Raw genomic sequence first — 144179 nt, 5'->3', positions numbered from 1 at the left:
ACTAGAGCGTACTAAACACAATTTGCATTTTACTCAGGGCCCCTGTAAACACCATCTACCTACTGCAATCCTGTGACAGCCCCAAACGAATATCCAGAGTGAAGTCCATGTGCCCTGCTCTGAGTGATCCTAAGCTGAAGTTCCAAGTCAAACAATGTTTTGGTTTGTGACAGTGCGGGGGGGGGGGGGGGGCGGGAAGGAGGAGGCGAGACTTTGTGCTGTGTGTTTTGTGTTAGGAAACCAATCAGAAGCTCTGGCTGTGGACTGACATAGATATCTATGGGACATAATTGATGCATCCTCTAAGACCAGTGCCAGTAATCTAACTGAGCATGTCCAGTAAGAGATTATTTGATTATGAAGAGTGAAGAAAAGGAATGAAATATGAGATGCAAAATGCATTTGATAGACAAGATTCTTAAAACATCAAACCCCTGTGGGAGGGAGTTTGGTTGTAGCTAAAAGGCCAGAAAAAGGAGTCCTGGGGAGCAGAAAGATTGAAAATATTACTTGCAAGTCCCTTTCCAATACTAATATTCTATGAGGTTATGATTGCATTTTCACGGAGGGGTTCCAGTTGCTACCACAGGCAATCAAGAGCCCAAAAGCTGTTTTTCTAAGAATGAAGTGGTGGCTAGAAGGAATTTAAAAGCAGAAATGAGTATGTCTGTGAGTGTGTAGGGGGGAGGGGAGAAGAAAATGAAGCAGAACCACAAGCAAGTAGAAAACACACAATTACTGTAGCTCTTTCCCTAGAGGAAATATAGAACTTGACACTAGAAATATTTCACATTCAGTGCCATAGATTAAAACAGAATAAGATGTCATTCTAAATAGTTACAATTTTTAAAAAGGAAAGAACACAGCAGAGATAAAAGGAAAGAAAAATGGCATAGGGCATGTATACCATATACAGAGTATCCTCCCAAAATTGTATACAAACTTTGAATATTTATTCATTCCAATGGGTTAAATCTGAAAAGAAATAAACATCAATTGAGCTATTAGTTAAGTGTGTATACATTTCTGGGAATATATATATATATATATATATATATATATATATATATATATCTTTTACTTCATAAATACAAAATGCACATTACATATAAATGACAAAAGGATATAGATATTGCAGGTGGTTTGTGGGAAGAACAAGAAATTTTCTGGATTGTTGGGATTGCAGGAGTGGGGAAAGGTATCAATATTTAACATATTGGCATGGCCCTGATGTCCCAGCATCATAAGAAAGAGAAATCAATGGATGCCCCACTCCCCGCTGCTGTTCGCCCCTCCTCCCTTGTCCTCACAGGTCTGAATAAGCAGCATCTCATGCAGAATTTCTACCTGCTGGACTCCTCTAAGATACCTCACTTTTGACAGACAGCAAAGAAGCCGACTTTTGCGGCCACCCAGAATGCTGGCTGGAGGCTGGAAAAAGAGTCCTGTTTGATTTGTCAGCTGGAACAGTGAGAGAGGTGTGGGTGTGAGCACAATTTCTTCATGTTTCGCTGTAGGGAAGTGGACAGCAGTTGGCCTTCCTGTAGGGCGGCACTCCTGAATCTTAAGGGCCCATGGACTTCTAGAAGGTCTGCATGACATTTGATGCAAAATGTTCATGTGGGGGTGGAAGATCCACATGGATTTTCAAAGGGGGTTGATGACTCCAAAAGAGGTGAAGACAGTGGCATGGAGCATGTCAGACAACCCTGGTCCTCACCATGTCCTAGGCCGTACGTGGTGTCCGCTGAGCACCTCCTATTGAATCCTCCCATGGGGACGACAATGAAGTGCTGAGCCCAGACTTGACACTAGCGGGCGTTCAGTGAGTGAATCCATGCAACAGCCAATGCTGAACTGTCCAATCCCACCCCTTAACTCTTCATTCTTTTTCTTTTTTTAGTATATGTTTATTGATTTCAGAGAGGAAGGGAAAGGAAGAGAGAGATAGAAACATCATTGATGAGAGAGGATCATGGATTGTCAGCCACCTGCACGCCCCACACCAGGGATCGGGCCCACAACCTGGGCATGCACCCTGACCGGGAATCGAACCACGACCCCTCATCATTGATGTTTCTAGATCACCCTCTCCTTTCCTCTCTGAAATCAATAAAAATAAAAAAATACATATATATGTTTTAAAATAACTGCAGGAGGAGGCATGAGTGTGTCTGAGTTTAGGTGAGGGTGGGGCGAGGGCCAGGGAAGTGCTGTGTACGTTGCACCCTCAGGGCTGACGAGGTGTTAACGGGCTGCAGGGGGAGGAAGAGGGCTGCTCTGAGGCAGAAGGAAAGGCAAGGAGAGCAGCCGAACGGTGAAGCCTCAGAGGCAGACATTCAGATCTCCATCCTTCTCTCTTCCACCTCCCTCCGTGCCTCTGGGCTCTTCCTTCTGCATCATAAAGCAAAACTTAAACCTACATGTCCCCCCGTGGACTGTGTTGTGGAGATATCCTGGATCAGAAGGGCCTCCCAACCTAGACTCCCACTCTCCCCGCCTCGGAGACAGAGTCAGCAAGGTAAACATTATTTCTGAAAATGTACTGACTCCTAAGTGACTTTTAGTCACCCTCATTTTACCAAAAATGAATTTAGGTCCTTTCTTGAAGGAGGGAATGGATATAAAAAGGGGCAAGAATGGGGGGAAAACTGACCTAGTTCAGTGGTCGGCAAACCGCGGCTCGTGAGCCACATGCGGCTCTTTGGCCCCTTGAGTGTGGCTCTTCCTAAGCCTTAGGAGTACCCTAATTAAGTTAATAACAATGTGCCTACCTATATAGTTTAAGTTTAAAAAATGTGGCTCTCAAAAGAAATTTCAACTGTTGTACTGTTGATATTTGGCTCTGTTGACTAATGAGTTTGCCGACCACGGAAAACCAGAAATCTGGACGCCCTGTAGACTCGCAGCGCATGACTCTCTTCCTCTGGGTCAACCTAGGAGCCCCGCCAGGGCAGGAAGTGGGAAGGCGCAGCGTCACTCACCATCTGAAGTGTAAGGACTCCGTGGAGAAAGACCAGCAGACTCACACACGGGGCCATGACGAGGCGCTGAAAGCACAGGGGACACTTCTTAATTCATACAAAGAGCCGCGTACGCACACACACACGATGCCCTGGTCATTCAGTCTGTATTCATTTGACACCAACTATGTACCATGGAAACAGCGTGCACAGAGGTCACGAGAGCAGGCAGGGTTTGAAATCCCGGCCTTGATACTTGCTGGCTGTGTGACCTGGGCAAATTATTTAACCTTTTCGTGCCCCATTTTCCCCATTTAGAAAGTGGGGATAACATTGAAAGCTATTTTAAGGCTGGTTATGAAATTGAATGAGGTGGTATATATGAAGCATTTAAAATGGGGTCTGGGCCCTGGCTGGGTAGCTCAGTTGGTTAGAGCATTGTCCTGATATGCCAAGGTTGCAGGTTCGCTCCCTGGTCAGGGCACGTACAAGAAGTAACCAATGGCCCTAACCGGTTTGGCTCAGTGGATAGAGCGTTGGCCTGCGGACTCAAGGGCCCAGCGTTCGATTCTGGTTAAGGGCATATACCTTGGTTGCAGGCACATTCCCAGTAGGGGGTGTGCAGGAGGCAGCTGATCAATGTTTCTCTCTCATCAATGTTTCTAACTCTCTATCCCTCTCCCTTCCTCTCTGTAAAAAATCAATAAAATATATTTTTTAAAAAATAAAAAATAAAAAAAGAAGTAACCAGTGAATGTGTAGATCAGTGGAACAACAAATCGATGTTTCTCTCTCCCTCTAAAATCAATAAATTAAAAAATATACATCAAGTTAAATAAATAAAATGGTGCATGGAACACAGCCCTCCGTGTGATTTTATTGTTACCACCATGCTCAGAGCTGAGCACCAAATAGATATAGAGAAAAGTAGAACAAAGGCCTGGCTGTCAAGCAATGCAGTCTATTTGAAGAGATTCAATATAAGGAGCAGACTTCTGCCCCTACTGCGTTCGTCCTTACTGACTCACAGCGGTTAACTCATAAGATATCTGCTGAGAGGATCCATACACTGGATGCAACACCGGGTGACTTTGACACGAACAGTGCCTTCCTTGCACAGCTGTCTAGGTCCAAAGGTCGAATGTTCAAAAGCAACAACAAAAAAGCCTGAAGCGGAAATAACTAACAGCCACTTGGGTCCTAGGAAATCAGGCTCTGGTTAACTTGACATCCTCACCATCCTGGCTGCTTCCTGACCTGCTGGACCCCGGCCCACTGCTAGCCGGCGAACACCTTTAATTTGTCGTCCACAGAGGCCGTGAGGTGTTTTCCAGGGATCCTGACTCAGCAGTGTGGTGGCTGACTCCGCAGCCTCCTCCAGGAGCTGTAGCAGGCCCGCCCCTTACCACCCCCCGCCTCACCCCACCCCCGGGCCCAGTGAGCCTCCTTTCTGAGGGCAAAGAACACGGAGGACGCCCCCTCTGGGCTTATTTCCTGGCGGCGGAGGCCCAGCAGGTCACTCCTTGGGAGCAGGAACCACCTGAGAGCTCTGGTGTGGATATGTGGTGACTGTGGAAGCCTGCGAGGATATGCCACCCCAGGACATGGCCCGTTGGCATCGGAGTTATTTTGAGCTAAGACCCTGGAGCACCAGCAGATACAGGGAGAATTCTGAAACCAGGGCGTGCGTTCCCCTTGTGCAAAGGACATTTCTGTTTGAGAAGAGCATGTCCCTCTCCCTGCCAGGGAGAGAAGGACTCCCAACAACCTCTACTAACTCAGAAGGCGCTGACTTGGGTCGGCATGCTAAGCCTCACTAAACAACCTGCTACCATTCTCCCCCTGACACCGCCCCATAACTCACCTCCCTGGCCTACGAGCCCCAAACCCCTTTCTGTATGAGCTCAAATTCTACAGTGGTTGCTCGTCACTGGGTGTGCCCCTGCGTAGGTGCACACGTGAGTGAACTTCTGTTTGTTTTTCTTGGTGGTCTGCCTTTTGCCAGGCTGGTTTACAGGGCCCCAGCTGAGAACGTACGATAGGCAGAGGGGGATTTTTTTTTCCCTTCCCTGCACTATTTCCTGCCTCCCCAGCACTTTCTATAGCCCAGGCCGTATGTAGCGTGCTTTACGCACATTATTTCACTTAATCCCTGCAGTAAGGGCATCGGGTGGGTGTTTTATGCCTATTTAATAGACTGGAGTCAGGGTCGAATGTCTGTCTGCCTCCAATCGATTCTTTCTGAGTGACCCAGATCCCGAGGCCCGTTTCTTCTTGGCCCTTTGGGGTGAGACAGGATAATGGTCACGTGCGAGCATTTTATCACTTACAGCGTGCTTTTCCAGAAACAGCCACCCAGTCCATGGCTTTTTGTTACCAGAGCCCAAGCTGACTAAGACACAGGCAGCCCTTTGCCCCCAAGAGCTGACCTTCAGGCCCCTTAGCTCTGCACATAGCACATGGCACAGTTCCAGGTTTCAGGACACTTCTGCACCTGGGAGCTGACTTCCTGCCACGGACAAGACTGTCTACTTTCATTTTCCCATGAGGCCTAGGGTCTTCCTCCGTCACACCCCTGCCCACACCACTGCCACCAAATGCAGGGCCTTTCCCCTCCTACCACGCAGCCTTCTGTATTGAGGAAGGAGGACAGCTAGACAGACTCCATGTGGACAGATTAAGCTGAAACTCTGTAGTATTGTCCGAAGAATAGCAAACCCCAAAGGTTTCCTCTCCACCCCTGCCTGTGGTATTGTCTCATATTCTACCTTTAGGAAGTTTCTTTTTTTTTTTTTTTTAAACTAAAGTTACTGCCTCTCTTTATCTGCAATTAAATTCAATAAATATTTATTGACACTTTGAAAGGTAGCAGGACACAAAGAAGGAAGATATCGCCTTTTATAATGCAGGCTTCTCAGCCCTAATAGTTACCCCGGCCTTTCCTGAAGGACAAGCAACCTGGCCAGTATGGCGCATTCCCAGGGACCTGCCCAGTAAGAACGCTGCATAGGAAGGAGAATTGAGCGCCCCCTGGAGACCATGGGAAGTAAGACCAGGCCTGCCTGGAGAGAGGGTAAAGCGGGTAAATTTCCCAGGCTCCCAATAACCTCCAGTAGCTAGAGAACCACCTCGAGGAAGTTAGGCCAAGCGGGAGCTATGTCAGACAATAACATTTAATACTAATAATAAAACATAATAATGAGACTAATCTTTACCAAGCCCTCACTACAGACAAGGCAGTACACGATCTCATTTGATCTTCATCATGCTACCAAATAGGCTTTAATAACCAGTAAATGTCTAAATAAGTAACCAGTAAATGTTGAAATTACCTGCAGGGTTAATATTTTTTCAAAGCTTGGCTGCGTGAGTTTAGAAGAGACACAGTAACCTATGTGAGTAAAATACCCCTTTATCCAGTGGGTCCTGATCTACAAAAGATCTAAAACAGATCTTGCAGGCATGGGGTTGTCTTGTTCTTACTTCAGCTCTTCTGTTCAACTACACCCTCCTTAGAGGCCCAGCAAAAGGAACAACATATATCATGAGACATCTTATCGGTTCACGTTCAAAACAACAAAGGAACAGAAGGAAACATCTTCCCCAGCCACGGGCTTTGCTGATTCTGTCATTGCCATTTCCCTTCAGCAAAACCGCTCAGAGAGATCTCGGGGAGAAAGCACTGGATACCCTGAGGGCTCGTCAACAGGATCGCATGCCTCTCAGACTTCTGCAGCAAGGGCTCCGTGTGTGTGTGTGTGTGTGTGTGTGTGTGTGTGTGTGTGTGTGTGTTTCCATGCATATCATCAATAAAAAAATGTGAGCATGTGCCCTTTATATATTATTTACTTATCATTTAATTTTCGATCTGTTTTCAGCATGTGTTCTACAGCATATGTAAAATGTACATATGTAAACTCATTAAAAATAAGTCTAAAAGTTTGAAATTTCAAAAAATAAAAATTCTAGAATTGTCTTCTACCCCAGTGGGTCTTGTGGCCCACTGCCAGGCTACCAACAAACCATTCTTCCTACTCCAATAACCATCTCACGTTGCCACATCCGCCAGCTCCATCTGATGCCTGCAGGTTTTCTAAACCCTGAATAAATCAATAATTCAGAGGGGAGGCATTTCCCTTCGGGGCCCCCGGGACTTACCTGCTGCCACTGGAGGCTTCTGAGACCAGCAGGAGACTCCATTAGGGAGCAACAAAGGCATATTCTTAACCCCACAAAACGCCCCCGGTGAAGAATTCTGTGGTTTTGGGTGTTTTTGAGACAGGAGGACTTATAAAACATGATGTCAGATAGGGAGGGACAGTCTGTTTTCAGGATTTGTTTTTGAGAGAATTGCTTACTCCTGGCTTTGCAGCCAACCACAACCCCCCCCCCCCTCCTCCCACATAATTATGCAGAGGCTGGAGGGGAAAGGCCCTTCAGGAGGTAGGAGGCCAGAGCCTTTTCAGCATACACATTCATGAGTTCCTAACCACCAGAGAGCCCCTCAGACAAACAGCACCAAATACTGTAGACAAGTAACCTTTGAAATGTTGTGTCAGTTTTATTTATTTATTTTTTCAAACAACTGATTAAGAATTTACAACAGTCAGAGAAGAATATAAGGCAGATGGCAAATTCTAATGAAATGAACCTAAGCTACATCACGTCACATCTTCCTTTGTGTTGGCTTTTGTCTCAGACAATATTTTATTATTCGGGGTTTAACATCTGGATGGCGTTCATTGTAAAAATTCTTCCATTTCAGGAGGTAAACACTTGCTTCTCATTTCCTGCGTTCCTTCCAGCAAATGCCAGGAACGTACAAAGCTTGGTGGGCACATAGAAATGTACCAGAAAGCGTACACTTCCTGCAACAGAGCTTCCTAGAGAGCAACCCTGCGATTCGCACAAACGTGTATGAGAAGCACTTTGATTGCCAGCTGAAGAGGCTGACGAAACCGCGCCCAGCAGCCCTGCTCTGGCCGGCTTCCCTGCACACTCGGTCTAGCACGCCAACCCACCGCCCAGCTGCCGCAGGCTATAACTCACTCTCAGGGCCTCCTATGGTGGCTGTCCCACCCCACCACCCCCACAGCCGGAGAACCTCTCACCCAGCTGTGCTGATCGGGTCTGCTCGCTGAGCCAGCCGCTGCGGCGTCAGAAGGGCACAGAGCTGTGCTTCTGAGGATTCCTGTAGAGCAGCTACTAGTATTCTCAGACCTGGCTGCACATCAGAACGATCCCAGGCATTTTGAAAATGCTGGTGCTCTGATCCCTTCCACAACCAGAAATTTAAATTTAGTTGGACTTAGATGAGGCGTTGGTATATTTTTAAAAGGTCCCCAGATGATGCTAAAGTGGAGCCAGGGCTGGGAAGTTCTGGATCACATTTCTCTCCAGGTCCCAGCTGTGGGGATGAATAAAACTGTGTCCTTTGTTAGCCATGTACTAGTAAATATTTGTTTTACTAAAGTACCCTATTGTTCTCAGTGCATTGGTCATAAAAATGTAATTCCGCCCAGCCTGCGTAGTTCAGTGATTGAGTGTTGACCTAGGAACCAGGAGATCACGGTTCAATTCCCATTCAGGGCACATGCCTGGGTTGTGGGCTTAATCCCCAGTGTGGGGCGTGCAGGAGGCAGCTGATCAATGATTCTCTCTCATCATAGATATTTCTATCCCTCCCTCTCCCTTTTTCTCTGAAATCAATAAAAATATATTTTAAAAAGTAAAAATGTAATTCCTAGCCCCCAAGGTATCTGCTATACATTCATATGTGATATATATATTTCAGAAAGGAAGGGAGAGGGAGGGAGAGATAGAAACATCAATGATGAGAGAGAATCATTGATCAGCTGCCTCTTGCATGCCTCCTACGGGGGATTGAACCCACAACCTGGGCATGTGCCTTGACTGGAATCGAACTGTGTCCTCTTGGGTCATAGGTTGACACTCAACCTCTGAGTCACATCAGCAGGGCCAGATATATTTTATTACTTTTCACAGCATCCTCCTAGGTGTAGCAAATTACTGCTTGAAAGCAGTGAGAAGCTCAGGAGGACAGAGGCCCAGGCTCTCTGTGCTTGTCTGTTTCCCTATTGCCCGGAACCAAAGAGATACATGAAAATTATTTGTTGACTGGATAGTTGAATGAACAGAGAAAGTTAAGACCATATATTGGACTACTGAACTCAAATGTATTGAATGACAGAATCTAGATAAAAAAAATATCTCTGTGTGAGAGAATGCCGAGCTGAGTCCAATCAGGTAAGTGATAACACAGGTAAATATAAGATCCAGTTCTTCAGTCCAAGGGGACAGGTATGACGATATCAAACATGTTCTTGGTGGTTACCCAGAAAGATAGTTATTCAGTGGTCGGCAAACTCATTAGTCAACAGAGCCAAATATCAACAGTACAACGATTAAAATTTCTTTTGAGAGCCAAATTTTTTAAACTTAAACTATATAGGTAGGTACATTGTTATTAACTTAATTAGGGCACTCCTAAGGCTTAGGAAGAGCCACACTCAAGGGGCCAAAGAACCGCATGTGGCTCGAGAGCCACAGTTTGCTGACCATGGCCCTAGATCATATTAATAGACATAGGATCTGGAATGTAGGAGGCAATCATCTCATTTTTGTAATTTGCCAGATCACATCTGTGGTATTATGTGCAGTTCTAAAAACCATTATATATAAAAACTAGAGAAGATGTGCAGAAGACTGGGAGAAATCAAACTATGTCACAAAGAATGATTAGACAAATGGAAAATTTTTGCCTGGAGAAACTTGGGACTAGGAATATTATGTTTATTTATTTGAAGGTTGCCATTGAATAACAAACTAGATTTATTCAATGTGACCCCAAAGAATTCAACTGGGATCAAATGTTAATTCCATACAGAGAATACCTTTCCAAGAACAAAGGTACCCAAAGAAGGAATGCGGGAAGGGCTCTCTTGCACAGAGGGAGTTCTTGTTGCCAGAGGAACGCAGGCAGATGTCTATACGCGGGGCAGAGGTCTGCATGCTGTGGAGGAGCACTGGGGTCTTGTTGAGCTGCAGGCCCAGAGTGCAGCCTGATCTGTCTGCTTCTCTAACAAGCTCCCAAGTGACTTGATTCAGTGGCCCTTACGGTCCTTTCCAAGCCTGAGACTTTGGCCTCTAATAAACACATGCACGTTCTCTCCTACGCAAACTCCGTTCCCTTTGACTTTAGGTGTGGTCCTGTTGCAGTCAGTTATAAGAGAGTTTTGAGAAACGTTACAAATGAGGCCAAAGTCCAGCATAAATGACATGTAGTGGCTTTCCCACCACAGAGGAACACTACGGGGTAATCGATTGTGATCATTGTTCTTAGAAGGTCCTCTATTCTGAAACATGGACCACATATTTGTAGAGATGTAACACCTGTACAGTCTTTCTCATTCCGTTTTGCTTTGTACGTAGGAATTGACAGGTTAGGAAGAAACTTGTCACTTTACCTCCAAAATAAAACAAAGGGAATTTTAGAGGATTTCCCTTGGGCTTCATCAATTTCTGCCCTAACTCAAAGGGTCAGGACACCCACTTCTCCTGCGGGACACATCCCAGTCGTCTTTGCAGCACCTGAATGCAGGCTGGGGCCAGAATCCTGTCACTCACCACCTCGCCAAGTTTGGCAGAGGCTGCAGGCTGCGTGCCTCTCCCCAGTATTGTTTTCCTTTCTTCCTTTGTTATAGAACCTCTGATTCTTAGTGAGGCACATGACTTCCCAAAGGGGAAAAAAACCCTATTTCCTAGATTACTTTGCTTATCTTCCTGATCCCTCTTTAAAATGCACTAAATAGAAAATGACATTCACCTTGAAGATAATATAGTGATACAAAAATTTCCAATGAGGCATTGTCATTTTATTCAGGATATTGAAAGGGGGTACATTGTAATATGAGGAGCAGGGAGGTAATTGATATCTTTGATCTTCAGCTGGTATGAATGCCTGAAGGAAGAAGCTGCATTTGGCAGGAAGTTCTCCAAGAATCATGAATCTCCCCGTCTGTTGGTGGTAAGAGGGACTGCTGGGGTAATGATCAAAGGAGTAGCATTGTCTATTTTTGGTGGAAATAGTGTCATAGGTATCATGGTAGTTCTTCTGTTCATTGGTGGGTTCCTCTGATAGAACAAAAATCAAGACAAAAATGCATTTATAAATACTCAACATATAAATATCCCTTGTGTAAATACTTTTAAGTTTATATAAGTAGGAAGGAAAGAATTTTCAACCGATTCCATACTTAAAATTTTTTTATTAACTTATTACCAACTTCCTCTACTTTTTTGTATGTGTATGACAGTCAATGAAATTTCAAGTATTTTTTATTTGATCTCTCTTTAAATTTTCTAAAAATATGTTTTTGTTGATTTTTTTTTTTTTTGAGAGAGAGAGAGAGAGAGGGAGAGGGATAGAGAGATAGAAACATCGATGAGAGAGAAACATCATCCATAAGCTGCCTCCTGCATGCCCACTTCTGGGGATTGAGCCCACAACCTGTCATGTGCCCTGACTGGGAATTGAACCAAGATCTTTTAGTTCCTGGGTAGACACTTAACCACTGAGCCACGCGGGTCAGGCTGATCTTTAAAAAGATAATCAAGTATTCTTCTTCTAACCTTATTGTTCCAGCCAATCCTCCTGGTGAGAACAGCTAGAAGAATTGGACCAGAAACAATTTTTTTAAGCATCTGTTTGAAGGTAGCAGAGTTCTAAGAAAATAAGGCTTTATGGGCTAAAAGTTGCATTGGGGCAAGTCTCCCAGGGAGGCATTGGCAATTCCAAAAGTAGTGGCTGAACGGTTAAGAAGCTGAGAACTTTAGACAAATCCATAGGGCTGGGGAGGTCAAAGGCTTATGGTTGCAATTCAAAGAACCTCATTCTGGGAATAAGAGTGAATCAGAGGGACTTGTTCTAATCATCTCAGTTTCTGATTGAAATAAGGTGTAAGGTGGTCTGTAAATGTTGTGCCCATGGCTTACATGCTCATGAGAAACAAAAATAAATCCTCTCTGGAAGAAGACAACTTTACCCAGAACCTCAAGTTGTCTCTACAATTTTCAACAACAGTGTTCACTATTCAATAAAAAATAACCAGGCTAAAAAAAGTGTGTGTGTATTGGGGGTGGGGGGAGGGGCAGGCAGGGGGATCCAAAGGTGTGGGGAGGGGGGAACAGGATTCAACTGAAAAGAAAAGGGAAACGTAGATAATAGAAGCAGACCCTCAAGAGATCCAAAAGTGAACTTATCAGACACTAACTGTAAAAGAACTATGCTTAAAATGCTCATGAAATTAAAAGATAGATGATGACTTTGGCATCAAATGGACATTTTTGAGCTGAAAAATATAACAACTGAAATTAAGAATTCAATAGATTGGTTTAACATCAGATTGAATACAACTGAAGACAGAACTTGTGAACAGAAAGTAGACTGAAGCAGAGAAAAAAATAAAAGAATAGAAAAAGATATGTAATACTTTCAATAACAAAGATTTAAATAAAAATTAGAAAAAAGCACGTAAGACATATGAGAATCAATGTAAAGGTTGATTGTGAATTTTAAGTGTAAGAAGAGTACAAAAAGAAAAACACAGAAGTAATATTTGATCAGATAATAGGTAAAAATTTTCCAAAAATGATGAAAAATTCAAGAAGCACTATGATTCATAAGCAAGAAAATAGAAATAACTACACATTACAGTAAACCTTCTGAAAAACAGAAATTAAAAAATAGTTTTAGAGATATTTTCAAAATAAAAGTTAGGTAAATTTAAAATAAATGTTTGGTGGTTTTTTTGTTGTTGTTTAATTTCCTTCTCAAAGGCTTTTAGTAGGAAGCACATAATGGAAGTTTAAGAGGATTATCTATACTAATAAAAGGGTAATATGCTAATTAGGCTGGAAACCTTCAGGACATCCTTCGGGACAAAGCCGTGGTGGCGAGGCTGAGGCAGAGGCAGTTAGGGGTGATCAGGCAAGGAAGGGAGGGCAGTTGGGGGCAAGAAGGCTGGCGGGGGGTGGGGGTAGTTGGGGGTGAGCAGGCTGGCAGGCAGAGTGGTTAGGGGTGATCAGGCAGGCAGGCAGGTGAGCAGTTAGGAACCAGCAGTCCTGGATTGCAAGAGGGATGTCCGACTGCCAGAAGTTAGACATCCCCCGAGTGGTCCCAGATTGGAGGGGATGCAGGTCGGGCTGAGGGAGACCCACCGCCCCCATGCACAAATTTCGTGCACTGGGCCACTAGTTGGTCAATAACTGTTTTCAAGAAATTAAAACATTTTTCAGACAGAGTCACAAGTTTTCATTCTTCCATTAATGAGCAATTTTATTAGTCTGTGAAACATTAGTAACTCATATTAATGACTTAAAGTTTAAAAAACACATAAAAAGCAAAAGTAGCCAGTATGATTGCTGAGAACCAATTCCAGCATGTCATAATTTCAAGAGTTTCATCAAAAGATTGATGAAACTTGGAGACTCAACAGGGTTGAGTCACACATGTAGTCACCTGTTGAGAATGGCTAAAGGCATCTCCCCAAACCTGAATAGGATACATTAAATTGATTGTGGCTGCCAGGCAGCTAAAAGGCATCTTAATCTAAATGTTATTGCCTCCTACTGGCCAAACACCTGAACAGCTGTAGGCTATTCCCCAAACTGACAATGCTTCTGTACCCTTTGAAACCTTACCCTTTGAGGTGTATTATCTCCACCTTGCCTTAGGACAAATTGTGTTAAAAGCAAGGGTCCTAGACAAGGAGGGAGTCTTCAGTTCCTTTAGCTGAAGGTCCTCTGACCCCCAATGCCTTTCAAAATTATATCTCGTCTCTGGACTCTTTATTAGTCTCTGGATTCCTACGTCATCTACGCACAGCTTTCTCCAGATTCCTGAGCCCTTCTTGATGCTGGGACAAGAACCCCGGCATATGATGACAACAAAACTTTCAAACATGATTTCCCATTTCCCATGGCTTTCCCTTATTTTCCTGAACGTTCACTCCTTTTTCAAGTTTGATAATGATAGAAAAATCAAGAATAAAAACTTACACAAATGTTCAAGAGTTTATATAAATATTGACATTCCTGTAAGGAAAAAATAAACAACACAGTTACATGACATTTAATAGTTAGGAAACTTTGTTTCAGTTCAAATCTATTTTAAGATGTTCTGAAGAAAATAAGACACTCCAAAGACAAAATTGCAAAAATTGCTTTCTGACCTGTGATTAGTAAAGAAGCTTGTTGCAATGTAAATTGGGCAAACATATTGAAGAGAAGGGAGTTAGGAGTTAGTTGAGATGAATAACTGTACAATAATTTTCCAGATGTTAATTCTAGTGAAAAAACAACCAGAGGCCCTAGAAACAGCGTGATTTATCTCTGCCTTTCTATTGAGAGTAGGAAGGAAAAGAATTGGAGAGCCAGTGTGGGGAACAGAGAGCTGTGTGTTTGGCAGTCTCTCTGAGCAGAAACCTGAGCTTGCAGGTACCCCACTCACCCTCAGGAACATGCAAGCAGCAAGCAATAGTCCAAGAAGCCACACTCTACAGATAAAAATCTACACTAAAGATAATTACTGACAATAAGTATAAAATTATCTCAGAGCTTGCTTGGAAAAAGAAGTAGAAATTTGTCAGTTGAGATAAAGTTTCCTAAAAGGAATTAATACATGTAACTTTTTATGAGGAATTTTGAGTATTCTAATGGATCTGTTTAACAAGTTTACAGTGTGATGCATTCATAGGCAACATGGGATCATTCTTCAATGGACTCTAAAAAGGAAAGACAAAATAGTATATTGCAAAGAATACACAAAATATTCTGGTGAGTTCTGGGTTCTAGTTCATTGACTTCTACTTAAGTCAAATTGTGCGAAACTTGTAAAAGAAATGTCATGACTTATGTTATCCCTTATTTGCAAAGGAAGAAATAAACTAGTTGTCTATTGAGAAAGGTGTTGTTCACCCAAACAAGAGGTGACTCAGGGCTGGTGCTGATCACTTCACAGGCTGGACAGGGTCTGTTTCTCTGCGGATGACTCCCCCAACTGGCAGGGACTGCCTACAGATTCTCAGCTATGCAACAGGCTATTTCTTAGGCTTCCTACCCTAGATATTTAGTTTCCATCTTAGAGTAAATTTTATAATCAGACCTTAGGTTCCTGAAAATATTACTTCTTGAAAATTTCAAATATTTTCTCTCTAAATCATATCTTTCTAGGAGACAGCAAGCATTCTTAATTTAGGTTGTTTTTTTTTTTTTAAAAAAAGGGAACAATTACCTTCCGAGAACAGAAATGATACCGCATTCCAGAGTGAAAGTGTCGTACCTGTGAAAAGTGAGAGGCAGACTATGGAGACTGAGGAAATTGATAGTAATGATAGTAAGAGTAATGAATTAGGAAGTTCAGACCCCGAGTTCCTTAAAGGCAGGGACTGCGTTCTGTCATCTAAGTAATCCTGGCATGTAGTATGATTGCCCATCTCTGAGAGCTATTCAAGAAAAATTGGTTTATAGAAGGAGCGAATGAACTTGTATATGCTAACCTCGGTCACTAACCGTTTTTAATGCCAGAAATATTATCTCAGCGAATTCTCTCAGCCTATTCAAGTTATTCTTTGTCTACAATAACAACTTGAGCTGTCGTCTTGCTTCACCTACCACCACTGGGCTACTGATCGTCTTAAAGTTTATCAGGGCTTCTCCAGAGCAATCGCCCCTCCCTCTGATGCCCCTCACACACACAGAGGTTCTCAGCCGTGGCTGCCCAGGGGAATGATCACCTGGGGAGCTTGTACAAGTCCTGATGCCTGGGTCACAGCCCAGGCCAGTTAAATCAGGTTTCTTTTTAGGGGTGAACCAGACATCAGGATTTTAAAGTTTCCCAAGCAAGTCCAAAGTGCAGCCAAGAATGAAAAGCACTGCTCTACTCTGAGGCTAGGAGAGCTTTCCCACTGCAATTGATTCAAATCTCTTGCTTTTCCACTAGGATCTTTTAAGATAGGTTGAAAGAGCCGCCTTCACCTCCAAAAAAAAAACTAGAAATGGAGATTATGATAAATTCCAATGAAAGACTTTTTTTTTTTTTTTGAGGATTGAATAGAAGTAAACGTTCAGAATGCATGAACCAAGGCTGGTTTGCAGGAGACACAAGAGGTTACTTACTGGTATGGCGTGAGCTGTAACCAAAAGGAAAGTGATCAGAAGCACCACTTTCATCTTTTGACTCTGTCTGCAAGTGAAGCAAGAGTATTATTTCTTAACTGGGGCAACATGGAGCCCTTTCTTATTTACATAGCAAGACACTGGCTTAGGCAAGTTACTATTAAGGTGCTTGGCTGAAGGTCATGTTATTGGGAACCAAAGGATGTATAGGTATTAAACATTGGAATATAGATTATGATGTTCTGATGTAAATTCCTTAAGAATGGTGTGTGCTCTAATTCAGATGCACACCACACACACACACACACACACACACACACACACTATAAAGCATTTCATGCTTATTAGGAATGTTTTCCTCATAGATCACTGGCCTATTCCATTAACTGTTTATAAAAGCACAGATTTAAAAATATTTATCATTTCCTTTGATTTTTACAATGACTTTGATAGATAGATATGATTAATATAATAGCCATTTAGAAGTGGGTATTTTTCCTGTCTACAAACCTATATTATGATGTAGATTGTTTATTTGATGTATTAGTAAATTCTCATAGGTACAAAAGTTTTCTGTATCATGGTGACTTTTATTGTAATCATCTTCATTTTTCATGGGAACAAGAAAAACCCTAATGTTAATAATACACCTTTTAAATGATATTCAAAGTGCCTTTTTTGTTGTTTCAAGGGAAAAGGAGATGAGTCATTCTAAAAAATAAATATAATTGATATATTTCTTCATCACCAGAATACTATCATTTTCATAAAGAGTATATTAATTGATTCATTTTTGGAAGACGTCATTTATGGTAAGTGTTTATTATAAAAATTAATTCTGCCATTTAAAGTACTTTTTACAAAGAGGGCTATAATAGTAATATTAAAACAAATCAAGACAGAAAATAACAGCACATATCCAACAATCCTAGATCTGCGAAATGCTTTAAGAGAACATATTCTGAACCAAATTGCCAATGGTTAATTTAAAATCCATTCTCAAGATTAAACAATATTTGAAGTGGGAAGGGAGAATTCAAGAGATGATATAAAGATCAAGTTTATGTAAATATTATTTCCTCTCAGGAAGGCCTACATTCTTCATGTTCCCCCCTTATTTTTCCTTACTCTGCTAAAAATATGGAGGTAAGAAGGACTGTACATTTGCAGACACCTTTTAAAATTCTATTTATGTAGAATTTTTCAACTCTTCTTTTTCTATCATTTGTTTTTAGTCATTATGTATTTTAAAGTGCAAATATAACCCAGAGCAAACATCAGAGTAACATATTTAAGATAAATATATATGTGGGCATATAAAACAGTAAAGAATCAAATAAAAACATTTGCACAGTTATAAAAGTGAGCTAAAATGTTAGTCGCTACATTAAACTAAATTACTTACTTTGCCTATGTCTTTAACAAGATAATATAATTTATAACTAGAAGGATATACTACCTTGTACGCCAGGAAGAGTGAAATGTCCAATAGTCTTAAGGAAGGCTTTCTTCGAAGTCTTGTTTCCAAGTGATCTGGATAATTAAATGATATTTATATATGTAGATAGTGAGGATGTGTAATATCAGCACATTTTTTAAAAAATGGGTCCGATGACCCTCATTTACATAGGGATGAGACGGGATTTCCTCTCAACACCTCAGTCTTTGTGGGGCTAAGACCCTTGTCTTTGATGATAATACATTTTTGTGGTTATTCATCCATCATGAATAATTCTTTCAGGAGACTCTAGGGTTTTGCTAATGAACAATGAGGACAGATAATTTCAACAACTAGAAAAGTACCGTAATGAATTCATAGTTTGGTTAGGAGATACACCTTGAGAATTTCAACTTGAAAGACTTAAAATAAATCCATGGAAATGCATGAATCAAGCATTGACAGAGGAAGTCTTGTCCCCCCATCTCATTCGGTAGGAAAACAGCCTTTTGACCTGGGTAAAGGGAGGGTGCCGTAGCCTGAGAGTCAGACCCAGTGTGCACAGAGGCATGTGTAAGTAGAACAAAACCTCGTAAGGGGGCATTTGAGCGACCAGTGTCTGGTTAGCCCATTAGGGGACACCAAGACTTGGATATTTAAATGGGAAGAGAGGTTTGAGCACAAGAGAAAATGTCTGGTTCTGGGCCTTAGCAGCGTGGAAGCAGACCAACCCAGGGGATAGGAAGGGGGGTCCTGACTAACTTGTTAGTCCAGCCCAACCATGAGGAGACTTCCTCCTTATGCCCTGAGAGAGGCAGGCATGATAGAATCCGTGCAACTTACTATAGAAAGGTCTTGGATGATGGAATTTTTGTTCTGTCAACACTTGGAAAACCCACTGACGGAAGGAAGGAGTGCTAGGTCTCTGAAGTGTTTTCTTTCTGTGTCAGATTCTGAGTGGATTTAGACGGGTGTTAAAGCCGCTGGAAGTATACTTGCTGAGACTGGCACAAAGGTGGGTTTTCTTGAGGTTAGTAGATATGACTAAGTCAAGACCCCGGTCTACATTGCTAATCTACATTCTCTTCTAAATAAAAGGTGTATTCAATTTTTGAATAAAGTTTATTTCATCTTATGAAACCAACACATACCCCCTCAGTAAGTTTAGACCATTTAAAAAAGAGTTATGATTCAGCAATTTTACTCCTTTGTATATCCAAGAAAACTGAAAACATATCTACATAAAAACTGGTGAAAGAGCCGAGACCGGTTTGGCTCAGTGGATAGAGCGTCGGCCTGTGGACTGAAAGGTCCCAGGTTCGATTCCGGTCAAGGGCATGTACCTTGGTTGCAGGCACATCCCCAGTGGGGGGTGTGCAGGAGGCAGCTGATCGATGTTTCTCTCTCATCGATGTTTCTAACTCTCTATCCCTCTCCCTTCCTCTCTGTAAAAAATCAATAAAATATATTAAAAAAAAACTGGTGAAAGAATGTTAATAGCAGTGTTATTCATAATAACCAAAACGTGAAAACAATTCAAATATCTATCCACTGATGGATGGGTAAACAAAAGGTGATATATTCACACAATGGGATGCTACTCAGCAATAAAAAGGCATGAAGTACTGATGTAGGCTACAACATGGATTTACTTTGAAAACATCATGCAAAGTATAAAAGGAGCCAGATACAAATGGCCACACATTGTATGATTGCATTTACATGAAATGTCAAGAACAGGCAAATCCATAGAGACAAAAAGTAGACCAATAGTTTCCAGGGCCTGGGAAGGCGGCAGAGTGTGTGTGTGGGGGGGGGGGGGGGGGGCATGGGAGTGACTGCCAGTGAGTATGGGGGTTCTTTTTGGGGTGGTGAAAACATTCTGGAATTAGGGAATGGTGATGATGCACAATTCTGAACATACTGAATCACTGAGTCCCAAACCTTCAAAGGATAACTTTTACGGATTGTGAATTATATCTCGATAAATTTGTTAAGTGTATATATTAAGAACCACCCACGATCCTAACACTTAGAGATGACCTCTAGTAATTTTTTGATGCATTCCCTTCTTTTCTTTAGCATATTATTGATGTAGCTAAAATCTTGATGAGGCCTTGCCTTTCTCGTAATATGGCAACCATGTAGCTACGAACTCTGTGTGAACACTAATTTCCATAGGTGCCTAATAGTTTACTGGCGGAAAGACGAGGGTGCGAGGAGGGGAAAAGGCTGTGATGAAATATGGCAGACCAAAGGACCAGGAACCACTCTCCTGCCTGCTACCCAGTTCCACAGTTTTCTCACCTGCTCAGATTCTTACCTGTAAGAAGACAATCCTTGATGTTAGCCCAGCAAGACCTGTGTTGGGTTTCTAACCTTCTGAACTGCAACATAAGAAATTCCTGTTGCTCTATTTGTTATAGCAGCAATAGGCAATGACGTCACCATCTGCAAGTTCTGAGGGCCCTCTCCTAGGTGATTCTGATTCAGCAATTTTTAAAGCTTGTGTTTGTACAAGTTTGTGGAGCCCTGCTTAGAATATATTTTTAAATCCATTAAGGAGAATGGATTTAAAGAATGTAAGTCATGTAGGTGCAACTTTTTATCTCTGGAGGTCTCATTTTCCTGACGCATGTTCAAACAAATACTTCTCCTGATAGAGGGGAGTGTAAGTGCCACCAAGTGACCAGGAAATACAGAAATCACATCTTAATCCGTACTCATATTAAGTGAATTCGGTAACTCTGTTATCACTTTGCTGAGTTCTGTTATGTTTGCCATCTACTTCATGGAACAGTTTATTTTTGAAATTCTCTCTTATAGTTAAAACCCTTTTTATTTCAAAATTCAATGCATCCAGCAGGTAGTTGGTGAGCATTCCCTGTGAATGACACACACCAACCCTCCCTGCCCTCCAGGTCCTTCCCTCAGGGACAGGCCGGCCGCCAGGGGCTCCCAGGTGGCCGGTGGCCGTGGGGTCTGCGCTCACACCTCAGAGCCTGTCATCCTCATTCCTGTGGTCAACACACTTACAATGTGATCACAGTGGCCAAAACCGCTGCTTAGCTCAGACAAGTGTTCACACTGTGTCCTAAAAACCCGGCAGTCTTCTGTTTTGTGATGATCATAGCTCCAGCCTCTGTCTCCAACTGTAATTTTTGCTCTGATTCGGGTAAAAACAAAACAAAACAGAAACAGGTTTTCAATGTGGCCGCACTTTAGACTTACTTTTTAAAATAATTGTTTGATGCCCTGGTCCCACCCCAGACATTCCAATTCAATTGATCTGGGACCCAGGCGTCAGTATTTTGTAAGGCATTCACCCCACCAGGTGATTCCTATGTGGAGACCCCTGTTCTAAGGGCCTCAAACCCTGGGGCTGCCTGTCCTGCCTCCTTCCTGTTGAGACCAGAGACCCCTGAGAAGTCCTGCTGCGGGTGGAGGGGCCAGCTGCAGGCGCTCTGGCCTCTGCGACACGGTTCTTTCCAAACAAGCTGATGGAACAATTTTTTACTTTTTATTTTTACTCTTTCTGAGTGGAGTTAAGGATGGCCCAGTGATCCTGTACTTGTTCCCAATGGCGCAGGAAAGGCCTACGTCCCCGCAGGATTATTGCAGAACACTCCGAGGAAAGATGCACAGTAATGACAGCCCAGAGCTTAAACTTGCATGAACTTCAGCTACAGGAAACAGCTGCTGGCAAGGGCACTGACAAGGGCCAGCGGCGTGGCTCTCGGGAAGAATACAGTGGGGCCTTGACTTACGAGTTTAATTCATTCCGTGACGGAGCTTGTAACTCAAATGACTCGTATGTCAAATCAAAAGTGAACGAGTGAGACACGTGATGCTGGGCTGATGTTGTGGCGTTCGCTGTGACGTTCGCTGCGCCAACTAGCGGTGGGGTATCTGAACCTGGCTCGTAACCCGAATTTTAGCTCCCAACTCAAAGCAAAAAATGGGCCAAGAGACGGCTCGTATCTCGAAAAACTCGTTAGTCGGGACACTCGTAAGTCAAGGCCCCACTGTAGCACTCCAACCAACACTGCCGTGTCCCACACCCAGCAGACAGGACAAAGAAGTTTCCATGGGTCCTGTCGGTGAGGAGGTCAACACAGAGGACATGTTTGAAATGCCTCCCACCAGACTGAGAGGAAGGCCAGCAGCCAATGGGCACAGCAAGTGCTCCCTAGTTAGGCTGGGGGCTTGCTTGTCTTTAGCCGGAACCATAAGAATAAATGAGGGAGGAACCGCCTAAGTTGATGTGGGAAGTAGTTGCTTGGGAGATTTGGCCTCACAAAAGCAGTTGAAACAGAAAAAGGGCAGAGCCTCGAATGAGATCCTATTTGCTTATGTAGAGACAGCCCCGTCAGCTACCTACCTGGCAGCTGCCCGAGACAAGGTGTGTGCAGGCGAGGAAGACCTGCCTGTGCTGTAGACACAGAGCCACGCGCTGCTCCTGAGGGGCTCACAGAGACAAGGGAGGTGGAAGTGCCCGTGTGGACTGCGAAGTGCAATATGAATTTGCTGGGGCTGGTTCACAGCCTTGCTGCTCAAAGTGTGGTCTTCAAACCAGGACCATCAGCCTCACCTAGGAGTTTGCCACAAATGCTCCTGGATGTCCTTTTGTTTAAAAACATTTGTTTTAATTGTGGTAAAATGCCCGTAACATAAAATTTGCCATTTTAACCATGTTTGCATGTACAATTCAGTGGCATTAAGGATAGTCACATTGTTGTGCAACCTCATCACTCCATCTCCAGCACCTTTTCATCTTCTCAGACTGAACTCGGTAGCCTGAATGGCTCTTAGACAAGGTCTCCAGGTGATTCACATGCAGATGACAGCTTACAAAGCCCTGGTCTAGGGGCTTCCAGCTGTGGATCCCGTAGTAAATGCCATCAGTTTGCTGTGGTGGACGCTGTGCTAAGCATTTTTTATCTCATTTAATCTCACTTAGGCTTTGCCTCACTCAGTCCTTCCAGCAACCTTAGGAAGGAGGCACAATCATAAACCCCACTTTACAAACAGGGAAACAGTTCAGTGCTTTAATCAAGGTTGCACTTCGGGTAAGGGGTGGAGCTGTGACATCACTTGGCATCTCTGACTCCCTCTGTGCCCAGAAAGATCCCACCCAGGGGCTTGCATTGGAGAATGTGTGTTAAGGAAGAAAGAAGCCTGGATACGGAGAGGGAAGCAGTGACGTAAGATCCCACTGCAAGTAAACCTTTATTCCCACAGCCCACGCATCTAGAAAAGAAACCTGGAAAATCTGGAGCTGTTTTATGTTGTCCCTTCAGAAACTTTACTCTCTTATCCCAGACTCCACTCCCCACTCCCCACCCCACCCCTTCTTAGGGATTTCAACTGATCCTAATTCTCTCTTTACAGAACTTTCAGGAACAAACAGGGAGATCAGACAGGGAGTCACTGCTGGGGAATTCTGTGCTGCGTCGAATGGTGTGGCAGGCTTACTGCTCTCCGATCTCAAACCCCATGGTTTCAGGGCTCAGCGTGACTCAGGAGTACAAACTCCGGAAGGTCTGACTTGGAATCTGACTCAGGAACTCTGACCCGTCTCTCTGGCTCATATCTGAAACTGGGAAGTTTACAAAACACAAAACCTTTCATAATCAGAAAAGATAAATCTCCTGTAAGGAAGAAAAACACAATGGAAAATTCCAAGAGAAATATCTGAAATTGCTAACTTTCCTTGTGTCAGCAAGTGGGGGGGTGCAATGTGGCCAGAAGCCACAATGCATGGACAGCTGGACAAGGCCTGTCCTTCTAAGGATGAACACCTCGAAGGCACCTCTGCTCATTAACATTTCCTTGAGCACTACACCAACCAGACCCAATCTTCTCAATGATCGCTCAGAACTACTCATGGATCAAAGCTCAATTAGACAAATGGTTGTCGACCCTGGCTGTACAGTGGAACCAATCACTTGTGAAGCTTAAAAAATAATAATCCCTAGCCCTGGCCAGGGTGGCTCAGTTGGTTGGGTGTTGAACCCTGCCCTGAAAGGTTGCGGGTTCGATTCCTGGTCAGGGCACATGCCCAGGTTGCAGGCTCGATCCCGGGTAGGGGGCATGCAGGAGGCAGCCGATGGATGCTTCACTCACATCATTGTTTCTTTCCGTCCCTCTCCCTTTCTTTATCTCTAAAAATCAATTAAAAATCATTTTTAAAAATCCATGTTCCAGAACCCATACCTAAACATTCTAACTATGTGTGAATAAGTGAACTATTGTTATCAAATAAACAAACATTAGCCCTTGGGTAGTACATTATGGCTTTCAAAATGCTCTTTTATGTGCTTCTCCCATTTAAGTGTCATGACTCCCCTAGAAAATATTGTTGTATGATGTCCATTTTACAGAAGCAGAAACTGAGGCTTAGTGAGATTAGGTGATCCCCCCATCCCCCCGCCCTACCAAATTCCAAAAAAAAAAAAATAATAATAATAATAAATGAATGAATGAATTGTGCTTATTTAACTCTTGCCCACTCAGAAGTTTAAGGACTGCAATGGTTCTTGTCCGGGTCCAGTGTGCCCTAGAAAGGTTGTTTGATCGTTTGCCTTGTTCAGCATGTCATTTATTCCTCTCACCTTAACACTGATGCCTAATTTTAAATAATGCTTATTGTGTGAAAAATTCCAACCGAAAAAGTAAAGAGAAGAGTGTAATTAACCCTTATGTAACCATCACCCAGCTCCCACAGCGGTCACCTCCAGGCCACTGTGATTACATCCACACTCACACACTGGCCCCTATTTTGAAACAAATCCAGTCATGTTTCAGTATGTTTCTCTAAGGGCTTCAAAACAACATAAGTTCAATGTCATTATCAGACCCAAAACGTTCATAGGAATTCCTTAATATTCAAGTATCCAGTCAGTCTTCACACATCTCTGACTGTCTTATTTAAAAATATATATTTCTTTGATTAGGGAGCTAAATAAATTCTATACATTGTAGTTGCTTCATAAGGCTTGTAAGCCTCTTTTATATACTAGTACATTTTATTGATTTGAGAGAGGGAGGAAAGGAAAGGGAGAGAGAGATAGAAACACTGGACTGCCTCCCGCATGCCCCCTACAGGGGATCGAGCCCACAACCTGGGCATGTGCCCTGAGTGGGAATCGATCTGGTGACCTTTTAGTGCATGGGATGATGCTCAATTAACTGAGCAACACCAGCCAGGCTTAAGCCTCTTTTCACCTGTAGCCTTCCCCTTCATCTCTTTTTGTCTCCTTACAATTTATTTGCTGAAGAAACCAGGTCATTTGTCCTATAGAGTCCCCAGTCTGGATTTTGTTGATTACAAATGCTTGTTGACATTTAACATGCTCCCCCGGGCCCTCTAGCTCCTGTCATTTAGTGGGTAGATCCAGAAACTTGATCAAATTAGGTTTGAATTTGGTTTTTTTCCCCAAATTCCTTCCTAGATGCTGGAAAGGTTTTGTGTGAAGACAGAAATTTTGGAAACAAAACCAATTGTCAAGGCGAGGCCGCTAACACACATGAATTCATGGCTCAGACTGGACTTTGGCCGGCAAGTGCTGTTTCTGCTGGGAGGATCCCCCTCCTAACTCAGGGCCCGGGGTTAGTCCCGCCCCTCAGACCTGCTGCCTCCACCTCTCTGCGCCTGTGCCTGTCCTGTCTCCCAGCACCTGCCGGTGGTCCTGGGAGTCAGCGGTCTCCTGAGACCAGATAACATCGCTAAGTCTGGCTCGTGGCAACATGGAAATCAGCATTTTGTGGCAGGTGCTGTTATCGCACAGCGCATGAGCTCAGAGTGACATCTAGTGGCTTAAAAAATTATTGAGGTCTAGTGGCCTTTTTAAAAAGGGAAATCAAATTGTAGTTTGGTTTGTATGTATGTATTTTATTGCATACTTAGTTACAAACGTATCTCATAACCATAAGAAAATCTTCAACAGATACTGAATAATGGTAGTCTTGGGAATTAAATGTGTTTCCAAAATTTCACTCAAAACTTTTCCTGGTGTGCTACGTAAATACAAAGCGAGAGTCCCCCATGAACCCACACCCAACACTAACCACAGCGAATGGTAAATTATTCTCTTTAATATCTACATATTATGTCATAGGATTGGGGGGGGGGAGTAATTTATTCATCCCTCCTCTCATCAGTGGTCTTTAGAGTAGATTCCAGTGTTTTTTGATAGTGCAAACAGTGCTGCCAAGAACATCTCTGTTCGTGGGAGTTTGTGCTCTTGGGAATTTTTCTGAAGCTAGTCATCTAGAATTACTGGGTCAAAGAGAATGAGCATTTTTTGCACCAGTTTACAACTCACCCAATAATGCCTATTTCCCCACATGCTTACACCACCCGAATATTACCACTTAAATAAAAATCTCTGTGCACCTTGTTTTTTTTTGTTTTTCTTTTTTATCTTTCTGTTAAAAATTTTGTTGTTGTTGTTGCCGTGACTAGATTGGGTCCTGTGTGACACAGTTTTTTTTCTGACCATTAATCTTTCTGGAGACATTTTATACTGAATTTGTAACCTGATGGTAGATTCCAACTTAGAAACAAGAATAGCCTGGCCAGCGTGGCTCAGTGGTTGAGCATCAACCTATGAACCAGGAGTTCATGGTTCGATTCCCCATCAGGGCACATGCCCAGATTGCGGGCTTGATCCCCAGGTGGGGAAGTTCAGGAGGCAGGAGGCAGCCTATCAATGATTCTCTCTCATCATTAATGTTTCTCTCTCTCTCTCTCTCTCTCTCTCTCTCTCTCTCTCTCTCTCTCTCCCTTCCTCTCTGAAATCAATAAAAAAGAAACAAGGATACATTTTTTTGCCCTTATTAATATTCATTGAATATTCATCATACTCAAATGATATGTATGGAGTGCCAAGCTGTGTACCTGGACAGGTGGCCATGACAAATGGCGAACTGTGAAGAGAGCAGGACAAGAAGCCTGCTCCGTTATTCGGGAGCTCCCAGACCAGAGAAGGAGACTGGCATGCAAGTCAGTCACCGCCAGGCTCACCGGAAGGAACCCAGGCAAGCTGGCGGCCAAGGGGAGGAAGTGGGGAGCAGATGGGTCAAGAAAAGTCTTCACAGAGGAGAAGGCATTTGTGCTGAGTCTTGAAGAATGAGGCCAACCCAACCAGGGGGAGGGCAATTCAGCACAGGAACCAGGATGTGAAAGGAATGGTACAACTGGGGGACTGTGGGAAGACCCAAGTAGCTAGAAAGGGTTTGGGAAGCAGCGCAAATTTGAAACTGTAGAAATAACCACAGGCTACAGCATAGAGTTTTGGACTTTATGTACAAGGATGTTTCTCAAATCCTGGAAACTTATTTTTAAAGAAAACACTACCTCAATACTGTAATTGAAAAACCAATTTGATTTGCCATAAGATACCAGAAAAATAGAGGGTTGTGTGTGTGTTTTTTTTTAAAGAAACCGAGTGAGTACATTTGAAACAGCTTAAAATTAAAATTAAATATAATAATGAATCTAATCTGTTTAAAAAAAAAAAAAGCATGAGTGGATAGAGCGTCGGCCTGCTGACTGAAAGGTCCCAGGTTCGATTCCGGACAAGGGCATGTACCTTGGTTGTGGGCACATCCCCAGTAGGAGGTGTGCAGGAGGCAGCTGATTGATGTTTCTAACTCTCTATCCCTCTCCCTTCCTCTCTGTAAAAAATCAATATAATTTTTTAAAAAAGAAATTTAGGTCTGTATCATTTAGTTTAAGACTAAGATATGTCAAGAAATTCTTTGTTTTTGTGTTCATTAGCCCCCAGAATCAACACATCTGTGTTGGTAGTCAAGGCCTCTCCCTGCCTCCTGAAGGGCAGAGGTTCAGGGAGCTCAGCGTGGCTTCCATAGCTCAGATGACCTCACAGACCCCACAGCCGGACCTGAAATCCAAACCTCTGACTCAGATTCTCATGGCAGGCTGATGCTTGATAAGAATGAAAACTTTCCAACACGTGTCTCTCTCCTGAATAGGGACCAGGCTGTCTGTAGGAGCAGCGATGTTCTTCCTGGAGCGTTCCAGAGGACACCTGCAAGCGAAGTGGTCTTGAGGTTGTACTCAATGTCAAAAGTTCCTTATAAATCTTAAGAGTCTCTGGAAAATATTTTGAGACATAAACCCAGAGATTATGAACTTTATGCTTTTCTTTTCATCATTAAAATACTGATAAGAAGGAGGTTTTGAGTTATACAAAAATAAACATTCAAATTTAAAGCAATAATTCTTGCCTAGCCAGTTTGGCTCAGTGGATAGAGTGTCACCCTGAGGACCAAAGGGTCCCAGGTTCAATTCCGGTCAAGGGCATGTACCTTGGTTGCAGGCTCCTCCCTGGCCTGGGCCCTGGTCAGGGAGTGTGCAGGAGGCAACCAATTGATGTGTTTCTCTCACATCAGAATTTCTTTCTGTCTTTCCCTCTCTCTTCCACTCTCTCTAAAAATCAATGGAAAAATATCCTTAGGTGAGGATTAAAAAATAATAATAAATAAATAAAGCAATGATCCTTAGAGATACATGGAACCCTATTTATACCTGCATGTGAGTTCTATATCCAGCAGCAGCAGTAATTATTTAAACACACACACACACACACACACACACACACACTTATGTAAAAAAAAACCAAAAACCCAAACAGGAAGACTTTCATGACTACATGTATTAGCATATTCTCTGAAAACAATGTTTCTGGGAAGTAAGAGCCCATCCTGAAATTATCCTTCAATTTTGATTAACACAGCTAAACTTTAATTTCTTGGAGTATCAATGTTTTGGATCATTTAATGCTGTGTAACCAATTATCCCAAAAGTTAGTGGCTTAAAGCAACAATAACCATTTATCCTATATAATAAAAGGCTAATATGCAAATCGACCGAACTGTGGAACAAGAGGTCTCTATGATGCGCTCTGACCACCAGGGGGCAGACACTCAATGCAGGAGCCACCCCCCCGGTGGTCAGTGCGCTCCCACATGGGGAGCACCACTCAGCCAGAAGCCAGGCTTATGGCTGGCGAGGGCAGCAGTAGTGGCGGGAGCCTCTCCCGCCTTTGAGGTAGCACTAAGGACCTAAATCGCCAGTCAGACATCCCCCGAGGGGGTCCCAGACTGTGAGAGGGTGCAGGCCAGGCTAAGGGCCCCCCCCCCTCCGTGCACAAACATCAAGCACCTGGCCCCTACTAGTATTATATTGCACAATTCTGTGGCCTCTGCTTGGTGATTGTTCTCCATATGCTACCAGCTGGGGCTGCTATTGGCTGGGCTGCAACATTCAACAAACCTAACTTTGTTCAATTACAGGTGTGTTCCTGGTGATCTTTGGCTGTATGGTATTGACAGCATAAATATTTTAATTGTATGGTTTCAAATTCCCCATTTCTACATTACCACTTGTCAACTTTTGGTATTGTATCAAAAAGAATATCCATAATTATCTGAAAAAGCTATTAAAATACTCCATCCTTTTTCAACTACATGTCTGTATGAGGCTCAATTTTTTCATATACTTTACCCAACAAAATATATAATAGTTGATTAATTGCAAAAACAGATGTAAAAATCTTTTATTAAGACAGTCATGAAAGATATTTGCAAATGGGTAAAACAATGCCACTCTTCTCACTAATTTTTTTTGTTTTGTTAATCTTCTTTAAAATACGTTATTTATTATCAATTTCTTGGTTTTGATAATGCAGTAGAGTTAAGTAAGATATCACCACTGGGAGAAGCTGGGTGATAGGAGCATGAGATCTCTGTATTATCTTTCAATTTCTTATGAATCTATAATTATTTCAAAAAAGTTTAAAAATGTTTTTATGTTAATATGTGATAGAGACATTATTTTAACTTGATTAGTAAGCATCTTATATATTTTGTTTCAATTTCTAATATAGAAAACATGAACAGATATAACCCACATGAGCAAAAGCTCTTTGGGGTCCTCAGTAAGTTTGAAGAGTATAAAAGCATCTTGCGATCAAAACGTTTGATAATCCTGCTATATAGGAAAAGGAGGAAGTGGGGGGGTGATATGGCTTAGGCTAGAGAGCTAGCAAAGGAGAAAAAGGAAGATGTTAAATTCTGCAGGTGTTTTGAAGGTAAAGCCAACAAATCTGCTGATGGATTAGATATGGGAAATACGGAAAAGAGAGAAGTCAAGCTTCTGTTTTCTGTTTAAAAATAAGGAAACTGGCAGAATGAAATTGACATTAATCAGATAGGGAAGATCCTAAGGGGAACTGATTGGGGAGCTTATGATCACACCCAAAACATGTGAATTTATGGTGAAACTGGTGTGCTGAGTTCTGAAAAGCAAACTGCCATAAAAATATTCACACCTGTGATGCTTAATTTCAGATGTCAACGCGATCATGGGGTGCCCGGATATGGGTTAAACATTATCTCTGGGTACACGTGTGAGGGTGTTTCTGGATGAGAGTAACATTTGAATTGGTAAAGTGAGTAAAGGCCTCACGTAACTCCTTGAAGGTCTGAATAGCACAAAAAGGCGGAGTACGAAAGCATTCTCTCTCTGCCTGACGGTCTTTGAGCTGGGACGTTGTCTTCTTCTGCCTTCGGATGTGGACTCAGACTGGGAACACACCATCAGCTCTCCCGGGTCTCCAGCTTGCTAACTGCAGATCTTGGGGCTTCTCAGACTCACAGCCATAGGGGCCAATTTTTAAATAGTAAATCTCTTTATAGACAAATACAACACCCTTTGATAAAGTAACCCCATTCCTGGAATTTGATCCTAAGAAAATGTATAATTTAAAAGATTTTTGTAGAAGAAGCTATGTGCATAAAATTATTAACCACAGTGTTACTTATAATAAAAGAAAACTGAAACAGTACACACGTTGGACAATTGAAGAATGGCTGACTAGACTATAGTGCATCCATTTGAAAGAAAATTATGCCGTCATTAAACTAGTAATCATGAGGACTATGTAGTAACATAGGAAAGTATTTATAATTAGGTGTGGATTTATTAAAAAAAAAGCAGAACATTAAATTATGTAATACTATAGTTATAATAAGAAAAAGTAATAAAAAGAATCCATATGTTTAGGTCATGGGATTACATAAATAATTTTCATGACTTTCCTTTACCAATATGACATTTTAAAAGTAATAAATAAAAGGTGAAAATGGAAACAATGAGGGTGTTGAATTATCAGTGATTCATAACTGGGGTAGGCTTTAGACTTTAAAGATACTAATACTTGGGTCCCACCTTGTGAAAATTCTAAATACATAGGCTATGTCACTTATATATTTAAAAACACACACGCACACACACCACCCTGCACCCACAAATACAAAGGTGATTCTGATGTATGCTGGTTGGCAAATTCTCAGCATAAAGTTTCACAAATGTATGGAGAATAAGGAAGCTATTCCAGTGATATCGCTTGGCATCGCTTATGAGGCAACTTGGGTAACAGAGACCAGGCTGTCTTCAGTGGCAGGCCAGGAGCCACTGCCCTTCGTGTTGGTGGCTTGTGGGCAATCTGAGGCGTTTCCCTCTGAGCAGGACTGCTCCACGAGGCGGACGGCCTCCAGGAACTCATTGATGTCAATGTGGCCGTCCTTGTTGAAGTCAATGCTCCGGGCAAGGTCACAGATACCGTCATCTGTGATGTCCATCTTCATATGGGAGCTGAACAGCTTCCAAGTCTGTCTGAACTCGTCCAGTGAGATGAACCCTTACCAGAGAAAGGGAAGTCAGTTAGTCAGTCTAGTTTTCAAGGTTCGTTTTCCTCTGACATTCTTACAAGAACACCTGCTCTCATCTACTAAATATTATTCTCCCTATAAGAAGTTCTCATTCAGTTGGTCTGTATTCTTCTCTGCCCAAGCCCTCTCCTATATAGACTGCTGGTATTGTTCAAGTACTTTTCTGGTTTCTGCCATTTATAAGCATTGCTATTATTTCCTTGGCTTCCAAAGGGCTTCAGTAGAGAGCCACATACTCAGGAAGAAGACCAAAGGGTGGGAGGTAAAATATTTGCTGTGTCAGAAATGACAGGAAAATGAGTGTCTTTACCTGAATGATCACTGTCTATGATCCTAAAAATGGTCTCCAGGTTAGATCGGTTGCGATACAGTGTTTCCAGCAAACTCGACTGTATGTTCTGTAAGAAAAACTCACCTTACTTCTATATCTTATGTTTAGCTTTTCCTAATATATAATCAACACACAATCAATCCTGACAATAAGACACTCTTAGAAAAACCTGAAGGTGTTTTACCATCTCTTCACCCTCAACCCCCTTCAGCCTGCCAAATGCTCTAATGCAGCGGTTCTCAACCTGTGGGTCATGACCCCTTTGGGGGTCGAACGACCCTTTCACAGGGGTCACCTAAGACCATTGGAAAATACATATATAATTACATATTGTTTTTGTGATTAATCACTATGCTTTAATTATGTTCAATTTGTAACAATGAAATTGGGGGTCACCACAACATGAGGAACTGTATTAAAGGGTCTTGGCATTAGGAAGGTTGAGAACCACTGCAAATGGCTTAAGAGTTTGTAGCACCTGGTAAAAATGTTCTAAAGTTGACCAGGATGGTCGCTGCACATATCTGCGAGTAGACGAAAAATCATTGAACTCTACATTTCAAATGGATGAATTGTATAGAATGTGAATTATATTGCAATAGAGCTATTTTAATAAAGTACCTAGCCCACAGCTTCAAATACATTACGCATTCAACAAGTTTTATTGAATAAATCCTTTTTTAATGGAGGAAGCAGAATGAAATCAAAGAAGTCAGACCTGGGTTTGAGTCTCAGTTCTATAACTTAGGAACTCTATGGTCTGAGGTTGGTAGCTCAACCTCTGTGATCAGTGTCCTCATGAGTACAATGGGGCTGATAATACCTATCTCTTGGTGTGATTTTAAGGATAAACTGAAGCAACATATGTAAATTCCTTACTGTAAAGTCTGACACATGGAAACTCAACAAATAGTTGTCCCCTTTTCCCATTCATCTTCCTTTCTGGGTTCTCAATATTTGGTTGATCTTATTCAAAGTTCTCCATAAAGTTCTTAACATTTGCCACAGCATGGATGGAACTGGAGAACATTATGCTAAGTGAAATAAGCCAGTCAGAGAAGGATAAATACCACACGATCTCACTCATTTGTGGAATATAATGAACAACATAAACTGATGAACAAGGACTGATCCAGAGACGGAGAGGCATCGATCGGACCGTCGGGCCTCAGAGGGAAGGTAGGGGAGGGGAGGGGGAGAGATCAACCAAAGGACTTATATGCAAGCATATAGGCCTAACCAATGGACACGGACAACAGGGGGGTGAGGGCATGAGTGGGGGGGGGGGGGATAGGGGGTAACGTAGGGATAAGGACACATATGTAATAACTTAATCAATAAAAAAAATAAAAAAAACACAAAGTTCTCCATAAGGGGCTTCATGGTCCACAGTACGCCCTCATCCACCATTTTCTCATCATTACCTCGTGACTCAGTTGTTCTTTGGCCAAGTCCTCCAGCCAGGACTTGTACTCCAGCATGTTATCTGTGGAGCTGTTCACCAGCTGTGGCCTCAGCATCCGCCATGGCAGTCCTAGATGCAACACAGACTCCACAGCTGCTGCCCAGTCACTCAGGGTGATTAAACCTATAGGAAAAGGGCTAACTTGTTGTCTTGTCACCTATAAGCCCAGTTTCCTGCCCAACAGTGGGTACCATTTTAACCTGACATTCTTCTTACTATCTGTAGGTAATAAAAATATTATGCATTGTCACTATTTTTGTTGGTCATGGTCATGAAAGTAGAGTTGCCAGATAAAATCCAGGATATTCAGTTAGATTTAAATTTCAGACAGACCATGAGGTATAAGTATATCCCAAATATTGCATGGGACATACTTATATTTAAAGATTTTTATTATCTGTCCATAATTCAAATTTAATTCGGCATCCTGTTTTTATTTGCTATATTTGGCAATACTACTGGAAATCACACAAAACTCAGAAAAATAACAGGAAAAACCATTATACAAATATAGCACTGGTTGTTTACTTGTATAGGAAAAAATATTGTTATGACTGTATGACAGTTACTGCTGTTTTTTAATATGAGTACATGTAGTTAATGTCCATTACACATTCCAAAAGACAAAATTGCCAGTTTTTAATAATAGAATGAAGAACAGATAAATACACACTTGACAACAACAAGAAGTCAAATCATTAAAATTTGCTAATCTTGGGCAAACTTCTGTAACCTGCCCCACCTGTTGCTTTTTGCTTAGTTCTGGCCTTGTCACCCTTCCCTTGACTTCATTTCTTTTCACCATCTCCATCTATATTTAGCCAAGTTCATATTGTTAAGAGCATGGAATTTTAATATTTAGAAAAGATAACTGGGGCATTAACTTGAATTAAATGGAGGAAGTAGTCAAAGAAGTCTTTTGGCCATCTGTTCATTCAGCAAATATTTGTTTGCTCACTACTGCGAAACAAGTTTTTGTTTTTACCAGCTTCCTTCTCTTACGAATATCTTACTTGATTAACTTACCAGTGTTACCGTTATCATGCTTCCTAAATTCCTCAAGAAGATCTGAGGAATGAGCAAATAACTTTCCCCGCAGAGCTCTTAGGGCTGACTCCTCTACTCTGCTAATCCTGGGACAGACGAAAAAAAGGAACATTTTACTAAAGAAGAAATAGTCATGGGTTTTTACTATATTTTGCCTCTCTCATCCTTAATATCCCAACTTCCCAAGGGCTCAGTTTTTGAGGGAAGTGCTCCACCTCTTACTTCTGCCCCTGCCCCCCTGCTGCCCCACTTTTCCCTGCTGTGCACAAATAGGATAAATTTGAAGTATTCTGTGGAATGCTGCTGTCCTGCCCAGTATAGAATACTATGGTAAAGTTATGTGACTTCACTGTACCTCAGTTTGCCCATCTGCAAAATAGGGATAAAAATGTTACCTACCTCGCAAAATTATTGTGAAGAATAAAAGAGTAAATTCATGTGCTGCACTTAGAAGAAAGCTTGGCACTTAAAAAGCAGTCAATAAAAGATATGTTTTCAAAATCATGCTTTCCTTGTAATTTATTATTACGTTAAACAGTCACAAGGCAAAATTTATGAATAACAAAATAACACTTATTTCGTTTTCTCATAGTTACCCACTAAGGTGGGTAAGACTATTATGCCCATTACAGAGTAAGTAACAAGCCTCAGGTCACATAGCTAATAAGGGGTGGAGCTAGGAATCAATCTTGACAGGTGGACGCCAGGCTGGCTAACCTATTACTGTGAGATGTAGATTTACACCAAAAGTAAGTGAATCCTGAGTGAGGATTTTTCTAAGTAAAACACGCGATCCTGAGTTCTTGTACAACAAGACATCAATTATGGCTGGTCAGAAGCACTTCCCCCCTTCCTTCTAAGTTCTCCATTGTGGTCCAAATAGTTGAAGTCGTTGGACAAGTGACTTCTGGGTCCTGAATCAATGAATATTTCAAAGAGCTGAGTGATCTTTCACTATGTTATTAAACATATTATTTATAGGATTCCCTACAGTGACTCCTCTTGCAGTGACAACACTGAAATCATATGAAATCATGGCATTTGGGGTGCCTGGGGGCCACCCTTGGATACTCTAATCTGGTAGAACTGGGGTGAGGTTCAGATGACTGATTTTTTTTTTTTTATAAAGCTCCACAGATGATTCTGCTGCACAGTAGGTTTAACTACTATTGTTGGGTGAGTTTAAATTTTCATATAATATTTCTTTTTAAAGTAATGCTGGCCATAATTTTTTAAATAACTTGACTGTTTAATAACTCTGAGTGTTTTGGACTCAAGAATGATTTAAAATAATGTATTTTTATAGCACTCTCACAAGGCAGATGCTAAATATTAATGTGTTCTTTTCAATGGATTTATACTAACTTCGTTTTGATTTCGAATTTAGTTCATCTGATAATTTTAAAAGCTGGTTTAGTACCACTAAAACTGTATCTGCTAGTAGCTTTATATTCTGGAGCCCACTTTTTGGTGGGAGGCAGTATTGTGTAATAAGTGTATGAGTTCTTAAATAAGACTACCTGGGTCAAGGCTAACTTTCACTGCTTATTAGCTGTGTGACCATGGGCCAGCTGATTTAACCTCTGTTCCTTAATAATTTCATATGTAAAAGCAGACATTATTACATGATGTATTTCATAAGTTCATTGTGAGACATATATGGTTTATAATAATACTTAATGTGTGGTATGTTCTAACTAAGATTACAACTCAGAATCATCCCAACAAAAGCCATTTAAGCAATAGTATATATTTCCTTCCCAGGAGGAAAGGGCCATTGTTAACAAGTTGTGTACACTGAAATCCATCTGCCAAATCCCCAGATAGTACAGGGACCTTTGGCTGGGGTTGATGGAATAGCACAAATTCTTTAAGGATGAGAGAAAACAGAAAAGTGACCCTGGAAAGACTCGGTGGCTGGTCCATGGATTTTACCCACGATGCACCCACTGAGGAAAACTTCAATAAAAGCAAATTTGCAGGAAACAAACTTGTTCCTTCCATTAATGATGAGGAGGTAGAGATTTTGGAGTGTGTGGAGAAGGAAGAGGCCCCTGCCTATAATGTCTATGATAGATCCGCCTTACTTCTGAAAGAGCCAAATTCTGAATTCTCACTTAGAATTTAGATAAATGTAGTAACATTTGACACTTCAAAGGTTCCATAAACACTATAATTCTGCTTTTCTGAAATCACTCATGGGAAAGTCTTGCCTTTGCCTCATGGTCAGCATGTGGGTCGCCTTGTTAGCTTGATACTGCACGATGTGTGGGGTCAGGGCTGGCCCCAGTTTGACATAGGCCCCTCTGTTACTGCCAACTGCATAGTAGTTGGAAGCAGAAAAGATGGTTAACACCTAAATCAAGAGAAGAGAGACAGCCACTCAGGTTCACTGGAGAAACCTTTGCCCTCCCTCCTAGAGGGTCCAACCCAATTTCAGGGGCTGCTATTTCTCCTTGACCTCACCTATGGGTTTATTTAAAGTCATTAATGCTAGTAGGGCAGGAGTTGTGACCCAAGTAATAAAAACTTGAATTCTGATAGAACATCCACAACATACTTTCTTCACATTTTTGTCCCAAGTAAAACTAGGAGTCAGAGAAAAAACTTCATTGATTCCACTCAGAGGCCAGCTGGGCCCAGTGAACTGAGGCGGCCATTATAACCAGCACGCAAATAAGCTACCAACTAGCTGGTGGGAGGCCTCAAAGCAGTTTCCCACAGTGCCGAGCCCCCAAGATGCTCTGTGAAAAAAGTTTCCATTGTCAATATATTGGAAAATGCTCAACACTGCATCTTTTTTTTTTTGGAGATTTACAATGAATATAGGAAATTAAAAGTCTTTAGAAGTCCTGTAATAAAGAAACTTATATAAGTATTTAACCAAACATTTCTCATATTACTTGATCTCTTATTTTTTCTGCATGGAAAACTGTTATTCTCCTGTAGAATTAGTATTCCTGGGAATACTCTCATCTGAATAGTACTAGCCCCTAGGCAAACACTGCAGGATTTAGAGATGCCCAAAGGTTAGGCAGGAGCAGACAAACAAACCAGAATCCCTGCCTGGGGCACAGTGAGAAGTCCTGTTACTCCGTGCTGCTGTTTGAGACATGTGACAGCGAGCAATGTGACTTAAAGAACAGAGATGTGGCGGGGAAAACCCCAGGCCATATTTGCATCCATGAGATGGGAGCAAAACTTCCCCTTACTCTCCTCTCAGGGTATTGGTGAGTGGTGGCCTCAAACAAAACTGAATTTTAAAGAGGCTCTAAAAGCCAAGGGTAAATTACTGTGAAGGACTCAGTTATGGTCTGCAAGTGGGTGACAAATACAAGGCACAGTTGGTTGTGAGAAGCCTTCGCTAATCCAGGCCTGGGAGGAGCAATGGGGACCGCTCCTGTGCTACTGCAGAGGGCCCACCCACCTTGCGGCTGTGGCAGAATTCATAGCCTTCGGGTTTGCACTCGTGTGAGCGGATCAGGAACTGCAGGTTGTATTTCTGTAGCAGCTGTTTGGTCACATTCGGCCCGAAATAGCAGCCTCCTCCTCGAACAGTGTTGGCCTTGCAGCCCTCCTGAGCCATGGGATCACTCCACAGAATATCTACAACCTGGAGAGAACAGAGGTGGTGTCTTCCCTAAAAACTAGACAGATCCTCATTCAGAGTCATTTCTACGAATAGAGGAAGAAGAGGAGGAGGAGGAAGACCAGAAGGAACAGCAATGAAGCGAGTTGTAATCTTTTTGCTGATGGGAGGTTTTGCTTTCAATTGGGGGGAAAAAATGCAACATCTGTAGGGCACAACAAAGTGAGGTGCACTAAAACGAGGTATGCCTCTATTTTGGCAAGCACTGTGAATACATCCTTAATAGCCATTCTTCTTCCTTGCTAACAAAACCCTGATTGGGCGTTTGGGGTGGCAATGTGCCAAGCTAAATATTTGCTTTCTCAGCCTCCCTTGCAGCTAGGGGTAGCCATGTGACACAGTTCAGAGATTTTGGAAAAGCCTTTGGTTGCTTGTTAACAGAGGAGGACAGGAGCTTCTTACTGACAGCCCTTTGGCTTTGAGCTACAGCAGCCATCTTTCTGACACATTAAAACAAACAAAAAATAAAACAACAGCACCCAAGAAATCGTGGCTTACCTTTCACCCCAGCGATGTTAGGTCACTAAACCAAGTTTACTCAGGCAATGGAGCCTACATCTTCCCATCCTTCACAAAACTCTAAAATATATGAGTCATCAGGCAAACACTAATCTCTTCCTGGGATGTTCTAACACCAGGGATAGAGAAAGGCGGGCAAAAAAAATACCCTGAATTTACATGGAAAGATGAGATTTGATGTTTTTTTAAATCCTCGGTCCCTCCTGATGGCAGCCAAATCCTAGGGAGCAGCTCCAGGCCACACCCACCTGCCTCCACTCCTCCTGAGAGGGCTCCCGCAGCTCCCCAGCTGCAGAGTCAGCTTCTGGGTTGAAGACCCAGGGCTCCGCCTTCTCCTTGATCACCGGGAAGCCTGCTTGCTGCCGGCACCTCTCCAGCTCCAGGTCCACAGAGCGCCTCGCCTGCCGGGAGAGCCCTCTGGGGTCCAGGGGGATGCTGCAGGGGACGCTGGAGGAGCGTCCAGCTTTGTGGGTCTTGTGGGAGCTGAGATGAAGGGGCGAAGAGGGGAGAGAGCGGCTTTGGGGGAGAAACCACGGAGAGAGGCTCCCTGCAGAGCTCGTCTGCTTGGCTTTTCCCTTCTCCTCCGCTTGCTTCTCCTTCTCTTTTCTTGTTTTGCACCTCAAGGTGGAAACAATCTACAAGTGTCCAGAAAACACAGATGAGGGAATGAAACCAGAGGTCCTTTTTGAGCATCAGGCCAATGCTCCTCACACTGGGGTCCACAGATAAGTGCTGGTCTGTGAACGGTTTGTCCTGACCCCGGACAAGAGAGGCACAGAACCTGGGAGTGAGCCTTTAGAAACTTCTATAGCCAGTTGGTAGTGCTACGGCACTCAAGCACATGATCAGTGGCCTTATATTTTTTGTTTGAATTTCATTTTTCTAGTCATTCAGATTTTATAAAAGTATTAATCTGTGAAAAATTGGAAATTAATTGCCCGGTTGGCATGGCTCAGTGGTTGGGCATCAACCTATGAACCAGGAGGTCATGGTTTGATTCCCAGTCAGGGCACATGCCCAGGTTGCAGGCTTGATCCCCAGTGTAGGGTGTGCAGGAGGCAGCTGATCAATGATTCTCTCTCATCGTTGATCTTTCTATCACTCTTTCCCTCTCCCTTCTGCTCTGAAGTCAATAAAAATATGTTTTTTAAAATTAGAAAATTATGAAGCCTGGTCCTTCACCACAGATAACTGGATAAATGCTAACCTATGTCATGATTTCTCTCTGGGAGCTTAGTGATTTTAGACAAGGATGAAAAAGGGCACCTCTCTCAGGAAGACGAGCCCTTACTGACTTTTCTGTTGTTTCACAGATACTACAGCAGAGGAGAAGAAATGCAGCTTATGGCTGAGAAATGTAGGAACAGGGAAATCTTGACACTTGCTGTGAGATCACATTTTACAGGAGTGCTAGCTCACCTGTTAGCTCACCGGGGCAGGGAACACCTCTTTTTAGCCTAATTGGGAAGAGGGTTGAGTATGGTCCCTCTCACTGACTCGGAGTCATCATGGTACTGGGACCAGGATAAGAACGTAGAGGACACAAGCAGAAAGAATTCTGATCATGGGAAAGAGAGGGGCCAGGCCACAGAGCAGAGCTGTGGCATCGAGCAGCCATTTGTGGCACGCCTGCGTGCCACAGTGAAAACTGAGGGACACGCCTCCCACAGGGGTATCAGTGACAAAGGTCTGGTGCACAGCGGGATATCTGTGCAACACAGAATCAGAGAACAAGAGCCTTCTGCAAGTAGATATAAGAACACCAGAAACCTTGTCCTGGCGTGGACTGGCTGAGGGCAAGGGCAAAGAAGGCCACTCAGAGAGGGTCAGGAGAACCGGAGTGATGTTTGAGGAGGAGTCCAGATTAAAGAGAACAGAACAGAGGTTATTCTCTAACACTGGACAAGTGCTAAGTATTTCCTAGGCAGGTCCAGCCCTGGGCACAGAGAGTGAAAGGCCACAAAATGTGAATCGACTCATAATCACCTCTTGCTCTTCTCGTTGCCAACTCACATGGAGGGCCAGACTGTCTCCCTCAGGTATCTTTATTTTATTATTATCTGCTTCATGAGGCATCCCTAGCTTTGATTCTTAAGGAGAATAACAGTGCTAACATTTGGAGAGCCCTTTCCTGGGCACTTTATATGAACTAATTGCTTAACCCTAAGGCCACCCCTATAAAATACCATCCTCCTCTATAGTTTCACATGAATTAATTCATTGGGCGTCACACCTCAATGAAGTAGCATCCTTATTTATAATAGAGATAAGAAAACTGAGGCACCAAGACTATACCCTCCCTCTCAGTCAAGAACATGAAAGGGCTGAGACTGTGGAGACATTGCGAGGAGTTTTGCAGGGAGCTACTGAAAATATTGCCGGCCTCCCCTCTTCCACCTTTGCCAAGGGGTTAACCTTTTCTCTTCCCCACATGGAGTTTGGTGCTCAGGGACACATAACATCTTTTAGTCATCAGACCTCAAGGAGCCATAGTCAAACCAAATAGATAGGACCTGAATCCAGAAACCTCAGACTGAGCTGGATGCAAGTGGATGAGACTTGAGTATAGGCGCCCTTGGGGAGGGGATGAACATGATTCTGTGTGTGGGAAGAAAGGCGTGCATCTGGGAGCCACAGGGACAGACTGAGCAGTGTTGCTACACAAACATCTGTCTACCCGTCCTCGTTAGTAATAGAAACCCGGATTCTAACAGACACCCCCTGAAATAAAGACTGCACCTTCCAACCTGCCTTTCAGCTAAGTGTTGACCTATGACAAAGTTGTGATCAGAAATTGTGCGTACAAACAAATGTCCTTAAAGGGGAGAAGCATGCCTTTCTTCTGCTAAGTTATGCTGGCTAGACTGGGGTCATGATGCCTGGAGCTCAAGCAGCCATGCTGGGCCATAATGCAACCTGGGAACCTGGGTCTCCGATGGCTTTGTGGTGTTACTCTATACCAGTCCTGGTCTGCTGGCCTCCAGCTTCTATTTACATGAGAAACAAATAAATATTAAGCCATTGTTATTTGAAGTTGTCTGCTACTTTAGCCAAATGGAGTTAATACTATTTCCACTTACTGAGTATAAATTTTGTAAGGCAGATGCACATATATTTTCATTTAATTCTCACAACGTCTATGATATAGTTATTCATATCCCTATTGTACAGTTTTAAAAACTGAGGTTACACTAAGTTAAGTAACTTGTTCAAGGTTGCATAACTGTAAGTAACAGAACGGTTTTTTTCTCATCATAGACTCTTACACGTGTATGGTATCTTACGGCTTCTCTACTCCAACTATTATTAGATCGGGTATGGCAGCACACTAGCTCCTCACTGTCATGTCCATGGCAAACATCACTAATTGGTCACAGCAACTTGTTCCCTGAGCCCAGCCGTGGATTCTCAGTCCTTCTCCTTTTAATGGTCTAATGCAGCAATTTTCGAACTGGTGTGCCATAAGAATTTTTAAAACATGCAACACCTGAACATTTATTCAGGGACACTGACCTCTTTTCCCTTAGATTGTCAAATTACTAGTAAAAAAAATGACAACAGCTAACACAATAGCCATTCAGTGTGAATGGATAAAAATTATACCTATTTTTTTGTCAGATCAGTAAAAAATATATTTTTTGGTGTACCACAGAATTTTATGTGCTTTGAGTTAAAAAAAAAAAAAAGGTTGAAAGTTGCTGGTCTAATTTTAAATATATATATATATATATATATATATATATATTTTTTTTTTTTCTTCAGAGAGGGAGAGAGATAAAAACATCAATGATGAGAGAGAATCATTGATTGGCTGTTTCCTGCACGCCCCATACTGGGGTTCAAGCCCACAACCCCAGCACATGCCCTGACTAGGAACTGAATTGAACTGTGAGCTCCTGGTTCATAGGTTGATCCTCAACTACTGAACCACACTGGCCAGGCCTTTTTAGTCAACTGGAGTCAGCATGCAAGATAACATTTATTTTATGTTGATAGTGAAACGGGGTATTTTGGTAAAATGTGCACTAATTTCATTATCCAGTCAGTACCTTGTGCCTGTCTAGTTTAGACAAAAGCTCTAGGTCAGTCGTGTCTGACACACCACCATGAAGAATCAGGACTTTCTCATCCACCAGAGTGGCCAGTGGAAGCCAACAGAAAACATCTTGCAGTCTTTGTAGTATTTTCTTGCCGTGTGTCTGAAAAATGATATGCACAAGACACTAAGTTTCAAATACTTCAGCCAACTATTCAGAGCTCAGAGAAACTTTTCCTTTTAGAGGCAGCACACCTTATATTTTTGCATCACTTCCTTGGTGAAGCCATATCTAGATTTAAAAGCAAAAAAATAGATATTAAATTTAGTGACAATAGTTATGACACAATTGCATTTTTATAAAATACATATTCTTATACATGTACTTAACTATATAGAAAAGAGACTAATCATCAAAATGTCTACAATTAAACATTATCTCTGGGTAGACAAGTTATCGTATATTTTAATTTTTCTTCCTTTTGCTTATCTGTATTCCTTAATTTTTCTGTAGTTAAACTTTATTGTTTATATGATAAAGAGTATGGGTATGTAAAAAAAAATTTAATGGTTTTATTAGAATAGTTGGATAAGGTGTACATTTTTAAAAAAACTTTTAAAATGTTATATCTTGTGTATTCTACTTTATAAAATTGAAAAACTATTTTAAAAAGCATCTAACAGATAAGGAACTCTGACAAAAATAACTTTTTACAATTGCAACAAGTAAATATCAAATAGCAAGCATGTTTTGGTTTTACCGTAAGTTCACCATGTGGTCCTCATGGTTTCCTCGGTTAAGATGGAACTCTTTGGGGTAAACCAACATGAAGGCAAAAAGGACCATCAAGATCTCTACCGAATCCTTGCCTCGATCCACAAAATCACCGTTGAACACATAGGCTCGCTCTGGGGATGGGAGGCCATTCTTCCCAACAAGGATTCAAGTCCCAGAAGAGGCAGAGAAAGAAGGGAGTAGGAAATCAGGTTAAGCCAACGTGTACTTGACATTTACATCAGATCTAACACCAATTCTGAGTTTTTGGCTCTCCTCCAAATGTAAAACGTCAGTAAGAGGTGGAAATATTTTCTATTGGTCTTACATTTCCTTTCCAGCCAGGCTGAGGTCATGACATGTTCATAAAAATAAATGTTTTACGCAAAGCCAGAGTATTGGAATGTGGTATGTGCAAAGGACACTGAACTTGTGATCCAAAGGCCTGTTTTAAGTCCTGGCAGCATTGTTTTTAATTAACAATAACAACTGCCAGAGATTCCTTAGGATTAAACAACATAATACATGGCAACATGCTTTGGGAAATGCAGTATATCTATAAAGTTATATTACATAAACAGAATCTTCATACACTATATGTTGCTATATGCTCTGCATTTTATAATTAAAAATTAATATGAAAATAGCTTTCAACTGCTTTGATAATAAATGATTCTCTTTATTTGAAAAAAAGAAAATCAATTGCTGAATAATGATTCCTTCTCTTTACTAACCTCAGATTTTGTATTTTTTAAACAGTTTATATAGTGGAATATAATGCAATGCTGGCTTTTATATTATATATTTTCTACTGCGTGTTCTAATATTTTCTATATGTATAAATATGCTATGTATATCTAATATTTTAAAATCCAAGCAATACTTAATAATTTGTTTATTAGATACTATATTCAAACTTCTAAATTATACCTCAGAGAAAGACAGAAACTTAAATTGAGCATTCATACCTTATAAAATATGAATATTAAGTCATCCAACTGACCATGTAAATCTCCTAACAAAAACAGAAAAGGAATATCAGTTTTGATTGGTCCTTACCATTGTGTCTCATTTTTTTATTCTAAAAAAGGAAAATACCCAGAAAAAAACTAACAAGGTTAAGAAACTTACGGTTAGTCATTTTTCCACATGTAAGATAGGAATAATTATTAATTTCCCTTGTTGCAGGGGTAGTTAATATTGAAAGCAGAAACACAATATTTCTCCTGCATAATTGTCATAAATAGTAAACAACCTGTGTTCTTACTGAAGCAAAGATGGGGCAGAATAGCACAGGGCTGGAAACCCAGGCGAGAATGGAAGACACTTCACCCGTCTAGAGCAGAAGCTGCAACTCACCTATGGGTCAGTCTTGCAAGATTTTTCAAGAGAAGTTGGGAATCTGGATTTTAATATGAAATCCTCTAATTTTCAAATATTGGAAACTAATTTTTAAAATTTAAGACTATTTCAGGACCTATCTGTACACTGCATGTTCCTAGAAGTGCCATTTTACAATACCTGCTGTACCACAGCCTGCCTCCCCTAAATTAAAGGGTGGGGTGTTCATCTATAATATAAAGTGTGGGGGACCATCTAAAATATCACTGAAAACATAAGGAGGTGGAAAAATTGACACTAACAGGATTTCTGTCTGGGACAATATATGTGGATGGCAGGAATATTCACTAAGCTTTAGGGCCTGGTCAAGCAATCTATATATATAAAAGCCAAGCGACTGGAATGCCAGAACGACAGGAACAACTGGTTGCTTTGACAGGCACTGCGGCTCTGATCACCCCCTTCCCCAGTTGGGGGCAGGGCCCCTATCTGTGCACGGATTCATGCACCCGGCCTCTAGTTATAAATAAACTAACAAGGGAGGGCCTGCAGGGTTTTTGTTCTGAATGGAGAGCATGAGTTTGGGGTCAAATATGAATTGCTTGGGAAAATAAAGAAGAGGCTGGCCCTGTGACATCCTAGTCCTTCACTGAACCACCTCTAGTTTAAGAAACTGGAGCAAATATGCAATTGCTCTCAGTGTGAAGGAGTGAAGTCGGCCTGCCCACATGGCCATTGAGTCCCGTCCTCCCCCCCGCCCCCCAGCCTTGCCTTTCCTCCTCCCCCATCACAGGCAGAGTTTTCTAGTTTGGGTCTAGCATACAAAACCAATTCAGACCAGCTCTTACCACACACTGTGATCTCCTCACTGTAACAGGTGGAGACCCGATTGATGTTTGGCAGCTGTACCAGATGTTTTCTGGTTTCATGCAAAAGATTCAAGACATAGCGAGCATGTAGCTGCTACTAGGAGGAAGAGGAGGGAAGGAACAGAACAACACTGATATTTGTGAGGGAAGATGGGCCTCCCCAAAAGTGAGCCTAGTCAACTGCCCCTGGGACCCTATGCACAGATCCTTTCTTTTTCATCCATTTCTACCCTTGTTTCTGCTTTTCACCGTCACCCAAATGTTGAACTAATTTCCTCTATCTGCTCTATGAAATCCCCCCTGGCCTTTAGCTGGGGAGGAACACATGATTGTTCAGCCAAGTATGAATAAGTGCATGCATGCTGATGGTACCGAGTAATCCTGACATTACTGAGAAAATCACCCCAACTCCTCCTGCAGTGAATTAATTCATATGAAAGAGGGGAAGGATTAGAATCTGGCATAGAGCCAGAATCCGACCACTTTTCCCCACCTCTGCTTCCACCACCAGCATTTCAAGCCACCATCATCTTTCGCCTGGACTATTGTAGTAGCCTCTTGACTTGGCCTCCCTGCTTCAGCCCTTGCTCCTTACACTCTATTCAGCACAGAAAATGATTACTTTTAAAAGCAAGCCAGATGATAGCATTCCTGTGCTCAATGTCTCCCCATCTCTTTCAGAAGAATAAAATTCACCCTGTCCTCTTTGCCTCCATCTCCTAATACTCTTTCCCTGGCTCCCTCCTCTTTGGCCACAATGGCCTTCCCACGGCCCCTGAGCAGTCCAGGCAAGGTCCCGCCTCAGGCCCTTTCCAATGGTTCCCTCAGCCTGAAATGCTTTTCCCCAGATGTCCACGTGGTGCATTCCCTCACCACCTTCATTTGACCTTTGCTCAGAAATCACCTTTTCAGAGGCCTTCCCAGACCACTCAATAAAACTGCCCCCTCTCCCACCTAGAACTTAGTTGATTCTTTTGCATAGCTCTTACCACCTTCTAATACACACAATTTACTTGGGGCCTGGGCAAGTAATAATAAATAAACTGTTCTGACAAGGGAGGGCCGGGCTATTTGCTGGGATTTTGTTCTGAATGGAGAATGAGTACATCATTTACTCATTTATGGTCATTTATTATGTGTCTGTATCCCACTAGAATGTCAGCCCCATGAGGACAAGGAGCTGTGTCTGTCCTGCTCTTTGCTATGTCTGCATGTCCAGAACACGCTGGCACATACCGGTGCTCAATAATTATCTGTGGGATGGATGAACAAAGGGGGATTACATTGTTAGGAGAAGTTTTGAGTGCATAGGACCTGGTGATTGATCACAGGTCCTGGCTAAGCAAAGGAGGAGTGAATGGAATCTCTCCAGTGAACCCATGACACAAACACCCTAAGTCTGGGGCCCTGCCTTCTGCTCTGATCTGCTCTCCCCCTGCAGGTGACCAGGAGTTGGTGGTGACTCGAGTTCCTAGGTGAGCTTACTTGTTTCAGTCTGAAAGCTTCCACCAGGGCAGTTGCGTGGTCAGGAAGGAGTGGGAAGGAGAGGCGTGGCCCCGTGTAATTGTCTGGCACCTCTATGGATTCATAGTCGCTGCATTTCTCTACCTCAGAGTCCCGGGGGACTCTCTCCTCAGTAAACATGCGGTTCAGGAAATCCCCTGCCAGGACAGAAAGGGTGGTGGCTTACAATCAGACATGCAGTCAGTCCACAGGTAGCACAGAGGAGTTTTTCCTTGGACCAGACAGTAGGTCCTCACTTAATGCTGTCAATAGGTTCAGTGACTTTAAGTGAAGCAACATATAAGAAAACAAGTTTCACCTCTAGGCTATTATATATAAACTAGGGGCCTGGTGCACAAAATTCGTGCACTGGGTGTGTGTGGGGGGGGGGAGTGTCCCTCAGCCCAGCCTGCCCCCTCTCACATACTGGGAGCCCTCAGGCGTTGACCCCCATCACCCTCCAATCACAGGATCGGCCCCTTGCCCAGGCCTGACGCCTCCGCCAGAGGTGTCAGGCTTGGACAGGGGACCCCTATCTCCCCCCGATCACTGGCTCTGGCCCCCGCCCAGGCCTGAGGCCTCTGGCCCAGGAATCATGCCTGGGCAGGGGACTCCCATCTCCCTCTGATCGCTTGCTCCACCCCCCGCCCAAGCCTGATGCCTCTGACCCAGGCTTCAGGCCTGGGCAAGGGGACCATCATATCCCCCCAATCCCCGGCTCAGCCCCCGCCCAGGCCCGATGCCTCTGCCAGAGGAGTTGACCCCCATCACCCTCCGATCACCAATCACCAGACCGGCCCCTTGACCAGGCCTGAGGCCTCCGGCAGAGGTGTCAGGCCTGGGCAGGGGACCCCCAGCTCCCCGCGGTTGCAGGCTCCGCCCCTGCCCAGGCCTAATGCCTCTGGCTGAGGCGTCCGGCCTGGGCAGCGGGGACCCGCAGCTGCAGCGGCCCCGTGATCGTGGGCTCCGCTTTAGGCCCAGGCAAGGGACCCCTAGCTCCCGGGACTGCCAGCTTCGACCGTGCCCATCTCCCATCGCTGGCTCCTCCCCTACTTCCTGCTATCACTGGCCAGGGCGGAAAAGGCGCCTGATTCTCCGATCATGGCTGGGGGGCAGGGCAAAGGCGGCCCCAGGGCCGCCTTTGCCCTGCCCCCTAGCTCTTAGCTCCCCCCTGGGTTTCTGATCACTGTCAGTGGCAGGGGGCTTCTTCCTGCTTTCCCTTTCGCCTCCCTGCATTGTGCCTACATATGCAAATTAACCGCCATCTTGTTGGCAGTTAACTGCCATCTCAGTTGGCAGTTAATTTGCATATAGCCCTGATTAGCCAATGAAACGGGTAGCTCGTACGCCAATTACCATTTTTCTCTTTTATTCGTGTTGACAAGAGTTATGTTCCTGCAAAATCTCGCCAACCTTATAAAGTGTGAAGTGGCCAGTCTGGCATCAGCTCCAGCACAGAAGAAAGAAAGAAAAGAGGAAAGTGATGACAAGTTAGGATGGGCAGGAGGCAAAGGTTATGTATGTCCTTGTGTCAATTCCCTTCTACTTTTATTTTAAAAGATTGAGATGTGTCAGACTTAGAAAGGATGGAAACTTAGGGGCCTAGGTTTGTTAAGAAGAAAAGAAAACCCTGGCCAATTTAGATCAGGTGAGAGCGTCGGCGTGTGGACTGGGTTTGATTCCTGGTCAAGGGCATGTACCTTGGTTGCAGGATCCCCAGCCCTGGTGGGGGCGTGTGTGGGAGGCAACAAATCAATGTGTTTGTCTCACATCTCTCTCTCTCTCTCTCTCTCTCTCTCTCTCTCTCTCTCTCTCTCTCTCTGTCTCTCTCTCTCTCTCCTCGACCCCCATCCTCCTCCTTCCCTTCCACTCTCTCTGAAAATCAATGGGAAAATATCCTAGGGTGAAGATTAGGAAAGAAGCCCTGACTGGTTTGGCTCAGTGGATAGAGCGTCGGCCTGCAGACTCAAGGGTCCCGGGTTCGATTCCAGTCAGGGGCATGTGCCTTGGTTGCGGGCACATCCCCAGTGGGGGGTGTGCAGGAGGCAACTGATCGATGTTTCTCTCTCATCGATGTTTCTAACTCTCTATCCCTCTCCCTTCCTCTCTGTAAAAAATCAATAAAATATATCTTTAAAAAAAAAGATTAGGAAAGAAGAAGAAAAGAAGAAGAGGAAAAGAAGAAGAAGAAGGAAGAAGGAAGAAGGTTGAAGGGGGATGGGGAGTGGGAGGGGGAGGGGAAGGGAGCTGCCAATATATGGACTCAGGTTCCCTCTGCCTTCAGGTGGGATCATTCGGGCCTATGTTTTGCATTATTTCCCAGGCACATTGAGTTGTTAGCTTTCTTGGCTGCCTTCCCTTCCCTGAATCCCTTCCCACTCCTTCCCCACCCACCGTTTCCTGTATTTAACAAATACACTCCTTGCACTTAAACTCTTGTCTCCAGGTGTGCTTCTGGGACAACCCAGAATACAAGTCCACTCTGCATTTATTTGTGGTCCTCCTTGCTCATTCCCAGCTGTCACCAGATTCACATTTTCACTCCCTGTGCATCTCCCACCACACCCTGAGACAGGAGGACGTGCCGTGTGGCAGCCCATACTCACTCTCATTGTGACTGCTGGGGGTGAAGTGGTCCACAAGGTAGCTGAAGAAATCGTGGAGCTACAGAAGAACCCAAGAAGACTTGGCTTTAGAGGTGAGTGAGAAGAGACCCAGGAGTGGTCCAGATCAGCTACACCTCTAGGCACCTGGGCCTTGCTGCCCAGGGGCTGGAAGGCGGAGCCGGAGGCGTCCCACATCCCACCGCACCTTGACCTGGTCTTGCTGCCCAGCATACTCCATGGACTGGAAGATGCTCCAGGTGCACTGCCGCCTCATCTCCAGGCGTGCCATGTAGCGCCGGTACCATCTCTGGATCAGGGCCGCTGCCTTGAAGGCTGTGACATGGAGGGGGAAGCAAGCCTGTGAGCTGGGGTTCCCTGGGCCTGGGAGGAGGGGAGGGGCACCTCTCCCACTGTAATGTGGGGCAAGACGGTGGAGAAGGCACAGACCGTTGGGGCTGGTAGGAAGGACTTGCCTTCCCCCTGGCTGGGGTGCTCCTTTCCCTACTTATGCCTCAGGCCACCTCCATTCTTACCTCTCGGTTCTGCTCCTATCACTGGAGGCGTATTGGATTCCCACTTTTTAATGAAAATATTTAAATGAGTGGAGATGAAAAAGCTGGACTGTCAGGATTCTGAGAAGGATGTGAAAACTGGAGCGATTGCAAGGATGCAGCATCCTTGGAAAGTGGGATAATGCAGGTGTTGGCGGGGAGGGAGCATTTTGATATTGTAACAATACGCCGACTGTCAGGAGATCTGGGTTCTGGGCTTGAAACTGTTTTGACCAGCTCTGTGGCCTCGGGTGAGTCACCTTCGTGGTCCTCAGTGTTCTCATCTGGAAAAGGTGATGAATTACATGATGACCGGGGAAAACAAACAACAGAAAACATGCACATTACGACACACTGTAGGGTCAGGTGGCGATGAGCACGTGCTGGGTTCTGTGCTGCTCTCCCCATATTCCGACATCCCGGGCTGTAAGGGTCCCCATCGCAATACCGCCACGACGGTGCTGCCTATCGAACACACAGGCAGCCTTTGGGCTGTGCTTTTGCCAGGACCTGTGCTGGGTGACTGTCACCACAGGATGGCCTGAGGACTTTTAATTCTTCATATGGGCTTTGGGACCTGTGGTCCATGGAGCAGGACAGCTGTCCATATAAATAACTAGATTCGTCTTAAGCTCAAGTCCTGGATGTGCCGCCGGTGGTGAATGAAGTTATTTGTAGATAAAGCTGAATTGCACAGGAAAGCTTGCAGGTTCACCCAGGTCAGCCGCGTGAACGGTAGACAGACTGACTTAATATATTTAGCTTGCATTAGGGAGCTAATACAATTCTTGCTGATTTCCCTAAGAAGAAAAATGATGGTGGAGTGGGAAAAGAGAACCTGGGAGGAATTTAAGCAGAGCTGAATTTGATTTCCTATGAGTGGGGAAAAAGTCATACCGTAAATATTTCTCAAAGGCACTTACTAAATTATAAGTGATGAGGTTGAAGCTCTACCAATTGCATTCTGTAAATGCATGTTCAGAAGAGTGACAGACATGCCCAGGGTAAGCTCTACAGATTCTTTAAGAACACGTGGGAAACACTTGGGGATCTGGGCCTCGCCCTAGACTTGTAGCATCAGAATCTCTACAGGGAACCCAGAAATTTGCAGATTTAACAAGCTCCACATGTGACTCTTTTTTAAAGAAATTAATCTGTATTGTTCAGATTATTACAGATGTTCCTCTTTTTCCCCCCATAGTTCCCCTCCACCTGGTTCCCACCCCTCCATGCCCTTACCCCCTGCCACCGTCCTCATCCATAGGTGTAAGATTTTTGTCCAGTCTCTTCCTGCACCCCACATACCTCCTTCCCCCCAAGAATTGTCAGCCCTGCTTCTATTATATTCACCAGTTTATTCTGACTTAATTTTTAGGTTCACTTGTTGATAGATATTTATTTGTTGTCACTTTATTGTTCATAATTTTTATCTTTACCTTTCCTTCTTCTTCCTCTTCTTAAAGAATATCCTTAAGCATTTCATATAATCCTGGTTTGGTGGTGATGAACTCCTTTAGCTTTTTCTTGTCTGTGAAGCTTTTTATCTGACCTTCAATTCTACATGATAGCTTTGCTGGGTAGAGTAATCTTGGTTGTAGGTTCTTGCTATTCATCACTTTGAATATTTTTGCCACTCCCTTCTGGCCTGCATGGTTTCTATTGAGAAATCAGCAGACAGTCGTATGGGTACTCCCTTGTAGGTAACTGACTGTCTTTCTCTTGCTGCTTTTAAGATTCTCTCTTTGTCTTTAGCCCTTGGCATTTTAATTATGATGTGTCTTGGTGTGGTCCTCTTTGGATTTCTCTTATTTGGGGTTCTCTTCACTTCCTGGACTTGTAAGTCTATTTCTTTCATCAGGTAGGGGAAGTTTTCTGTCATGATTTCTTCTAATAGGCTTTCAGTATCTTGCGCTCTCTCTTTTTCTGGCACCCCGATAATTTGGATATTGGTACGTTTGAAGTTGTCCCAGAGGCTCCTTACTCTATCTTCATATTTTTGGATTCTTTTTTCGTTTTGCTTTTCCAGATGGTGTTTTTGCTTCTGCGTATTTCAAATCTTTGGCTTGATTCTTGGATTCCTCTAGTCTGCTGTTGGATCTCTGTATATTATTTTTAATTTCAGTCAGTGTATGTTTAATTTCTGACTGGTCCTTTTCCATTTTTTTGGCATTCTCATTAAGATCCTCGAAGGTCTCACTAAGTTCCTTGGAGGTTCGTAGAAGATTCTTGAGTAACCTTATAACTGTGGTTTTGAACTCTATGTCCTCCATTAGTTTGCTTTCCTCCATTTCTTTCATTATTGACATGTTTCTTTGTCTCCACATTTTTGGCTGACTGCGAGGACCCACTGTGTCTACAGTGGAAGAACTGCTGTGCTGGAGACACCCTTATGGGGTAGGGCTTGCTTCAGTGGGGCTTTGGTGCTCACTGAGTCTGCTTCTTGAGTGTGTCCCTTATGGATGTGAGGAGTTGAAATCTGGTGTCTGACCTGGCTCCTGGATCTCCAAGTCAACCACTGTGTGAGTCCATCCAGCAGGAGCTACAGCAACATAAGCAGATTTCTCCTCTTTGTTTGGAGTTTGGAAGTTTTGGAGCTCTCTGATCCAGCTGCAGTTTGTTAGGCTGCAAACGCGCAGGTGATTGCTTTGTGCCGCAGCGCACCTCTTGGGTGGGGATGTAAATTGAGTGGGGCAGGGTCTCAGAGAATCACCAGGGCGGAGCAAACAGCAATGGCTGTCATAAGCCGTCTCCGCAGACTCCGCATCTCTGCGCCCCGAGTCTCGCGCCCCCACAGCAACAATGATCCCTGCGAGCAGCTCTGCAAGAAAGTCACCCTTGCTTTCCTACCCGCTGCAAGACAGTCCAGTTTCTCCCCGTAGGAATCTGGGACACCACAGTCTTGCCGTAAATGAGTTCAGTGTGTTCGAGAGCTTGTATCCCCTTCCTATTGAAAAAAACCATGCACCCAGGTGCAGCTGCCTTGCACGCGCCTCCGTACCTCTGTTCTTGTCGCCTCTGCACCTTCTACTTGGTCTCAAAGCGCTTTTTTCTTTCCTTCTAGTGGTAGAACTTCCACTCGGTCAGCTTTCCCGTGGTTCTGGATGATAGCTGTTTTGTCTTATAGTTGTATTTTTAATGTTGTTGTGGGGGGCAGCATGTACAGGTTTGTACCTTATGTCGCCATCTTGGTTCTCCACATGTGACTCTTACTTGCATTAAAGTGTAACCAGCACTGAAGAATATCATGGCCATTAAGTTTCCCTGAAAATGTTGTTTGCTAACACCTCGCCTCACGCATTTTAAGGCAAGTACTGCCAAGTAGACATATTTATAGCCTGTGTCCTGCTTCGGCCACTTAGGGTTGGGGGAGCAGGCAGCGCCTCTCTCTGCCTCTTTATTCTCCCTCCAGTTCTCTCTCTGGGGCTGGGGTTATCTTTAATTGAGATGGGCACTGTGAGGTACAAGATAGTTTTAGATCCTTTTTCCCATCCTCCCTCCCCACAGCACAATACATTACACTTGAGTACTTCTTGCTCCGGTATTGTGTAAACCAAATGCTAGGGTGCAAGTTACAAATACACCTGATTGCTAAGACCCCATAGGAAGATGCTAAAACCCCATATGAAGAACAAGGCAATCATGTAGGGAGAGAGCGGCCAAAGGGCACCAAGGCTCAGATACTGAATGAAGAGCTGTCATAGAGGTAGAGCTTCCAGCCCAGCTGCCTTGAGGATCAGAGACAAACCACCCCAGCTGGACCCTTTTCAAATTTCTGACCCACAAAATCATGACCAGAATAAAATACTTGTCTTAAACGACTAAGTTTTGGGATAGTTTGTTACACAGTTACATATAATTGGACCAGTAAATGTATAAATGTTTTACAAAATTATGAAACAAATTAAAGTGAAAACCTCAATCTCTAAAAATCCAAAGCAAAAGTTAAACAAGTGCTTCTAACCATGTACAAGTTGGTGGCATCACTGCACAGAAAAGAGTTACTGCAAATGACTTGAAAGTTCAGTAATTTGTATATCCCTAGTGGATATATCTGAAGAACAAAAGAACTGCAAAGGACTCTTAAAGAGTTTTCAGTAATCATATCGCTTATAATAGTATTTTTATATTATTCTGAAACTGTTCATTAAATTTCATGGGACAGAGTAAATAATACTATATTGATGTCATTAAGGATAAAGAGAGAACCAAGATGGCGGCATAGGTTAATGCCGGAGTTTGCTGCTTTGAACAACTACTTCAAAAGTGAAACTAAAACACGGAACGGACATCACCCAGAACCACAGGAACGCTGGCTGAGTGGAAGTCCTACAACTAGGAGGAAAGAGAAACGCACACGGACACTCAGAGGAGGCGCAGTGCTGAAGTCAAATTCTGAGGTGCGGAGCTCGCGGAGCGGGCTGGCGGCGGAGGGCGCGGTTGGCGTTTTCAATCAGGAGGGAGTCGCAGACTCTGAGCTCCAGATACAGGCGAGTCTTTAGGGACCCAGACTCAAACGGGAGAAGCGGGACTGTCTGGCTTCGGTCAGAGCGAGTGCAGCTTTCTCTCTGAGCTTTGCAGCGGGTGCTGGGACTCAGAGAGGCAGAGCCCCTGGGGACAGGACTGAGAGCCGCCATAACTGCTCTCTCTGGCCCACCCTGTTGATCCTGTGCGACCCGCCCTGCCCTACCCAAGCCCTGCACAGAGGCATTTGCCGGATAGCCTCAGGCAAAGGCTAGATTAGCACCTCCCTAGAGGACAGAAGTTCTCTCACTGCTGACACAGCTGATTCTCATAGCCATTTGGCCTGGAGGTCAAACCCTCCCTGGAATTAGCTACAACAATCAAGATTTATCTATAAGACTGCGAACAAAGACCACTAGGGGGTGCACCAAGGAAGCATAACAAAATGCGGAGACAAAGAAACAGGACAAAATTGTCAATGGAAGAAATAGAGTTCAGAACCACACTTTTAAGGTCTCTCAAGAACTGTTTAGAAGCTGCCGATAAACTTAATGAGATCTACACGAAAACTAATAAGACCCTCGATCTTATATTGGGGAACCAACTAGAAATTAAGCACACACGGACTGAAATAACGAATATTATACAGATGCCCAAAAGCAGACCAGAGGAGCGCAAGAATCAAGTCAATGATTTGAAATGCGAGGAAGCAAAAAACATCCAACCGGAAAAGCAAAATGAAAAAAGAATCCAAAAATGCGAGGATAGTGTAAGGAGCCTCTGGGACAGCTTCAAGCGTACCAACATCAGAATTATAGGGGTGCCAGAAGATGAGAGAGAGCAAGATATTGAAAACCTATTTGAAGAAATAATGACAGAAAACTTCCCCCACCTGGTGAAAGAAATGGACTTACAGGTCCAAGAAGCGCGGAGAACCCCAAACAAAAGGAATCCAAAGAGGACCACACCAAGACACATCATAATTAAAATGCCAAGAGCAAAAGATAAAGAGAGAATCCTAAAAACAGCAAGAGAAAGAAACTCAGTTACCTACAAGGGAATACCCATACGACTGTCAGCTGATTTCTTAACAGAAACTTTGCAGGCCAGAAGGGAGTGGCAAGAAATATTCAAAGTAGCCCTGACTGGTTTGGCTCAGTGGATAGAGCGTTGGCCTGCGGACTGAAGGGTCCCAGGTTCGACTCTGGTCAAGGGCATGTACCTTGGTTGCGGGCACAACCCCGGTAGGGGGTGTGCAGGAGGCAGCTGATCGATGTTTCTCTCTCATCGATGTTTCTAGCTCTCTATCCCTCTCCCTTCTTCTCTGTAAAAAATCAATAAAAATATATATATTTTTTAAAAAAAAAAAGAAAGAAATATTCAAAGTGATGAATACCAAGAACCTACAACCAAGATTACTTTATCCAGCAAAGCTATCATTCAGAATTGAAGGTCAGATAAAGAGCTTCACAGATAAGGAAAAGCTAAAGGAGTTCATCACCACCAAACCAGGATTATATGAAATGCTGAAAGGTACCCTTTAAGAAGAGGAAGAGGAAGAAAAAGGTAAAGATACAAATTATGAACAACAAATATGCATCTATCAACAAGTGAATCTAAGAATCAAGTGAATAAATAATCTGATGAACAGAATGAACTGTTGATCATAATTGAATCAGGGACATAGAAAGGGAATGGACTGACTATTCTTGGGGGGGAAAGGGGTGTGGGAGATCTGGGAAGAGACTGGACAAAAATCGTGCACCTATGGATGAGGACAGTGGGTGGGGAGTGAGGGCGGAGGGTGGGGCCGGAACTGGGAGGAGGGGAGTTATGGGGGGGGAAAAAAAAGGGAACAAATGTAATAATCTGAACAATAAAGATTTAATTAAAAAAAAAATTTCCATGATACCAAAAAAAAAAAAAAAAGGATAAAGAGAAAAGAGATCCTATATAATAGAAGGCTAATATGCAAATCGACCGAACGGCAGAATGACCAGTCGCTATGATGTACACTGACCACCAGGGGGCGAATGCTCAACGCAGGAGCTGCCCCCTGGTGGTCAGTGCACTTCCAAAGGGGGAGCACCGCTCAGCCAGAAGCCTGGCTCATGGCTGGCAAGCGCAGCGGCAGTGGCAGGGCCTCTCCTGCCTCCACTGCAGCGCTAAGGAGCAGCAAGCCCAGTGGTAAGGAGCAGCCAGCAGGCAGGCAGTAAGGAGCGAAGGGTCCGAGACTGCAAGAGGGATGTCCAACTGCAAGAGGGCACAGGCCGGGCTGAGGGGACCACCCCTCCCCTCCCCTCCCCCGGCCAAGCGCACATACTTCATGCACTGGGCCTCTAGTATAAATATATCAAGATTGATAAGTAAAAATATTGTGATCCTACATACAAATTGGTCATGATTATTTTTATTTAAATAATATATTTTTTCTGAATCTGTTCACTAAAATAATGTAGAAATAATAACTGACCTGGTAGCAATGAATACCCTACACCCTGGAGAATAGCTATTACTGGTCTGGGATCAAAAATGTGCAAGTTGAGCCTAGAACAGGGGTCCTCAAACTACGGCCCGTGGGCCACATGCCGTCCGCCGAAAACATTTATCCGGCCCACTGGGTATTTTTGCCGTTGCTGCCTGTTGCTGAATTTGTTCATAGTTTGTTTTTTTTTAACTATAGTCCGGCCCTCCAACGGTCTGAGGGACAGTGAACTGGCCCCCTGTTTAAAAAGTTTGAGGACCCTGGCTAGGACATATTGCCCAACTACAAAGCAAGGAATCTGCAAGCTTACAGAGATGCACAGGCCCCTATAAACAAGGTGCTGTCACTATTCCCTTTGCCTCCTCCCACACCTCCACTGCTCTCCTTAGCCTCCTTTGCTGGATCAACCTCTTTCTACCTGATGCTTAAGTACTGGTATAAGTTTGGCTCTGTCCTAGGCCCTGGTCTCTGATCTGGTTTTACTCTCACTCTAGGCTACTTCAGTGACCCTCATGGCTTCAACAACCACCTACACTCTGATGCCTTCCAAATGCACATATCTCCAGCCCAACATTCCCCCCAAATGCAGATCTGAATATGCAGCTGCCTACTTAGCACTTCCACCTGCATGTCTCATGGGCGCCTCCAACCCAGAGTGCAGACACTCATCAGCAGCATATAAAAACTCATCATCTTCCCTCTAGTCAAAGTTGGTTCTTCTCCTTTATCATTACATCAGTAAGTGGTATTATCATCTACACAGTGTTGATAGCCAGAAACCTGGAGATCGTTCTTGACCGATCCTTCTCCCTCACCTCATACATCTAATCAGTTAGATTCTGTCAAATCCACCTCCTGAATATTATTGTAGTTTACCCTATTCTCTCCATCTCTACTGCCACCGACTCTGGACTAAGACGTCATCACCTCTTGCTTAGATGACTTTGGTAGCTTCTAAACTGTTCTTTCTTCTCCTTCTCTTACCCCCTTCAATCCCTTCTTCATGGAAGCCAGAAGAGTCTTTTAAATAAGGGTCTTTTAATATTAAAATCTTATTATAGAACTCCTATTTTTAATTCCTCAATGGTTCCTCATGCCTTTAGGATAAAGTTTAAAATTCTATAAGATCTCAGGGCTTTGGGCTCTGTCTACCTCAGCAGCCTCATGTCATGCTACCCTCTATCTCACTCACTTCAAACCATTTAGTTCCTTGAATATGCATCCCTCCTACCTACTTCATGACCTTTGTGCTGTACCCTCTACCTGGAGTGCTCTTTCATCCCTTTTTTGCCCAACCTAGTCACTCACTTATATAGTCTGGCATAAACCCCAATGAACAGCCTGACCCCTTGAGTGAATTTTAATTCTGTCAAATATACTTCACCAAGTCCTAAGATACTCAGCTGAACATTCTGCTGGTCATAGCACAAGAAGAAGCTGAAGAGTTGCATGAGGAGAAATAGAATGGTTTTTGCTTCTATCATGACAAGTCTCTCCTTTGCAACATAAACTTTGGGGTACCCAGAACTAGCTCGGGAGGTGGGAAACACATACCTTTTTCTGCATTCTGGAAAGCAAAATGATGGTGGGTTGAGGTGCCACTTCCCATGGTATAAGAACAATGTTTCTTCAGGACTCAGACAGCAAGTCCAAGGAAAAGTGAACTGTTTGCTGACAAAAGGAAGAGGATATCTTCAATCAGGAGGTTCAGGCAGAGTATTAGTTTAGGTGCAGCAAATTATCTATGAACCTTGTCTCCCACATAATAAAAAAATTTGAGACTATCACCTCTCCAGTCTCAGTGCATGTGGTGTACCTCCCCTGAAAAGTCCCTCCATTTGTCAGTACATATCTGTCTTATGCTTTGTACCTTTCTACTAGCTTTTCCCTTACAGTCAAGAAACATACAGAAGTCTCCTCTCTTCTCAAAGCAATCCATCATCACCATCATCATCATCATCGTCATCATTGTCGTTGTCATCATCGTCATCACTATCCTTTGACCTCCCATATTCCTCCAGCTATAACCCAACCTCTCTTTTCTTCACCTCCAGGAGTAGACTACATATTTTCTCCTTAATTCCGCTTCTGACTTTAGACTACTTTTTAGAGCAACTTGCTGTTGTCAGAACAGCAAGGCCATCTGCCTCCACAAGCCACCCCTTAATTATAATTCTACTCCTTGGGCTTCCATGAGGCCAGACCCCCTTGTATTTACTCCTGCCTCTCTATTTATACTTTCTCCTTTTTGAGCTTGTTTTTCTCTGTCCCTTTCTCAAATGTTGATTTTTATTTGTAATCTAGTCTCAAATGTCAGCTCTCACTCTGTACAAACTCCCTGGATGATTTAATTAATTATCACATTTTTCAACTATCAATTCCCACCTCTCAAATTCATCCAAGGCCATCTCTAAACAACAGCCCCATATACCCAACTTCCTGCTAAACTTTCACTGGAGTGTCTTGGATTCTATGTATCACAAATAGAACTCATCTTCTCAAAAGCCTACTTTTCCAGCCTCATCTCCTTTCTTCAAACTCTGCGCTTTGACCCCCAGACCTTTGTGGTTTTGCTCTTACCTGGAATAATCTTCCTATCCCATCCTTTCTAACTCCCCCAACTCCACTCACTCCTTAAGGCTCACCTTAGGCATCACCTCTCTTAAGGAAGCCAGTTGGACATGCCCCCCTCTGAGCTCCTGAATATTGTATTCACATCTCCATCACTATAATACCATATTAAAAATTTCTACTTTGTGTCTTTCTACCATTGGACTGTGAGTTCCTTCAGAGCAAAGTCTGGGTGTGTGCAAATTCACCATTTTTATATCTAGGACTTAGCATGGCACCTGACACTAATAGGAATTCAATAAATATTAATTTAATTAACTTTATGCCATATTAATTTTTATACAACAAAGATGAATCTTTCTCTAGCTCTTCTTTAGGAATCAATGTGAGATGTACTGACAATGTCAACAGTGGATTTCATTTCAATATTTTCCCCCCTCCCTCACTTCTACCTCACTCTCCTTCCTCTATTTTTGAAGGTTATTATATTGGGGATGGTCAACAAATTATCTTTTTCTTTGCAAATCCAAATGAAAGGCCCACCTTACTTTTGTTGATTGACTTTTTAAAAGTTAATATTCAAAGAAGACTATAATTTCTTTTCTTGTGAGCAAAATTGTTTCCAGATATAAGAGATGTCATGTAGTCCTAGCCAGTGCTCAGTTGTTAGAGCACCGGCCCATGGACTGAAGGGTCTCAGGTTTGATTCTGGTTAAGGGCACATACCTCAGCTGCAGGTTCGCAGCCCCAGGTGGGGACACATGCAGGGGGCTACCAATTGATGTGTCTCTCTCACATCGATATTTCTCTGTCTCTGTCTCTCCCCCTTCCTCCCACTCTCTCTAAAAATCAATGGAAAAAAATAGCCTCAGGTGAGGATTAACAAAAAGAAAAACATAAAGAAAGGAAAAAAAAGATGTCTTGTAATCAGAATCTGAGCAGGAGGTAAAGTGGGAAGCCATCATGAACAAATCAACCAAACTCCCCACACACTTTTAGAGCTGGAGGGGGCATCAGCAATGATTGAGTCTGCCAGTGACTCATAAGCTGCTTTGATAATTAGTAAACTCCCTAGAGAGCCATGTTGTATATTGAAGCCATTGGATTTTGGAAGTGCATAGACGGGGTGGAGAATTCCAACTCAGCTTCTCACTAGATCTTAACCATTTAACCTCTCCGTTTTCTCACTTATCTATTACTGAGAAAAAATAAATATGTTTAAAGTGCTTTCAATATACAGTAGAACCTCAATATATGGACCGAATCTGATATTATATTTATTTTAAAATATTAACAATAAAAAAAACACGTCCCTGGCTCAAATTTAGGAGGCAGTATAAGACATACTATCTCGAATGGATTAGAAAACCGTGGTACATCTACACGATGGAATACTATGCTGCTGTAAAAAAGAAGGAACTCTTACCATTTGCAACAGCATGGATGGAACTGGAGAGCATTATGCTAAGTGAAATAAGCCAGTCAATGAAGGAAAAATACCACATGATCTCACTCATTTCTGGATAATAAAGACCATTATAAACTTATGAACAAAAATAGATACAGAGGCAGAACTGCCTCGAACAGACTGTCAAACTACAGCAGGAAGGCCGGGGAGGGTGGGAGGGCAGGAGGGGGGTGGGTAAGAAATCAACCAAAGGACTTGTATGCATGCATATAAGCATAACCAATGGACATAAGACACTGGGGGGTAGGGGAGGCCAGGGGATTGTCAAGGGCGGGGGGGGGGGAAGGAGACATATGTAATACTCTTTGTAATACTTTAAGCAATAAATAAATAAAAAAAAGACATACTATCTCAATGCAGCGTTGTTATGAAGTGAGTGTCAGGGCTCCCCTAACCTATATGTTGGCATCCTAACCTCCAATATGATTGTATTAGGAGGTGGGGCCCTTGGAAAGTAATTAGGTTTCGATAAGGTCATGAAAGTAGAGCCCCCATGATGGCACCAGTGTCCTTATAAGAAGAGAAACCAGAGCGCTCTCTCCTTAAGGGGAAGGTGGCTATCTGCAAGACAGGAAGAGAGCTCTCACCAGGAACAAATCTACTGGCACCTTGATCTTGGACTACTCAGTCTCCAGAACTGTGAGAAATAAACGTTTGCTGTCTAAGCCACCCAATCTATGGTATTTTGTTACAGCAGCCTGAGCTAAGCATAAACTGATGTGAAGGTTACTGAATATTGCTGGGTGAAGGCTTGTAGTTATCACATAAGTTCTCTTTTGCCCTTCAGATATCTTGTTTCTTATGTGCTTATAAATCCAAATACAGTGGTAGAATAAGACAAATCATCTATCCTATAAAAAAGTGTTGAAGGTAGAAATATGACACTGCTATAGAGTGAAAAAGTAATAACTCCCATGAGCCAAGAAACAACCTGAAACAACCTCTAGGAGTGAAAGGAATAAAGTCTCCCATCAGGCAGCATATCCAGTTGTAGCTAACTCTGGGTCCCTGAGAACAAAAGGGATGTGCTTTCATATATCATGGGGGAGTGGAGAGGGGTCCCCAGCTGTTACTATGCCTGGGCTCCCTGCTCTGGGGCTCCAGGCCTCATCTGTTTCCCTGCCGTGTATGGGTCATGGTGACTCTATTTCGGGGTTGTTATGAGGGTGAAATAAGGTTACATATGAGGAGTACTTTGCAAAGTTTTTCATTGTCACTTAAAACATAGAGGAGCTTTTTAATTGACACTTTCAGAAATTTCTTTAAAATTGTCTTCCCTCAAATTAAAAGCACCTTAAATGGTTATCAGTACAGAGTTGACAAAATACATCATGGTAAATTAAAAACAATGGGATAGCATTTAGCCATGAGCAGCCATGACAAAGGCTAGTCTACATGGAATAGTATGAAAATATTTCCAAGCTATAGTGTTACATGAAGAAAAGCAAATTGCAGAACAGTATGCTTAAGGTCCTCTCAGCTACATAAAAAATATGCCCGTAAGTGTCTAATCAAAGAGTATACACCAAACTGTGAACAGTGATGGCCTCTGGAGAATGTGGTGGGGTGGGAAGTTTTCATTTTTAACGTACGTACTTCTATTATATCTTTTATAATTAAAAATCATAAACTATATTTTTCAAAAATTTTTGCATATAAGAAGTAAATTAGAAAAAGACACTGAAGAGGGCAGAGAGGGGATAAATGGTGATGGAAAAAATAAAATAAAATAAATTTTTTTAAAAGAAAGACACTGACTAAATAGGTATCACATTCAGCTGCGTTAAGAAAGTGAACCCAACTGGTGTGGCTCAGTGGTTGAGTGTTCACCTATGAACCAGGAGCTCATACTGGGGTTGTGGGCTAGACCCCTAGTTGGGGGCTGCCTTGGGGTTTGCAGGAGGCAGCTGATCAATGATTCTCTCTCATCATTGATGTTTCTATCTCTTCCTCTCCCTCTCTGAAATCAATACAAATTTATTTTTTTTAAAGATAAGAAAGTGATATTGTCTGCAGACCAGCTGAGAATGTTTTAGAGGTCATTAAGAAAAATGAAGAGGAAAGAGCAATAAAATAATTCTCAAGGCAAAAAGTGAAAACTTCGTAAGATCATGAAAAATTAACTTGACGTGGCCTCAGATTGTTGGATTGTTCAGCACCTTTGGGAACCACTAGCTGTTTCTCTGCTGGTGAGGCCCCTGCCAAGCCTGCTTCCCAGGTATCCAGCACATCTCCACTGCATGGTGGAGACGCCATGTCCCTCTAGGACAGTGGTTCTCAACCTTCTGGCCCTTTAAAGACAGTTCCTCATGCTGTGACCCAACCATAAAATTATTTTCGTTGCTACTTCATCACTGTAATGTTGCTACTGTTATGAATCGTCATGTAAATATCTGATATGCAGGATGGTCTTGGGCGACCCCTGTGAAATGGTCGTTCGACCGCCAAAGGGGTCGCGACCCACAGGTTGAGAACCGCTGCTCTAGGATTTGATCTAGCACCATTCATATCTGACATTATCATTAAAAAGTGTAGGTAATTGTTTATCTGCCCACTAAGTGAACCCCCAAAATAGAAGGAAGATTCATCACCCAGGGCTTAACGACCTTGAACACGCAGAGCAAAGACCCTCTCTGGGTGAGTCAATGAGATAAACAAAGGGGCTTTCCCTGTCCTCTGTCCCCAAACCAAACCTATTTGTTTATTTCCCGTGTGACAATACGTTTGTTGTCCTCATGGTCTCATCCATTTCTGTACTTCAGGCCAGAAAGAAAGCTCTTACCTTCTTCGGTATTTTCACTGTGAGGCGCAAGGCAGGAACCACGTTAACACACAGGTGTGCTCCACATCCTGACTTCACAGTTGGCTGAGGGATCCCTGGGTTGATCTTCCAGATCTAGAATCCAATCAATAAAGTACAGGCCTTGTCTGACACACCTCCTCCCCAAAAGGCAATGAGGACGTCCACTGCCCTGGCCAAGCGTCAGGGCTCCCCGCCTCATGGCAGTAGGCACCCGGGGACCTCAGTCAGATCAGGCCTGCTGGAGGATTTGAAAGGGGAGACTGCATAGTCAGTACCTCCCTCATACACAGGCTAACTTCTGAAGACAGTTTCTCCACCGCTCACTCCCACCCGTCCAGACTTTTAAACCTTCTTACTCTCCGGGATTAGGAGGCTATGTTTCCCAAGCCCTGTCTGAGCTCCTTAACTCAGAAATAGAAGAGTGCTGACCAGGCGGAGGGGACTGGGGGCTTGGGAGATGGAGCCTGGAAGGGTCCATGCTGAAGCCAAGCAGGAGACAAAGGCATTCTTCCTTGTAGCTGGCTTGTTTCTGTTTGCAAAACTTGATTAAAACACCCTGCCCTTCCTCATTTACTCCTGTCATGGACACTTTTTCCCTAAGATATAACCAAAACCACTGTAAATCACTATTCCCAGACAACATAGTTTTAAAATAAATCTTAAGATGCCCATATATGTCCTGGTAGGTACTAAATATTCCTTGGGAATTTGCAAAGAAACCTATACTCTGATTGCTAACATATAGTTAGTAGGTCAAGGTTGTTAATCACGTTACTCTAATCCTCTTTATCCTTATTCTTCCTGATCTGCCCATCTTTGAAAAACATGTTTTAAAGCAGCGGTTCTCAACCTGTGGGTCGCGACCCCTTTGGCAGTCAAACGACCCTTTCACAGGGGTCGCCTAAGACCATCCTGCATATCAGATATTTACATGACGATTCATAACACTAACAACATTACAGTTATGAAGTAGCAACGAAAATAATTTTATGGTTGGGTCACAACATGAGGAACTGTCTTTAAAGGGCCAGAAGGTTGAGAACCACTGTTTTAGAGATTTCTATACATACAGATTTAACAATTTAACAGTTCTGAATCTTTGCATTATATGTTTTGACACTATGTAATTAAATAATTAGATTAAACCATATAAAATCGCTATTGGCAATTACTAGATCATTATAATACATGAAGGTTTATGGTTGCTTTATTTTCTTGGTAGAGGGTGACCTATCAAAATAAAATGAAACCCTTAGGAAGCCTTCTTGCCTTGGTTTCTCTATTGCCCAATATTAATATTTTCACATTGTCTTAATGCTTGTGAGTGGTTGACTGCTAACATTTTTTTCTCCAAATTAACTAAAAGTTAAGACTGATACAATGCTCTATTATTGAGAGTATGAGGGAAAAGGCCCTCTCCATTCACTACTGGTGGGAATGTGGATTATCTCACATTTTTTGAATTAAACTAGATTAACTTTTAACTGTGACTTAGAAAATTATAATTTTTACTTTACTAAATTTGTAATATGTAAACTCTTTGGTCCAGCAATCCCACTTTGAAGTATCTGATAAAACTATATACCCACACAAAAATGTATATAAAAATGTTCATTAACATAGTCTGTGATCATGAAATATTAGAAACAACTTTTAAAAAGTTAAAAAATTGTAGAATGGTTAAATATTTTTCTTTTTTCTTTAAGCAGATTAGTGCCCTTGCCGGGTGGTTCAGTTGGTCATCGCATGCACCACAAGGCTGTGGGTTCAGTTCCAGTCTGGGCACATACCTAGGTTGCAATTTTAATCCCCATTGCCTAAGGGAGTCAATTGATTGATATTTCTCTCACATCTATGTTTCTCTCTCACGCTCTCTATAGTCCTCCCTCTCTCTCCAAAATCAATAAAAACATATCCTCCATTGAGGAAAAAAGAAAAAAAAGCAGATAAGTATCCTCTGTCATGAAAAGGTGCTCATGTTTTTTAAGTGAAAAGGCAAACTGCTGAAATAAAAGGGTGGGCAATAGCAGGTTTACAGTTGTAATACAAATAATATAATAATAATACAAGAATAAACTATTTCATGTACTCACAACTATAAACCTATTTTTGCCCACCCCTTTCTAGCCTGAAGTATATTATTACTGCATTAGCCTCACAAATTACCTATTGACTATAACTAAATGATGGTAATTTTTTTAAAGGCTTGAAATCGAAATGTTTCCTGTTGGGCACAAGCACAGAAGCTGAGCCTGCTCATTCAATTGCCCTTAATGGAGATATAATAACCATTGGGATCTTTTCCAAATCCTTCGGTATTAGATGAGTTTTTTTGCAATTAGTGCAGCAGTAGCTTTTGGTTTTGAAGTCCCTGCAGCCGTAAGTTTGACTTTAAGCAGCTGATTACTTCCTCCAGTAGTAGATTAGATGATTTCTTATAACCACGTGAAATTTTTGTTCAGGTTTTTGTTTTGTTTTGTTTTGTGTGTGTTTTTTGGGGGGTGCGGGCGGGTAGATCTTCATTTAGTCAAGGTCTTCTTGATGACTTGTCTCAGCCAGAATTGGCTGGTAGGTTTCACCTTGTGTGACAACTTGGTACACTGGGTTGAGGTCACGAGACCACTTTTTGCTCAGTGGAAAAGGTATCCTGCTCAGTTGGTAATGTCCGCTATGAAAAAAGAATGCACATTAGTGATGGCTGTGCATGTGCCATCAACTCAGGACAGTAAAGCCTTACGTAACCTTTAAAAATCCACTAAGGTACCTACCCTTAATGTGTGGAGAAGGAAAACTCTACTTCTCCCTCTTTAAGTTTAGTGAACCTGGTTTGTGTATTTAACTGGACAAAAGACAGATTAACAGGAAGAAAGGAAAACAATTTTATTAATTTTGTATGTGCACAGGAGTGGGGAAAAGTATCACTATTTAATATATTGGCATTGCCCTGATGTCCCAGCATCATAAGAAAGAGAAATCAACAGATGTCCCACTCCCCTCTGCTGCCTCTCTTGTTCTCCCTCCCTTCCATCCTCCCTCCTCCTCATAGGTCTGAATGAGGACTATCTCCTGCAGATTTTCCACCTGTCGGTTCCTCTAAGATTGAAATTTTATGCTAAATGTTCATGTGGGGGTGGAAGATCCACATGGATTCTCAAAGGGGGTTGATGACTCCAAAAGAGGTGAAGACAGTGGGATGGAGCATGTCGGACAACCCTGGTTCTCACCATGTCCTAGGCCCTACGTGGTGTCCGCTGAGCACCTCCTATTGAATCCTCCCATGGGGACGACAATGAAGTGCTGAGCCCAGACTCGACACTAGCGGGGGTTCAGTGAGTGAATCCATGCAACAGCCAATGCTGAACTGTCCAATCCCACCCCTTAACTCTTACTTCCTCATCTATCAGAAAGAGGAGAGGGTTCTATGATTTATTTTACTCTGTGCCATTAAAGGATATTTTTAGAAAGAAAATATAATCATGTGGCCATAATGACCTCTTCTGCACTTGGGGGGTAGGGGAAAAGAGAGAGGGAGAAGTTCTCTGGTATCTTTCATAAGAGCACTAATCCGATCATGAGGCCCCACTCACATGACTGTATCTAACCTTAATTATTTCCCAACCGCCCCCATTACATTGTGGGTTAGGGCTTTAGCATATACATTTTGGGTAACACAAATATTCAGTCCATACCACTGAGCAAATTAGTGAAACTGTGAGTCTTAGTTTCTTCCTGGAACTCATTATACCTACCTAGAAGGGTCTTGAGGGGATTAAATAAATTTTAACGTACATGTATAAATCTGCTTAGGCTGAGTTACGCTATGGAGACAAATGGCTCCCAGAGGCCAAGGGCTTACAACATCCAAGGGTACTTGTGCATGCTCACACCCTCAGCATGTCAGCTGTGCTCTGCTCCAAATCTTTATTCCAAGAGCGATATTGAAGAAGTGGCTTCCGTCTGGGACAGGCAGGTCTCAGGGCAAAGGGAATAGAGAGATGGCGGAACCTCTCAGGGGCTCTCAGAACTGCTCAGAAATGCCATCACTTGCATTCACATTTCAACAGCCAACGCAAGTCATGGCCAAGCTAATGCAAAGTACAGTCCTTCCATAGGGACAGGACAAAGAAATATTTTAGCAACCATACAATCTATCACAGTATATAAAAGTATAACCAGTAACTGCTAGTGTCCTTCCCTCCTGATCCTGCTGAGGAAGACAGTGGTAGAGCATGCCAAGGCAGTGTGAAGCCATAGTTAGCAGTCTAGATTCTGGAGATGACTGCCCGAGTTTGAATCCGGACTCTGCCATTTTCCAGCTGTGTGACTCTGGGCAAGTTTATTTAACTTCTGTGCCTCAATATCCTGCTCTGTAAAATAGGAATAATAACAGTATCTATGCCACAGAGCTGTGGATTAAGTTAGTTCATGTATGTAAAGTGTTTAGAGCAGTGCATGGCGTATAGTAAACCCTATATAATTGACTACTGCTACGGCTGCTGTTATTGTTATCACTGAAGAAGCCTGGCTTGAAGTCAAAAGTTGATTTAAAATTCCAGCTTATCGCCCTAACCGGTTTGGCTCAGTGGATAGAGCTTCGGCCTGCAGACTCAAGGGTCCCAGGTTTGATTCCAGTCAAGGGCATGTACCTTGGTTGTGGGCACATCCCCAGTAGGGGGTGTGCAGGAGGCAGCTGATCGATGTTTCTCTCTCATTGATGTTTCTAACTCTCTATCCTTCTCCCTTCCTCTCTGTAAAAAATCAATAAAATACATTTTTAAAAATAAAAAATAGAATTCCAGCTTATCATTCTGTTAATGACCTTGAGCAAGTCACTTAATTTCTGAGTATTGGTTATTTTTTCATCTGTAAAATTGAAGTAGCACTCATTTCTAGAGAGGCAGTGTAGGGCATGGTCTCCGGACCTGGACTACTTGGAATCTGATTCCAACTATATCACTTTCAAGCTGTGTGAGTTGAGGCAAGTTACTTAACCCCTGGGTGCTCCAATTGCATTACCTGTAAAATCAGAATAATGGAATGTTGTGGGAGTTAAATGGTTTATATATGTAAATGTGTTAGAACAGTGCCTGGCTCTGGGGAAATGACTGGTAACTGGATGGCACACATAAGTGCTTAGTAAGTTTCACTAGTATTCTTTTCTCACAGGGCTTTGAGGATTAACTAAATAATAGGCATGAAGGTGCTTTAGATAATGTACTAGTCAAGTGTGAAGACAGGAATCTGCAGTGCAGACTTCTATGACTATGTAATTAGGATTAATCAGATTACTAGGCAGCAGTAAACACTTTTAAAAGTGTATCCAGTTCAGAGTGACCCTCTTCAATGCCTCCTTGAGGTGTGAATGGCCCCGGCTGCTATTTTTGGAGCTTGTGAATTACAGAAGCAAAAGCTGGCCCTGGGCCCTGCTTCCAGTAGGACAGAGCACTTTGCAGATGAGATGAAAAGAGATTGCCGTCATCCTAACTGGTTCTTATCTCCAAAATAATAAAGCCGAGAATTTCCTGCAAACCTGGACGCGCTAACCAAAACCATTTCATCTCTAAGTTCTGCTGTGCTGGCATTCACAGGCGCACCATGCCTTTGTGAAACTGACAGTCATGTGGGGAAGTTACTGTCTCCCACCGTAGCAGACATTGGTAACTGTCATAATCTTGGTGATTTGAAGTTCTATTTTAAAAGTACTTCTGTGGGTTTTTTTGTTTTTGTTTTAATTTGGGAAATCTGTTCTCTTGTACTCTTTGTAAGTAAACTTTATTTTTCCTTTTCTAAACGTTTCTGTCTTGCCTAGAGTTGATTGGACTAGGGGTCACACTCAACATGGGCCAAATTCTCCCTCCATGAAAGTGTATTTGTTTTCTTTTTCAGCTTCTTAAACCAGGAAGATATGACCTGGGGAGCTGTGCAGTAACCATCTTCACCAGATATGGGACAGAGGTGGAGAAAGTTCAGCCTGCAGAGTGAAATAAAGTGAGGCAAGATGAAGTGAGAATGAGATAGGGATGGGGGACAGTGCTGTCACCCAGTAGCCCAACAGCTTCCACCCTAGCACACTGCTTTATTCTCTTTGTAACACTAATCACTACCTACACGTTTGTTTGTTTATTTGTTTGTTTGTTTGTGCCTCTGTTCCTACAAGAATGAATCTAAGTGCTGTGAGGGCAGGATAATTGTCTTGCCCATCTGACTCCCAGTGCCCAGATCAATGCTTGGTATACAGTGGAAATTCTATAAATACTGACTGGATAAATGAATTCTATTTAATTTTACAATCAAATTAAAAATCTGAGAACTTATGTCCCATTGTTTCAAAAATCTTGTTATCTGCTATGAGCTATTACAACTTTAAAAGAAGAATAGCGACCAAATAATAATCTTTTTTTAAAAAATATATTTTATTGATTTTTTACAGAGAGGAAGAGAGAGAGATAGAGAGCCAGAAACATCGATGAGAGAGAAACATCGATCAGCTGCCTCCTGCACATCCCCCACTGGGGAAGCGCCCACAACCCAGGCACATGCCCCCGACCGGAATCGAACCCAGGACCCCTCAGTCCGCAGGCCGACGCTCTATCCACTGAGCCAAACCGGTTTCGGCCAAATAATCATCTTATATGGTTAATTTGGAAGCCTGAAACCAAAAATGACAAGAGCCTGCATTCCATGAAATGGGTTACATTATAGCATCACTTCAAGAAGGCCAACCCTCATGGGTCATAGGGTCTGGGACGATTTCTCCCAGCCATAACTGGGGTTAAAATGAAGAGTCAGCAAAAGCAAACAACGGAACTGGATACCTGAGGACTTGAAGATGGAATTTAGAAACAGGATATAAATAAGTATGGGGTAAGAAGCTCACCAAAAGATATCAAAGCACAGCATAAGATGCTATTAAAAAAAAAGGATTCTGGCAGGTTTAAAAAAGTACCAAATAATCCATTAAAAAATACTATCCTTGATAGTAAAAACTCAATAAACCCATTAAAGAAATATTTCTGATTTAAAGGGAGGAAATCTTTAAATGCCTAGAATACAGCATTGAGAGAGAAATCCACTCCTCTCACTTTCCCCTCCCCCCCAAAAAAAACATTCCAGAAGGGCTAAGACATAGCCCCTCACATATCTACTCAGATTTCAGGAGAAGGTAGGAGAATAATTCTTAGATGATAACCAAGCATTTTCCAAAACTGAATAAAAGAAATAAAATTGAAATTTGGAGAACACAACAAATCCCACGCAGATAAAAAAAAAAACAAACACCTACATCTAGGTGCACTGTAGTGCAACCACATGGCACAAAGGACCAAGGTCTTAAAAGCAGCCAGAGGTTCAGATGCTTCAATGACTGTCCTGCTTCAAAGCTCTCGAGGGCTTCATTTCCCCTGGTAAACTTAGAGTAGTCCCCAAATTTCCACCCAAAACTCACAGTATATATTCAAGAAAAGAATGACATGTGACCAATAAGTAGAAATTTCTGGTCTCAATCACAGTGTGATGTGTCTGGCAAGAGTAAACTACTCTTGATATTTGATTTTAAAAGGGGGCATCGGATGATGGAAATTTAACAGTGTTGATCCAACACTGTCCAAGAAGAAACTGTATATTCTGGGCAACTAGGGAGATGTGCAGTGTGATGGGGCAGGATGACCTGTGCCTGGCCAGCTTTTCCTTCCAGACATGCCATTTCCCTTCCTTTGACTGGTGCCCTGAACAAGAATACCCATCAACTCCTTTTCTCAGGCTTTTAGCCTTTTCTGACTTCATCCCAAAGAAGTTTCTTTCATATACATGTGAAAAAAATCCAGCTCTACAAAGCAGCTGTACACTTCTTTGAATCCTGACACTTAACATCTGCAAGAGCTGCTTCCTCAGGACAGCTGTTCAGAAGGTAGGAAGAACACAGCACTAAATATCTTGGAAATTTTTATTTTCCTCGCCAACATCTTTTCCAGCATTTTATTAACTAATGATAAGTGACCATTAGAAATTATTTGGCTGTATATTGCTTTCAAAAAGCAGTAAGAAAGTGGCTATTTGAAAAAGGAGGTATATCAGGTTAGAAACATTATACAAAATGAGAATCCCATCACATGGAAATACATAATCAAAGGTTAGACTAACAAACCAAACAGGCTCTATTCAAATGAGAGCTCCATTTCTTTGAGAAGAATTTTCTTTCTCAGACTCTTCCACAAACACTTCATAATGAACAAAGAACTTATTTCTTTATAAGCTGAGGTATGACAACATAGCTATGCTATAGTGAGAAGCTGGGATACAGTTTAACCTCTGAAACCAATTATCTTTGAGTTAGTCATTCAAGCCAGGATAGAGGAAGCTTGGGGAGGGGCACGGCAAACCGTGACAGGAAGGGAATGCAAGGAGCCTGCTCCCCATTATACCAAAACAAGCTCCAAAGTGATCCTCCTGCTACACCGCCCCCCACGTCACACAGTAGAAAAGTTTAATGAGGAATGAGCCTATATTGCTCACCTATATATATAAAAGCCTAAGAAACCGTCTCACCGTCCAACCAGTAGCTATGATGCACAGAGAGCAGACACTCAACACACAGGCATAGAAACATGGAACAGACTGATGAATCTCAGAGGGAAGTTGGGGGGGGTGGGGGCGGGAAGAGATTTAACCAAAGATTTTATATGCATACTAGAGGCCCGATGCGGGTCCCTTGACCTGGCCTTCGGGGAATCGGGTCAAAACCAGCAGTCCAACATCCCCCGAGGGGTCCCGGACTGTGAGAGGGTGCAGGCCAGGCCAAGGGACCCCACTGGTGAATGGATCTGTGCACTGGGCCTCTAGTAAAATAATACAGTCCCTTCACTTTGTTTTATTTTTTAAAGTGCAGCTCTTCAAGAATTCATTTTTTTAAAAATCACCTGCAAAAAAAGAAAAAAAAAGAGAAAGAAATGCCTTTAATTCAAAAACTGACTTTTTAAAAAACTGAATTTTTCCCATCACCATTCATCCCTCTATGCCCTCTTCACCTCCACCCTCTTCTACCTCCACCCTCCCCCTCCCCTGTGCAATTACCACACTGTTGTCCATGAGTTTTCTTTTTGCTCACCCCACCTCCTACATTAACCACCTCCCCGCAGTCCCCAGCGGTCTGCCTGCTTTCTATCTATGAGTCTGTTTTTGACTTTTAACATTCCCAGGGTAAGTGAATGACCAAAACCAAAGCCAGGTTCACAAACTCCAGAAGATCCCTGCAGTAGGAAAAGGTGTCCTATCAGTAGGTGGCTGCCGGAAGGTCTCAGCAAAAAGGGTTCCCACTCCTTCCTCAGGTCCTTCCTCTCATCCATGAGCTCACTGATGCCTAAAATGAATTCTGTAAGCATCCTGTGACCTCAGTATCTGTCTTATGCTGCAAAGGTGATGGGCCTACCTCATTATTACTCTGGGGACACGTAAGCCCTACCAGCTATTTTCCTCTCCATATAATGAAGAGAACACTTTGCCCTGAGCGTAGGTTTTAATAAGGGAGCAAAGGGTACCAGGCACCAGGAGATTCGCTCTCATACAAACAATTCAAAATAAATACCTAATAGTGACATTCACCTGACACAAATGGTATGATAACATCATATATGTATAAATGTTAAGTATGTTACCATCTTCTGTGAGAAATACCAGCACACACACACCTCTACCTCCACCAACAAACTTTAACCAACCTTTCATAGCAGGTGAGTTCACTCTTCTGCTTACTTCCTTTTAACCCAGGTTTCTGACCCTCGTCATGTACTTGTCTGGGCTGGCAGCGCTCATTACTGTAGTATAAACCGTGAAGCTGAAAATAATGAGAGAAATGTTTATATAGGCATCATTTTCCCTAGTATTCCAAAGAAGAGAAAAAATACTAAGCCCTTCCCTAACACTTGGGACTTAGGGTAAGAAAACCAACAGAGGCCCACATATGTCAGAATATTTAAAATTTATAATTCAAGGGACCACACACTCAAGGTGATCATTCCTCCTATTTTGATGACACTGTGAAAGGCCACGTTCAAATTTTAAAATTCTCAGACTTCTCAGAGTTGCTCTGCCCTACGCTGCTGGGGAAGGGGGGACATGTATGTGGACACCTCAGCCTTTGCATCTAGGCTTCATGCATGACCCCCAGCAAACATCCCTTGGCCACAGGAGGCCCACAATGGCTGCACACCACCATCAGGAGACCACCGCCTCCCACAGAAATGAGCTAAGAATTCCTGAGTACTTGAGCCAGACTGGGTGGGCAAATGCACCTGGCCCAGGGGAATTTTAAAGGAAGACAGGGTCGAGGATGGCCAGGGCTCAGGAATCGAGATAGGAGGCCCACTTGCTCAAATCCAAGGATGAAAGTATGATGTCATTTACTCAACATTCTGCATCATTCTGCCCAGCAGGAGACCTGAACAACCTGAGCCCAGGTGCACACACAAGGGCCTCTTCCCTTCACTCCCTTCACCTACCCCTTGTGCTGGACACTAGCTGGGATGCATGTTCAAAGCACTTGGAGCTGGGTTGCTCAGGAACAGGCAGAGTTAGTGGCCCTGGGCCCTACAGCTGAATCAGACACCCAGCTAAAGAAGGCACTAAGGGCATGTTTCCTGAATTAGGACCTTGGCTGTTTATTTACCTTAGTGATAATTCTATTCTCCATCACGGCTTTAAAATTTTCTCTGCTTTTTGCCACAGCAGAGCATGGACCATGTTCTACTGCAGGTGAGTGTAATTTTATAGCACAGCATAGAGCTAACTTCTGTTCAGGCTTATTTCAATTAACCTCATACAGTAAAGGGCCCGAGAGTCAGGGATCTGTGTTAATTCTGGCTCAGTGATGATTATTCTTTTTTAAAAAATTTATTTATTGTCTAAAGTTTAGTGGTGATTATTCTCTAAGTGCAGTTCCTCTTGGGCTTTCAATTACACAACAGAGAAAAATGCGACTCCGTAAACTTTATGATTTCTAACATTCTATTTCGACAAAACATTTCAGAGGAGTCATTTCAACATTCACAGCCTTTAACTTAGTAACCCCACATTTGGGAATCCAGGCAAAGGAAATATTCAAAAGTTGGGGTGGGAGTGGGTAAGGCGGAGAGAGAATTGCACAAATGTGTTTATTTCAGAGCTTTAATAGAGGAAAACCTAACAACTGGAAAATGCTTAACTCAATTATACGACATTCTAATGCTATGCAGCTATTTAAAATTATAAGGGTTACTCACAACACTGAAATGCTTTATTAAAGTAAACATAAGTATTTTATAATAATACTAATTTAAAAATATATATTCATAATTTATATAATTATTTTCAAAACTATAAGTGAATATAATAGAATCAGGGGCATAGAAAGGGAGCGGACTGACAATTCTCGGGGGGGAAGGGGTGCGGGGGGTGCGGGAAGAGACTGGGCAAAAATCGTACACCTATGGATGAGGACAGTGGGAGGGGGGGAGTAAGGGCAGAGGGTGGGGTGGGAACCGGGTGGAGGGGAGCTATGGGGGGAAAAAGAGGAACAACTGTAATAATCTGAACAATAAAGATTTATTTAAAAAAAAAGAAAAGAAAACTATAAGAACACAAAAACAGGCTTTTAATCCCTATCTTTTGAATGAACATGAAAAAGGCAAAATTGTGCCTTTCCAGAAGGGGTACAGCCAGTGTTGCATTTGGAGTCAGTTCCTACAGGCTGGTGAGAGCCAGCTGTTAAATACGCAGGACATTTATAAATCAACTGTACGCTTGAAATAAGTACTCCCAGGTAGGAGTACTTATCCCATGGGGGCTAATAAATACTACAAATCAGGGGGGTCTTTTGTTTGTTTTTTGGTCCCCACCAAACAGCTAATTTACTAGCATACCACTGGGTACCACTTGTTACCCAAGTAGCTCATTTGGGTAGATGGTAAAATACTGACTGACTAGGTAATTTGGTTTTTCTGTATTTGGTTGTTAGAATATTGTTTCTGGAACAAACTGTTTAGCATTCATCTTTTCATCAGGCCATTAAAAAAAAAACTTTAGAACAGGTATTTTGAGATATATATTCCTACTACTGTACAAAGTAAAAAAGAGTAACACCAGTTTTGAAAATGTCATTACACATAACAAACCTTAAAGCACCATATACAAGTTACTTTAGAGGCCATCAGGAAAACTCCTATTCTGTGCTTGTGTAAAAGAGGATTTTTTTTTAAAGCCATTGGGTATTTGAAACTAAAAACCACTTTACAGGTTTTACCTGCATTCGCTATTTCTTGAAGAATACTATTTTGATATTTCTGTCTTGGAGAAAGCAGAAATGAGACTGAGAAGTCGGTAGGCAATGCTTGGCTCTGGAATGTATTGAGCAGAAGCTAAAACTCTGTATCGACTTGCAGATGCTTCCTCTTATTTTAGTCAGTTAAGTCCTACCACGGAAGCAAAACAAGGTGCCAGCACTCCTCGTGAGCAGCCTCAGGTGTGGGTAACGCCATCGACAGCACCCGGAGGGGGACGATCACCGGCAGGCTGAGCTGTCCAGCCTCGCGGCGATGGTGAAGTTCAGGTCCTCCTACGAGTTTGGAGGTGGCTGCCTCTCACCTTTAACTAAGAGCTTCCTGTGGCAGTGGTGGTGACAGCCCAGTGGTTCACTTCAGAAAACGATGTGGGTACAGTCCCAGGCTGTGGACTGTCACGGCATGGGAACTTAGATACCGAGTGATCTGCGGAATGAGCCCAGGGTAGCAGAACCTCCCCAGGAAGACAAAGGGAGGCCAAAGCTGTCTCAAGTTTAGATCTAACAGTGAAATGAAGGGGCTCCCACACAGAGTTAGGATGAAAACAGCTCTGTTTTTCTTTACCTTTGTTTTTCTTGGTGGACTTGTCACCTGACTTATGACAAACTTGTTTATCTACCTCTCCTGGGCCAGCAGAATGCTAGTCCCATGAGAGCAGACTTTGTTTTGTCCACTGCTGTTTCCACAGCACCTAGAAAGCCTGCTCCACAGGAGCTCTCAGATCCCTGTTGAGCCAAAGGGCACATGAGTCCACCTTCTGGGGTGACGTGAGAACAGATGTGAACAGATGCCACTTACTTGTTATACACTGGAAACACCGACAAAACCTGCACAGGAGAAAATCGTATTACAAAAACTGTCAGAGTGGAGAAGAAATCCAAACAGGAAGAATAAAACCCCTTAACACTTCTGCCTGAGTGACAGTTACAGACTTCTGCATCCTTTCTCCTCTGAAACAATGACCATTTATCACATCTGTCCCTTTTTCTAACATGCAGAAAAATGTAGGTGAAGACGGATACTTCAACCCACAGAAGCAAATTCAGAAAATGTCATCTGACTTTTAAAAAAATGTTTTCAACCAAGTAAAACTTTTATTCTAGCATTTGCTTCTACCACATCTGCTTGACTTTAGAGGAGAAAGTGTTCGTCCATCACTACTAACAAAGACACCAAACAGCCTGAGCGAAAACTGGGCGTCCCAGTGAAGTTACCTGGAAGAGGGCCTCCAGGCTGAGGTTGGCCTGGCCCGTGGCATTAAGGGCTTTGATGGCGGGTGTTCTGTAAGGACAATGGTCAAAGGTCACTTGGCACTTCAGGAAACCCTGAGTCCCACCAGTTCTCATCTGGGGAGACTCAATGGGAGGCCCAACCTCCTTATCTCCCTTTTCTCAAAACAGATTTGGCCCCCAAGCATGTTTCCTCCCTAGTCCCAGACCCCCTCGGTGGAACGAATCCAACAGTCACACCCACTGGCCCATCTGCTCAGGGAAGCTGGGCTGGGGAGAACCTATCGCTGCAGGTTGAACAGTTGCCACCAAACCCCAAGGGGCCGTATAGCCAAGGGGAATATCTGCTCTTTGGGGATGCACTGACTTATAACCACAGAAGCTGCAAAATTAGCAGGGACAACAAAAGCCCCCAACTGGTCTAGTTATTTATTTCAGTATGAAAAAGATTTTCCTTCCAAAAAAAGGTCTTACATAGAAACCATGAATCTTGCTCTACCTTTTCCTTTTACAGATGGCTGAACAGAGACTCAAGAGAACTGAAATCATCTTTTTTCCCCACCACCAGCCAGAGCCAGCCTTATGCTCCCAATACCCGACCAACTGCCAAAAGGCTCTCCCCCGTGTCCCCCACCACACTCTATCTCACCGCCACCTGGCACTGGCAAGGGGGCCCAGGTATGTTTTCTGGGAGGGGATAGCACCTGTAGTGCTAGGTAGTTCCTGTGAAAGGAGGGGTACGTTCTCCTGACCACAGAATATACTGGGAAGCAGAGAGAGCCCCACCTTCGGTCATCCCTCGCAGGCGCCGGCTTCCAGTGGTCATAATTTGTCTCCACTCGGAACCACCTATAACACAGCACACATCATCTTATCTTTCCAAGGTCATTGGAGACATTAAGTAGAGAATATATAAAAATGAAAAATACCTCCAGTTTCATCAATTAAATGTAGATTATTAATGCGAAATGACCAGAGCCTTTCGTTCTACTCACGCTCCATTTAAAGGATCTAGAGGCCAAATGTCTGCCGGGCCTCTTCTGTCCCTGGTGATGACCACGCCTTCCCGGGGGGACATGCCACCAACAATGTAGTACACATCGGCAATAAGCGGAGTCTTGGCCAGTTTGTCAACAGCTGCTTCGAAGTTTTCCGATTCGCTCAGGGTCTGAACAGAGACAAACCTGCGTTAGCATCACCAGTCATACCAGTCGATGGCCAAGTGGTCCAAAGCACATCCTCCTGCTATATGAACCCATGGTCACAACCTTGAACTGCTCTGACTTCATCCTCTTGTCATCAGGACTCTTGAAATGGAAGAAACCTCAGTGGGGAGCCAACTGCACATGATTTTTCTCACAAAAGGGAAGAACTGCTGACAAGCTCTAGGCCCAGCTCAGAAAACATGGGCCGCGTGTTTTTCTAGGCAGACCACTCCCCTTGTTTCCTCATTCATTTGCTCTTTCAACAGGTATTTTTGTATTGATTTCAGAGAGGAAGTGAGAGGGAGAAAGAGATAAAAACATCAATGATGAATCATCTATTGGCTGCCTCCTGCACGCCCCACACTGGGGATTGAACTTGAAACCCGGGTATGTACCCTGACCAGGAATCGAACTGGTAACCTCTTGGTTTATGGGTCAACGCTCAACCACTACACCACACTGGCTGGGCTCAACAGGTATTTCTTTTTTTAAAAAATATATTTTATTGATTTATTACAGAGAGGAAGGGAGAGGGATAGAGTTAGAAACATCAATAAGAGACAAACATCCATCAGCTGCCTCCTGCACACCTCCCACTGGGGATGTGCCCACAACCAAGGTACATGCCCTTGGCCGGAATCAAACCTGGGACCCTTCAGTCCACAGGCCGATGCTCTATCCACTGAGCCAAATTGGTTAGGGCTCAACAGGTATTTCTTGAGTACCTAGTATATGCTAGACACCATGCTGGTATGGAGACAGCAGTGAATACGACAGACCCAGCCTTGTTCTCCCCAAACTTCTAAGGATGACAGGAAAATCAACAGAAAATGGTGATGCAATGTAATGAGTGTCAACAAGGAAAAGACGCTATGGAAGTCAGAGCAAGGGAACCATCCTCACCCATGGCATCGAGAAGGCATCTCAGGAAGGTATCACGTGAGCTGAGGCCAAAGAGACTCAGAAGTTAGAGTGGTGACAGTGGTAGCTGTGGGGTTGGGAGTGGCAATGGAGAAGAGAGTTCTATCTCCATGGAAGGGTTTGGCAAAGGCTCAGAGCTGCCACATTAGAGTAGTGAGCTGAACTGGTGTTCAGTGACCCCTGGGGCTTCGTGAAGACTTCCCATGGTCTGTGGCATGGACCGTCAGGAAATCACTTTCCTGATCTTCAGCTTCCAAGTATGACCCTCCTCCAGCTGATCGCACAGGAATGTCCCACCTGCGCCTTCACAATCAACCTTCTCCCCCCGTACATTTTCTGCTCACCCATCCTGAACACCGCTGAGGCACAGTGTCAAGGGCAGGGTGAGGATAGGGCCAAATCAAAGAGCAACTCAAAATATTCATGTTTGCAAAGGCACCACATTCAGCACCATAACCCACCATCCCAGGGCAGGGACATGTGGACGTTTCCCTGCCTTATACTTATTATACATATTGCTGTTCGGGGGGAGGTATTCAGACTTGAGTTATTTGTTCTGAACTCAGCAAAATTATACAGTGAGGCAACAGGACTGATGAAACATTTTCATTTTTTTTTAATTTGCTGCCTATACCATCCCCCAACTGCTATCAAAGCATGCATTCCGCTAACAGAACTGTACGAGAAAAAAGCAAAAGAACACCAGTAAGAAAACCTGGAGGCAGTGCTGACTTATTTCACTCAGAGGTAAACTGTGGGTGAGAACATGTACCTTATGTTTATCTCAGGAAATGGAGGAAATAGACAGTGACGGCTAATGAGTACAGGGTTTCTTTTAAGGGAAATGAAAATGTTCTAAAATTGATTATAGTGACAGCTGTACAACTCTGTGAGTATATAAAAAACCAGTGAGTTTCATGCTTTAAATAGATGAATTGTATGGCACTTATTTATATACCTCAATTAATTATACATCTACCTATGACCCACCAATTCCATCCTTAAGCACGGACCCAACTGAAATGGATACACATGTTTACAAAAAGACTTGTACAAGAATTTCTATGGCAGGTTATTCATAATAACCCAAACTGGAAACAACCTAATCAATGTCTATCAACAAGAAAATGGATAAATTGTGGAATATTCATAGAACTGAATATTTTTCAGTAATAACAGGAACAAGCTAGTAACACAAATAACAAGGATAAATCTGAAAAACATTATGCTGAGTGAAAGAAACAGAGTCCATATACTATGATTTCATTTATATGAATTCTAGAACAGGCAAAAGTTCTCTGTAGTGATAGAAGTCAAACAGTGGTTTCCTGGGGGGAGACGGGGTGTCAGAGGAGGTTGGGAACTTATTAGAAAGGACGCTAGGGAAATTTCCAGGGACTTAAAAATGCTCTGTGTCTTATTTTGTTTGTGGTTACAGGCATGGCTATATGAGTGAGTACAACTGTCAAAACACATTGAACTAAACTCTTAATATTTATGCATTACACTTTGTGTAAATTATGGCAGGTTATTCATAATAGCCCCATGTTTTTTAATCCTCACCAGGGGATATTTTTTTCCCATTGATTTTCTTAGAGAGAGTGAAAGGAAGGGAGGGGGAGAGAGAAACATGGATGTGAGAGAGACACATCAATTGGTTGCCTCCCACATGCTCCCCCAACTGGGTCTGAATGAACCTGCAACCCAGGTCCATGCCCTTGACCAGGCATCAAACCATCGACCCTTTGGTGCTCTACCACTGGGCCACACTAGCCTTCTATGGTAGAAGGACAACTTACATGCAGCCTGGAACTCTGCTATCTGGTAGGTCCTGTAACGCAGATGCTCCTTTTGTTTTGTGTAGAGCTACCTTCTGATGTAATTGTTTTGCTAATTCGAATATTTGCCACTGGGATTTCTAAAAGGGAGGTATATCTATGTCTGTAGAAAAGCATAGTATTATCTCTTATTTCAATCAGCTGTTTTAGAAAACTAGAGCCTAGGACCAAGATTCTCTCCTTGACCAAACTCTGGCCAGCCTCCTCTGAGCACTCCTCTTGATCAGGCCTTAACCTCGGCCTACAAAGGCTGGAACAGACACTAACAGTTTCCAACAGCTCAAGGCCACATCCCTACGACGCTAGCCCTCCGCGCCCCCCCTCCCCACCCCGTTACAGTGACTGCCCAAGAAAACCCCAGGCTGCTGTAGGGGAGCAGAATTTACCTCCCCAAATATGTCTCTGTGGCAGAAGGATTATTTTAAGCTGCTTATCTTTAAGAAACAGCAGACATGGCAGAAGCTTTGAAATCCAGGTGGAAGTTACCCTTTATAAAAGGCATTTCCATTCATCAGAGAACTCTCCATTTGTGAGGGTGTCTCCCTAACTGTACCAGAATAAGGGTATATGAATCTCTAGGAACTGTTATCAGTGGAGAAGGCTTAGACTCAAATCTGCATAGAAATCTTACTTTTCGAAAATTTTTTCAATTACAGTTTACATTCAATATTATTTTATATTAGTTTCAGGCGTATAGCACAGTGGTTAGAAATCATATACTTTACAAAGTGTCCCCTGATATTTCCAGTACCCACCTGGCACCATCCATAGTTATTAGGATATTATTGACTCTATTGCTATGTTGTACTTTACAGCCCCATGACTATTTTATAACTACTGATCTGTTAAAAATCTTACTCTTGCCCAGCTGATGTGGTTCAGGGGTTGAGCACTGACCTATGAACCAGGGGATCACAGTTCGATTCCCGGTCAAGGCACATGCTTGGGTTGTGAGCTTGATCCCCAGTAGGGGGTGTGCACTGATGTTTCTACCCCTCTCTCCCTCTATCTTTCTTTCTCTGAAATCAATAAAAACAAACAAAAATCTTACTCTTGCTATACTTTTTCCTGGTTGCCTCCCATAACTGACTCCCCACTCGCAACGTCTCCTTTTGTCTTCAGTGAACGTATTTAAGGTGATGGCTTCCACCATTTTGGTGAGAGTTACAGTTTTCCTGGGTGTTATACAGGAGGTATAGATGTTATTAAATACTGTTTCTCCTGCTAATCTGTCTCATGTCAATTTGATTATTAAACCAGCCAAAAGAACCCAGAAGGGTCGAAGACAATTTTTCCTCCCTGGACACTGACAAAATAATTTACTGTCTGTTTCAGCCAACACCTGAAGATAGGGCCCTTGTCTCCCAGTCCGCTGGAGGGAAGGAGCCTAACAGTTAGCAAACTCAGGTTTTACACAAACAATCCCTCTTTTCTGCTTTTTGTAATTTGTCAATTCTCTGACTCTCCTGTGTTCCCCCTCACCTCCTCCATTACCCACTCTCCCTTTAGAACACCCAGGTACCTCTGTACAAATCAAAGTTGAGTGCAAGTCACGCTTTCTCCCATTGCAGTATTATACTGCTGATTAAAATCTGTCCTTACCACTTTAACATACTATCAAAAGGTTGATATGCACTTTGCAAACCTTTAGATGCTTATGCTTTGCAGGAGTTGTTGTTTTTTTAATATATTTTTTTATTGATTTCAGAGAGGAAGGGAGAGGAAGAAAGAGATAGAAACATCAATGATGAGAGGGAATCATTGACTGGCTGCCTCCTGCAGGCCTCCCACTGGGGACCGAGCCTGCAACCCAGGCAGTGCCCTTGACTAGAAGCGAACCCTGGACCCTTCAGTCCGCAGGCTGATGCTCTATCCACTAAGTCAAACCAGCTAGGGCTGCAGGAGCTTCTTACGTTAAGAACAACATTGTTAGATGACACAGAGCGTCACAGAAGATGAAGTCAGGGTGAGGTGGGCTCCACAGTCAATATACTCACAGTGCGGATAAGCCAGCTGATCGGAGAGTGTCTCTGAAAAAAGGCAGCGATCGCATTCTCCCACCACCAGCCTTTATCTGCCGAGGTGAAGGAACAGTAAGTGTACACACAATTGCTGCCACTTTTTTAAATTCCTTAAGTCTTGCTTCCTTCCCATAGTCCAAGCTGGTGGGGGAAGGGGGGAAGGTTGGTAGATGAAGAGTGATTTTATTAGCATCCAGTTTTCAAAGATGAAGCTAAAAGCATTGTTTTCAGGCACCAAAGATTCTGTGTTCTGTGTAAACATCTGTGTGTGTGTATCACATCTATACACAGAATTTCTGGTGCCGGGAAGCAATGATAATTATCTTAAAGGAAATCACTCTATGAATTACCTCAGGCAAAATAAATTTATGGAGCTATCAGAAGTGGCTCAGTAAGTATTAGGAAGACTGTAAAGAGTATATATATCTTTCATGACTTTAAGTTTGATTGGGACTCACTTTTAAAAAACAACAACAAATTTACAATCATTTCCCAAAATTACTTTTTAACATCCTGAAATTTTTCTATAGGGGATTTATTTTCAAAGAATACTTTTCATTCAAGAAATAAGCATTGAACATCTGCTATGCGGCTGTTCAGACAGAGTTGACTCCCTGAAAAGCTGACTCCACTTAAAACTAACCCTCCAAGAAGCAGAAGACGGATGAGGATGACTAGACAGCCAAAAAGGAAAAGTTAAACTTAGGACTATATTAGAGATCAAAGAATCTCCTGGTACATCAGTTGATTAGCAGTGCCATTTCCTAAGACACACAAAACCAAGAGAGGAACAGATTTGGGTGGAAGCAGAGTGAGGGCAAGAAAAGGAAAGAAAAAGTCGAGAGATCTGCTTAAGCACGTGAAGTTTGAGATACTTGGTAGACGTCAAGGTAGAGATGCTGAGACGATGGATGGGTGCTCCAATCTGGGTTCCAGAAGTCAGGCTTGGGGATGTGGTAATAATAACAGATGTTCCACCGGCCCTTACTGTGTGCCAGGCACTGCTCTGTGCACTTTATGTACATGAACTCATTTCATCCTCGCAACAGTGATTATCATCCCTGCTTTCCAGATGCGGACACTGAAGTACAGACAGTTTAAGCACCTTGGTCCTGGTCACCCAGCTAGCAAGTGACAGCACTGCCAGGAGCCGGTCCATCCTTGCTGTTTCAAGGGACCTGGCATATATGGCATACGGTTCTTAATATGTTTGCTCACCTTCTTGGCGCTGTGTTTTAACCAAGGTCACCTCTCCGAGAAAGGTTGAATCCCCAGGTAGGGATTTTCCCCTGAAGTTAGGGAGGGAATAAAACCCCTCAACTAAGTGCCAGGCGGGTAATTAATCACTTTAACTATGAACAATCATGCTTAAGCTACATAATCTTTACTCCCTAGAATGGAGATAAGAAACGCCCTAACCTTTGTAATAGAGATTGATAGGATTGAATCAACTGGTATAAATACAGATGTAACAAGACAGAAAGAGACAGAACTCAGAACACAGAACTTCAGAGACAGAACTTAAGAAGAGAGCCAAGAAGACAGAACCTATACAGAACCTACAGACAGAAGAACTTTGCTGGAGAGAACATGGCAAGGGATCCTGGACTGAACCTGACTGCAGAGGTTGGCAAGAGAGCCTGACTAGAACCTGGTGACTGAACCTGGCTGGAGAACCTAGCAAGAGAACATGGAAGCAGAACCTCTCTGGAGATCCAGACCAGAACTTGGCTGGAGATCCGGGCTAGAGATCCTGGCTAGGCTGCTGATCAACTGAACGCTGTCTCCGTGTCCTTCCTTCTTCGCCAACTCCGTCCACACCTTTGGGGACCCCTGGACCTGCTGGGGTTGGACCTCAGCACAGCACCAAGATATAACCAAGGCAGGCTGGCTCTGGAGTCTGAGATCTTAACTGCCAGGTGGTTAGTTAAAGCTCTTCATCTCTATGCCATTAGTTAGTCTTCATATCCTTACCCCCTCTCACGGTGGTTAGAGGCACTGCTGCCACTCTCCATAATGCCCAGAAGCATAACTGAATATCTTATCTCCATTAACCAAGAGATCTTACCTTACTGTTCAGGCATTTCAACTCAATCTTAGCAGATTAAAAGATAGTGTTCGTTCAAATAAGGTTTTTAAAAGTTTTTACAAAGCAGTTTGACAGCCGAAACCGGTTTAGCTCAGTGGATAGAGCATCGGCCTGTGGACTGAAAGGTCCCAGGTTCGATTCTGGTCAAGGGCATGTACCTGGGTTGCAGGCACATCCCCAGTAGGGAGTGTGCAGGAGGCAGCTGATCGATGTTTCTCTCTCATCGATGTTTCTAACTCTCTATCTCTCTCTTCCTCTCTGTAAAAAATCAATAAAATGTATTTTTTTTAAAAAGCAGTTTGACAGTACTTAATTAAATGTGCATTATTTGTAAACTGCTCATATCTCAGGTTCTACTAATCAGTTTGTTAAACAGTCCGAGTTGCAAAATGATGGAAACAAAGCCCACTTTTTAATAAATATACATGTGTTTACAGACATTCTGTGTAAAATTTTAATAACTGTCATGCTGTGGTTGGAGTACCACTTGAGAAACAGGCTCACACATAGCTGACATTTGAGAAAATGTCGAAGAAATACATTAGGATAAAGAACTGACTACCATAGCCCTGGCCAGTGTAGCTCAGTTGGTTGGAGCATCGTCCCATGCACCAAAAGGTTGAGGGTTTGATTCTCAGTCAGGGCACATACCCAGGTTGCATGTTTAATCCCTGGTCAGTGCTCATGCAGGAGGCAACTGATTGATGTTTCTTTCTCTCTCTCTCCCTCTCTCTCTCCATATCCTTGGGTAAGGATTATTAATAAAAATTTAAAAAAAGAATAAACCTAATCAGAGGAAACAATAACAGGAAGTCAATGGGGTTCATCAATGACCAACACTAAACTTTAAGAGACTCCTTGTGTCTGTCTCCTTCACTCAGCTGTAAGCTCCTGAGGACAGAGACAAGAGGTTACCATTGGGCTTCCCACATACTGTGGAACTGAACGATGTCCCTGAGATTTGTGGGAGGGCAGCGGCTGTATAACAGAGCTTTGGGCCAGGACCCGTGAAATCAATTTGAGAACTACCTCCCCACCTACTAGCTCTCATTTCTTCTGAGCCTCAGTTTCCTCCTCTGCACAGTGAAGGGGTTCATAATATCAGCCCTGCCAATGTAGAAGGACCGTTTTAAGGCTCTAATGAGGAAACTTAGGAGAAAGTGCACAGTACACTGTAACGTGCTTTACAGATGTTGCCTGTGGAAGGCCATCGTACAGCCTCCAGATCACCACAACAGCTTCCTAACCGTCTCTGCTTCCATCTTAATCCAACACAATTCAGTCTCTTCAGAGCTGCCAAAGTGAGAGCTAACATATAAATAATATCTGTTCACTCCCTGGCCTAAAGTCCTTAAGGGTTTCCATTGCGCTTAAATTCCAAACTCCTCATGACCGACACCATGGCCTCAGCCCTCCTCTCCCCCCTGCCCCCCCGCCCCTCCCTCCTTACTCCCTTCTGTAACCACACTACTGAACCCATCAGGATGCATGGAGCCTGGCAGGGGTCTGGCAGAATCCCGTGAGTCAGGCCTTCCTGGACCCTCGAGCTATAGTAACCGTCCTGCCCCTCCTTCATTCTCCATCACATCGTCCTGTTTTACTTCCTTGCACTTATAGCTACCTGTAGTCATCTTCCTTGCTGACGTGCCCACTGCCCATCTAACCTCACCAAAATGCCCTCAAGTGTAGTAGTTGTTCTACATGTTCTGTTGGGTGAGTGAGTGAAGTACTCGGATAAAAATGAACAAGGATGTGGCTAAAAATGCTTGGGCATTCATTTTGATTACGATTACCTCGTTCGTCGCCAGAGATTGTAAACTTGTAAGGACTTTGACCAGTCCATAATCCTACATAGCCAATAAAAGTGGTTCCAGTGAATGCAACCTGAAATCAAGAGATAAGGTACCATTTTACCATTCCAACCAAATATACTTTGAAATCACCTTATTTCACCCCACAATTTCATGGATTTTTTTCTTCTTCTATGGTTCCAACATAATAGAATAAAAACTCTGAAATAATCTTGTAGAAGGTTTAACCTTGGATAGAATTCAGTGGACCTATGACCTTGGATGGGAAAAAAAGGTACATCTTTATTTTCACTAACTTCTAACTGAAATTTCATTTCTTCTGTAATGAATAATGCAATAAACCAGGGGTCCTCAAACTACGGCCCGCGGGCCACATGCAAATACAAATATTGTATTTGTTCCCGTTTTGTTTTTTTACTTCAAAATAAGATATGTGCAGTGTGCATAGGAATTTGTTCATAGTTTTTTTTTAAACTATAGTCCGGCCCTCCAATGGTCTGAGGGACAGTGAACTGGCCCCGTTTAAAAAGTTTGAGGACCCCTGCAATAAACCATGTCATCATAGCAGTGCCTGTCATTCTGTCACCAGCAGAAACTGCAGGTATTTTCACATACATAATGGTTATCATACCTATCTTGCTATGCATACATATCTTGAAATATCATTCACACTTGTCACTACCCTGAAAATTATGGTAGTTATTAAAGCCACCGCCAAATTTTACTATTTAATGTGTTAAGAATAAATAAAATTGCCCGGCTTGTGTGGCTCAGTGGTTGAGTATTGACCTATGAACCAGGAGGTCATGGTTCAATTTCTGGTCAGAGCACATGACCAGTTTGCGAGCTGGAACCCTAGGAGGGGTGTGCAGGAGGCAGCCTATCATTGATTCTCTCTCATCATTGATGTTTCTATCTTTCCCTCTTCCTTCCTCTCTGAAATCAATAAAAAATATATTTTAAAAAAAAGAATAAATAAAATAATGAAATGGCTGTATTTCAACTTAATGGTTTTCTTTGCAATCCCATACCTCTTATTTTATGTATTATAAGCATAATTGTAAGAAGGGATCAGCAGCTTCACCAAAGGGGTTCCCACACAAAGGAGGTTAAGCAGCTCCATCCTACAAGGGAGAACATGTGGGAAACCCGGTGCTGTTCGAACTTTTAATAAGAGATTCTGTTTGTAAACGCAGATGACCAAATGAGTAAATGAGTTTTTCATATCTGTGGCTCAACCTCTAAATGCGAAGAACAAACAAAATGTAGTCCTTGTCCTTAAACAATGCCCCTCAAAGCCAAAACCTGGCTTTGGCATGCTCTGTTCCGTTTCATAGCAATAGCCTGCTATGTATAATCAATGAATATTGATGAATGTCGTCTCCCTAAAAGTTTATACAGAAATGTGACAATAGTACCTATTAGACTATACTTTTAAATAAGTAACACCACAGAATACAGCTCAGCAGTGGTTTTCTTTTCAATGTTACTATACCTTACTATGATGAAAGTAATTATCAACCTCTCTGAGCTATAGTCTGCAAAATGGGTTTAAGTGATTTCCCAGGTTCATAAAGGAAATAAGTGACAAAAGCAGGATTCAGAGTCAGGACTGTCAGACCCCAAAGTTGGGTGTTTCTAGCCATTACACTACACAGCCCCTACTCCCCCCTGAACAAGAGAAAGCAGAGGAAAGAGCTGGCTTGGCGTCATAAGTGGACAACAGACCATACCTTCACAGAGATTTCCCCAAGGAATATGGATTGACCTCTTTATGCTAATAATAACAGATGAATCTTCTTTCTATAAGCATAATTGATGTAAATCTCTCTTCTGGTTTTGCTTTTCCAGGAGTTTGATGTTTTTTATATCTTAAACTGATAACACATTTAAGTAGCAGGCCATGATTGCTAACTTGGGCTATCAAGTCTCAGATTTCTGAATCTTATGCTGTATGGACTATACCTGCCCGTTCTTTAAGAATTGTACATCCACAGTCATTTTGCGTAAGAAATCCCCAAATGGATAATCCAGATTCCGGCCATGGTAAATGTGGCCTTTGGAGTCTTGAGCCACAATACTGGTGCAGAATCTGAGAAAAGGGGGAAAGTTCAACAGGAATGAAAAAAATAAGAAAAAGGAAAATGAGGTTTTCATTTTTAAGATAAATCGTTAAAGTAAAACACAATTATTCATTTCAATGGACACATACGCTATATAATCCTTGTACAAAACTATGGACTCACAATTCCAGGTGAAAACACACTGGACACAGCGCATCAGCGTTCAGTGTTACTAGACCTTTGCCCTCAGCACACACGGCATTGGAAACATATAGAAAGAAAATTCCATCCTAAATCTAAATCTGGAATTGACCCATCTGGGCTCCACAAGAACTGAACTTTGCTTATTCCTCTGCATGGCAGAGTGTAGCCTATTCAATAGATTGTTCAAAGCTTGCTCAAGGTCACCTCTCTATCCCATGAACTTCTCAGAGCAAGTAGATTGGCACTAAACCGTTCTGTTCCACAAACGTTTCATTTTTCTCTCCTTGGAAGAATGGTCACCACTCTAGGGGCTTGCACTTTTCCTGTCCCCTTTAGAACTCTTTGCACAGAGCTAACAGGAAGGAGCCAGAGAGAAGTCGTTTGAGGAAGAAGGAAGGGGTGTGGTAAGGTATGTAAATTCTTTGAGGATATGAAACGTTATGTGAAAAAGATACAGCATGTCCAATTCTGGAGAATGGGGAAGGAGCTATGTACATCCGCACAAAACTGAGAGGAAACACCTTGAAGAACTGATGGCCATTTCTGAGTAATAGGATATCATTAATTTCTTTTCACCTCTCTGTATTTATTAATTTTCTAGAATGATTACATATTATTTTTATAGTTAGGAGAAAAGAAATGTTACTTCATTTTTATGTTTGTTTAAAGAAGGAAGCTTGGTAAGGTTTTAGCTTTTCCCAAGGTTTCCGATCTTAACTTCAAAGAGTTCATGTCAAGGAGGGGACTGATAAAACATTGCAAGTGGCTAAAGCAAAGTTTGGTTTTTCAAAATTGGCAAGACAACACTACTTCCATGTCATGCCCAAATGAGGTAGCCCGTCAGCACAGGGGGCTTGGGGGCGGGCTCTGCTTCGGGAAAGGCACTGTGGCCCAACGGAGACACACGTGCTTTCAGTAGCAGCGGCTTGGTTTCCACATCACAGAAGGTAATACCACCTTCAGTGCCTGGCACCCAGCAGGCTCAATATGGGGTAGCTAGTCTTATCCTGATTCGAAAGCCTTTAAACTTACATCAGAAATGAGAATAAAACATTTCCTTTGTTAAGGTTAGTGGAGTCTGCCTGTGTTTTATGTTGTTAGGCAATTCAATATGTACCTTAACATCACATCCCAAAGTTATAATATTCTTCCTGGAACTTTTGCTTCAATCAGTGACTCCAACAAAAGAAGGTGAAAGTGTATATGAAAATCAATTTTTCTTTTCAGTGAGAAAGACACATGCCAGAACAAGGAAACAATGGGAGATAAAGAGTGGCAAAATTAGTTCAATTGCAAAGCACTTTAACAAGTTTGTGTCTTAAAACATTTTCCTGAGGAGAAATGCAGTCGCAATGCATGTTAACCTGCTCTGCTTAGTTGTTCTTGGAAGATGCCAGGGGAGGAGGGGCGGGGGGTAGTGGCAGTAAAGTTTCATTATCCCAATAACTTTTTTCATCAATCTTTTGGTAGCCAGAGCTGTTACCACATTGCGGATGAATCACGAGAATTCTCGCTTCATATTACACAGTGTTTTACAAAGTACCATACTTTAAAACGATATTAGCTTGTAAGAATATGTAATAAATAATCTCAAAATGCAATGGGTATTTAATTTTAAAGCGTGCCTTTAACATTTATGTAAAATGTTTTTTGTACTCGTTCAATAGAAACTTACCTGGCCACTGGGTAAAGCTAGCAATAAAACTACTGGTCCGCAATGTGTTTAAGTAAATGCAAGATGTTACTAGATGAGGCTGGTCTGGTAGCAAAACAATTAAGTCCTGAAGGCAGAAACCTCTTAATTCCAGGACCTATTACTGAGCCCATGGAGACTTTTGGCTTCCCTGCCCTTTGCCTGGGATCCACCAGGCACTCCATATTGCTTCCAGGTCTGTGCCCCGCATTTTATCATCCCCGCTCAGAACACCAAATATTGGCTGGCCTGTGGCCCAGCCCTGGAGGGAACAGACTGGGAAAGAGGAATCCGGATCACCAGCCATGACAGACATGGGGGAGGGAGGACTGCAGGGACAAGTCAGTGCTAGGGCAGCCCGAGGGTCACCAGGTTAACTAGAGGGTCCAGGTGAGAGTGGGGTGAGTTCCAAAAACTTCTTGGAAAGTACACGTTGCGCAGAGTTTCCGAAGCGGGGTGCCACCTAGACTGGTGGTGGGAGAAAGGGGGCCTCAGGTAGAGGGAAAGCTCAGGGTGGAGGTCAGAGAAGCCGCTTGCCTGCGGGAAGCCCAGGCATGACCCGCTGCTCAGATTTAACCAGAGAAGCAGAGACGAAGTGCTGCGGGTTTCTGCGCGGCCCAGACACCACCCCGCTTTTGTCTCCCTGGAAACAAGCCCGCTCCCACTCGCGTGGCCAGAGTCGCTGGCCAGCCGGGCACTCACGCGGTGGACTCGTAGGCCAGGTTGATGAGGATGCAGTCCGCCAGGCTGAAGCCCAGGGCGTCGCACATGCCGCGGATCTCATCGGCGTAGGGCTGGGGCAGGGAGCCTTCCAGCTCCCCCACCGCCACTCGCATCACTGCGTGGACCCACTTGGGGACCTTATCCCTGGAAAAGAAAAGCCACGAGGGTGTTTGCGCTGAGAGGCTGCAGGGGTGCGAGTGTGTGTCTGGGGAGTTGGGGGGACCTATGGCTCTCATTCTTAGGAGCCATGCTGTTGCCCCCCTTTCCCGGGGAGCTGACAGGTCGGGTTACGCATCACCGGATCCGCAGCCTCCAGGAGAGAAAAAGGAAACTTCCACGGGAGGGAGGACGCGCGAGCGAGCGCGGTCCCCAAAGCGGCGGGCTGGGAGGGTCCGCAGGCGGGCGTGGGCTGCGTCCCCGGCTCAGCTAGCCGGGGCAACATCTCCAGCACCACCCCGACCTGGAATGTTCGAGGACGGGCGTGCCGCTGCTGACACCGAACCTGAAAGCCGAACCAGCCGCGCCGGGACATCCCCGAGCTCGACGCCGCCTAGAGCAGCAGCAAATACCAGTTCTGGTCCCCGCCAACCCCTTCGCATTCCAGGGGCCGGGGTGCGGGGGAGGGGTGGGCGACCAGGCCGTGGCAGAGGGAGGGAAGGGGCTGAGTCTCGGCTCACACACGCGCCTGTGGGCTTTCCCGCACCCGCGCCGGGCAGCCCGTCCCCGCAGACCCGGTGGGGCGCCGCGCTCACCCGAGGATGTGCGCCATCGCGCTGCGCACGAAGTCCAGGTCGAAGTGCTGCAGCACCGGCAGCCAGCGCAGCTCGGGCGCCGCGTCCAGGCTCACGTTGAAGAGCGGCGGGGCTGGGGGCGCGGCGGCGGCAGGCACCCCGGTCCCGGCCCAAAGTAGCAGCAGCGCCAGCGCCGGCGCCGGGCGCGCACCCGGGCGCGCAGTGTGCATGGCTCGGGCTGGGACGGCCACAGCCTGATCGCAGCTGTCACTGCCGGAGCCCGGGGAAGCGCTGAAGGAGGAGGAGGAGGAGGAGCCGGGAGGGCTGGAGGCGGAGCCCGCGAGCGACCCGCCCCCTGGGTCACGTGGGACCCGGAACAGCGAAGTCGGTCGCTCCCGCCGGGGCCGCTCCCCCCAGTCCCGCTGCGCGCTCCCTCCCGCGGGGGCGCTGAGTGTTGCGACCGGAGGCTACTCCCCCCTCCGCTCCCCACCCGTCGCGCTCACGTGGGTGCGGAGAGTGCACGCTGCGCCCGCGAGAGGAGGGAGGAAATGATTCTCGGTAGCGGAGGGCAGCAGGAGAGCCCGAACTGGTAGAAAGGGATCCGTCCCTCCCTCCGCCTCTTTTGCTCACGTTTAAATTCTAAAAAGGTTTATGTGGATTTTATAAGGGGGAGGAGAGCCTTTTCTGTTCAACAGGCCCTCCTCCTTTAACTTTTTTTTAAAAAAGAGCTAAAAAGTTGCCAATATTTATGTGCCAAGTATTTTTGCCGACTCTCTCTCATTTCACCATCAAAATAAGCCCAAACACAGGTTCTGCCAACCCACCCCCGCTTTTCTGGTGAGGAATTTGAGGCTTGTAGTGGTTCAGTAATTTGCTCAAGGTCACACCACTGGGGAGCCTTTGTGCAGGGAGCCAGGCTGTCAGAATCCAAACTCACCTTCCTAGTCTTGAGCCTGAAGGGTCCTCACCACTCTACACCTCCAGTGTCTGGGAGACAGAAAACTTGTCTTGGGAAATCACCTGACTTAGTAAGCCTGGGGCTTTTTTTCTTAAATCCTTACCCGAGGATATTTTCTCTGTTGATTTTTCAGAGAGTGGAAAGGAGGAGGGAAAGGAGGGAGAGAGGAGAGAGGGAGAAGGAGAGGGAGGGAGAGAAGGAGAGAGGGAGAGGGAGAGGGAAGGAGAGGGAGAGGGAGAGAGGGAGGGAGGGAGGGAGGGAGAGAGGGAGAGGGAGAAATAGCCATGTGAAAAGCTTCTGCAGGCCACGCCATGCCCCTGGGATCGAACCTGCAACCCAGGTGCATGCCCTTGACCTCCCTGACCATAATCGAACCCAGGACCCTTCGGTGTACAGGCCGACCCTATAACCACTGAGCCACGCCAATTTTAATGGTTAGCAGGATCATCTGTGGGTAAAATAGAGTAAATGTGTAGAGCAGTGGTTCTCAACCTTGGCTGCACATTAGAATCACCTGGGAGTCTTTTTAAAATCCTAATTTCTGGGCCTCACCTTCCGGAAATTCTGTTTCTTTGTTATGGGGTGGGGCCACAACATTAGTAACAAAGAAACAGAATTTCCGGAGGATAATGCCCAGAAATCAGGATTTTAAAAATATTCCCAGGTGATTCTAATGTGCAGCCAAGGTTGGGAACCACTGGTGTAGAGAAAACTAGGAAAAAAATTTTTTTTCAGGGTTTTTCTCCCCCATCAAATAGAACACATCACCACTGACTTTCTTCCTATTTTTATGGCTTGCATGTCCCTGGGCTAAAGTTTCACATCTTTGTTCCTGCTTCTTCCCAGTCTTTGCTTAAAATGTAAGCCAAGACCCAGGTCTTAATTTGTTTATTTGCACCTGAGTAACTGCATTGAGAGAATCACTAAGGGAGCAAATTAGCTGAGTTCAAAGAAGTGTGTTTGCATAAAAAAATAAAAAATAAAAAAAAAGACTTCCAATCACTGCCAGACTTTAATTTTAAATAAAAATTAAAAACAAATACAAGATTTTGAAAACAACCCATGATAAAATGCGTTGAGTGAACAAATCTACAGCATAATAAAAAAAGTATTATTCACAATTAGGCTGAGCTAAATATAATCCTATCTAATAATAGACAAACATGGTAATTAACCATACCTCCACTACACTTCCCATTGGCTAATCAGGGTGATATGCAAATTAACTGCCAACCAAGATGGTGGCCAGCAGCCACGCAGCTGAAGCGAACATGAGGCTTGGTTGCCCCGGCAATGGAGGAAGCCAAGGTTCCCCGCCTGCTGCACCCGGCTCTGAGCCTGAAAGCAACAGCTCCGAAATGGAACTATGTTTCAATTATAGAAGCAAAACAAACCCCAGAGACCTGCTTTCAGACAGCCTGGCATCGGAGCTGGAGCTGCAAGAAAGTTTCAATTACAGAAGGTAAATAAATCCCAGAATAAAAAGAAAAAAGAAAAAAAGGAGAGACTGGGAGCTTCAGTTGCAGGCTTGGTCTGCCTGAAAACAACCCTCAGCTCCACATCCAGGCTGGCCAGGCACCCCAGTGGAAACCGCCACCCTGAAGGGGGTGCAGGCAGCCTGAAAACAGCCCTCAGCCCCTCACCCAGGCTGGCCAGGCACCCAAGCGGGACCCACACCCTGATCCGGGACATCCTTCAGGGCAAACCAGCCGGCCCCCACCAGTGCACCAGGCCTCTATCCTATATAGTAAAAGGGTAATATGCAAACTGACCCTAACAGCAGAAAGACTGGGAATGACTGGTCACTATAACACACACTGACCACCAGGGGGCAGACGCTCAATGCAGGAACTGCCCCCTGGTGATCAGTGCCCTCCCACATGGAGGAGCTCTGCTCAGCCACAAGCCAGGCTGCAGGCTGCCAGTACAGCGGTGGTGGTGGGAGCCTCTCCTGCCTCCTCAGCAGTGCTAAGGATATCCGACTGCAGCTTCAGTCTGCTCCCCGCTGGCAAGTGGACATCCCCCGAGGGCTGCCGGGCTGCCAGAGGAATGTCTGATTGCCAGCTTATGCCCATCCCCTGGGGAGCAGGCCTCAGCCAGCAGATGGTCATCCCCCGAGGGGTCCCAGACTGTGAGAGGGCACAGGCCGGGCTGAGGGACCCCCCTCCCCGAGTGCACAAATTTTTGTGCACCAGGCCTCTAGTCTATATATAAAAGCCTAAGCAACCAGAATGCTGGAATGACCAGTCACTATGATGCACACTGACCACCAGGGGGCAGATGCTCAATGCAGAGCTGCCCCCGGGTGGTCAGTGTGCTCCCACAGCCAACCTTCAGTAGCCAGACAACCTCCTGCAGTCCCTCCCCCCATCTGGCAGGAAGGCCCCAAATGGCTCTGATTGCCAGCCATGCTTAAGGACCCCACCCATGCATGAATTTTGTGCACCAGGCCTCTAGTTTTATATAATCTACTCCTCTACTATTAAAAAGTTATAGATATGGCCTTGGCTGGTGTGGCTCAGTAGTTGAATCAGGAGGCCATGGTTTGATTCTAGGTCAGAGCACATGTCCTGGTTGTGGGCTTGAACCCCTGTAGAGGACTTGCAGAAGGCAGCTGATCAATTATGCTGATCGATGATTCTCCCTCATCATTGATATTTCTGTCTCTCTATCCCTCTCCCTTCCTCTCTGAAATCAATAAAATATATATATATATATATATATATATATATATATATATATATATATATATATATATATATATATTAAAATGTATGGATATGTTATAGGACAATTTAAAACAAAGATTAAAAGGGAGATCTGGCCTATTGATTATGTGAATGTCCCATAGGTTGTCATACTGGTCTTAGAAAGCACATTTTCCTTTACCTGGGAAGGACAGCACAGTTACCCCAAGGTCAGAGGGCTCCAGTTAACATATCCTTGTTGACTCAGTGTTCCAGAGACCCAAAACTGTAATTTAGATAACATGCCTAAGTTTAACCCACGTTCCTCATTCCAGACCCGAGGGCTCTAGACAATGTGTTTCTGTCAATTCAGTGAGACCCAAAACTGTAATTAACATGCTGCTTCTCTAAACTGCTTTTTTGCAAACCAGGTTCCTCATTCCAAACCTTGAGATGTAATCAATACCTTTGTGATCTTTGCCTATATAAGTCTTGTTTTGCCACCATCTTATCACTATGAGATTTGGGGAATGGCCCCTTATAGTCCGAGATTGCAATGAATGTGACTCTTTAATTCAGGGGGAAAAAAAAAGGGGGGAGATCTGGAATTGCAAAACTCTGAGCCTTCTCTTTTCTGCTGTTTCTGTGCTGTGCAAATTTCAGAGATGCTGGGCATTGCTCATGGCTTATCTATGCACCAGAGTCTACAGTTTATTTATTTATTTTTTATATATTTATTGATTTTTTACAGAGAGGAAGGGAGAGAGATAGTTAGAAACATCGATGAGAGAGAAACATCGATCAGCCGCCTCCTGCACATCTCCTACTGGGGATGTGCCCGCAACCCAGGTACATGCCCTTGACCGGAATCGAGCCTAGGACCTTTCAGTCCGCAGGCCGACGCTCTATCCACTGAGCCAAACCTGTTTCGGCCAGAGTCTACAGTTTAAAAAATGCTTCTGTGGGGAATGAAAGAAGGTAGCTGATTGTATCAGAAACATGGAATATAACAGCTTTTTTATACCTGGCATCTCATTCTGTTCAGTTTAGAAGCAGCGCGGTAGTTAAGAAACACCACCACTCCTAACTATGGGCTACACTTAGTGACTTGCTTGTAATGAATAGACTAAAGCTGAGGTGGTGATGTCTGACTTCCAATACGAGGTCACAAAAGACATTGCAGCTTCCTCCTTGCACTTGCTCCTGGATGGCTCACCCTGAAGAAAGCCACACTAAAGAAGTCCTATGAAAAGTTCCTAGCGTGAGGAACTGAGACCTCTACCAAAAGCCAGAGAGGAACGAGACTTCTTACTCATACAATCATGCACCGCTTAACGTTGGGGATACCGTTTGAGAAATGAGTTTGGTGATTTTGTCCAGACAATGGAATATTATTCAGCATTAAAAAGAAATGAGTGGTCCCACCATGAAAACACAGGAAGGAAACTTATATGCATATTACTAAGTGAAAGGAGCCAATCTGAAAAGGCTACATACTGTTATGATTCCAACTCTATGACATTCTGGAAAAGGTAAAACTTTGTAAAAAGTAAAAAGATCAGAACTTGTCAGGGGAAAGAGAGGGAAACGGGCAGAGTAAAGAGGATGTTTAGGGCAGTGAAACTCCCTGGATGCTACTACAATGGTAGATACATGTCATTATACATTTGTCCAAACCCGGGGAATGTCAGCACCAAGAGTGAACCGCAATGTAAATAATGGACTTTGGGTGATAATGTGTCAATGTAGGTTTATCAATTGTAACAAATGTAACATTCTGGTAGGAGATATTGATAATAGGGGAGGCTATACAGAAGTGGGGGGAGCAGGGGGTGCCGTATATGGGAACTCTCTACATTATGCTCAATTTTGCTGCGAACTTAAAACTGCTGTAAAAACGTCTATATTTTTAAAAGGATCTAGAACTTGTTTTGAAAGTTCCCAGATCCAAAGTATACATGGGAACTTAGTTTATCACAGAGATGGCATTTCCTGTCTGTGGAGATATTTGCAATATAAGTAATTGATAAAGAATTCGTATCCAGAATATATAAAGACCCCTATGAATCAATAAGAAAAAAAGAAAATTAAGTAGATATAAAAACAGGGAAATCAAATGGTAAAGATCCATGTGAAGCAATCTCAACCTCACTGTTAATCACTAAAATCCATCTTAAAACAATGATACCATTTCATCAACAACAGATTGTCTAGAGTTTTAGTCTAATAACCCCAAGTGTTGACAAGGATGTGCTAATATAAGAACTCATGAGTTGTTGGCAGGAATGTGCATTTTAGTAATACCTAGGGAAGTTGGAGAATCATGGGCCCTACAACCCAGAATTCCATTTCTAGGTTTCTATGTAAACTGGATAAAGAAAAGATTCTAACCCTGGCCGGTGTAGCTCAGTTGGCTGGAGTGTCATCCTTATACCAAAAGGTTGTGGGTTCGATTTTCAGTCTGGGCACATACCTAGGTTGTGGGTTCAGTCCCTGGTTGGGGCACATACAGAAGTCAACCGATAGATGTTCTCTCTCACATCAATGTTTCTCTCTCCCTTTCTCCCTTCTCCTCTCTCTAAAATCAATGAGCATATCCTCTGGTAAGGATTAAAAAAAAATTTTTAAAAAAGACTCTAAGACATATGCCCAAGGAGATATTTACAAAGACATTATGGGGCAAGACTTTTTAAATAGTGAAAAGGTGGACACAATCTAACTGCTCTGCAGTAGGGTAATGAACAGATGGAAAACTTTACAACAGTTAAAATGAAAGCATCTGTTGTTACACAGCAAAATAATATGAACAATTATATTTGTTAAATTTTAAAAGATACTAAATGACACTGTCTGCTATATACATACACATACAAATACATGCACAAATATAGTAAAATATAACTAAAGGAATAACAGGCACGGAGAAGATAGCGGTTAGTCCTGAGAAAGGAGGAAAAATGGCTGAGTGGGGTGTTAGTTATAGTACTCTTAATGTTCTGTTTCTTTAAAAATGACTATGGCAAAAGTTAAAATTGCATAAATCGGGGAGATTGATGTTTATATTCTATATTTTTCTGAATCACAATGAAATGGTAAAATGTTTATAAAATTTTTCAAAAGGGAAAGATTCAAGTATCCTTAAAGCAAGAAGTTGTGAAATACAATTTATTCTTAGTTTAGTTTCCATGTAATTATTTTAAACTTCCTCTTTTGTAACATTTTCTAGAATCAGGTTCCCATTTTGTCCACAATTTACCTTGCCACTTGGTCAAATTTCCTTTTTTAAAAAATATATTTTATTGATTTTTTACGGAGAGGAAGGGAGAGGGATAGAGAGCTAGAAACATCGATGAAAAACATCGATCAGCTGCCTCCTGCACACCCTCTACTGGGGATGTGCCCACAATCAAGGTACATGCCCTTGGCTGGAATTGAACCTGGGACCCTTCAGTCCGCAGGCTGACGCTCTATCCACCAAGCCAAACCAGTTAGGGCCACATTTCCTTTTAAAGTATTCCTGGATCTGATGTTAACTTAGGTATTAGGCATAGCAGGTACTCCAAAATTGGATCTTGCTAAGAATGGAATAGAAGTAATGTTTTAGATTATTTTAAAAAAATGTTTATTATAAATGTTTTACAGCAACATTACAAAATGTTTTATGATGGTTAATTTTATGTGTCAGAGTGACAGGGCTACGAAATGCCCAGCTAAAGGACCTGCTCGTGACAGCAGATCACGGGCTATCTCAGCCTCCAATGTGTGTGTGAGGGACTTTCCAAAAGAGAAAGAATTTGGACAGACTGAGTAAGGAAGGTCACTCTCACTAATGCAGTGGGCATCACCCAACCCTTTGAGGGCCTGAACAGAAAAGGCAGCAGAAGGGCAAATATACTCTTTGAACTTGAGCTGGGACATTCATCTTCTCTTGCCTGGGACGTTGGCAGTCCTGGTTCTCGGGCCTTCAGGCTCAGACTGAATGGCACCACTTTTCCTGGTTCTCCAGCTTGTGATAGCAGATCATGGGATTCCTCAGCCTCCATAATCTCATGAGTCAATTCCTATTTTATATCTATTTCTCCGTCTCCCTCCTGCTGGTCCTGTTTTTCTGGAGAACTGTTATACATGCTTAATATGTACAGAAAGAGAAAACCTAATCAGCTATAGTACTACCATACAAACCCAGCAACTATTTTCATATGCATACTATATTTATAAAATTGTTAAGTTGTAGACTGGTGCAGCCACTCTGGAAAACAGTATGGAGATTCTTCAAAAATTAAAAATGCCTTATGACCCAGTGATTCCACTTAAGGGAATACATCTTAAGAACGCCCTTTCTTGTTGCCTTAAACACAGAAATATCTATGAAGGTAAAGGTATTATCATTATCTCCATTTTTACAGATAAGGAAACTGCAGCACAGAAATGTTGATTAAAATGTGGTCATACAGCTACATCAGTCAGCATTTGAATCCAGAGTTTGGCTTCAACACACTAAGAATGACAAAGCAGAGCCCAAGATCCTGAGGGCATGACAGCTCAGACCAGCAGCTGTCTACCTCCAGACTTCTCATGTGATTCTCCAATATTTGGTTATACTATTTTTAGATGTGTATTCAGTTACTTGCAGCAGAACAGCCCCAAACACAACTCTTGCCATATTTCGGACCATTTTCTTAGATTAGACTTTCAGATGTAGGTTTGAGACAATGGTTATGACTATTTTTTAGGTCTTAGCACATACTACAAATTACTTTCCCTAAGAATTATACTAACACTAGAGGCCCAGTGCACAAAATTCATGCACAGGTAGAGTCCCTAGGCCTGGCAGGCAATCAGGGCCATTTGTGGGGTGACCAGGGGCCCCCACTGGCACCCACCTTGGCCGGCCTGGCACCACCTGCTTGCTGGCCCCACCCCCCACTGCCACCGGTCACCTCCCTCTGTGGGGCGACTGGCGGGATTATCGGGGTGGGCGGGGGGGGGAGGGGCGGCCTTTCGCTGGTACCCTCCTTGGCTGGCCTGGGGCCTGTGGGCAGCTCCTGCGTTAAGCGTCTGCCCCCTGGTGGTCAATGCACATCATAGCGACCGGTCATTCTGCCGTTCAGTCAATTATGCATACTAGGCTTTTATTAGATAGGATAGCGCTTTAGCTAACACTGTCCCATCTAGCACCCTATCAGTAAACAAGAGGAGAGAGTGGCTAAGAAGGGGAGATCACAATTCCTCTGGCGTATCTGCACATTAATCCTTGCCTTGGTTTAAGTACATTCCCCTCCAAATAGTCCAAAAAAAACCTCCCAAAAAACACAGGCGTGTCTTAAAGCAACTTTATTCTCTGACCTCAAATAAAGTTGTTTCTCATACAATGACATAAGTAAAAACATGTACACTGTAAAAGATTCAGAAAGTAAAGTAGAAAGAAAAAGCCCCTCACATGATTCCAACCAACATAAAAGAAAACCATGTTTAATATTTGGCATGTTTCTTGGGCTTTTATTAGTCCCTATTCGCTATAATTGGATTATACTATAAATACTTTGTGTTTTGTTCATTTCATTTATAAGCATTTCCTATTGTAAACATTTTAAAGGCTACATAATATTCCATCACATGGATAAATCATAGTTTAACCATTTCCATATTGAGATCAAACTGACAAATAAATGAAAGCAGAATTTGCAGGAGAAAATAAAATGATCACATAGCAGTGCCCTGATATATATGGTATTAAATAGTACAGAATGGCCTGTGCTTTCCATTCCTGTTTCGTTTTAAACATGTACAGACCAAAAACTGTACTAAGAGAAAACGATCCATGTCAGCAATTTACCTTCCTATTCCGATTCAATACCTTCTAAAAATCTCATTATACATCCTAAAAATGTGTAAGCAAGAGTTAATTTTAGTTTTATTTTTTATACAATGAAAGGATGTCACTTAGTACAACAGGTTTAAAGTGTTTAAAACAGTTTTAAAACACTTTTAATAGAGTTTGAAGAACAGAGCATTCCAACTGATTTAACATTCTGGTTAATACAGAGCTGCCATACAACACTCTAGATACATTATAAATTTTCAAAGGATTAGAATATGAAGTAACAAAAACAAAATTTAATTAACAATAACCTTTAAAAAGTTGTACCAATATTTAAACCCTAACTTTTTTTTGATGACTCAAGAATCCATTTCTTACTGCTGCCCTGTTCATCCTAAACATGTTTGTCAGCAAACCCTCCTGCCAGCTGACCTGCCCCTTCGTCAGAATGCCCTGCCCTAAGCTGTGTGCCTTTTTTGATAGCTCTGTAAGTGGCTCTGTATTACACAGTTATTTTTAAAGTCTATTTCCTTCATGGGTTTCAAAGTTTCTGTATGGCACAAACATTGTGTTTGCAACCCACTCAGCATCTAGCAGGCTGCTTTGCATACAGTGAGCATTCAATATATATTTTTGTATTTCAAACTAGTTCCCCCCAAAATGGATGAGGGATAAAACAAATACTTGTAGCAACTGCAATTGTCATTTCAAGAGTAAATTAAGCAAAAGATAAAATAAAAACTTAATCGATATCTAACCTTTGATGAGAAATTTACTGAATGCGTACTTTGTGGCAAATACCACGCTAAGTTCTTATAAATAGCTATTAGTTCTCAGAACCTCAAAACACTCAATGAGGTAGGTCATGTTTCAAATATTTACTGAGCCTGGGGATAGAGCAGGGAACAGCCTGTGCCTTTTGTGGCGCTTATTTTCCGATGGAATTTGCTAAGATCACATACATAATACATTACCATTTCAGATTTATACATCACTTTATGTAACTATATATGAGCTTGGACAATATGAGTTCATCCCAGAAATGGATCCATTCCCAGTGCTGACAAAAAAGCGAGTCTGAAAAGCTGAGACGGAGACCCTGGTGGCTTCAAGGTAAAAGTCACCCTGAAAGGCTACTCTGCCTTTGCTGGCAGCAGCCACCCTTGTGAGGGCCTGATCTTCAAATTTATAGTAAACAAACATAAAATATTCTTGAGATTTATAAAATAATAAAAGGGACCATAGCAAGATAAGATACTATGGGAGTGAAGAAATAAAAGAGAGTTAAGACTGCACCCTTGTAAGCCAGCTCGTTTTCTATCTTGCATATAAATTTCAGTTAAGAGCAGGGTGAAGCCACATTAGAACAGAAGGCAGAACACATGGACTTTGGTGTCTTGGCACCTAGGTGGGTGTGAAAGTCTAGCGAAAGGATGAAATTTTCAGGTACCATCACAATTCAGGCAGCAAAGTTGTGGATCCTGGCTGCTATGTCATTTTGATTTTATTTACCCCTCTCTGAAGCTAGATACATGAGACAGTTCAAATGTGCAAAGAGAGCAGTTTCTAGTCTGAACCATTCAAATTTGCATGGGGCACATTCTGTGAAATACTGAAGTTGCCAAGGTTGACTCTGAGAGCTCCCCTCACTAGGCCAGTGCAACTGAGCCATCAAACCTCAAGGTCTTTACAACTAATCCCCAGTATTTTGGGGAAAGTCACACAGTTTCCTTCAAATAAAACTCAAGTTGAACTTAGAAAGTGAACAGAAGATACTGAAAGGGAAGGAGAAAAATAGTTTTAGAAGCTGCTTTCTAATTCAGAGTAAGCAGAAAATTGTTTTTTACTTGAAAGCAATATAGAGTAATGTTATCATCTACAATATTATCTAAGAAATCTGAGGTAAAAGGCAACAAACTTTCCAAATGCAACAACTTGCAGAGAGACTGACCTGCTTTCATGGCCCCTGAAATCTACCCAAGCACACCTAGGGAAGGGAGACCAATGCAGCCGCTCAACACACACAAGAAGACCTATTTGATATTAGAAACCTTTCTTTGGACACAAGGCTGAAAATATTAAAGGTGAAAAAAGGCTAAGGAAACTAATTTGATTTTTTTTTCCTCTATGGGGACGTGAGCAGCCCAAATGATAAAGACACTCCAAGATTACTATTTATACTTAAGGCAATATAAAAAGCAAGGTTTTAACCTGGCATTCAAAAAATACTTAAATCTTTTGGATGGACTAAAAGAGCTAAATAGTCTACCCAAAATCTGTACAGCAGGGACCTGTTTTCAGCAGGTAAGCCTATTTACAAGTAAGAACCTCTTACTCTTGTAACATTGTCCTGTTTCATTTGAAGAGACTATGTAACCCCGCCCCCTGCAGAGCTCGTCTACAAGATCTCCATGACCCCACAGGAAGATGGACCTATCTCTACCAGAGAACTATTTACACTGCACATAGATACACATATACACACGTCTGTCCCCCGCATCCTCCAAATAGGCTGTGGATGCCTTTAATGAGGGATTATGGTCATTTTTACATTGATAGTGATAATAGGCACTGAATAGTTTATTCTCACATGACTGCTAAATGAAAATGATTTTACAACATCACGACTGTTTACATTTCAGATATTCCCACCATTATTCAACTCCAAAATAAAAACACCAAAATGCTACCAAATTTACTTTGGTTTTCACAGTATAGTGTTTCTGGACTTTTTAATGTAAACATTCTCAGTTTATTAATTTTCAGAGTAATGACACAAATTGAGCATTCTCTTTGGAGTGCTAAACTTGCTTGTCCAGGTTACTTCATTCTTTTTCTCTTTTTCAAAAGCGCATCTCGTAGTGCCAACTGGAAGATAAGAAAAGGACAACTAAACATGGTAAGTCTTGGGCACCCAAGTATACTAATGTGGTTATACGAAAGTGTACCAAAATGGAATCACTAAGTCAATAAGTCATCCCCCTAAACTACAAATAGTGAAATATTCCGTAACAGATCAGATCTGTAACGAGGCTAGGGCCTCCTTACTGCTAGGAAATAGGCAAAGCTCTTGAATACTGTTCCCACTCCATGGGACAAAAACTCAAAACAGGAGCAGCTACAGAATGCAGAGATGGAGCATTAAGAATAAGCCCAATGTTAAAAAAAGACAACCAAGGTCAATGTACACATCTTAAGTGTGTAATGAATACTATCCCATTAATTCACAAGTACTATTCTTGGATTCCTAGAAACTTTTAAAGATCTGTAGTTTTTGAATTTTAAAGGACACGTGTTCATTTGGGGGGAGGGAGAAGAGGAAGCTGCCAGGTTCTACATCTAAATGTTCTAAGTTTTTAAATTTTATGATTTTAAGTTATTGGCTCCTTGCCTTTAGCTCTTATCTGCGTGTTGGTATTTCTTTGTTAAGCAGAATAGCTAGCACACTTGAGGCAGAAAAAAAAATCAAGTTCATTTTAATCTAATTTCCATGGCTAAGAAGGTATTTCTCAGACTCATCCATTTATGAATTATTTTCTCATCTGTAAAATTGGTTTAATCACAGTACATGCTCATATTGCTGTATGCTGATTAAACAAACATGCTGACAAGGAACAGGCCAAGCTTCTGTATCAAGCCAAAAAAGGCATGCTAAAACTGAGAGGAAGTAGCTAAAATGTAACAAAGCCACGAAAACCTCGTAATGAAGCAAGGCCTATAAACTATTACTATTTCCTCAACCCTAAACTCTTACAAAGGGCAGGTGAAGGATAAACTAATGGAATTAATAAATTCAACTATGAATTTAAATTGAACTGGGAAATTTTAAATATTAAATGGAAGCTTTCCTTTTACCTCAATTTCAACAACTTCTATTAAAAATACTGTCACTTTACTATTTACATAACACAGTTTAGAACCAGGAAGATTAAGTAAACAGACAGTAGACTTTAAATGGTACCTCAATTAAGTTAATACTGGCTTGGTTCCCAGACAGAACACTGCCCTGGAGAGCTGGCCATTGCATTCAGGCTGAGCATTTTGGAACACTGGTTCAGAATGTGAGACTAGTTTACCCTTGACCGGATACCCTGGAGATTCTTCAGAATAGTTTGATACGCTCTGGTGTACCCCCAGTACAAAAAGACATTAAAATATAAATTTGTTTTACTACAGTGAATTACTGAAAAAAACTAACCATGAAAGATCAAACATAGGTAAAATGTAATCCCAAAGGCCTGTGAGCGTAAAGGCTGTGCAAAAGGGCACATACCATCGGGGAGCCATTTCGTTTGTGAGCTTCACTAAAACTGTTTCTGAGCTATTACCACATATAATTATTGCTTCTAAAAAAGTACCAGACATACAATAAGCACTCAAAAATTCTTACTCAATTTTTACACTATAGTTCACATAAATGTCAGAGAATTTTAGCAAGAGAATGAACTGCACCCTTTTACTTAGAGGAGAAAAACAGACTCCCCTTTGGACAGGTGAGTCCCAACCAAGTGAGGTCTAGGACTGACACACCCTATCTTCCACCTCTCCAAAAATACTCCCATTAATCCTAAGACACACACAATGCAAGGTCTTTAGAGGCACAAGTCCATCCCAAAAGTAAAGGTGTCTTAGAATGACAATCACAAGCTTCAAGTTGAACTCACCTGCTTTTCTCGGAAGGAACGCTTATTTTTTGAGCGGACATTATGGCTATACCGCATCATCATGAAGTTCTTCTGTTTTTTCTTCTCTTTATTTGTGGAACTGGAAAATGGATTCATTTTGGTTTTCTTCCTCATAAATTCTTTTCGGTCTGTCTTTCCAGCCTATCAGCACACATAAAAAAACATTTCATAAGTTACCTAATCAATACACACATCTCTTCTGTGCCAGGTGCTCTACTGGGGGCCAAGGACACAAAGATGAATGGAACACAGTCCTTGCTCTCCAGTGACTCAGTCCAGGGGAAATGGACCATGATCAACTGTAATGGGGCAAGGAGCTCAATGGGAAAAAAAGGTCATAATTGAACAACGTAAACTGATGAACAAAAACAGAGGGGAAAAAAACCACACACAAAAAAAAAATACATAAAAAAATAAAAAACAGAGACAGAGAAGCATTGATCAGATGCTCAAACCTCAGAGGGAAGGTAGGGGAGGGTGGGGGTAAGGAGGAGAGATCAACCAAAGGACCTGTATGCATGCATATAAGCCTAACCAATGGACACAGACACCAGGGGAGTGAGGGCATGAGCAGGGGGCTGGGGGAGCAATGGGGGGATAAGGACACCTATGTAAAACCTTAATCAATAAAAAGAGGGGGAAAAAAGTGGAGGCAAAAAAAAGTCATAATAATTCAGCTTGGTGTGGTCTCAGGAACCTCCTAGAAAGGGAGACCTGTGAGCTTTTTTTTTTTTGCAGGATGAAGGCATTCATGGTAAGGGGAAAGGAGAAAAAGGGGTAGAGCATTTCAGGAAATAGGAATAATAGCATATGGAAAGGTGTGGAGAAAGAACATGGGGTTTTTTTAACTTATCTGAACAGATTTTAGTACAAACGAAATGCAGAGGGTGATGTGGAGCCAGGATGGCCTGATGCCTAAGACAAGCAAAGGCACAGAAAATAAAGGTGGAAATGTCGGCAGGGTGCAATCACACCATACTTGCCAGAGGCAGACTCCAATTGTCTGCCTTTTCCTTAGTGACTGCAAACACTTCCCTGCTTTTCTATCAGCTCTGGTAAGTGTTCTGAGCCTCCCTGATACCATGAACATGTAATGGTGCTTCCTGTTATCTACAACATGTTTTGGATGGTAGTTACATGGCTGCCTAGTTGTTGAGCTCATCTAACTGAACGCCTCATACCTGTGCATTTTATTCTATGTTCAGTACAGCTTTAGTCAAAACATTAAAGTAAAATACTACCATTCTGTGCCTATCCAAGTTCTGGGTCATGTTTCATTTCTTTGTCTTCTGTTTACAGGACTAGGGAACAGCATGCCTCACTCACCATTGCCGTTGCTAGTCTTGTCTCCTTGTCAGACTTCGGCTTTTTATGAAGGCGTTCAATGTCCCGAAGAGAAAGCAACTCGCCCCTGAGATGAAGGAAAAAATGTAACATGAAACAAGGGTGGAATTCCTCTCTCTAATACGTTCGTTACCATGGGAGCTGCCTAAAGACCTAGGGCATGCGCTGCTGTACCTGGAATCGTCATCACTGTCTATTTCGACATATTTCCTCTTCTGGGCTTTCCCGGGGGCAGCGTCGAGTTCCTTCCTCATCTGGGCCAGGCGGATTTTCTGGAAGTCCTCCTGGGTTAACACTCGGCTGGTGCTGACGGCTGCAGCTCTGGCTTTCCGCTCCTCCGCAGGCATGCTGCTCAGCTTCTTAGACTTTAAGGAACAAAGGCTTTCAAGGCTACCCGCTCAGGTGAGAGCTCAGTCCCCCAGCAAGGCGCAGCATGAATTAAGTCCTAATGAACACTGGAGTGCTGCACTGATAGAAGGAAATGTTGAAACTTACGATTTCTTGCTGCTCTTCATCAGAAGAGTGGTGCACGTCAACCCACTCCCCGTCGTCATCTGACTCCTCACCGAGACTGGCACTTTCCCACCCGTCTGTGTGAAAGAGAGCACAGGTAGGCTATCGCTTTGTGCTGAGTATTCATGGCAAGTGGAGATAAATCAAGTGAAAGTCAGGTTATGAACCTCAAATAGATGCTCTACAAACCAAACACTGAACAATATTTATTGTTAAATAAGCCACATCAATTTAATTCATTGTAGGAATGGGACTTAAACACTGACCAAGTATCTACCCTCAGCCGAATTCTTACACGTTCTCTAACCCTCAAGACTCAATAGAAGAGGAACAGGATATTGCGTTAAGGCACCTGTTCCAGGCCAGTCAGAAAATGCAGCCTACACTGAAATTCTGAAAATCATGTTTGACTCCAGAGGCCACGTTCTTCCCACCAAACCATGAACATCAAAACTGCACTAGTACAGTACAGCTATCTTGGCTACACAGGAAGTACCCAACTCTTCTAAGCACATTAAGAAATGTTTTTAGAAACTAGTTAGAACAGTCATTCAGAGAACTGAGGTAGAAAATTTTGGATGTTAAAAAACCTGGCAGCCCTGGCTAGTGTGGCTCAGTTGGTTGGGCATCATCCTGTGCACCAAAAGGTCACTGGTTTCCCAGTCAGGGACCATGCCAGGTTGTGACCCAGAGCCCCAGTAGGGTGCATGCAGGAGGCAGCCTATCAATGTGTTTCTCTCTCTCTCCCTTTCCCTTCCTTTTGCTCTAGAAAATCAATAAAAAACATATTAAAAGCAAACAAATAAAAAACACCTTGCAGACACCACAATAAAGGGGTATTAGTGTTCTTAATGGAGCCACCATAGTACGCTTTCAAAATCAGCTACTTACAATCTCAGTGGTTGCTCATCCTATATAATAAAAGCCTAATATGCTAAGTGTCTGGTCGTCCATTGGACCAATCAAAGTGTAATATGCTAATGATATCTAAGGCCGCTCAACTGCTCGCTGTGACGTGCACTGACCACCAGGGGGCAGACACTCCGACCGGTAGGCTAGCTTGCTGCTGGGGTCCAGCCAATCGAGACTGAGACGGGCTAGACATGCCCCGGAGCCCTCCCATGGTTCCTCCCTGGCTGGCCAACCTCCCATGGTCCCTCCCTGGCTGGCCAACCTCCCATGGTCCCTCCCTGGCCCCAGTCATGCACCGGTGGGGGCCCTCAGCCTAGCCTGTGCCCTCTCGGGGGATGTCAGAGAGCCGGTTTTGGCCCGATCCCGATCCCGCAGGCCAGGCCAAGGGACCCCACTAGTGCACAAATTCGTGCACCGGGCTTCTAGTGTTCTATATAATAGTGTCACAGCTCTTTGGTATGGCATATACACAACCAGTCATGATAAGGCCCAACTCAGATTCTAGTCTACTATCTGACTATTGTCTACTTTATATTCTGCACTGTAAGTTGCCCAAATCCTTTAGGACTTTGCTCACAGTTTGCCTGGAAAGTCTCCATTGATCTACCATTCCTCACTTATAATTCATAATACAGCTTATGGGTTACCATCTCCTTGAGGCCTTTTTTGGACCTTGGAGGTTGACCTGACCTCTCTCCTGCCCTTATGCCTCACTCCAATTATAAATCTTAGAAACACTTTATTCTCAGCTCTTTTCTTCATGCCTGCAGGGCAGGAACCATATCATTCATCTTTGTATTGAGAGTGGCCAGCCCACAGCTAATGCTTAGAAAAGCTTTGCTGAAATCATGAATGAATGAACAGGAAAAAGATAGGACTTTAGCAACCAATATATGAAAGTCAGAATGGAGCCAGAATGGAGATCCTCAAGCATTCTTCAACAAATTCAACAAGCCTTTTTCAACAGGAGAATTTTGGAAGATTGCTAAGGACTAATAAATACCTCATCATTTTTTTTTCCAGGCAACAAACATAAAACCATTATCTTTCCCAAGTGACCAGCATACCATTGGTAAGGGGCAGCCACCCTGAAGAACATGAAAAGACATCTACACTGGAATGTAAGTTCCCTAATAGCAGGAACCATGCCCATTTGATCCCCAAGGCTTGTAACAGTGCCTGGCATAAAGTCACTGCTGAATGTTCAATAGCGTAAAGATTTCAAGGTCAATACAGATATAGGAGTGACTATGTCCCAAATAATGATGAAATAAAAATGAACCTTCATCGTTTTCTGCATTCTCTTCTCCTTTTTCAATTTCTAGAATTTCTGCTCCTGGGATGTAATCTTTAGCATCTAGTTCTCCATATTCTTGTACTCTTGCTTCTACAGAGGCCTCTGTAGGCTTACCCTAAAGGAAAGGAAATTGTTTTTAATATGGTTCTTACATTGTAAATCATTATTCATGAAAAGGATTTCCTAGGATTATGAATTTAGAAGGGAGAATCACAAAAAAATGAAGTAATCAAATGACAAAGATCAATCCACATATGCCTTGGGTCAATGTAAATTTCCCAGTGAGAACTCTGTCCACTATTTTCCCACTCTCTTCTGATCCAGATCAGGAAACTGGAAGTTATTAGAGAATATCCATTAGGAATCCTTTTTTGTTGTTGTTGAGAAAGAGAGAGAGATGGGGAGAGAGACATCGATGTGAGAAAGAGACATAGATTGATTGGTTGCCTCCTGCATACACCTTGACCGGGGACAGGATCAAACCTGCAACCCAGGTCCGCAACCTTGACCAGAATCAGACCCGAGACCCTTCGTGCGCAGGCTGATGCTCTAACCACTTAGCAACACTGGCCAGAGCTCCGTTCTGATTCTTAAGTCTTGAGATCACCATCTCTTTTTCTGTCACATACACCCATTTCTCTTCCCTTGCAACTCCAAAGAGGTGGTATCTGTCTGGGGATTGCCCATTCAATACTGGCATCAGGTACTGATTAATCTTTGGGATTCCAATCGATTAATGATTAAACAGCCTAACTGATCTATAAGACTCAGCTGTCATCAAATATTTAAGGCAATGGTATTCAATCAATTGTATTCTGAACTTAAAGAATAAACCAGGCATAACACCAATACTCATAATGTAAGCCTCACAAACACTTAAACTCAAATTGTAGGATCACTCTCACCTTCTGAGACCATACCCTTTAGATCAACATATGCACGCTTCACCTACCCGGAATTTCTTCTGTAACATCTGAGGATTCAGTGTTCGGAAGAGCTGAATCAAAGTTCTAGCAGACATCATTACATCTGTAAAATAATACCTTTAATTTAGAAACTCCAGAGCTAAGTGTCATTTGAGATAAAAATGAATCATCCTATATTCTTTGGTCTACAGAGACTAACATGCAACTTACTCTTATCTTTGTGTGTTTTATACTGAGCCAGGTCTTGGAGAAGTTCTTCAGTCATGGCTAGAGGACATCGAGCTGTTATCTCCTTTATAGCATTAATTCTAGAAAAGGAAAAAACATTTAAAAGAACCCAAAAAGCAATTTCATATGGTTCAATTTAAGAAGGTGTCCTAAAAAGACTAAAAAGGGATAGAAGAAGTTGGGTTTTATAGAGCTTAAGTCTCTAAAACTGCAACCCAGGAGAGAATGTGAGAGTGGGCAGCCTTAGAGGGCTTTGTTCCAGAGAGCTTACTACCATTTCCCCTACCAGTGGTATAAGAAATAGTATCTTCTTTACAAAGTAAATAATGGTAGCATTCACTCGCTAACTCTAAGGGGAAACGGGACTAGGTCAAATAAGAAAAGCTAAAGGTCTTTAGAGCTGTTATCCTAGCAATAAGTCCATAAAAAGTAGCTCTCAACATACTGCTTAGTTATCAGGACAGATTAGATAATTGTTAAACCAGTACTCACACTCATTAAGCATTTTTAAATGAATCAAAAGGGCTACTGAATGGTCTAGGAATTAAAGAGTTATTCAACAATACATCATTTGTTCCAGGGGAAGATATGAATTCAGGGTAGAGACAGGAGAAAAATGCTGATCGCCAAACAATCATTCATTTGAAAAAGTGAAGCTAGTAAAAAAACAAAGTGTTGATTAGAAAGACAAATACCTTTTCTCTGGCTCCCTCCTCAAAATTCTGACCAATAAAGTAAAAATAACAAGCCTCCTGAGAAGACTAAAGCATATTTTGAGGCCACACTTATAGCTGAAACTTCCATCCTGGTCATGTAAAGCTAACCTCCAGTGCCTCCAGCCACATTCTACATACCCTACAGTCATGACTTCCCCAGAGTTCTTGTCGGTAACAAAATTGTTGGCCACAGTCATGAGCAAGGATTGAATGACCTGAATTGGGAATAAAAGAAGAATGCTGGTAAGATATCTGCACCTACCCAAATATTTGAGGATGAAGCACAACAGATTATTCACAGTAGGAAACAGCATTCCACCTTCAGTTTGGGAGTGTGATGGAATTAAGACTGAGGAAGACAGATAAAAATACTCCACTTTGGGTTTTCGTCTCTGTAGCGAACTTCAGATTAAATTTTGCTCTCCTTTAAGGATAGTTTTCAATATGGATTAAAGAAATTGCTTTGACCCAGGATAATCCATTCCCAATACTGTTTAAATCAAAGAAAGGCATTATCAGCTTTGAAAAGTAATCACATTTAACCAAAAGTAAGGACAAACTTACTCATATTCTTGACCTCCCATCATAAAACTTGGCAATTAAAATAAGAATTCTCAACAACTTGTTCAAAACAGTTTACTTCCTATAGTAAATTTTTTTTCAGTTTCTGTAAGTAAACTTCTGTATATATCTCCCTAAGAGTTAAAGTCGCTTCTACAATAAATGAATGAATGAATGAATGAATGAATGAATGAATGTATGTATGTATGTATGTATGTATGTGGGTGGGAGGGACAGTAATCCCTGTGGAAAAGCCACATGATATACTTAATGGTAACACTGCGATGCACTAGATCCAGACAGAAGTAAGGTTTAAGACTTCTCACCTCTGGGGGTACTAGGTGATGAGATGCTTGTGCAGCAAACAGAAGGATCTTTGTTACTTCTAAAAATGTAAGAGGTTAGAAAGGTCATAGTTGGTTTACTGCTGTTCTCTGAACTACAGCAAACATGGCAAGGACATTCTGGCCCTAATGCTGCTGCTTACTCCACATGAACGCTCCGCCCGCTTGCTTCCTTCAAGCACCTACTCAACTGCTGCCTTATCAAAATGTCTTTTCTAATCACATAATGTAAAATAGAACCTGCCCCAGCACTCCCTACTGTCCTTATTTTGCTTCCTCTTTCCTTAAAACTCTTATTTTCACCTAGACATATACAGGATCTGAGTACTTTATTCCCTTGTGACCACCCTAAGTTTCAAGGAAAAAATTGGCTATATTGTGTCAATGTTACACTTTTGAAGGAGCTATTCAAAAATGGTGTGCAATATAAACTTATGAACTGTTTATTTTTGGAATTTTCCATTTAAATTTTTTTTTTTTTTGGACCTCGGGTAACTGAAGCTATAAAAGCAAAACTGCAGATGAAGGACTACTTTAAAAAAAGACTTGCTTTGAGAAACCAATTTATTGGTCTTTCCACCCCCACCACCCATAATTGTTTTTTAAAGTTGATGAGCAGAACAATTAACCCAGGGAAGATTCTGGAAAGAAAACATGAGTTTCTCTCCCTTTCTCTGAAACAACACATCTCACTCCTAACTCTTTATCTTTGCAAATTACAGAAGAAAGAATTCTGGATGGTTATTTTAACCCCTAGATGACCTAGATGACCAAAGGAACATACGAGTGGGCGGCTTACCTCTTTGGTGGGGCTGCAGAAACCTTTGCACAAAGGGATAGAAGTTGAAAAGAAAAAGCTGTGGGGGGACAAACACAAACTTTAAAATTTCTGTAACTAAAGCTAAACTATAAGTTCACTTTTCCAAATCCAATTATATCACTAAGTTCAAATCTAAATAGCATCTAGTATAATCTGATCACCAAAAACACCAGAATTCTGGTTTTATTATTAAATACCAGAGCTCTATTTTAGAGAAAAAACACTACCACTCTGGAGTATACCTAATCAAGGTGACATGGGTCCAGTTATTAAAGCAATTGCCATTTTTAAAACTGATTTTAGAGAAAGGGAGAGGGGGAGAGAAAGAAGGAGGGAGAAAAACATCGATGTGACAAACATGCATCTGTTGCCTCCCATCTGGGGTTGAACCAACAACCTGGGATTGTGCCCTGACTGGAAGTTGAACCTGCCGCCTTTTGGTGTATAGGACAATGCTCCAACCAACTGAGCCACACCGGCCAGGGCAAGCAGTTGCAATTTTTAACTTTAAGAAAAGGAAATTTGGAGATGGACTAGTCTTTATCAAAGTTCATTATGTGAAAATAAATTAATTTTTTCTATTTTAGCCACAGAATAAAACCATGGCCCAAGTAACAGGGAAGGTTTGGGTTCAATATAAAGGTGGATGTCCAATTGTAGTCAGTTGTGAAACTGTATCATTTCCATCAACCATGCTTAAATTACAAATCGCTTTCGGTTATCAAGCTCAAATTCAGGTTGGACATAAAATTACCACACAAATATATCAAGAATTGACTTGGTGATCCTGCCTTTGATCGGTAGACCATAGAGAAAAAGCAATTTATTCACTAAAGTGTTGTTTTTCTTAGAGAAAGAGAATGAGTGCTTTCATTTTTAAGTTGATCTATGTCTATACTGTTTAATTTTCAGTAAATAAGCCAAACCTGTTTTACTTTTTAATTAAAAATTTTTTTTTGAAGAAAGCAAACTATTCAATGATTTTCAGAATAGCAGCACTAGTCACAAGAGCAAAATGATGGGGAACAACCTCAATGGTCATTTCTTCACGGCCTAAATTTTTGGGAATCCCTTCTACAATGCCATTTGGTCCAAGAATGTGTGTGAAGTTTCCACATGTATATACAAATATATATACATTATATCACCAAGGAGCTCTTGCAGTCTAATTTAATATAAAATAAATGAGCACAGAATTCAGCTTTGCAAACATGACAATCTCCTACTAGAGGGGTCTGGAACTTAGGAAAGCTATGAAGGAATAAACTGTGAAATGTAGTAATAGGCAATAAAAATATGTAGGTTGTGTTGGCTCAGAAAAATGTATGTGAAACAAAGTTAAATAAGAAAAACAGAACACAAAATGTCTGTCCATAAATATATATACAATTTAATGTTCATACTTACTAATAAGAAAAAAAATTATAAAAATAGTATTTTCAGAGTAAAAGATTTTATTCTTCTCTAAATTGTATAAATTTAAATGATTTGGGGGATAAAATTAAGCCACTCTACTACCTTAGAGGCTTTCTTTTAGCAAAAATAATTCTATTTCCAATATCCACCAAGAGAAACAATGTAATTCAAACCTCGTGAATTCCCACCAATCTGGAAATGAGGTTCATGAGCATCATCTTCACTTCAAACCTCTCCTTCGAGCTCTCTAGCTGCTTTAGTAGTTTTTCTGCAAAATCTAAAAGAATCAGAAAAGTACACTATGGGTCCATGGTCTGTACAATATTATCTTACAGATGTAGAGAAAGGCAGGAGTTAGATCAGCGACTCTGGTATGGCTGTACCTGAAATCACCCTGTTGAACCAGGATGGTATAAACAGCAGTATGACAGAAGGGGAAAAGATTCACACACGGGTCAATACAGCTTCAATAATGCCGCAAGTTAGGTCTTAAGGATGCTCAAGGTTTTTAGCATCAACATGCTGAATGACTGTTTAATAGGTGCTCCATTTTAACAGTTGTTCTTCAACTTCAGTTTCTCAACATGTGGTCCACAGACCACCAGCAGCTGGTCCACACGGTACTTTTGTAGAAATACAGAATCTCAGGTCCCAAGCCAGACCTACTGAATCAATCTGCACTTTAACAGGATCCACAGGTGATTCTATATGCACCTTAAAGTTTGAGAAACACTGACCTAGAGGAGGGGCCAGCAAACACTACTGTACAGAGCATTTAAAAGCCCGAATGTCGCCCAGCCAGTGTGGCTCAGTGATTGAGCATCAGCCTATGCACCAGGAGATCATGGTTTGATTCCTGGTCAGGGCATATGCCCAGGTTGCCGGTTCAATCCCCAGTGTGGGGTGTGTAGGAGGCAACTGATCAATGATTCTCTCTCATCACTGATGTTTCTGTCTCTCTCTCTCTCCTTCTCCCTTCCTCTATGAAATCAATACCAATAAAAAAATAAAAATAAAAGCCCCAATGTCCAACTGCACCCAATACCAACTAATCAGTCTCTGGGGATAACAGGACCCAAGCACCAGTATAGTTTACAAATTCTCTAAGTGAGTCCAATTTGCATTCCAGTTTGAGAACTGGTGTTCTAGAATATGGTTTCTCAAACTTTTGGTTTCCACAGACCAGTTTTTTGTTTTTTCTTTAAAAAAAGGACAAAAGATCATCAATTTTTCACTTAGTCAAGCACAATGTTGTCCTACCATTATTGTGTTGTTAAAATAAAAATTTTAGAGAGAGTCATTCTTTCATGTTTTTCTTATTTTGCTATGACTGAGAATCACTGTTTCAGAACATAAACTAGTAACAGCTACCACCAACTAGTAACAACTAAGTATTTACTGATTGTCTATTAAGCCCCAGGGATCTTATATTCCCTGGTAACTCTGAAGGTAAGAAACTAACTAGGCAGAGATCAGGCCAATAAGAAATTGCAAAGTCATAATTATAGTACCTTGAGGATCATGAATCAAGTGAATAGCTGAAAAGTTAAACACCTCTGGTTTTTTCTTTTTCTTTTGTTTCTGAAACAAAGGGAAAGAAAAAACATTTACCTTCTGAATTACAGTAATGAGGCCCTTGGGGTTAAATGTGCTAATGTGCTAAAAGCTGTGATCAAGTCCACCACACAGTTTAAAAAGAAGACAAAAGTATTTGTTCCAAAAACCTTTCTTTCATAAAAAGAGTATAGATGGTTTTTGTCTTTTAAGATTCACTAGTAAAACTTAAAGGAATTTGGCAATATAAAAATTAACCACATAAGGGCCAAATTAATGATTTTCAGAATAATCATTACAAAATATAAAATGTATTTTATTCATGTACTCTTCTGAGAAGATATGCCTACCAAAGAGATCCTAATATAGATCATCTCAATCAGAAGAAGTGAAAAGTAAATTTAATCTAATTTATTCAAGTCACAGATTTTGCTAGAGCTGAAAATTAAATTCATCCCAAAATTAGTGCTTAAAAACTCATTACACATTTCTTTTATAAGTCTTTTAGAAATGTGCTTTATTTTAAATTCTTAAAAACTTTTGCTAAAAACCTTTTCTACATTCTAATGATTCCTACCCTCATTTCCCAGGTACAAATCTCACCTTGAGCACTTTCATAGCCTTTTCCAACCTCTTCTTGTGCTTGGAGCTTTTCTTCCCTGTGGCATACTGCACTAGCAGGTCTCTTGCTGTTGGTCCTTCATCCTAAAAAAAAAAAAACACCTACTTTGTAAAACTGTAAATAAGCAAAGTCTGCATAGAAGCTAAGAGTAATCCTTTCAACCACTTCTTCATACTTACACTCTTTGAACACAGCCATTAAAAATGGACAGGAGCCCTAACCGGTTTGGCTCAGTGGACAGAGCGTCAGCCTGCGGACTGAAGGGTCCCAGGTTCGATTCCGGCCAAGGGCATGTACCTTGGTTGCGGGCACATCCCCAGTAGGAGGTGTGGGAGGCAGCTGATCGATGTTTCTCTCTCATTGATGTTTCTAACTCTCTATCCTCTCTCTTCCTCTCTGTAAAAAATCAATAAATAAAAAAAAAGAACAGGATGTCTAAAAGTCAATAAAAAATATTTTCCCATGTGCACAAACAGGCATAAACAAAGACTTTGACTGCAGCATTGATTTTTACCTTTGTATTTTCTTTTTTTAAAAATATCAATATTTTCAAAATTTATCTTTATTGTTGGAAGTATTACAGATGTCCCTTTTTCCCCCCATTGACCTCCTCCCCCCGGTACCTCTCCCCTGCCCAGACTTCATCACACTACTTTCTGTGTCCATGGGTTATGTATATATGCATATAAGTTTTTTGGTTAATCTCTCCCAACCCACCCCTGCCTTCCCTCTGAGATTCATCAGTCTGTTCCATGCTTCTATGTCTCTGGATCTATTTTGTTCATCAGTTTATTTTGTTCATTAGATTCCACATATGAGTGAGATCATGTGATACTTGTCTTCCTTTGACTTATTTCACTTAGCATAATGCTCTCCAGGTCCCTCTATGATGTCTCAAAGCATAAGAGATCCTTCTTTTTTAATTTTCCTTTTAATTTTTATTAAAGTATAATATATTGACAGACTGCAACTTTGCTCTAATTTGAAAAACAAACTGGAAACAAGTATTTATGAACAGGAAAATTTTTAACTATAATACATTTATATTCAGAAATATGATGTGTAGGGTAAAAGCATATGACAGAGAGGAACAAAATAGAAACAGAGGAATGGATATATGGAACAGACTGACAAAGGCCAGAGGAGAAGGGGGTGGAGGTAGAGGTGGGGGGACTAGAAAGAAGGTTGAAGAGATTAGCCAAAGAACATAGATGCATAACCCACAGACATAGACAACAGTATGGTTATAGCCAGAGGGATGGGGAGGCAGGGGCTGGGTGGAACAGGCAAAGGGGAGGGGTAAATGTTGGACCTCTGTAATAGTGTCAACAATGTTTTTAAAAAAGCATAGGGCAGATTTACATATACTAACAGAATAAGCTGTAAATGCATTGGTAAGTATATATTGACACAAAGAAAGCAATCTGCAGTATAATATGTGTATTATTTACATATTTTAAAAACCTACTGTGGCTTGGCTGGCATAGCTCAGTGGTTGAGCATCAACCTATGAACCAAGAGGTCACGGTTCGATTCCCAGTCAGGGCACATGCCTGGATTGCAGGCTCAATCCCCAGTGTGGGGTGTATAGGAGGCAGCCAATCAATGATTCTCTCTCATCATTGATGCTTCTATCTCTGTATTCCTCTCCCTTCCTCTCTGAAATCAATAAAAAATATTAAAAATAAAATAAAAAAATAAAAACCTACTGTGCATATAAGACAATCATATACACACCTACATATATAACTGCAAGGGGAAACAAAATGGTTATCTGTGAAGAAGGGATGGAGAAGTGGAAATAACACAGGGTCAAGCAAATTTCTATTTTATCTATAGTATCTGAAACTTTTTACAATAAAAATGTATTACTCATACACCATTTAATAAGATAAAATGAATTACAAAATATTATTATATACTAGTGGCCCAGTGCATGAATTTGTGCACATTGAAAGAAAATTAATTAGAAATATGCCGGGGTCCAACCCCAGCGGGTCCAGGGGTTCCCAAAGGTGCGGACGGAGTCGGCGAAGAAGGAATGACATGAAGACTGAGTTCAGTTGATCATCATAGCCGGGTTCTCTTGTCAGGGTCTGGTCAGGATCTCTAGCGAAGTTCTGGTTAGGATCTCCAGAGAGGTTCTGCTCAGGTTCTCCAGCCAGGTTCGGTCACCAGGTTCTAGTCAGGCTCTCCTGCCAATCTCCGCAGTCAGGTTCAGTCCAGGATCCCCTGCCATGCTCTCTCGCCAGGCTCCGCCTCCAGGCTCCGAGGCCAGTCCCTGTCCAGGATCCTCCGGCATGCTCTCGCCAGCGAAGTTCTTCTGTCTCTAGAGAACGTTCTGTGTAGGTTCTGTGCCTAGGCTCTGTCTCTCTTGGTCCTGTCTTCCAAGCCCTGTGTTGTGAGTTCTGTGTTCTGAGTTCTGTTTCTCTGTCTGGTTACATCTGTATTTATACCAGTTGATTCAAATCCTGTCAATTTCTATTACAAAGGTTAGGGCGTTTCTTATCTCCATTCCAGCGAGTAAAGATTATGTAGCTTAAGCATGATTGTTCATAGTTAAAGTGATTAACTACCCGCCTGGCACTTAGTTAAGGAGTTTCATCCCCTCCCTAACTTCAGGGGAAAATCCCTACCTGGGGATTCAACCTTTCTCGGAGAGGTGACCTTGGTTAAAACACAGCGCCAAGAAGGTGAGCAAACATATTAAGAACCGTATGCTATATATGCCAGGTCCCTTGAAACAGCAAGGATGGACCGGCTCCCGGCAGAAATATTTTAATATTGCTATTCGCCCTTTCTCTATAATAGAAGTGTCAACCAAATTCATGATCAACAATGACAGATCAAAACACACACATACAACTGGCGCCAGTGAGAGCTTTATATGTATCGCGCATGTGCAAGTCAACTCAGTGTTTTATATGTATAGAATAAACTTGCTTAATTAAACTGCTTTCTGATGTAGCTAAACTTTTTCCAGCTCAGTGAAGCACCCCAACTTCTCTTTTAGGTAATTGTCAGTAACACAGCAGTAAATATCAACACGAAGCAGATTATTATTGTAGATCACGCAGGGAGAACAAAGGGTAAAATATTTAACTGTAGCAGTGTTTGACTATATTCTGCACAGTGAGAAAACCTGAAGTCATTTTCAAGGTCCACCATTTCTTACTTCTTTTCAGTTGGGTCAAGTTTCTAAACTTTCTAAATCTCCATTTTCCAGTTAATGAAAGGAAAATAGGATTCCACCAGGTCTCCTATCTACCTACTCCAGGACTTCTGTGAGGATCAAATGAGATGAGGCACATAAAAGCCCTTCACAGACATTTGGTTACAGTGTGAAATGTTTGCACCTGGCTATAAAGCAAGGCGTGTTCCTGAGCTGAAGAAATGCAAAGAGGCTAGGGACAGTAAGCCAGGCATGCTATATGACGTTACCCAGCGCCCACAGCTACCGTTTCCGGACTGGGTTGGGCTGTGGGCCGCATTTTGTGCCACGGAGTCTCGGCAGCATTGGCTGCGATTTGGTGGGGTGTCACTCCGGGGTCGTGGCAGGGCCTGTGACCCACTTGGGGGAAGCCAAGTGTTGCTTTGTGGGCACCAGGTTTCTCTGTGTGCGTCATGGCAGCTCCTGTGTTGAGCTGACCCCTAGTGGTCAGTGGGCATATAGCAACTGGTCAGACACTTAGCATATTAGCCTTTTATGTATATAGACTAGAGGCCCGTGATCAGGCATGATCGGGGCCTTCCTTCCCCTGGCTGCTGGCCAGGGCCTTCCTTCCTTCCTTCTGTGCCGCCCCCTGGTGGTCAGCGCACGTCATAGTGAGCGGTTGAATTCCCAGTCGGTCAAACTCCCAAGGGAACAATTTGCATGTTAGCCTTTTATTATATAGGATTCCAGTATTCTTATAAAAATGCTAAAATAGGAAGGGAAATTTTTCTCCTTTTAAATTTAATTAAAAGTACTTTTTTAATTAATAAAATTTCATATATCTTGATTTTTCCTTTTAAAGATGCCACGATATTACTCCTCTCCATTCCCCCACTTTGAACTTCTATGATGTCAATACTCACCTCAAAAATGTGTTGGCAGCATCGCCCTAACTGGTTTGGCTCAGTGGATAGAGCGTCAGCCTGCGGACTCAAGGGTCCCAGGTTTGATTCCGGTCAAGGGCATGTGCCTTGGTTGCGGGCACGTCCCCAGTAGGGAGTGTGCAGGAGGCAGCCGATCAATGTTTCTATCTCATCGATGTTTCTAACTCTCTATCCCTCTCCCTTCCTCTCCACGAAAAATCAATAAAATATATTTTTTTAAAAATGTGTTGGCAGCAATTTTCATTCTAAGTTTATATAGTGAGGTATAGTAACTGCTTTAGAACTAATAACAAGGGTGAATGAATCTAAGTTTTATTAGCTACTTAACCAATCTTACTAAACTTAAGTGACAAATTCTAAACTATAAAATCTCCACATGGCAGAACTCAATAAAGGATAAATGTAACATGTAAGTTCCTTTCTAATGTAAGCAGTCATGGATTTTACCATTTTCCCTGAAAGCAATAATGAAATCTCATAAGCTGTAAAATTCAGAAGCATTTATGGTTAAACTAACCTCCGATTCTGAGTCGCTGTCTTGTTTTTCCTCTTCATCTTTCCCAAGGAAGAATGTTAAAGCAGCAACTAATATCTAAAGATCAATCAGAACAAAAAATTACTCATCCCACCTTACAACAAAGAATAAATACTTCTGTCTACTCTTTATATAAGTGTACACAAAAGGATCTAAAGAAAAAATTAAAAATGGGATTTGAGCTAATTTTCTCAATTAAAACATAATGCTTTTATAACATTACTTGTCCTAAAAAATATATAATTTAAAAAAATGTTAGATAAAAATATCTAGGCTCTACATAGTTATCTTTCAAGTAGACTGTCAAGAATTTCCATGCCATGGCTTGGTAGATCAGTTGGTTAGAGCCTCATCCTGATACATAATAGTTATGGGTTTGATTCTTGGTCAGGGCATATACAAGAATCAACCAATGAATGCATAATAAGAGGAACAACAAATCAATGTTTCTCTCTCTCGCTAAAAATAAAAAAATCAATAATAAAAAAAAGAATTTCTACTTCCCCCCTACAAAAAAGTGGCATTACAGTCCTTTTAATAGAAAGTCAAACATATCCTTATTATCTTTCATCTGTGTCTGAGCCCAATAAAATAGACAACAATTATAGGAAAAACATAAAATCAACACTATTGTTTAATACACAGCATATTACAACACTCATATGTAGAATTGTGCACCTGAAACCATTATTATTTTATTAACTAGTGTCATCCCAATAATTTCAATAAAAAGGGGGAGCCTTAGCCAGTTTGGCTCAGTGGAAAGAGCGTTGGCCTGTGAACTGAAAGGTCCCAGGTTCGATTCCGATCAAGGGCACATGCCCAGGTTGTGGGCTCAATCCCCAGTGGGGGGCCTGCGGGAAGCAGCCAATCAATGATTCTCTCTCATCATTGATGTTTCTATCTCTCTCGCCCTCTCCCTTCCTCTCTGAAATCAATAAAAATATATTAAAAGAAAAAAAAAAGGGGGGGGGAGGGAACCTTCATGATAATTTTGACTCTTCTAAAGCACAGGTTGATGAAGCAGGAAATGGCATATACACAGAGCACCAGTAAAATGAACTACATACTCCCTCTTCCTCGTATACCATTCTCCTTTACTCTCTATGGAGAAGCAGACCACTCACAAACAGTGCCTTCACACAGCCACACAGATGCTCACCTTGGTGACCTTAGAGAAACACGCAGTTGTTATAACATTGACAGTTTTGGCATCGTTCCTGGAGAAAGACAAATGAATGTTATAAAGTAAGTTTTCATTCTATTGTATTTGACAGCACAAGGGCACAAAATAAATAATATAATAAACATTTCTGACTTGTTAGAATTCATAGCTATAATAATTTTAAAAAGTCATAAGTTGCTAGTCAACCAAAGTTTGATTACTTAATTTAATACTAATTAAACTTAAGCTCAGTCTTACTTCAGAAAATTATGCAGTCATTAAGACGCACTCATGGCCCTGGCTGGGTAGCTCAGTTGGTTTGAGCAATATCCCGATACACCAAGATTGCGAGTTTGATCCCTGAGCACGGCACATACAATAAGCATGTCAAACTCATGGCCGGCAGGCCGCATGTGGCCCACAGTGCATATTTTTGCAGCCCAGCCAATATAACGGTATGTAAGAAACGTTTAATAAAAATTCCGTAACTTAATTTTTACAATATCCTGTTATACAGTGATGGCGAACCTGACATGCGTGTCAGAGGTGACACGCGAACTCATTTTTTTGGTTGATTTTTCTTCGTTAAATGGCATTTAAATATATAAAATAAATATCAAAAATATAAATCTTTGTTTTACTATGGTTGCAAATATCAAAAAATTTCTCTATGTGACACGGCACCAGAGTTAAGTTAGGGTTTTTTAAAATGCTGACACACCGAGCTCAAAAGGTTCGCCATCACTGCTGTTATACATAATTATTAATAACGAACTACAACGTTCTCTAATGACTGATTACTATAATCGCGTTGCATTCACTTCCCTTACGCACCTTATGCACAGGCGCACCATTTCTCTCCACTAATACTAGCAGCGAATATTTTAGCAGCTGACTGCCACGTCATTAGTCTTGGACTGACTTGTTTGGTGTGCGCAACAGGAAATATTTCACTTTCAGCGAACAAGAAAAATAGGTTTATTTGCATTACGCTTATTAATCTGTGCAGTTATTCAATGTCTGGTAAGTTAATGTTCAAGAGAAAATTAATTTTTATTAAAATGTTCTATTATTTTATGTTAACAATTACTCATTTATTTCAGCCCTTTGTATTTAGCATGTCTCTACTGAAATAAACCTACATTTCTATGAAAATTGAAGCTTTTGGTTTTTTTTGCAGCTCACATAAACTTAAACCTTGTTTATTTGGCCCAGGTTAGCCTTTGAGTTTGACATGCTTGACATACAGGAATCAACTAATGAAAGCATAAAAAGTGAAACAACAAATCGATGCTTCTCTCTCTTCCCCTTCCTCTCTAAACAAACAAACAAACAAAAAACACACACAAAAAGATGCCCTTAGGAAAACTTTAATGGAATGGGAGCCCATTGAAGAGAAGTGAAACAAATAAAAAACTATTAATGTAGCAAAATTCTAACAGTAAAAATTCATGCTAAAGAAAAGGCAGGAGGAATTACAAATTTTTAATAGTGACTGTCTCTGGGTGGTGAGACTATCAATAATGTTTTTAAAAGACTTTTCTGGCTTCTTCAAATTTTCTGTTGCAATGAATATTACTAGTTTTATAGTAAGTAAATAAATAAGAAAAGCAAAACACATGAGTTGGAGGCACTCTATCAATAAACCAAAGTTCATAAAACATGACATTTTATAAAAATAGGATAAATTGACTTGAAAATTGCCAGAGTGGCAAAGAAGAAAGAGCACAGATTTCAGAGTCAAGACAGATCTGGGTTTGAATTTTAGCTCTGTCCTTTATTAGTTACTAAAATTAAACTCTATGAACTTTAGTGTCAATACCTATCAAATGTGAATAATTCCAGATAAGCTGCATTACTTTGTTCTGAAGGGAGAACAATCTATATATATAAAACCCTAATATGCAAATAGACTGAATGGCGGAACAACCAAACAACCAGTTGCTATGACATGTGCTGACCACCAGGAGGGTGCATGCAGAACATGGCGGGTGTTGGCTGCGGTGGGATGGTGGAGCAGATGAGTGGGGGTGCCAGACCAAGGTGGGGCGCTGGTCACTGTCATCAGGGCGAGCCTCTGATGGTTACTGAAAATTCTTTGTTCCCGTGCACCACTGTCCCGCTAGGCGCTTGCACCTGCTGCCAGCGCCGGCCCTGCTTGCGTCCGCTGCTGGCACCAGAGTTGCCACTCACACCCGCTACCAGCGCCGGCCCCAATCACTCTGTGCCATCAGTGGGTGTGAGCAGCAGCTGCCGGCCCTGATCACCTTTGAAGGCTTTTCCACTTCCCCCTCCTCCTGAGGGGCTATTGGGGCAGCAGCAGCTGCTCACACCCAATCGCTCTGTGCCATCAGCAGGTTTGAGCAGGGCCAGCACTGTCAGGCAGTGGGAGCGGGGCTGCCAGCAGACAGGGTACCAGGACCGCGGTGGGGGGTTGGGCGGGGGCATGGAGGATGGGCTGAGACCCGCCCCTGTGCCCACCGCAGCTTCGCGGCCTACAGTGCCTTTCAAGGTGCACGAATTTATGCACTGGATCCCTAGTGTAATATAAGGTGTATGTGCTCAACAAATGGTAACCAGTGGTGCTGCCTCTGCATATTTACTTCCATTCTTACTCAAGATCAAGAAAAATAATTGTGCATGTGCTCTGTAGTAACTACAAATGAACAAACGATTCTATTTCTCAAGCGACAAATACATATATATTACCAGATGTTTCTTCTGTAGAGTTCAATCATCACATCCAAGGATATCTTAGCTGCAGTTGCATTGCTGTCTCTCAGCATGGTGTACATGAAATTCTGCAACACCTAAAGAAAAAGAGGAGAAAGAAGCCTTAATACACTGATGGTACAATGCTGCAACATGGAAAACAAAAGGATACTTACTACATTCACTTTATTGTTCTTGTGTTTTGCATTTATATTCTTGATATCAGTCACAATATGCGTGTATAAAGTCTGAGGAAAAGAGACAAAAACATATATATATTAACCAACATTTCAAACTTTGCTTAATTTGGAGAAAAATACAAATGTACAAGAGGATTTAATATTATCTACTTTACATTTTATCACAAAAGAGACCAAAAACAAAATAAAAAGCAACAGCTAAAATGCAAAAGGAAAACTGCCCTGAAAAGGTTAATCATGGAGTTACCATATCACCCAATAATTCCACTCTTAAATAGTCAAAAAGTGAAAACAATCCAAATGTCCAATAACCTATGAATGTGGTATAATCATCAATGGAATAGTATTTGGCAACAAAAAAAAAAAATGAAGAAATACTAATATATGCTACAACATGGATAAACCTTGTAAACATTATGCTAAGAAGCCAGACACAAAAAGCTACATACTGTCTGCGTCCATTTATATAAAACTAGGGGCCCGGTGCACGAAATTCGTGCACTGGGTGTGTGTGGGGGGGGGGAGTGTCCCTCAGCCCAGCCTGCCCCCTCTCACATACTGGGAGCCCTCAGGCGTTGACCCCCATCACCCTCCAATCACAGGATCGGCCCCTTGCCCAGGCCTGACGCCTCTGGCCTAGGCGTCCGGCCCGAGCAGCGGGAACCTGCAGTGGCAGCGGGGGGCGCCGCGATCGCGCGGGCTCTGCCCCTGCTCCTGCAGGATACCTCTGAGGCGTCGGCCTGGGCAGCGGGGACCCACAGCTGCAGCGGCCCCGCGATCGTGGGCTTCGCTTTAGGCCCAGGCAAGGGACCCCTAGCTCCTGGGACTGCCAGCTTCGACCGTGCCCAGGTCCCATCGCTGGCTCCACCCCTACTTCCTGCTATCACTGGCCAGGGCGGAAAAGGCGCCTGATTCTCTGATCATGGCTGGGGGGCCCCAGGGCCGCCTTTGCCCTGCCCCCCAGCTCTTAGCTCCCCCCTGGGTTTCCGATCACTGTCAGTGGCAGGGGGCTTCTTCCTGCTTTCCCTTTCGCCTCCCTGCATTGAGCCTACATATGCAAATTAACCGCCATCTTGTTGGCAGTTAACTGCCAATCTTAGTTGGCAGTTAATTTGCATATAGCCCTGATTAGCCAATGAAAAGGGTAGCTAGTACGCCAATTACCATTTTTCTCTTTTATTAGTGTTGATATCCAGAGTAGGCAAATCAAAAAGACCAAAAATAGATGGGTGGTTGCCTAGGGATTGGGAGAGATGGAGGCATGGGGAATAATTGCTCATGGGAATGGGATTTCTTTCGAGGGTGATAAAAATGTTCTAAAATTGATTGTTATGATACTTGCAAAATCTGCGAGTATACAAAAAACCACTGAATAGTCCATTTAAATGGATGAATTGTGTATGAATTATAGTTGCTCCATTTTCTGAGCCCCTAACTCCATGCAAGATCATGTTGGCAATACAAGTATCATTGGTGCCCAAAACATGTTCCTATAAACAACTTTTATCCCACAAGTGAGACCAGGGGTGGGCAAACTTTTTGACTCGAGGGCCACAATGGGTTCTTAAACTGGACCGGAGGGCCGGAACAAAAGCATGGATGGAGTGTTTGTGTGAACTAATATAAATTCAAAGTAAACATCATTACATAAAAGGGTACGGTCTTTTTTTTTTTTTAGTTTTATTCATTTCAAACGGGCCGTAGTTTGCCCACGGCTGAGTTAGACCAAGAAATACAATTGCTAACATCAAATGGTGGCAGTTTCTAAACACTTTGAAAAAAACTACTAAGTTAATGAATGTGAACTTAAATTTTTTTTGCTTAAATTTCTTTTATAAACCTTTAGCTTCTGCTCTTACTTATGTAAGCAAATTCAAAGTCATAGGAAAACAGTAATAACAAAAAAAGTGAGTTTCTTGGGGGCTGAGGTTGGGGCAGTTATGGCTATGAGTGTTCAGTCCACGCTCTGATTTAGTCAGTATAGTGCAGAGAAAAGGGCTTGGGTTCTGGAGCCAGACTGCCTGGGTTTATATTCCTGCTCTACCACTCAGAATCTGTGTGACTCTGGGCATGTTACTCTATCTCAGCCTTTTCATCTATAAAATACTACTACTACTATCACTACTACTACTAATAAATCCTATATCATTAAGCAAGTAAACAAATAAATATCTAAAAAGCTCTGAGAATGGTACCTGACAAAAAGTAAGCATTTAATAAATGTTTAGCTATTACCACCATATTGCATGCAAAAAATGGTCAATTTTTTGCCTATTAAAATTATTCTTAATTATATCCAATAATGTGAAGCATCAAGACTTCACTCTACAAGTTTTATGTTACTGCAAGGAAAAATGAGATATATGAAAAAAGCAATTTTGCTCTTTACCTTTCGCAGAAGCTTATCATGGCAACGCAGAAGTTCAAAGAACAGTTCTAGTAAACTTGATGGATTGATGAGATTCTTATTTCTCAGCAAGATCAAAGCTTTGCAAAATGTCTCAGGAAGGAAAAGAAAATATACTTTAAGATAATGATAAAGTTAAGAAAATGGAGCATGTAAATCACAAAAGAGCCTATTAATCAGGCATCAGAACAGAGAGTCTCTGCCCTCATGGGCCTTACACACTGGGGGGTGTAGCAGAAGAGAGGACAGACAAGCAAGTAAGCACATAAACAGGAGTATCTCAGATAATAAATGTCACAAAGGAAGTAAAACAAGGTAATATATATATGATACATTGTGGCTATTTACACAGGGAGGTCAGCATCTGACAAAACCCCAGTAATCAATGAATCCACAAAGATAAGAAAGGTGGGTTAACAACAATAACATCATACACTAAACTGGAATAATCAATCTGAATTTGTGACCTTACAAGGCATTCTTTTGAAGTATTGTTAGTACTACAACAAAAGTTGCAGTACTCTTGCTTACCACCAACTTTTATGAGTACCCTTATCACTCAAATTTTTCCTCTAATTCTCTTCTCCATTGGATGGAACAAATAATCCTTGGAAAATAGCTGTCTTGGGGCAGGACAAACAGTAAGAAAGGGTTTGGAACTATTTCTGCCAGAATGCAAGGATGCTTTAAAAACATCAGGGCTATTGCTGAAAGAAGAAGCTCCCACCAGACAGGTGGTGACAGTTTGAAGGTGGCCATCACAATAGCCAAGTAAAAAGAGGATCCATCAATATGTTCTAAATGATTCTTCTAAAAAGGAATGCTAATTACAGATTCAATCCCTTGTTTCTTAGCAAAGAAAAATTTTAACTAGTGTTTTAAAAACCTACTAATCATCATAAAATACTATAAAGAAACATACACACATTTATTTATTAATAATTAGAGGCCCAGTGCGTGAATTCGTGCACTGGTGGGGTCCAGCTGGCCGGTCCCGATGGGGCTTACCATCGGCCTTGCCCCCTGGTCGAACTCCAGGTCGAACTCTCGGTTGAGAGGACAATTTGCATATTAGCCTTTTATTATATAGGATGCTTTGCAGACCAGTTTGGTTTGGTACTACTAGCCACACAAAACTTAAAGAAAACCTAATTACTTGGAAAGACACTGAGTCTCCATGCTCAAAATCTCAAATCTGTATAACCCAGAGGAACTTGAAAAGCTCCATGACTTAAGTAAAAGGCTTCTGACTAATGGTTGGAGTTTGAAGCCTCCTGTGCTATCAGGTCCTATGTCCCCAAGGGTTAACCAGTTGACAACCCTAAACCTGCAACCTTGGTTTGTCTGAGATGACATTTTTTTTGTTTGGGCCTAATCAAATTAATAAAATCTTAGAGAAGTTGTCCTAACCGGTTTGGCTCAGCGGTTAGAGCGTCGGCCTGCGGACTCAAGGGTCCCAGGTTCGATTCCGGTCAAGGGCATGTACCTTGGTTGCAGGCACATCCTCAGTAGGTGTGCAGGAGGCAGCTGACCAATGTTTCTCTCTCATTGATGTTTCTAACTCTCTATCCCTCTCCCTTCCTCTCTGTAAAAAATCAATAAAATATAATTTAAAAAAAAATCTTAGAGAAGTATAACAGAGCTAAACATATGGACTTAGCATTTTTACAAATTTTTGTATAAGATGTCAATGTTTTGTGATCATAATATTTATGTTAAGTTCTACTTGCTATAAACGTGTTTGGAAAGCGGATGTATACAATTTTAAAATGCCTAAGGCTGAGTTCCCTAGAAGTAGAGCCCTATTCATTACAGTGGTTTGTCTAGAAGGGAAGTAAGGCAGTAAAATAAGGCAGAGAAAAGCTGAGCAAGGATGTGTCCCTGGCTGAGACTAGCTCTAGTCAAATCACAAGCCCTGGAGTACAAACTGCAACAGAGAGTGGGACCCACCTTGAGGGACAGGGTCAGGGTTTTATACCACTGGGTTGGTCAGGTACCAGCTGTGAGCTGCAAGGTCAACCTCTCAGGTACTAGGCCTCCCATTTAGCTGAGAACAATGCTCCAGAGAACGGGCAGCTGGGGGCCATTAGGCAGGGGAAATGGATACACTGGCTTGGTAAAGGGATCTTGGCCAGGACCCAATGTCAACCACTAGAGTAAGAATATTTAAATGTTCAAACTGGCTATTTAAGGGATAAATTTATTAAATTAAGCATTATACAAACCATAAGGTGAAATTAAAGTTCTTTGGGCATATGATATTTGAATGACTAGAAGGAATCACCTATTCAATAGGGAAAAGAACATCTTAGGAGGGTTAGCATGCTGAAAGATCAGAAAGAAGAGTATAACTGAAAAGACAATGAGATTACACACACACACACACACATATGCACGCACATATAGGCAGGAAGCAGATCATGTAAGAACTTACAGGCTACGATAATGCGTTTGAGTTTTATCTATAATAATAAAAGCATAATATGCTAATTAGACTGGACATCCTTCTGGATAGCCTTCCTTCCAGACAAAGCCAAAGCGGGTGGGGGCTGAGGCAGAGGCGGCAGAGGCCCCCCGGCCGAGGCAGGCAGCAGAGGCCACCGGCCGTGGTGGCAGTGGCGGGCGGGGGTTGGGGCCAAGGCCCTTGCACGAATTTCATGCATTGGGCCTCTAATTCTAAGTTTAAATAAGAAGCCACAGAAGGATTTTAAAGGGTGACACATTTTGTTACACAATTTAGAAAGATGTTTAGCCAAGAGGCTATTTTCATTTAAACACATATTATAAGAATACACATGAACACAGCACAAGTTATCAATCCAAATACTGGCTCTACCATTCGAAGATCTGGATCCAAGACAGTGTGATTGTAGGAAAGAAGATCTTTCAACTCTTGAGGAAAGTTACTTAAATGTTCTGGGTAGCAGTGGCCAATCTGTAACAAAACAAAGACTCTTCTGAAGTCTGTCTTTCTCTCCTATGATTCATGTGCATGTATTTCGGATTTTCTGCAAAATTCTGCAAAAGGGGAATAAAGGCTATTTCATAGAGGTAGATGGCTCCAAATCATATCTTTTTCTTCTACAGGTAAATTTCTCTGACTCCTTTCATATTTCCTCTTAGTCTTATTAAAATATGTGTGACATGATTTAGAATCTGATTTTATAATGAATTTGAAGAAAACAAAAAGTCTGAAATTTTGCTCTGGATGGTTCTGTGAAAAGCTCTAGCAAAATCTTCCAACTCACCATACAGAGAAAGTAAATTTGCAAAGAGGGAAAACTGCCTGGTCGTGGTGGCTCAATGGTTGAGCCTCGACCTATGAACCAGAAGATCACCATTCGATTTTCAGTCAGGGCACATGCCCAGGTTGTGGGACTGATCCCCCATGCGGGGTGTGTGGGAGGCAGCTGATGAATGATTTTCTCTCATTATTGATATTTTTCTCTCTCTTTCTCAGCCCTTCCTCTCTGAAATCAATAAAAATATATATTAAAAAAAATTAAAATAATAATAAAAACATTTTTTTAAAAAGGGGGAAAATTTTTTTTTAAATGAAGCTTTCATTCCTGAATGGAATGAGGTTGGATATTACTGGAAAAATATTCTGCAAACTATGTGTAACAACTGATCTTTGTTTTACATAGAAATTATCTTCTTACCTGTGCCATAAACATCACCAGCTCTGCCAGTTCTTTGCTGGGTTTATTTGGTTGTAATCGGAAAATCTCCACATTGGACTTGTAGTGATTATACTGCTGTAGAAACTGTAGAAAAATAAAATTTAAGTTGGTCACCTTTTATTATATGACTTGCTCAGTATATTTAAGTCTTGGTTAGTGACATGGAGAAAATGATGTGGCAAAAGTATGCAGAAACTCTATCCTTATCTGCACTTTCAAAGTAAGTGTTGGAAACTTTATGTACATCACAGGTAATCTAAAGATCCTTTCCTTTATCGTTAGAAATTTAGGTGGTGTGGTGTAAAGAACAGTAAAGCCAAGAGTCAAAAACTCAGGTTCTGGCCCTATTCTGACATTTACTATCCAAATGACCCTTACTACATAGTCTGCGCATACAAAGCACTTATATCAGCAGAAAAACACCATGTCAGAAAATGTCAATTATGTATTTCTTAGGTACATGAAGCACTCCAGTCAAAATTCCCTTCTTCTTTTAAATATCGATTTAGATTCTATCCTGGAGTTCTAGATAGGATGTATTAACAGCCAAAAACAATAGACACACAGAAATAATGATAATAGCTTCCATTTGTTCATCACTTGCTATATGCCAAGCTCACTGTGTCCATTATCTCATTTAATTATGTTTAATCCTAACAACAACTTAAGAATGTTGAAACACCAGACATCAATTAGTTCCATGTATCTACTCTTCATCCACAGACCACAGCTTTGAGTGTGTGTGTACCAGAGAGTAAGAGAGTAAGAGACAGACAGACACTATGAGGACGAATATTTCTTAATACTGCAAGCCCTAAATGGTTAGTGACCTCCAAATCCATATATCCAATTAATTGTCTGATGTCTCTGTTTGGATGTCTACCAGACATTTTAAACTTAGCATGGTTAAAAAACATAACTCTTGATTTCTCCAACAAAACTGGTAGGCCTTCAGCTTTCTCCAAGAACAGGACTTCAGATAGCATGCAGCCCCTACATGCTTCAGGGAAGACCCCACCTCCTCTTGACTCCCTACTGCCATTGGCAAGAGTGAGGAGAGCACCCCAGAACTCAGTGTGCTTCCGGCAAGATCCTTTTCCCACTTCTTCCCCAATCCCACCCCAGCCCAGCCACCACTATCGAGGCATATTCATATACAAATTTACTTTCCTCATAGTCTTTACCACTGTATGTCTACCATCTAGAACAAAAGTCCAGGAAGAAGACTCTCAGATCTGTCTTACTGATCACTGTATCCCCAGTGCCTAGAACTGTACTGACACACAGTAGGTATAGTATGTGTGGATTTGCATATGCATTCACCAAGTGAATGAAAGAGCAATTCTCTGAAGTAAGAATTATCTTTCTTACATATTAAAAAGGCTCAGTGATTAATGCTTCCAAGTAACACAACTGGTCAACAGCAGGGTCAGGATTATTTAGCTGTGAAAACAATGTCCTTAAACACAGCACTGTACAGCTACAACTATTACTTTGTCACTGGTTGTGTACACAGCTTTACACATCGTTAGCGTCTCACCTATTACCTCATTTCTTGTATTTGTTTCTTACTCTTCATTTTCCTTGGAAAGGCTTTCTACACTGGTGACCTAAACCACTGGAACTGCTATTTGGTAAAAATCATTCAACTAAACATTTCTAAGTGAAAAGCTGGGGGAGGAGGAAAATGAGAAGGGCAAAAGATGAGTAACTGTTAGCCATTGAACAAACCACCATCTAGTGAGGAAGCAGCACAAACAATGGCAGCAGATGCTTAGCAGATCTCTCATTAACGCCCGCAGACACCGGGTGCCTGAGGAACACATCTGCCAAATTAATATAGTACCAAAATCACCACTTTCATTTTGTCGCTTCTTGGCTCAAACACCCTTAATGTTCACAATTTGTATGAAATCAGCATACAAAGTCCCTCGCAATCTGAACCTAACCTAATTTTTAACCTCATCTTTCCCCGAAGCAAATTCTGACATCCAGGTCATGCCCGCTTCCGATGCGACTGAATCCTGAGTTCACAAACTAGACTAAGCCCCTGTCTATCCCTTATAGGTGAGAATTCACCTCCTTCCCGACACAACCCACCGCAGAGCGCGGGGCAAACAGACGTCGGTCGCAAGCATCCTGAGAAACGACACGTCAAGTGTTACCATGAATTCAAGTTAGGAGTTTCTGAAAAGAAAAGGCAGAGAAACCTACATGGGAGTTGGAGGTTGGAAGCGCGCCATCTGTCCCCCTAAAGCAAAATGCGGTATTTAAAGGTCTACGGAGCAGGTAGAAAAATCCGAAGGGACAGAGTTCCAAGAGGTGGACCACGCGCCTTAAGGCATGTCCCTTTCCCAGCCCCCTCTCCCTTCCCGACAGACCCCAGAACCTAAGGGTAGCACACGCGGCCAGCCAGGATCCCCAACTCCACTCCACGCCTCCCAACCCCACTCGCGTCAACCAGGCGCGCCTCGGCCTCTAGCGTTGCCGCGGCGCAGTCCCACCTCCTCCACGTAGGCCGGCGGGTCCCGCTTGATCAGGTTCTGTAACTGCGGCAGGTTGCTGGGCAGTTTGTTGTTGTTTCTGCTGGACATTTTGGCTGCTGACGAACTCCACGGCGGGCAGTTTTAAAGAAAGAAAGAAAGAAAAAAAAAAAAACACCCTACACCGATGGCAATTACCACCCGTCCCAGATCCTGCCGGGAATCGTGCAGCACGGTAGGACCGGAAGCAGCACGTGGGACGCGCAGCCGGGAGCTAGACTACGGGAGCCTCCGAGGGTCAAATTACTTTCACGGCCTTCACGCTCTGCGGTGGCTTTTACGACACTTTTATTCCTCGGCCAACCGCTGCTACTATCAATCGTTTCTGAGCCATTATGAAACGCAGTTGTTGTTTTTTTCCCCCACACACGTTAATTTATTTCGTCATCCCGACACACTCTTGGGAAACAGATGAGGATTATTAGTTTGTTTGGTGTTTTAATCCCACAGCCTAAAGTTAGAAGCTAAAAATACCCATGGGGAGTAGATAGCAATAGCTTATTTTTATAAAGGGGGATAAAAGAGCAACGAGAGGCGTAAATTGGGGCGTGGGGGGGGGGCGGTATAATTTTAATACGATTTTGTTTTGTTTGGCGTTGTTTCATCTCAACGTGACCCAGATAAGGGAAAAGGGTGTGGACTGGATAGAAAGTTGTATATTGATTACTTTAAAATGAAAATGAATTTGTACTGAAATGTCAACCGCTGTTAGAACATTTGTCAGTACTCTTCAGCCAGGGCTTTAAATTCAGATCCCAGCAATCCCAAGAGAATGCATTTATACAATCTCACAGTGCAAAAATAAATATACAGAGAATGGATGTATGCGATAGGGTGCTGTTAATACAATACACTTGATCACTCACCCTATGCCAGGCGCTGTTTCCAGCATTTCAAGTGTACTAACGCATTCAATCCTCAGAACAGCCCTCTAAAGAGAGTTCTATAATTATCTTCACTTTATAGATGAGGAAACAGCCTCAGACAAGTTAACTGCCCAAAGTCAGCTGGTGAGGAAGCTGGGATTTCAATCCAAGCAGTCAAGATTGTAACTAGATAAGAAAGAAAAAAAGTAGCCTGACAGCTATCACCTGGTAACAAATTCGGCATTAATAGAGAACTTGGTGTTCTCTTGCTTAAAATAAGCAATTTCACAGAACACCAACTTCAGTCAAGGTCATCTGTGACTGAGCCAAAACCACGAAACTCTAATCACATCTGAGCACACACAGAATCAAGAACGCTGTGCAAACTAGGATTAGTTTTTCAGTTGCATTTGGAGAATGGCTTCTAGTTATTAATCATTGAATCGAGTATTGTGTAGTTAAGAAATGTATGCAATCCATATTTTACTTGCAAAACCATTCATAGATTTAATTTAAAATTCCTGTCAAAATTATAAGCTTATGTACTATGCATATTCATCTTGAGTCCCCAAAATGTGACTTGTGAATAAAATATTCAGGCTATGTCACAGCTTTTAGTCACAATCCATACGTCAGGCACTAAGGTAGGTGCTAGGAATACAAAAATAAATAAAACATGGGCATTTGCCCTCAAGAAAGTCACAGATTAATAAGGGAGACGAATAGATAAATACATTTAAAGTGAATAAATGTGTTTTTATAATAGCTCAGTGGAAGCAATAGAAAGGACAAACAGCCGAGGAATCAGAATGTCTCACAGTTTTTGGTAGTATTTGATTGAAATCCCGAAAGATGAGTTGTTCTGCAGGAGGGAAAGGAAGGCTTTCTAAATAAAGAAAATAGCCTGTAGAAAGGTACAAAGACTTGAAAAAGTCTAGTGCAGTGGTTCTCAACCTGTGGGTCGCGACCCCTTTGGCAGTCGAACGACCCTTTCACAGGGGTTGCCTAAGACCATCCTGCATATCAGATATTTACATTACGATTCATAACAGTAGCAACATTACAGTTATGAAGTAGCAACGAAAATAATTTTATGGTTGGGTCACAACATGAGGAACTGTATTTAAAGGGCCAGAAGGTTGAGAACTACTGTTCTAGTGGCTTTAAGGGACAACCAGAAATTTGGTGTGACTAAAAGTTGGGAAGGGAGTGTGCAGCAGAAAAGATGAGGAAATTGAGTTGGGTGAGGTTATGCATGGGGGTGATGAAAGGCTTTACCTGCTATAATCTAAGGAGCCCATTTTACCCCCAAACACCATGAAAGCAGGATTTTTTTTCTTTCTGATAGATGAAAAAATTAAGGCTGAAAGTGGCTGAATACAGTCAGCCTCCCATATCCATGGGTTCCTTATCCTTGGATTCAACCAACCAAAGATGAAAAATACTTGAAAAAAATGTTGCATTGTTGTTGATATGTACTGTGTAGCTAACTACATATGATGGTTCCATCTGTAGTGACATGTACAGAGTTTTTTCTTGTCATCATTCCCTAAGCAATGCTATATAACAATTTACATGGTATTAGTTATTATGAATACTAAAGAGATGATTTAAAGTATACAGGAGGATGTGTGTAGGTTATATGCAAATACTATGCCAGTCACCTACAGATACCGAGGGACAAATGTATGTATTTAGAGTGACTAACTGAATATGCATTTTTAAAATTATAAGTAATGGTTATATTATGTGTAATGTGATATTTTTAATGTATAGTAGCCAGACCAATGCCATATTCATTTCTATATTTAGTCTTGAGTGGGCAAAGGAAATTTCTATCTTTTTCTGATCCACAAATTATTTTTAAACTGAAGTAAATTATTCTAGCAAAGAAAATATCCTTTGCACCTTTGCACAGGAGACCCTATTATAATTGTAAATTCTGAATTCAAATGGATTAAAAATTTATTTATTGAAGGAGCCTAGACGAGAGGGATTGTTTATTGCTGTTACAGAAAAACTGGAGAAGAACCAAGCAATGCTTAGAGAGATGGAGTTACATTTTTTACGCGCGGGCCCAGAGGAAAATGTCTCTCAAAATCTGGGTGCCTTCACACACGAAGTTTCTCATATTTATACGATCTTACCCTCTTTGTCTCCCAAATATGGGGTTTTTCTGGTTCCCTTTGCAAGTTCTTTTTTTTTTTTTTGACTTGAATTCTTTCTTTTCCTATTAATTAAATTTTTATTGTTCAGATTATTACATTTGTTCCTCTTTTTCCCCCCATAACTCCCCTCCACCCAGTTTCCACCCCACCCTCCTCCCTCACTCCCCACCCACTGTCCTCATCCATAGGTGCACGATTTTTGTCCAGTCTCTTCCCGCATCCCCCTCACCCCTTATCCCCCCAAGAATAGTCAGTCCACTCCCTTTCTATGCCCCTGATTCTATTATAATCACCAGTTCATTCTGTTCATCAGATTATTCACTTGATTTTCAGATTCACTTGTTGATAGATGTGTATTTGTTGTTCATAATTTGTATCTTTACCTTTTTCATCTTCTTCCTCTTCTTAAAGGACACCTTTCAGCATTTCATATAATACTGGTTTGGTGGTGATGAACTCCTTTAGCTTTTTCTTATCTGTGAAGCTCTTTATCTGACCTTCAGTTCTGAATGATAGCTTTGCTGGGTAAAGTAATCTTGGTTGTAGGTTCTTGCTATTCATCTCTTTGAATATTTCTTGCCACTCCCTTCTGGCCTGCAAAGTTTCTGTTGAGAAGTCAGCTGACAGTCGTTTGGGTACTCCCTTGTAGGTAACTAACTTTCTTTCTCTTGCTGCTTTTAAGATTCTCTCTTTGTCTTTTGCTCTTGACATTTTAATTATGATGTGTCTTGGTGTGGTCCTCTTTGGATTCCTTTTGTTTGGGGTTCTCTGTGCTTCCTGGACTTGTAAGTCTATTTCTTTCACCAGGTAGGGGAAGTTTTCTGTCATTATTTCTTCAAATAGTTTTTCAATATCTTGCTCTCTCTCTTCTTCTGGCACCCCTATAATTCGGATGTTGGTACACTTGAAGCTGTCCCAGAGGCTCCTTACACTATCTTCGTATTTTTGGATTCTTTTTTCATTTTGCATTTCCTGTTGGGTGTTTTTTGCTTCTTCGTATTTCAAATCGTTGACTTGATTCTTGCGCTCCTCTGGTCTGCTGTTGGGAGTCTGTATAATATTCTTTATTTCAGTCAGTGTATGCTTAATTTCTAGTTGGTCCTTTATCACAACCTCGAAGGTCTCATTAGATTTCTTGTAGGTCTCAAAGCCTTAAAACACTTTTAAGGTTTTTCAAGAATTTTCTAGAAACTGCCGATAAACTTAATAAGTGTGGTTTTGAACTCTATATCCAGTAGTTTGCTTTCCTCCATTTCTGTCATTTGTGTCCTTTTTCTTTGTCTCTGCGTTTTTTATGCTTTCCTGTGCTGATAAAGTGGTTTTCTGTGCGAAGTGTCCTCTAGGGCCCAGTGGCTCAGCCTCCCCAATTACCTGAGGAGGACACTCTTGGTGCACTGCCTTGTGGTCTTTGTGCACAGTCTTGTTGTAGTTAAGCCTTGATTGTTGTAGGTATCCCTGGGAGGAATTGACCTCCAGGCAAATTGGCTGTGAGGATCAGCTGTGTCTGCAGTGGGAGAACTTCTGTGCTGGAGACACCCCTCCGGGGCAAGACTTGCTTCAATGGGGCTCCCCTTTGCAAGTTCATAAAAGGGCCCTATGTGCTGGGGCTTTGAGACCTTGACCAAAGGCTTGGCCTGGTGCCAGCACTGATAACTTCGTCTGGAGAAGGTTTAATGGCCTCTCTGAAATGGGAGTAGTCTTATTTTCCTTATTATTTAAACCAGCAAGCATCTACAGAAGCCAGAAATAGCAGGATTAAAATTTCAAACAGCAGTTTTTATATAAGATGGATGCTTCATTGCCTTTCTGCATTCAATTATGAGTTTAATGAGGATTTTGTTTTGTTCACTTCCCTGTCCTCTGCATTTGGAGCAACTCATGGCAAATAGTAGGTAATCAGTTAATATTTGTTGAATGAACAATCTCTAGTCTCGTTCAATTCTTCAATTGTGTGACTTATTAAAGTAAGAAATCAAAATGTCTTAGATATCCACAATGGAAATTTACCCTAGAATCAGTAACTAACATGTGAATTCTAGTTATGGTCTCTCTCACTGGAAACCAATGATATTGACTATGTTCTGAAAAGCCAGGAAGGTTTCGGTACTTTTCTAATAAAAATATATTGTTTTAAAAAATTGTTAATGTAGCCACTGGAGGGAGCTCACGCTTTTCTTTTTAACAAGAAAATTACACCAAGTTTACAATATGACCTCATACAAACTCATCAGGAAACTGGTACCAGAAGAAATTTTAGTTCTTTTCAAGGCTAGCTACAATAGGGAAAGAGAACATACCATGTGTATTAAATTCCCCATTTCTTTCTTTGCTTGTAAATCATTCTTGTTGCTTTTCTATTTCTAGAAAATATGAAAGTTGTGGTGAGATGTCCTCAAGGATTCTATTTATTTTAGAAAACAAATAAAAGTGGTGGGAATACCTCTTTCCTCTCCCCCGGAATGTGCTCCTGGTTATACTATCCTCAGGGACTTAGTTACAAAAGGAACAGCCCCTCTTCTGTTGTCTGCCCCCAACCTGTGAGACTCACAGGGGTCACTGGGTGATTAGAGAATCTTACTTTCAAGCAGAGGAATGGAGCAGTGTGGGGATTACCTGGATACTATTTGGCATTCCATTTGATAGAGAATAAAGAAAGAATGAAACCCATTTGGAGTCTTCTGATTTTCATAAAATTGTTAACAAAATAATTTAAGCCTAGAGAAGTGGCCTTTTCCCATTCTGGCAGTCCTAAACTAGTTCCACATGGAAGTTATTTTATTTTTTATTTATTAAATTTTCCCCCCTTTATTGATTAAGGTATTACAAACGTGTCCTTATCCCCCCATTGTCCCCTCCACTCCCCCACTTATGACCTCACCCCCTCCCCCCTTTCCCGGTGTCTGTATCCATTGGTTATGCTTATATGCATTCATACAAGTCCTTTGGTTGATCTCTCCCCCTTAGCCCCACCTTCCCCTGCCTTCCCTTTGAGGTTTGAGCATCTGATCGATGCTTCTCTGTCTCTAGATCTATTTTTGTTCATCGGTTTATGTTGTTCATTATATTCCATAAATGAGTGAGATCATGTGGTATTTATCTTTCTCTGACTGACTTATTTCACTTGGCATAATGCTCTCCAGCTCCATCCATGCTGTTGCAAGTGGTAGGAGTTCCTTCCACATGGCAGTTATTTTAAAATATAAACATACTTACATGAGTACAGGGAGCATCACTATAAAAAGGTGGGTATTAGGTAGCTATTAATCAAAAGCTATAGTGTACAAGACGGGCCATGAAAGGGGATAATGTTTTGGGAGAAAACTTAGAGAAACCTTAGAGATCATAATCTCTCACTCCTCAGTTTGCAGATGAAGAAATTGCTATTCAGAGAGGTCATAAGACTTGTCAAGGCTACTTAGCCAATGAGTGGCAGGACCAGAAACATACTCCAGTCTCTTGATTTCCAGGCTCCTGTTTGTATGTCCATCTAAAAGGTTTCTTCCAGGGTTAAAAGCCTCTGTTTGAGGCTGTATGAAATAATAATAAATAGCAGCTAACACTTATTGCTCAAAATATAAAGTCTATCGCATGTAGTCTGTGTCATTTGGGTTCTCGGAGAAGTAGGCACTGAGACAGAATCAGATGCACAAGAAGTTTATTGGAGGTAACCCTTATGAAAATAAAAGTGGGGAAAAAGCAGAAAGATTGCCCCAGACTGTGATGGAGGTCTGAGAAAGTCTTAGTGAACCCAAGGGGGAGCACCTGACTAAAGATTGCCCATCAGAGGAGTCCTGAGTTGGGCAGGAATGGTCAGTCCTTAGTATTCCTTCAATACTCAGTCATTGGCTGGAGACTGCTTGGATTTGGCCTTGGCTTGAAACCTGAGGTGAGTCTCCTCTCCAGTGCAGCAGCTAGAGGGTGTCAGCTAACTGCTCTCTCTCCCTGTGGTTGAAAGTAAGTTCTTTGTTGAAGGGTGATCCAAGCAGCACACTGTTATGGCTGCCACATAACCCAGCTGGCCCCAGAGTTTTCTAGCATTATGGAGTTACTTGCAATATCCAAAATGAATGCTACACAGCAGTGTTTTAAAGCTGGCATCTTACCACAGAAAATTTCTCACTGGTCTCCTTTGCCTTTACTTCATTTTTACAGTCCTACTTCACTGCCTTCTCTTTTTGCTGTTTCAGGATCCCCAACATACTCCCTAGCTGCCAGAGGTAATTCCTGTTCCCTTATTATTCAGAGACATTTAGTTCCCTTTTGCAGCTCACTTTTGCTTTGAGTTCCAATCCATAAAAACTCCTAGCCAGTCTGGCCCTAATCAAAGGCCCCAAACAAGAGACACTTGCCCTGGCCCTGGTTGGGTAGCTCAGTTGGTTAGAGCCATGGTCAGCAAACTGCGGCTCGCAAACCTCATGCGGCTCTTTGGCCCTTCCAAAGCCTTAGGAGTACCCTAATTAAGTTAATAACAATGCACCTACCTATATAGTTTAAGTTTAAAAAATTTGGCTCTCAAGAGAAATTTCAATCGTTGTACTGTTGATATTTGGCTCTGTTGACTAATGAGTTTGCCGACCACTGAGTTAGAGCATCGTCCAAATGGGCCAGTGGGCCAAGGTTGTGGGTTCAATCCCTGTGCACATACCAGAATCAACTAATGTGAAGAGAGAGAGAGAGAGAGAGAGAGAGAGAGAGAGAGAGAGAGAGAGAGACCTGCTTTTAATTCCGCTGCTTTTAATATTGTAGAAGTCATTACTGGTATTTCTCATTTTCAGTAACAACGCAGTTTTTTCTCTGTATTATATGGCTGACTTTGACATTGTGGAAATAAAGGAATTACTACAGGAATCATATTTTCCACAGATGATGGAGGATCTCAAGAAGGGAAAGTCTGGGATGATAGTCAGGTATTGGAGAAAGGTTCACTGATGAAGCCATCAGAAGCACTGGTACAGTTGGACAAATAAGAGCTCATGAGAAAAATCCAAGAAGCCAAGCCTGTCCAGCTGTCAGTCTGGGGGCCTGTGGGGAGCTGTAGCTTCTGTGTAACTACAGTCTCTGTGAGTGCACTTCCAAGATCTGGTTGGGACCATTGTTGATCGAGAGGCCAACAGTCATGAAGGCAAGGTGAACTCAGAGGAGAGCAAGGGCAAGCTGGGATCCTTGGATACCAAGGTGTCTGTCGTTCTATCTAATCAAGAGTAATGGCTATTCCTTCACTTCTCTTTTAAAAATCTCACACGTGTCTCTTTGGCTAACTCTATATTAGAACTACACAGGGAAGGGGATTCTGGGAAACAGAGTTCCCAGCTTAACCATTGATATAGCACAACAGGGAACAGTGTAGGCAAAGGCCCCGAGAAGGAAGTAAACTCAGTGTGCTTGAGAGACAGAAAGAAGGTGAGGCTGGGCTCAATAAATGAGAATAGAGGGAGCCTGGTAAGAGAAGCAGGTAGAACTTAACTCACATATGGCTTGGTAGGCTGAGGTATGGTTGATTTAATTCAAAATTGATGGATTTTAAGCAAGGTGGTGGTATTCTGTGAGTTATTCTTTGAGAGGCTCATTCTGGCCCTAGCCAGTTTGGCTCAGTGGATAGAGCATCGGCCTGTGGACTGAAGAGTCCCAGGTTTGATTCTGGCCAAGGGCACATGCCCGGGTTGTGGGCTCAATCCCCAGTGTGGGGTGTACAGTGTTTCTTTTAAAAATATATATATATTTTA

At 42.4% G+C, this 144179-nt stretch overlaps 4 protein-coding genes across 11 annotated transcripts in view; all 4 read right to left on the bottom strand.

Moving 5' to 3' along the window:
- LOC132227236 (uncharacterized) overlaps positions 1-7223 on the bottom strand; it is a 9792-nt gene extending 2569 nt beyond the window's left edge. Inside the window, exons 1-2 of one of the 2 annotated variants that reach the window (XM_059682123.1) lie at positions 7122-7223; positions 2985-3050 (exon numbers count right to left, since the gene is read on the bottom strand). In XM_059682123.1, the coding sequence (XP_059538106.1) occupies positions 2985-3050; positions 7122-7163 (108 nt within the window). In that variant the 5' untranslated portion in view covers positions 7164-7223. Of the gene's footprint in view, positions 1-2984; positions 3051-3983; positions 4098-7121 lie in introns of those variants that run through there. The other variant, XM_059682132.1, reaches the window with a different exon arrangement.
- Positions 7224-30615: 23392 nt separating this feature from the next.
- On the bottom strand, positions 30616-63932 carry PPEF2 (protein phosphatase with EF-hand domain 2). Of its 5 annotated transcripts, none has more exons than XM_059668216.1 (17): positions 63819-63932; positions 58552-58668; positions 49706-49833; positions 49501-49558; positions 46877-47052; positions 45371-45485; positions 44150-44196; positions 43168-43334; positions 42662-42698; positions 42420-42569; positions 38619-39005; positions 37630-37815; positions 36416-36558; positions 34182-34288; positions 33115-33278; positions 31670-31757; positions 30616-31328 (listed from the first exon to the last, which is right to left on the bottom strand). In XM_059668216.1, the coding sequence occupies exons 2-17, from the start codon at positions 58604-58606 to the stop codon at positions 31045-31047; spliced, it is 2292 nt and encodes a 763-aa protein (XP_059524199.1). In that variant the 5' UTR covers positions 58607-58668; positions 63819-63932; the 3' UTR covers positions 30616-31044. The 5 variants fall into 5 exon arrangements, 4 of the variants coding, with proteins under 4 accessions (XP_059524199.1, XP_059524218.1, XP_059524200.1 ...); XR_009449016.1 differs by lacking the exon at positions 30616-31328 and adding an exon at positions 32087-32214 and having other exon boundaries at positions 31689-31757; XM_059668235.1 differs by lacking the exon at positions 38619-39005.
- NAAA (N-acylethanolamine acid amidase) lies at positions 63819-92975 on the bottom strand. 2 transcript variants are annotated; one of them, XM_059668249.1, is made up of 11 exons: positions 92697-92975; positions 91924-92088; positions 89227-89353; positions 87244-87334; positions 83338-83414; positions 78372-78544; positions 78163-78225; positions 77362-77428; positions 76946-76974; positions 73553-73668; positions 63819-63932 (listed from the first exon to the last, which is right to left on the bottom strand). In XM_059668249.1, the coding sequence occupies exons 1-10, from the start codon at positions 92903-92905 to the stop codon at positions 73593-73595; spliced, it is 1077 nt and encodes a 358-aa protein (XP_059524232.1). In that variant the 5' UTR covers positions 92906-92975; the 3' UTR covers positions 63819-63932; positions 73553-73592. The 2 variants fall into 2 exon arrangements, with proteins under 2 accessions (XP_059524232.1, XP_059524225.1); XM_059668242.1 differs by lacking the exon at positions 63819-63932 and adding an exon at positions 71768-72754.
- Positions 92976-101639: 8664 nt separating this feature from the next.
- SDAD1 (SDA1 domain containing 1) lies at positions 101640-135609 on the bottom strand. Of its 2 annotated transcripts, XM_059668214.1 has the most exons (22): positions 135384-135609; positions 132859-132963; positions 132033-132131; positions 129179-129289; positions 126766-126837; positions 126587-126687; positions 123875-123932; positions 122695-122769; positions 118061-118162; positions 117415-117484; positions 116077-116180; positions 114467-114524; positions 113650-113708; positions 112901-112977; positions 112029-112126; positions 111845-111921; positions 110878-111007; positions 108666-108760; positions 108345-108535; positions 108153-108237; positions 106806-106967; positions 101640-105009 (listed from the first exon to the last, which is right to left on the bottom strand). In XM_059668214.1, the coding sequence occupies exons 1-22, from the start codon at positions 135471-135473 to the stop codon at positions 104962-104964; spliced, it is 2067 nt and encodes a 688-aa protein (XP_059524197.1). In that variant the 5' UTR covers positions 135474-135609; the 3' UTR covers positions 101640-104961. The 2 variants fall into 2 exon arrangements, with proteins under 2 accessions (XP_059524197.1, XP_059524198.1); XM_059668215.1 differs by lacking the exons at positions 114467-114524; positions 116077-116180.
- Between the last annotated feature and the right edge of the window lie 8570 nt (positions 135610-144179).

The sequence above is a fragment of the Myotis daubentonii genome, chromosome 1 (genome assembly GCF_963259705.1).
Source record: "Myotis daubentonii chromosome 1, mMyoDau2.1, whole genome shotgun sequence".
NCBI classification, from domain to species: domain Eukaryota; kingdom Metazoa; phylum Chordata; class Mammalia; order Chiroptera; family Vespertilionidae; genus Myotis; species Myotis daubentonii.
This window is presented reverse-complemented; position numbering and strand designations above follow the sequence as displayed.

What these genes read in the sequence shown, in the direction of transcription:
- PPEF2 (XM_059668216.1), bottom strand. Translation starts at nt 58,606, where the DNA reads ATGGGAAGTGGCACCTCAACCCACCATCATTTTGCTTTCCAGAATGCA. An exon ending in TGAGGAGATCACAGTGTGTG is followed by an intron (nt 44,197 to 45,370) that starts GTAAGAGCTGGT and finishes TGTTTTTGTTAG; the next exon opens with GAGATTTACATGGTCAGTTG. An exon ending in CATAGACAGTGATCATTCAG is followed by an intron (nt 31,329 to 31,669) that starts GTAAAGACACTC and finishes TTCTCTGGTAAG; the next exon opens with GGTTCATCTCACTGGACGAG.
- NAAA (XM_059668249.1), bottom strand. Translation starts at nt 92,905, where the DNA reads ATGCACACTGCGCGCCCGGGTGCGCGCCCGGCGCCGGCGCTGGCGCTG. An exon ending in GCGATGGCGCACATCCTCGG is followed by an intron (nt 92,089 to 92,696) that starts GTGAGCGCGGCG and finishes TTTCTTTTCCAG; the next exon opens with GGATAAGGTCCCCAAGTGGG. An exon ending in CTAGATCCTTTAAATGGAGC is followed by an intron (nt 78,226 to 78,371) that starts GTGAGTAGAACG and finishes GCTGTGTTATAG; the next exon opens with GTGGTTCCGAGTGGAGACAA.
- SDAD1 (XM_059668214.1), bottom strand. Translation starts at nt 135,473, where the DNA reads ATGTCCAGCAGAAACAACAACAAACTGCCCAGCAACCTGCCGCAGTTA. An exon ending in AGAACAATAAAGTGAATGTA is followed by an intron (nt 126,688 to 126,765) that starts GTAAGTATCCTT and finishes CTTTTTCTTTAG; the next exon opens with GTGTTGCAGAATTTCATGTA. An exon ending in GTTCCTTCCGAGAAAAGCAG is followed by an intron (nt 105,010 to 106,805) that starts GTGAGTTCAACT and finishes CTTATCTTCCAG; the next exon opens with TTGGCACTACGAGATGCGCT.